The 122,155-nt window shown below is 31.7% G+C and overlaps 11 protein-coding genes and 1 non-coding gene across 21 annotated transcripts; 10 read left to right on the plus strand and 2 right to left on the minus strand.

The window, feature by feature from the left end:
- Window positions 1-6,244: 6,244 nt before the first annotated feature.
- LOC114370965 (transcription factor TT2-like) lies at window positions 6,245-7,413 on the plus strand. Its single transcript, XM_028328365.1, has 3 exons — window positions 6,245-6,410; window positions 6,497-6,626; window positions 6,781-7,413. The coding sequence occupies exons 1-3, from the start codon at window positions 6,275-6,277 to the stop codon at window positions 7,334-7,336; spliced, it is 822 nt and encodes a 273-aa protein (XP_028184166.1). The 5' UTR covers window positions 6,245-6,274; the 3' UTR covers window positions 7,337-7,413.
- A 9,735-nt stretch (window positions 7,414-17,148) lies between these two features.
- On the plus strand, window positions 17,149-21,725 carry LOC114371233 (protein indeterminate-domain 4, chloroplastic-like). Of its 2 annotated transcripts, none has more exons than XM_028328688.1 (5): window positions 17,149-17,437; window positions 17,576-17,612; window positions 17,774-17,940; window positions 18,333-18,729; window positions 20,429-21,725. In XM_028328688.1, exons 3-5 carry the CDS (start codon window positions 17,802-17,804, stop codon window positions 21,558-21,560), a joined length of 1,668 nt encoding a protein of 555 aa, XP_028184489.1. In that variant the 5' UTR covers window positions 17,149-17,437; window positions 17,576-17,612; window positions 17,774-17,801; the 3' UTR covers window positions 21,561-21,725. The 2 variants fall into 2 exon arrangements, with proteins under 2 accessions (XP_028184489.1, XP_028184488.1); XM_028328687.1 differs by having other exon boundaries at window positions 17,150-17,441.
- Window positions 21,726-36,686: 14,961 nt separating this feature from the next.
- Window positions 36,687-38,175, plus strand: LOC114372169 (extensin-3-like). The gene is made up of 2 exons (XM_028329607.1): window positions 36,687-37,447; window positions 37,899-38,175. The coding sequence occupies exon 1, from the start codon at window positions 36,733-36,735 to the stop codon at window positions 37,390-37,392; it is 660 nt and encodes a 219-aa protein (XP_028185408.1). The 5' UTR covers window positions 36,687-36,732; the 3' UTR covers window positions 37,393-37,447; window positions 37,899-38,175.
- A 4,423-nt stretch (window positions 38,176-42,598) lies between these two features.
- Window positions 42,599-44,158, plus strand: LOC114372168 (extensin-3-like). 2 transcript variants are annotated; one of them, XM_028329605.1, is made up of 2 exons: window positions 42,599-43,602; window positions 43,789-44,158. In XM_028329605.1, the coding sequence occupies exon 1, from the start codon at window positions 42,647-42,649 to the stop codon at window positions 43,568-43,570; it is 924 nt and encodes a 307-aa protein (XP_028185406.1). In that variant the 5' UTR covers window positions 42,599-42,646; the 3' UTR covers window positions 43,571-43,602; window positions 43,789-44,158. The 2 variants fall into 2 exon arrangements, with proteins under 2 accessions (XP_028185406.1, XP_028185405.1); XM_028329604.1 differs by having other exon boundaries at window positions 42,600-43,602; window positions 43,809-44,158.
- Window positions 44,159-45,678: 1,520 nt separating this feature from the next.
- Window positions 45,679-48,461, plus strand: LOC114369184 (probable cysteine protease RD19D). The gene is made up of 4 exons (XM_028326374.1): window positions 45,679-46,274; window positions 47,226-47,345; window positions 47,545-47,788; window positions 47,878-48,461. Exons 1-4 carry the CDS (start codon window positions 45,801-45,803, stop codon window positions 48,180-48,182), a joined length of 1,143 nt encoding a protein of 380 aa, XP_028182175.1. The 5' UTR covers window positions 45,679-45,800; the 3' UTR covers window positions 48,183-48,461.
- A 2,192-nt stretch (window positions 48,462-50,653) lies between these two features.
- LOC114371804 lies at window positions 50,654-51,049 on the minus strand. Its single transcript, XM_028329135.1, has 2 exons — window positions 50,899-51,049; window positions 50,654-50,769 (listed from the first exon to the last, which is right to left on the minus strand). Exons 1-2 carry the CDS (start codon window positions 51,047-51,049, stop codon window positions 50,654-50,656), a joined length of 267 nt encoding a protein of 88 aa, XP_028184936.1.
- Window positions 51,050-51,869: 820 nt separating this feature from the next.
- Window positions 51,870-51,942, plus strand: TRNAE-CUC. Its single transcript has one exon. It is a non-coding gene; the product is annotated as a tRNA-Glu (tRNA).
- Window positions 51,943-56,601: 4,659 nt separating this feature from the next.
- On the plus strand, window positions 56,602-62,596 carry LOC114369677. 4 transcript variants are annotated; one of them, XR_003657680.1, is made up of 6 exons: window positions 56,602-56,841; window positions 57,961-58,037; window positions 58,187-58,279; window positions 60,020-60,107; window positions 61,371-61,437; window positions 62,177-62,596. XR_003657680.1 is itself a non-coding variant. In XM_028326922.1 (5 exons), the coding sequence occupies exons 2-5, from the start codon at window positions 58,117-58,119 to the stop codon at window positions 62,231-62,233; spliced, it is 375 nt and encodes a 124-aa protein (XP_028182723.1). In that variant the 5' UTR covers window positions 56,602-56,841; window positions 57,961-58,116; the 3' UTR covers window positions 62,234-62,596. The 4 variants fall into 4 exon arrangements, 3 of the variants coding, with proteins under 3 accessions (XP_028182723.1, XP_028182722.1, XP_028182720.1); XM_028326922.1 differs by having other exon boundaries at window positions 57,961-58,279; XM_028326921.1 differs by having other exon boundaries at window positions 56,603-56,884; window positions 57,961-58,279.
- A 1,696-nt stretch (window positions 62,597-64,292) lies between these two features.
- LOC114372157 (serine carboxypeptidase-like) lies at window positions 64,293-68,121 on the plus strand. Its single transcript, XM_028329586.1, has 9 exons — window positions 64,293-64,655; window positions 65,113-65,281; window positions 65,364-65,483; window positions 65,703-65,846; window positions 65,944-66,097; window positions 66,374-66,462; window positions 67,071-67,329; window positions 67,423-67,556; window positions 67,728-68,121. Exons 1-9 carry the CDS (start codon window positions 64,354-64,356, stop codon window positions 67,854-67,856), a joined length of 1,500 nt encoding a protein of 499 aa, XP_028185387.1. The 5' UTR covers window positions 64,293-64,353; the 3' UTR covers window positions 67,857-68,121.
- An 813-nt stretch (window positions 68,122-68,934) lies between these two features.
- LOC114370014 lies at window positions 68,935-72,003 on the plus strand. The gene is made up of 8 exons (XM_028327301.1): window positions 68,935-69,135; window positions 69,322-69,395; window positions 69,644-69,685; window positions 70,089-70,130; window positions 70,870-70,953; window positions 71,350-71,437; window positions 71,564-71,661; window positions 71,743-72,003. The coding sequence occupies exons 1-8, from the start codon at window positions 68,976-68,978 to the stop codon at window positions 71,758-71,760; spliced, it is 606 nt and encodes a 201-aa protein (XP_028183102.1). The 5' UTR covers window positions 68,935-68,975; the 3' UTR covers window positions 71,761-72,003.
- Window positions 72,004-77,976: 5,973 nt separating this feature from the next.
- On the minus strand, window positions 77,977-105,511 carry LOC114371963 (protein MOR1-like). 2 transcript variants are annotated; one of them, XM_028329304.1, is made up of 54 exons: window positions 105,117-105,276; window positions 104,834-104,939; window positions 104,608-104,731; window positions 103,601-103,680; window positions 103,335-103,512; window positions 103,174-103,238; window positions 102,578-102,660; window positions 102,386-102,471; window positions 102,154-102,267; window positions 95,231-95,350; window positions 94,474-94,576; window positions 93,437-93,573; window positions 93,008-93,073; window positions 92,798-92,915; window positions 91,963-92,003; window positions 91,561-91,632; window positions 91,362-91,469; window positions 91,157-91,262; window positions 90,496-90,608; window positions 90,297-90,384; window positions 90,058-90,158; window positions 89,202-89,309; window positions 88,824-88,929; window positions 88,668-88,747; window positions 87,864-88,013; window positions 87,673-87,748; window positions 87,349-87,473; window positions 87,142-87,252; window positions 86,914-87,063; window positions 86,733-86,807; window positions 86,560-86,641; window positions 86,363-86,472; window positions 86,188-86,286; window positions 86,023-86,097; window positions 85,841-85,936; window positions 85,653-85,754; window positions 85,404-85,505; window positions 85,038-85,220; window positions 84,842-84,953; window positions 84,476-84,552; window positions 83,976-84,055; window positions 83,078-83,137; window positions 82,830-82,956; window positions 82,557-82,679; window positions 82,396-82,476; window positions 82,159-82,317; window positions 81,883-82,041; window positions 81,000-81,097; window positions 80,749-80,905; window positions 80,550-80,666; window positions 79,786-79,881; window positions 79,384-79,455; window positions 78,972-79,257; window positions 77,977-78,882 (listed from the first exon to the last, which is right to left on the minus strand). In XM_028329304.1, exons 1-54 carry the CDS (start codon window positions 105,274-105,276, stop codon window positions 78,605-78,607), a joined length of 6,081 nt encoding a protein of 2,026 aa, XP_028185105.1. In that variant the 3' UTR covers window positions 77,977-78,604. The 2 variants fall into 2 exon arrangements, with proteins under 2 accessions (XP_028185105.1, XP_028185106.1); XM_028329305.1 differs by lacking the exons at window positions 77,977-78,882; window positions 78,972-79,257; window positions 79,384-79,455; window positions 79,786-79,881 and adding an exon at window positions 79,905-80,235 and having other exon boundaries at window positions 105,117-105,511.
- A 9,883-nt stretch (window positions 105,512-115,394) lies between these two features.
- On the plus strand, window positions 115,395-119,562 carry LOC114372274. Of its 4 annotated transcripts, none has more exons than XM_028329758.1 (3): window positions 115,400-115,552; window positions 115,709-115,795; window positions 118,526-119,562. In XM_028329758.1, exon 3 carries the CDS (start codon window positions 118,530-118,532, stop codon window positions 119,322-119,324), a length of 795 nt encoding a protein of 264 aa, XP_028185559.1. In that variant the 5' UTR covers window positions 115,400-115,552; window positions 115,709-115,795; window positions 118,526-118,529; the 3' UTR covers window positions 119,325-119,562. The 4 variants fall into 4 exon arrangements, with proteins under 4 accessions (XP_028185557.1, XP_028185560.1, XP_028185559.1 ...); XM_028329757.1 differs by having other exon boundaries at window positions 118,530-119,562; XM_028329756.1 differs by lacking the exon at window positions 115,709-115,795 and having other exon boundaries at window positions 115,395-115,552; window positions 118,530-119,562.
- The last annotated feature ends 2,593 nt before the right edge of the window (window positions 119,563-122,155 follow it).

Here is a 122,155-nt window from a genome sequence, read left to right on the forward strand (position 1 = left end):
GATAGTTTGATAAGTCATGTTATTATAGAGAATTAGTAATTTATACTTGGATTGTGTTGTATCTTAAGTAGTTGAGTAGTATTGTATGTGTTTTAATTATAAGACTTTTTTAATTAATTTGTATCTTTAAAAAAAATAGTTATCACATTAAATTTATCGATTATTTTTATTATGCATGATTCCAAAATTTATTTTTTTTTATTCAGTTACTTATTTCTCATTAGTATTTGAAGAGAAAATTAAGTAAGGATATATAAGAAAAAAATAATTAATGTATATAAAAATTAGAAAAAGATTCTTATAAAAAAGATCAAATAAATTTTTAAAAATAGTCTTATATATAATTAGGGACGAAAAAAAATATTTGAGAAAGCTTATGAAAATAATTTAGGATATGTTCATATATTGTTTTTGCTTATTTCAATAAGCTCAATATGGTACTTAATTATGAAAATAACTTATAACTTATATAAAATTAGTTTGAACTTATTTGTCCTTCAGATATAAAAGCAACTTATACACAATAAGTATTTATTGAATAAAATCTTAATTAAATATCCAAATAATTCCTAGCTATCTAAGTGTATATGCAACAACATTTATTTTGAGATGAAAAAACTTATACTGGTCAACTTCACTATAAAATTTCACTTGAAACATTTTTTTAATATAAATAATTCTAATTCAAAGTTATTTTAACCTAATAATTTGTTATTAGATAATTAATTTAATTAAAGAAATACTTTAAATCAAGTAAATGACAAATATGTTTTTATCTTCCTAATGTACTTTGCAACTGTTTTTTTTTTTTATTCGTTGAAATCCCAAAAAAATACATAACAAAACCCGCATTATTCAATCAACTGATCAATAAAACTCCCTTAATATTTTTCAACTCTTTCACTTTTAGATAAACAAGATACTAGACTTCTTAATTTAGTATAACTGGAATCTAAAGATGGGTCCTGGTTTACCTGGGTCCTGGGCTGACTTGGCTTTGTTAATTGGTCTGTTTTATGTTAAAAGGTATTAAGCTTTTCTTGGGTTTTTATTTACTGACTTGGACCTATTTTTTGTTCAGTTGTTTTCGGCTTGAAGTTATATTCTATCATTCTCTAGTTATAAAATCCTCTTAAAAAATTTATTTATTCTTATTTATAAGATTTTTTCAAATTTTCTAAATACATTAATTATTATTTTTTATACATATTTTTACTTAATTATTCTTTTTTCAAATATTAATGAAAAACAAATAAATAGATAAAATAAAATAAAATGATAATTTTAGAATAATAATACAAATAATTAACAAACTTATTATGATAACTATTTTTTAAGGAACGTAAATTAATTGAAGGAGTCTAATAATTATAATTAAAGATGAACGGAGTATGAATTAAAAAAACATATATAATTATATAGTGAGAAAATCATTTTTGTATGAAAATAAGAGGAAATTTTTTAGCGTAACAGATGATTAAGATTAAATGTTACTTAAATGACACATGATCGTTGATCGATAGGGAAGTTGGGGAGAAATTATTAAATGCCATAACATGACAAAACAAAATGATGAACAGTGGTGCTTAATCTGCTGAAAAAACAAAATCCTCACGAACTTTTTACGTTCAAAGTTCATGGGAGAATTAATATAGAAAGAGCTTTCCGGCCAGAAGTAGTATATATATTAATGATTAGGCTAAAAGCACAAATATAATTTATCATTGCGTTTCTGTATGTACGTACAAATTAACACAGCTTCACGATTTCTATATAGTATTTTCCCGATTTCCATTCTATATTGTTTGGTGTTCCTTCTGTACAGGCTTGAACAACGTGGAGGAAAGAGTTGTGACTATATGATGGTTGAATTATCACAGTCACAGGCCAAATATATATCTAGAGAATAACCATTTTTGGGTTTCTTTAAATCAATATGAACAGCTGTTAATTACTGTATTGCTTTCATTTCTTCATTTCTCGTATCATATGTAGCTTTGATATTCAAATTTCATAAAGATATCGATCATTGCTTGTTCTAGATAAGTATATATTTTGGTTTTAATCATATATATATGCTTGCACTTTCACGACAATGGCATCAGCTTTCACAGCAAAACACGTATGTCACATTTCCATTAGTCTGCATTTAACTACTGCACACGCATATAGTACAGAGCTGCAATGATCGTTTACCCGCACCACTGTTAATTAAATATATAGATAGCACAATTACATCTTTATACGTTTGTTTATTCTAAAGAACAATAAAACATTAAAAAAATCGACTAAAGAAAGAATATTGGCAGCTAACTGATTGCAATTCATTAAGGACATCCCCTCCCACCTTGATAGAATATTACAAAGTCATGTCAATAATAACTGAGTTAATTTCTTTAGTAAATTGAAAATGCAAAAAAACAAAATATACATTAACAAAGAAATTAAACAGGAAACCAAATATTTTTAACGTAAGTATTGTATCTTCTTAGTTCTCTATATGCTTAAGATGTGATATTCTATCCACTATTGTAATTTGATCAGGCAACCAAATTAACATTCATCAACTTTTAATTCTTATTGATGCAATTACCTAGCTAAGTAGTAAGTATAATTTTGTTTAATCATTTTTATATATTGATCATTGTTTGTCTTTGATTTAAATTATTTCCTTCTTTTTTGGCATAGAATCACATGTTTTAATAACCAACTTATTGCTTCTGAATTGGATTAAGGATGACCTCAGCAGTTAGATAGTGTGACAAACTTTATTTTTTTGCAAAGAGAACGTGAAATCAACTGAAAATGTGATGATATTGGTTGAACAGGCCATTTTATACATTAACTTTTAAACCATTGCTACACTTCCCGGGCACACCATGTGAATGCTGCCATGCAGTGGGCGACTCCAGAAAATGTTGGACATGTGACATTGGACATTCATCCAAGCTTTCTATAATGGTGTTTAATTAGAATTTTTAATTTCATACCGTCTAATACTATAACTTATTATAATATCATGTTGCTAACGATTTTACAGTATTATTGTTTATTATTTTATTAAAACTTAAAATATTTGTAATATAATATGTTCCTTTTGTGTTTTGTCTTTAGTTTAAGATTATAATACATAATTTAATAAATTTCATTAATATATTTATTTTAAAAATAATTTATAATTTTCAAGTATGTCATTTAATTTATCTCTTCAAATTATTATTCGACAATTTAATGTACTATTATTTTTTAACAAAAAAGATAATTAAAAAAATATTATATTATAGTTTTCAAATCACAGATAACCAAAAATTGAAATTTTTATTTAAATAAAAAATTAAATTTCTATCATTAAATTACACAAACTTTACACAATGAAAAAAATAAAAAGATGAAAGCAAAAAAATGAAAAATGAAATAGTTAACATAATATAGATAAATAAAATAAAAATAGTTAAATGTTATATACATAATATACTTATTAAGAAAATTAAATCATTATGTAGATATTTTATTATTATATATCCAATAATATGAATGAGATAAAACAGTGAATAGTATATTGCTAAAGTGAAGTTGCTAAAGTGAGATCAGTGAAGAAAGTTAAATTTACACTAAAAAATATCAGGGATCAAACTGGAGATAGATGATGATATGATATCTGAATTCTCAAAGTTTGGGTCTAGGGTCCTTCCTAGGTGGAGGCACCACCAGGCTGGCTAGTGGCTACCAAGATCTTTATCCTTTTTGTTTTCTTTATCTTCTTTTTTCCCCGAGATTTGCCAAGAAACAAATACAATATATAGTTCACAATATGACGTAATAGTAAAATCAAGATGACATGTTATTGTTACTTTTCCATATTGTTTCCTTGAGATGGATGACCAATGTGGATTTCAATTTCAATGATGCTTTGGAATTTGTCATTAAAATTCTTGAAGTTAGTTAAGAACAAATTTATATTTATCTATTCACTTTTTTTACAAATAATTTAATTAATTAATGATTAAATACTTACTAGCTTATACTAGTCACAAATTGACTTCATATAAAAAAATAAAAAAATATTTTTTTTTCTCTCTCCCAAATTTTGGTGATAATTATTTTTAGTATAGTTAAATAAGATTTTGATTGTTCTCGGTTTCTAGACTTTTATTTTATTTATGTTTTTAATTCATATTATTAAGTATCATCGTTGAATAATGATGTAATAATTATATTAACATTCACATGACATATCATGTGACTTATGTTAAATTTTTTAATAAATTATATTTTTAGTTTTTATCTTTTTCTATAAAATTTACTTTTAGTTCATTAATAATTTCTTTGATTGATTTTGTAAGTCACTCAATAATTTTTTAACCGATCTTGATCTTTCAATGTGCAATGATGTTCAATCATAGGACACACATGGACTGTGTAACATTCACTTAATAAAACATGTCTATAAAAGATATGTTTATAGTAAATTTCAATTTCTCCAATTTAATATTCTTTATGTTTATCTTAAATAGCCAATAAAAAAAATGTTTGTCTTAAATAGTTTCATACGTACATGTATTTAAACAAAAACATGAAATAATGTTTATAAAAAAGGTGGCATAAATATATTTTTATCTAATTAATGCATGTCTGATATTATAACTAAAAACGTAAACATTCACTTATTAAAAAAGTTACACAACTTATATTATAACTAAAAAGAGAGAAATTAAAATAGAACAAAACATAAATTATTTTGTTATTTGTATTTACAAAAATACCTTCTTTTTGCCACTTAGAAGTTGGATGCATGGTTGAGAAGATTAATGTTTTTTCTCCTTCAAACCATCACCAGTGCACAAAGCCACAAACACCTTCATCAGACAACAAGCAACAACATCCCTTTTGCGTATGTATGGGTGAAGGAACAAGGATAGGGTTCCAATAGTAGTTGGGAACAGTTTTCAAATTGATGTAGAGTTGCATCAAAAGAAAGGGTCTTGGTTATGTATGATGTGCACCTTTTCATTATTATATTGGACTAATATTGCATTTGGGATTGAAATAGTGAAAACAATGGTCGTTGGTTGGTTTAAATTCCAAGGAGAATAACGTACAAAGAAAATACTTTAGTTTTTGTTTATATGGATTTACGTTGTATTTGTTTCGGGTAATTTGCATGCCAAGAGATATAGGAAAGAATAGGAGAAATATTTAGTATTTTTTATTTGTTTGGAAAGAAATTAAAAAAGAAAATTTTAAAAAATTTATGAATTTTATTATATTTTTCTCACTTTCGTGATCTGTTATTGACTAAGTAACTACATAAATAATTTAAAATTTTAAATCTTAAAGCTTAGATGTATGAATCTTCTCTTTACTTATATAGTATTTGATTTTTTTTATTTCTGTTCGATGTAGGATTTCACCTCACATTTTTACTTTAACATTAACTTTATCAATAATTATGTTTGGCAAAAAATTTAATTAATCATAGTAAAAAAAAAAAGAAAATTAACCACCTTTTCTTTTTACAAACACAAGGGAGGTTTTCCCGTAAATAGTAAAATATATACTTTACACGTGCTATATTGATTCTTACCAATAATAGTGAGAAATGGCAATGCAATCATCTTATACTTCTGTTATTGATTTTTGAGCTGCTATACAAATCAAATTGAAGAGGGACCCGTGAGTTATGATATCTGAGTATGATTGTTCTGGTTTTTGAGCCACTAAGTTGGCCTCCTTCGAGGCTTGGTGTGACCAATCCTATATTCGATATCTGTTTGTCATAATTTTGTCGCACTTTTTTTTTTTAAATCATACTTCTCTTTATCTGATTGAAATGCCACCTCTTTAACATTAAACTATAGTTTATATTAGGAATATGTCCAATTCCTGCAGTAATGAATCCCAACAGTGAGTGGGGTTTAAAAAATATATTAATGTTATAAAGGGAAGTACAAAACTAATTTGATATTTACCGAAATTTTGAGGACGAAATAAGGTTGAATCATAATAGAAGCACAAATTATATTCATAGTTTAAATTACTTTTCTCCTTGAAGGAAAAGAACACCACCACTATGGCACTACCGGTCCCATTTGAATGGACTAAACAAGTTAAGAACTGTTATCATCATTAGTTGATTAATCTACCATAGAAACTAAATATATTTAAGTACTTAATTAAAAGAAAAATGAGCAAGTATTTAAGGGAGCATTCACAACACCTTTCAGAATCCAAGAATAGAGAGACAGAGAGCGAGAGAGACAGATAAATAGAGAAGATGGGAAGAAAGGCCAATTGTGACAATCAATATGCTATGAACAGAGGTCCTTGGTCTGCTGAAGAAGACAAAATTCTTATGAACGACGTTCAAGTTCATGGGGAAAGAAAATGGAGAGAGCTTTCTAAAAGAGCAGGTATATATACAATGCAAAATTATTTGGTCATATATGTTTCAAAATTATTTCCAAATTTCATTTTTTTTTGGGTGTTCCAAATGTAGGCTTGAAAAGATGTGGGAAGAGTTGTAGACTCCGATGGCTGAATTATCTCAAGCCAGATATCAAGAGAGGAAACATTTCTTCGGATGAAGAAGATCTCATTATCAGACTACATAAGCTCTTAGGGAATAGGTGGTATATCTATCTATTTATATTATAGATGCATTTACTTTTTCTGTTTTCTTTTGTTGGTCACATAAAGAATATATCAAAAAAATGTTAAAGAATATGTAACTAACAATTCTCTTCATCTTCATGTATTTATATATTAATTGGTTTGATGTAGATGGTCTCTAATTGCGGGACGCTTACCAGGGCGAACAGACAATGAAATTAAGAACTATTGGAATACTTATTTGAGAAAGAAGACAGAGCACAAGGACAAGCATAACAAAATTCTTAGCCATAACAACAACATTCCTATCAAATTAAGAATTGAATCTCCACAGTGCTCAAAAAATTCCTCTGGTAATGTTCTTGATCCTGCAAAATCCCCTCACCCGATGAGGTGTACCAAGGTTATGATGCCAGTCAATGATTCAGTCAACACAATGAATTTGATTGCAACGAGCTGGGAGAATCATAACCCTTCTGCATCCATGCCACTAGATGACCATAATCATTGCTTAACAGGTGTCCTCCAAGACCTTGACATTAGTGACTTGTTAATGTCGTATGAGGATGATTGTCGTTTTAATGGATATGCTTGTGTCGAAATACCCCAACATATTTTTAAAGATGAGACTTGGAGGCTTGATGATTCGATGGGTGAAGAAGCATGGTATGAGAATTGGAAGATTGACACCTATTTTCCACAAGATATGGGGTTTTCTTCATTTTAAAAGTGGACAAAATTTAGGTACATTACCTTAAAGTGTTTTTAGTATTGTTATTCAATCAAAATTAGAATTTCATTTTAGTATCATGTGCAATAAAGGTTGACATTAAATGTTGGTACCAAGGGGAAATTCTAATTTTGAATCAAAGAACATGTCAAAAATGCTTTATAGTTTTGTGCCTAAATAGTATCCTTTTAAAAAATTGAACTTGGACGAAATAGCTGAGGATGTTAAATAAAAATAACAGAGTTTTGAGGGTTATGTGACGTTTGGTGTGACTAGCTAGTGTGATTTTGATGAAGGTATATGGTATGACTTGTGTTTTTTTTATCACTAAATATTAGTTTTTGTTAATAAAAGAAATTGAATTTATAATATTTTTTTTAACTATCCAATTCACCTTATATACAATATGAGTTGGGGTTATGAGGGAGAATTATGCTACCAGGTTATGTTGCAATTTGGGTGAATTATTCCATAAGTTATATGAAAACTACGAAGTGTTACTCTAGTTATAAGGAGCTACGGAGAACTTACGTAAATTCCCTTGAGTTCTTTATATGGGTCTTATAATAAATTTTATAAAAAAAATGGGTCTTATAATAAATATTCATGTATTTGAAGTTTGATAGTGAAAAGGAATTAAAAATTAGAAAAATGAGTCTTATAATAAATATTAATGTATTTAACCATAAACAAATGTTAGACCCAAAACCTGCAGGCTGCAGCATACATGTTAGAACCACTTCACGACAGTAATATAAATATCCCATTTGATTACTCCTGGAGCTGCACTTATAGAATCACATTTAGCATCATGACAGTGACAGTACTAAAAATGAACCATCCATGCACTCCACAACCGAATGCGTTAGTGCCTAAAAATGCAGCCAAAATTGAATTCACGATAAACAGAAATTAAACAGCGTCATCCTATAACAAAAGGACAGCACCATTCTACGATTTTCCCCACTACTCATCTGTCATGCAGTTTGTGCCCAACTCAACAACACCCATACCGTGATTAAAGCCCAGCCCACTATGATTATTGCATGATCGGACTTGCTGCAACACATGTTAAAGGATCATTAAACCAGCATGAGAGCCAACATGAAAACCCGTCCTCGTTAGCTATCCATCTCCCAATACATCAATTCCAATTTTTCATCCTTACATCCTTGATTTTTGTAAGACTCCTAGTTATTATTTTTATTTTTGCTCTAACCCTCTGAAAGATAGATTTAGACTCATACAAAATTTGACTTGAAAGATAAGTAAACACTAACCATAAACTTTAGAATCCTTAATTTTTGTAAGACTCTAATTTTAAAAGATATGTTCTACTCATGTGATTTTTACTTGATTTTTTTTTTGTCATCATTAAATATCAAAATTTACATGCTTATGAGCAAAATCTGGTGGAATAAAAAACCTCTTCCATGTTATAAAGTTGTCATGTTTTTACGAGAACATTTGAAATTTATTGGTTGATAAAAGGAGTTTCTTTGAATATACTCATGTTATAATTACTCTTGTACAACTACTGCTTATATAAAAATGTTAGTATTCTCATGACTAAATTTTAGCTCATAAATACTTCAGGTTACTTCTTATTTTCATCCATAGATAAGAAATATTGGCTTGACTTTTATAAATATATGATTATAAAAAGAATGATCACCAAAGTCAATTAGTCCTAATATTATTAAAAAAAATATCATTTAGCAACAAACCAATCGGTTCGCAACACTCACAAAACATGTGTCAGTGCTAAATTGTAGAGTAGGCCATTCATTCAGACTAGTTTGGCAACCAATATTCAATCATAATTTTTAAACAAATTATTAAATTGTATAATTGTAATGTGATTTTTATTTAATTTTTTTATGAGGATTTTGATTTGAATTAGACCTTGTTAGAAATTGATTAGTAATTTGCTAAATTATCAATCTTTTAAATGGTTTTATCTGGTCTTTTTATTTCATTACCACTTTTTATATTATTTTATCTTTTTTAGCAAGTAAACAAAGCTAAACTATTAAAAAAATTTAAGATCAAATGGAGTTTCTTGAACATTTCTAAGATGGGTTCTTAAGTACTTATGTCCACTCTAGAAAACAAAATTACATATAACAAAAACAAAATACACATCAAAACACACATAAATCCAGTCCGGTCTCCCAATTTTTTTTGTTCCAGTTGGTTGGTTCCCACTAGTTGATATTGTTCACATCCTTCGTGTCAACTATCATACCACCATAGTTGTCATCTAGAGCACCAATGTACTAAGAGACATCACATCCATGGCTGCTTCAGATCTCATCTCCTCCAATCTAACATAAAAAATTCCTTGCCTTTTTATGCATCAAGTAATTCATTCCTCTATTCTCAATTCCCTTCTTCAATTCCCAATTTGACTCTTCTCTGTCTTTCTATGGTATTTTCTTCTTTTCTTCTTGTCTTCTTCTATTTTATGGTGGTATCTAACACTTTTTCTTCTTTTTAGGGGTCGAGAGAAAAGAGACAAATCTAAAAGTGATCAGAGACGGATCTACAACATTGTTAACATTCTTCTCGAGAGTTTTTTTTTTCATGTTTCACATCAATAGTTTAAGTTTGATATATGCTTTTTAGGTGCTAGGTATGCAAAAATCAATATACTTAGAAAGGTTTTGCGACAAATCTTCTCACTCTTAGTCAGCTCAATAGTTAGTTCTAGTCCATGTCAACTTGTAATTTGCAAGATTCAAACTTTAGGTCATAATATTGAGCTTGTTAAGGAGTAAATTAATCTTTATCAAGTGAAGGTTGAATGATTAGCGAGTTTTGTATCGTATTCACATTTTACATACATGAATCAAACTGTATTTTTTAAGCTTAATTTACCAACGTTTTTTTTCAATGTTTGTGTTGGATACTTTAGTTTATTTTCTTTTAATTATTGCATATAGTTGAAGTTTTTTTATTTAATCAATTAATCATGTTTTATTTTTTTTAACAATTTATGTTATTTTTTTAGTTGGTTATAGGCCAATAACATAGTCTGATATCATTATTAACGGGAGTGTTGAATTCAGGTGAACTTTGTTTGTACTTAGGTAGATGATTATTTTATTAATAAAAGAAGTTAAAGAAAATTGACTTAAAAATGTTATGAGAAAAACAATAATTTAAATTGGTGGAAAATTAAATCAACAAATGAAGAAATTAAAGACAGAAAAATTAGAGAACCCAGTAATATTGTAGAAGTAAATTCATAATATGAGAATGTTGAAAACTTAGTCTACCAAAACTATTATTTGAAATATGATTTTTTTATAATTATTCCAATTTACACATGCATCTGACCTTACCTTTGCCTCCTACAAGAAATTGTATTCTCTTGGAATTTCTATGTATTTTTCTTGTTCTCTCTTCTTATCTTATGGGTGCAGTTTAGTGCTAAGTTCGCCTTTACTTTACTTCCCTGGCTTATTTGTTTTTTTTTTTCATTATTTCTGTTATCCTCATTTAATTATGTTTTCCTTACCGAAACTTAAATGATATTAATTTAATAATTATTTGCTCAAAAAGAAAAAATTAAGAGAGAAAAATTATAAATTCCTATTAACCCCAAAATATACTCATAACCGAATTTGAGTCAGCTTAGGCAAAAAAAACTTGAAATTCAGATCAAAGAACTAATTAAAATCAATTGATTCAAATTTTATTTTTCCCTAAATCCAAACCAAACTAACCCACGAATAACCCTAGCAAAGGAATGGAGCTAAGTATATGTTATCTTATCTATAACAAATAATGGTATTTTTGTCTTACAAAGGTGACGGTCTGATAATAAATGCGGGGTGTGAAACTAGTGTACTTGTTTCTTTGTTAATAATTGCAATGAAAATAATCGTAAATTGTAATTTAAAATTCGAGGGGACTTCATGTGAGCTTAGACACCTGACTTTTCTTCTCACCCTCCTTGGTTGATACTCGCATCCTTTATGTAGATGATACTTTTTATATTAGGTGCCAATTCACATAGATGTGATATGATTCAATGAGAGGTAGCATGTTGAAAGGATAAATTGAGAGTTAAATTTATGAAATCTATGTATGCATGCTATTATTATGTTGATTGTTGTTTGTTTTGTGAAATCTATGGAGGAGTGTTATTGTGTTGGTTGTTACTTGGTTGTTTATGAAATTAATGAAAATATTGTTCTTTATTACTACAAAACAAATTACAAGACATGTGTTGCCAACAATTTAAATTATTCGACATTAAAAATTTTAATTAACAAAAAATATAAATTAAGAATAAACATTAATTTTAAAAAATCAATGACTAAAAATCACTGTTAATAATAAAGTAATAAAAACAATCTTTATGTACGCAACTAAAAAATAATTATTAATATGTGTAAACAATAGATTTTTAAAAAATATTAATTGCACAATGGAAAAATAAAACAATCAAATTTACTATAAATAATTAATTAAACAATAGTAAATTTCAATAACCATGTTAAAACTTAAAAGTTTATATTAAACCTTAAAAATAACTTAACTAATAAATAATGCATAAAATCAAATTTCAAAACAATTTTAATCAAAAATAAAAACTACTTTAAAATTCAATTTTAATAAATCCTAAATAAATTAAAAATCATGAATTGAAACAAATGACTATAAAACAATGAAAAATTATGGAAAAAAAAAAAAACAAACAAACTATACAGCCTGTGTGTATTTCTTCCCGTTAGACAACAAAAACATGTCTTCGTTGTGTATATGGAAAGAAGGGACAATGGAGGTGGGGAGAAGAGGGGTGTGGGATGTGTGGGGAAGGAGGTGAGAGTAAAAGAAAAGGGGGGGGGGGGGGGGGGGGGTGTAGAGTCAGTGGAGGGTAGATTAGATTTTTCAAGGTTTTATTAATAGCATGGGGGTGGGAATGGAAATCGAGGAGTGAGAATAGCCACTCCCTTCCCTCAGACACGAATTGTGTCGGTCTAGCTGTCTTTTGATTGGGCAAAGTCGCTGGATTTTAACAGCCCAATTCACAGACACTGTTTGATAGGATTCACCATAAGGAAATTATCTTGATAAAAAAAAAAACCCAAGGTAGTTGACTAGCTATCAGAAATGAGAAATTCGATAGGTATTTGTCATGCTTGTTGAAATTAACACAGTTAGTGCAAAAAAATGACAAATAGAACTAATCTAATCTAACAGAAACCCTTTAAAAAATTAAAAGACGACTTAAAACTTACTTAACCCTCTGTCTCTGTGTGAAATGATCTAGTAACATAATAAAGTTCATCTAAATATCCTTTCCTGTATAAAAAAAATTATAAGAAAAAGGCAGCTGAAGGGTTATTATCCCATTTCTAATTTATGTTTAGTTAAGTACTTGGGAACTGTCTAGAGTTTGAGGCAAGGTTTGATGACGGGAAACCGAATGGAATATTTTGTTTTGTTTCTTAGCCCTTTTCTAACAAAAATTAAAATATATCACTTTTAATTTATTGTCTTTTATTAATGTATGAATAAAATAGAATCCATCAATTTGTTTGCGTCTCATTCTATTATACATGTTATCAAAATATTATTTAAAAATTTGTATATGTTGGATAAGATATTTGTAGTTAAGTTTTAACTTTTTTATTAATTGAAAAATCTCATTTACAGTTAAGTAATTTTTTTATTAGTTTCTAACGTTTTCTGAATTGCTATTTAAAATAGTATTTTTTAAATTTTCTTTCACTTTTATTCTCAATATATTTATTTATTTATTTTATTATTTTTTTAAAATAAATTAATTTTATTATTTTTTTTGTTATTTTATACTTTTCAAATACTTTAACAGCTAATTTTATCGAATACTCATAATTTAATAAGTTAGATTTTATCATACTCATAATTTAATAAGTTAGATTTTCAATTTAGGTAACTTTTTAGCTTTTTGTTAACTATTGAACTAATCTTATCAAACATAATCTTTTTCGACCAAAATTATAAAATGATAGTTATTTTAACCTAAGTATTAACCCGGACAAACCAGGAGAGAGGTGGTGTATTTTAAGATTGTTTGATAAAATTTGTTAAAATTTATAATATTCCTTGTAAAAATTATTAGATAGAGAATAATTAATTTACTTTCACGGTTTTTTTTGTCTAAAACGTTGAAAAAAATAGTGTATTAATTACTGGCATTTTTTATATAAAAAATTGAATTCTACTTTTTCTTGACATGCATCTTGGATAATTGTAGCAGGCTAGTAGCTAGCCTGGAATGCGTACCTTATTGCTTGTTCTATCAGGAGAGAATGAGTATACATAGTATAAACTGATGCAAACCGTTCTTCGTCTTCATATTGAAAATCCCATTTCATTAATTTGTCCCACTTGCCTGTAGCTTATTTGCACAATAACGTGAAATGAATACCTTTGAGTTCAAGTAATGGAAACAAAACCCTATATCGAGTACTTCAAATGTAGATAATGCCAAATTCCCTAAAGACTTATTATTATTCATCTATTTTCTCTCTTAAGGGTCCTTATCTAGGTACTTACCCCCACACCATGTGTCTCAATTTTAAGCTTCTATCCAAACGAAAGCCACACGGAACATGGTCCACAGGACCACAGCATGTTTCATTCGAATGTCAATTCACATATTCGCATCATGTGTGCTCCATGTTCTTTCTTCTGCTTAAAATTTTTGTGGAGTATGGTAACTGGCCTACGCTATTTTGCAAAAATATTGTAGTCATTTATTGCATCATTGGAGATGGTTTAAGGCAAGTTAATTTGGAAATTTTACATTTAATTTTTATCCTTACTTTTAAGAAAAAAATAAATAAATGAATTTAATTTAACAAAAAAATATTAAAATTAACTTTGCAAATGTTTCTCCTAAATACACTAAAATTTATTGGGGTCATGGGGTGAGTTATATTTTTTTACTCTCCTTCAATCAAAACAAAATTGTGTCCGACAACTTAATTATGTATGCAAGAACATGTTCATCAGTATGCGTGTAAGAGCATGTTCAATGCATTTGGTTTGATCGGAAAGCAGAGGATATTTTTTTATTTCATTTAGTTTTGAAATCCAAAAGAAAAAAAAAGGAAAGTAAGAAAATAAAAACCTCTTTACATATATTTTTACCTTCCTCAAATATTTTGATAATTTGGAAAGGAGATAAATGATTTATATTTTTTTAAGAAGACAAAGGACCATTTTTCTTACAAATTAAAGCAAAAGGTCATGTTATTCCAAGAATAATATTCATTAAAATTATCTTCTTTAATGTATCTTGGTATATTACCGTCAAGATTGTGTGGATCAACTAAAAAGGTATTATTTCATCCTAACAAGTGATATTAATTTTGAATCTATAGTATATAATTATGTTAAATATTTAAAAAAGAATTTTTCACATAAGGGATGGAGAGTTTGTCACCATAATATTGTTCAACAAAACTTGAGTAACATTGTTTCCTATAAAAGATACTTACGTTCAAGAAAAAATATCTCAAAAAAATATTAAATTAATATTTTATTAAATGAATTTAATTTTACATATAAGATCTTGTAAAAATTTAGGCAATTCAACAGTTATGAGATTTTAATTTTTTATATATTATTAATATAAATATTTACACTGTCAAGCAATTAAAAATCACTTTAAATATAATTTTTGAACTATTTATTATAACAAATAATTTGAAATGTTTTTATAGGTAAATATTCATTATACAGGGAAAAATATAGACAAAAGCTACAATAATTTTCAAAAAAATAATTCTAAACTAACTTTTTAGTTCAATTAATCCACTGTGTTAACACAAGATAGTTTGTTCCTCTCATTCCATTTGACTGAATTTCGCAATTAATTCAATAGACCTTTCCAATATCTTACATATTTCAAAAATCATTTCAATAAACATGTGAGATAGTTGGAAGGCATGCTGAATTAATTATGGGATTCAATCAATTAGAATGGAGCGGACAAATTGTGAAATATTTTGGATTAACGTGGTCGCTTAATTGAAGTAAGAAGTTAGTCAAGGAACACAGAAATATAACAAGAAATTATTGCAGTGTTAATTTTTTTAAAAAAAATATTTGGTCAAGATCATACTTTATAGTTGAAGCATTTTATGAGAAACGAAAGTCATGTAAGCATGAGGGATTCTTCTCGCTATGCTTGTCAGGGTTTGTTTTCCTGTTAGATAATACAAAATCATTTTGAAAAGTATTTTTTGTTACAATACATCAACCTATAGAAAGATAAAAATGACTCTTGCACATGTTGTTTTAATTAGAACTGATTTATAGGGATTTATGCTTATAGATGACAAACAAAAATAAAATATACCTTAGAAGTTTATTAGTTTAATCTCTTTTCATTTTCTTCGACCACAAATAAGTCATTTACTTGCATGTCTTTTGTTTTCTAAAGCTACAGCTAAGGGGAATTGAGATTCAAGTTGAGACGAGGATTTGAGTTGGATGAGTGGTTTTAGTGGTAGCGTCTGTAGAGTTGATTATGGTCGGCGTTATTTGTGTCAGCTAATAAGGCACCATGCGGACACTACATGTAGCGTTAATCACATTTTTAAAAAAACAAATTAGCTTCAAAGGTATAATTGATATTTTGGCCAACACAACTTAGCCTCAACCAAACTACAGATGCAAATATTTTGCTTTGAGCAACATAGCGTCCACCTCAAGGCTGACGCAAAGTTGTCATTAAGTTCAAATTTGCACCGACTTTTGTGATATGGCAACAATTTTTGGCCAACACTAAATGACTTGTTTCTTATAATGATCTCCAACACCAAATATTATCAAACCACTCTCTCTTTTCAACTACATAAGCATCTTTATTAACACAGACTTAGTACAAGTTAGGAGAAACAAAATATTTTGAGCTAGTATTGCCAACCCGCAAACATCATTTCAAAAACTTCCTTGAATCAAATTATCCTTAAATATTAATTTATTAATTTTTTGCCTTAATTAATTAATCTTGCATAATTTTGTTTGATATTACATGAGTCCCTAGGATACGACCCGATTTACTTGATAGATACTACAGGAATGATATGCTTGCCATTTTGTGAATAGTGTTGTCAATCCGCAAACATCATTTCAAAAATTTATTTTTTTCCCCCTCATTTAGTTATGACCTTTCTTGATACACATTGAGTAAACCAAGTAGCATTCTTTTCAAGCAAATATCTCCAACAAAATGCACAATAAGCTAATTAATTAACCAAGATGACTCAATCTTCAGACAAACTACTTAAATTACCATACGAATAAGATAGGAGTGAAAATCAAACACTGTCAATATATCTACTACCAGAAAACGCGAACTCCATTTAATTAGCTAACAGGCTCGGGTTTAAGAGGTCCAAGTCCTTTACCTCTAGACCAACACAAGATTTTGGCTGCATGACATTTTTTTTTCCAACTAATCCAAACATTTTATTTTTTTAATTTTACAGTAATCCATATATAATTGTATAATAGTGTAAAGATGTATTCCAATTAATTATCTTATAAAAAAAAAACCATGGTAGAGTACCGTAAGACATCATATCATAATGATAAAATAGTGAAAATAAATTAAACCAATTATCTGTGGGCTAAAAAATGACGAAAGTTGTCTGGTTGTTGGTAAAAAGATACGAAATAAGAGAAGGAGAGAGATAAGGTGAGGGTGAGGCCTAAGAGGGTCAGTGGCCCCAAACCATCATCTGCTAAGGACACAGTAGCCCGTGCAAGAGCAGTATAACAGTGACATAAATTACCTCCCTCACTTCGCTGGCAAATTAACTTTATTACCACCCTTAATTATTTTACAAAAATGAATGCACAACGATGGAGAGAGGGAAAAAGTAGAGACACAGAGATCAAAAGAGATACACATATCATGAGTTGATTTATATACGCCTTTTTGGTGGACAAGCTAGCATGTTGTTATGTATTATTATTATTATTATTATTCTGTCTTGATGACACCAAATGATTGAGAAATAACAAGAGGGGAGGAGTAGGAGCTAAATTTTATGCATAAGAAAACAATAGCTGGCCACAAGATAAGTAGGTATTCAGAGTGAATTGTTTTCTACTCTTCGTCTCCTGATTGCTTCTGTCTCCTAAGATACTTTCCTCTTGGTAACTTTTGTGTTTCAAAATCTGAGGGTTTTTTTTTTCTCTTTTTTTTTTCTTTTCTGACAGACAAGATAGCAGGGAAAAAATCAAACATATACTTCAGGTCTTTTTTTCTTCTTTAATTCATTCTGTGTTGTAGTTTCTTTTTCTTCCGTTTCTTTTTGTTTATTCTTTCCATGAGACAAGGAAACATGCAATTGAGTTTTTTTCTCTTTCACCAGAAAGATATTCGGATATATTTGATTGGTTTTACTTTTGGTTCAGCAATTAGTTCCAGATTTGCACAACAATTATGGCGGCAGCTTCCTCATCCACTCCATTTTTGGGAATCAGAGAAGAAAGCCCTCAGATTACAACACACCATCAACCCTCCACAGTTTCTCCAACCACAGCGCCTCAAAAGAAACGGAGGAATCAACCTGGAACACCATGCAAGTAGCTTAGTTGAATTTGATTACTTAAACCACACACACATACACACCCTTTGCAATTTTATTTTTTTGCATTTTCTCAAGAAGAAACACAATGAAACCCTAAATCATGAATTATATGACTTAGGGCTCTTGACTTCTTTAATGGTTAGATTGCTTTCCTCCAAGTTTCTCAAAAGCACGGAGATGAGACTTCTAGTTTAAACTTTTTTAATGATTTTTTTAACTGTCTTTTTTTATTACTATTGAAAGGCCTACGTGGTTCTAAAAGAAGGTTAAAAAAGAAAGATTAGTTCTTCTGTTCCTTTGTGGATATATATGCAATTGATTGAAGCAAAGAATTTATTTTTTTTAATAACTTGTTGTTTGTCATTTTTTGATGGGGTATATAGATCCAGATGCAGAGGTGATAAAACTATCTCCCAAGACCCTAATGGCAACAAACAGGTTTATATGTGAGGTGTGCAATAAAGGGTTCCAAAGGGAGCAAAACCTACAGCTTCACAGAAGAGGACACAACCTGCCTTGGAAGCTAAAGCAGAAGAGTACAAAAGAGCAAAAAAGAAAGGTTTATCTGTGTCCCGAGCCCACTTGCGTCCATCATGATCCTTCAAGGGCTTTGGGAGACCTCACTGGGATCAAGAAACACTACTATCGCAAACACGGTGAAAAGAAGTGGAAGTGTGAAAAGTGCTCAAAGAAATATGCTGTTCAATCTGATTGGAAAGCACATTCAAAGACTTGTGGCACTAGAGAATACAGATGTGACTGTGGCACTCTCTTCTCTAGGTAACATAACAACCCATTTTGTCTTAGTTACGTTATTACTACCTAGCTATCTTGTCTTGCACTTCAACTTTATTTATATATATTCTTCACCAAGTATATATACATGCCAATGCCATCCAGTTTTATGAAAAAAAATTAGGGTTTCTTATGGTTTGGTGCTTTCTATTTTTTTTTTACACTACTAAAAGATTTTAATTAAGCTTGACTCGTTTAATTTATTTATTATAAGCATTTCTAAATGCAAACAAATTAAGTGTTGTTTCTAACTTACCTTGTTTTTTTATTATAGTTTTCTAAGAGAATTTTTAAAATAAGTTATTACAAGCACGAGTTGAGTTAATTCTACCATATATGTAATAAGTTGGAAAAAATATAAAAAAAAATTGTAGCTATTTAGGTTAAGTATATAGTCAAAAGAGAAGTTAAATGTGAACAAAAGCTTTCTCCTTTTCCCTGTAATTAGTTTGTGTTTGGGTGTTAGTGGAGGTATATGGCAGCAGGAGACTGCTCGCACGTGAGTACACTGTTAAAATGGGATACGAAAAATTGAAATGTTTTGAGAAGAAAAAAAAACAAGCAAGTTTCATCTTTGGTCCTAGGGAACAGCGCCCCCAACCCTTATTCCCATTCACGTGTAGTTAAGCAACGTTGCAAAAGGTAACGGGCATAGTGATACTGGGTTTGTTCTCACATGAGTTGGAGATGCTAGGTTTTGTTCTCTTTCGTTTTGGCTACATTGTAGCCGTTCAAATATATATATATATATATATATATATATATATATATATATATATATATATATATATATATATATATATATATATATATTCAGTTATTTTTTGTTGCAATGGGTCCGAGGCGAATAATTGTCACCACTGGCTCCCTATTTATTTATGTAGTTACTGAAACATATTCTCAGCATTAATTGGCTAGCTAGTATCTATTTGTTTACGCTTCTCATTGATTTTTTGAGAACCTAGCAATTTTTTGATGGTACGGTTGTCTTGAAACGAATCCTCATCGTAGAAAATAGACAAGTATTGAGGTTGTTTGCATTTATTGAACTGGCCCCATATTTGGGCTTATGATAATTGACTTTCATCAAATTGCAAATGGTTCTCTTTTATTTATCAAAGAGAGACCTTAAAGTGGCAGTTTGATTTGGATTTCTGGTGTGTGTCATATTTTGGTAAGACAATCCTCTGGGCCTTCTGTTTCTATTGTTTTTTTTTATTGTCAAAATAGCAAACGAAAATATATTTTTCATTACGCTTATAACTTCTTTTTTAATTTTTACATTTGAATACCTTTGGATTTGGTTGGTTAAATAATTAATATATCTGAAACTTCTGTAGTTCTAAAATTCGTCAGGTTGGATGCTGGTTAGGTTATCCATATATTAATTTATAAAAATAAATAAATGGTTTTATTTTACAATTTAGGTGTTGATGTGGTGACATAGTTGTCATTAGGTTGTATATATACCTTGTTTAATTAGGAACATTTTGATTATCATATTTTATTCTCGAACATACTTAAAATAATGTAGGTCATTGTACTTAATACTTGACCTGATAAATTCACCTTTCTATTATTTCCCTGAGTAATGTCAATCTCTATAGCTACATTTGTTACCAATGTAACATGTAGTTAATTAATTTACATATACTAGTATTTCATCAAATATTTTTTTATGCAGGCGTGACAGTTTCATCACTCATAGGGCGTTTTGTGATGCGCTAGCACAAGAGAGTGCAAGATTCCCCGGTGGCTTAAACCCTTTGGGGACTCATTTGTTTGGCACAAACCACACTACTAGTTTAAGCCTATCCCAAGTGGGTAACCAACTTTCCCAAGTTCAAAAGCAGAACCAAACCGCCACTAATTATAACAGCATTTTGCGCCTTGGCAACAATAATGTTGGTGCAGCAGCAACAAAGTTTGAGCACTTGATTCCACCTCTAAACCATTCTTCATTTGGACACTCACCACAATCAATGCCTTCCTCAGCTTTCTTCATGAATGACAACACAAATCAAGCATTATTTGAAGAACACCAATCACAACTACAAGGCCTAATGCAACTCCAAGATCTTCAAGGCAACACAAACAACTCTGATTCTTCATCAGTAGGTCCTCCTAATTCCAATCTTTTCAACCTCAGCTTCTTCCCAATAAGTAGCAATATTGGCACTGGCACCATAATACCAGGTCAATTCAACAACATAAGTGGTAGTAACCAAGGAACAACAACAACAACAACAACAACACTCTATGGCAATTCAATAGAAAACGAGTCATCCCCTCATGCTGGATCGAGTTTTTCTTCTATCTTTGGCAATTCAATAGAAAATGCGTCATCCTCTCATATGTCTGCCACTGCGTTGCTTCAACAAGCTGCTCAAATGGGTTCAACCACAACCACAACCACCAACAACGGTTCTTCTTTACTTGGAGGAATGTGTACTAACAATAGTTCCAAAGCTGAAAATGACCACCACCACAATCTTCAAGGGTTGATGAACTCTATTGCCAATGGAAACACGTCCTTGTTTGGGAGCATGCAAGGGAACGAAAACAACCTTTGTGGCTTTCACAACGTGGATGAGTCCAATAACAATAAGTTGCCCCAGAATCTTAGTGTAAACTTTGGAGGTTCTGATAAGTTGACCTTAGACTTTTTGGGTGTTGGAGGAATGATGACAAACATGAGTGGTGGATTTTCACAAAGAGAACAACAACAACATGTCACAGGTACTATGAGCTCTTTGGACCATGACCTAAAGTCAGCACAGTCATATCGTCATTTTGGAAAGTCAACGTTGCAATAAGGAAACTCCTCAAGAAAATCCTTGTTACAATGTTACGTATGTATGAACTTGTTTAAAACTGTTATTTGGCTTATTTTGTTATCTTTTCCCCAAAAGAACTCTAATTTACCGGTATATTAACTATGATTTCGATTCTAAAAATTGCAATTCCTATGTTTTTCTTGATCGAGGACTTATTCCCCTACTAATTCACTCACATATTTGACAGTGATAGACATGTAAAAAAGTTTACTGTTTCATTGAATTTCATGAGAGTGTGTGGGATAAAGTTTAATTTGAGACAGCAAAAAGCATACGGTAAAGCCAGCTAGCTAGGTTGTGTACAAATGCTCAACAGGCGAGGATGCTGACTCTCTTGCTGAGAATCTTCACATATTGGCTATATTCCAATGGAAGCGACAAAACCTGTTTTCATTTCAATTTCATCATTATTTTCTATATGATATTTAATACCGACTAAAGCTACACAAACTTAAAAATAATGCAGAAGGAATTTTGTATTGCATACCTAATTCCTTACTTTTCAAGAAAACCTTATTAATTAAAAGACTTACAAGACATACCAAGAGTCATACAAACTTGACGGCACATACAGATCTAAAAATAATTATGCATTTTTGTACATATAAAATACCATATATGTATCAGACGTCAAACTATTTTATTTTTTAAGAAACATGTGATTTGAGAAAATTATCAATAGTTAAAAAGTAATTTTATATCATATAATCTAAATTATTTCTTCTAAATTTAAAATAGAATTTATATATTTAAATATATTTTTTATTATAAATCTTAATTTTGATATAATTTTTATATTAAAAACGAATACTTATCCCACAGAGTGCACAGACTAAAATATTAATTAAAAAATGGTCACTAACTCCATTACCAACACTACAACTTGATACGGACCCTGCAAATTTTCATGTGCTTTTGTTGACATTCCTACCCTTTTTAGCCTTCCACTTTTAAATATTCCTGGCCATGTTGACCACTTTTGAAACTCACATCCATGTAGAGTTCTTGACACGCTCTCTCTCTCTCTCTCTAAAGTCTAAACTGTTTGCATGGTAGCATGCACTGTAGCTAGGCAGTGCCGTGGTTGCTGGTTAGGGTTAGGTCTCACGTCATTATTCAGTTGGTGGAAGATTTTTATGGCGTTAATGAATGAGGTTGTGGTGTGGTGTGATGGCTGAGCATATATTACAGTGTGCTCAGCATCCAACAGAAACAGTATATAGTCTCTGCAATGTTCGTTATTGTGATTATTAGTAAAGATATTGTGACACTTTTGTCGCACCCCATGTCATTTGCTTCTTCATGTGGGAATCACTCGTCCGTGACTATCAAACCCAGTCATCTCATTTCGTCTTTATATCGTGTACCACTTCCTTCTCCATTTTTCTTTTTTCGGATAATTCATTCAAAGTTCCAAGTTCGAACGAATCCTCATTTCACACGTACGTTATTATCAAATCAAATGTGCTTTAAAAATCCTTGTTATGGATTTATTCAGCAAAGGAGATTTATAACTTTATGTAATATTGATACATTTCCAAAATTTTCAAAATTTCATGACTCACCGCACACTACTAATATAGTATCTAAGAATCGCCACAGGTTCCTTCAGTCTTAATAATATATATGCTTGGTAGTTGGTATGGATTTCCAGACGGATTTAGTTTTGGTATGTTTAACTTTTTTTAATTAATTTTGAAAGATAACAATTTGTTAACTTTTAATAAACAAAAACAAAAATAATTATTGCTTTTGGAAAAAAAAATTAAACATGCAATCGAAAAAAATCGTCTAGGTCTTTCAAAATATATATATGGTTTACTGTTTTACAAAGTAGATAAGCATAGTTTTTTCTGCCGCGCTGTATCGAACTCAATCATTCAAGAATTAAAGACTGACTAGCTTGCATATCAAAGTCCTCTATTTGTTTGTCCATTTGCACGTCAAGTGATGTAAACATGAAGCCTTTATTAATTTTCTTTTAAGAAATTACAAATAATAAATTGGAGTTGGCTTAAGCATAAAAACTTTACACAGTATTATACCTGGCGTAATAGATTAACCAAATAATCAAATATAACAAGACAATAGGATTTTAACACGGACTAATTTACTTTTAAATATATTATTATTATTATTCTTATTATTATTGCAGAAAGCAAATTTTCATTTTTGAGAATCTAAATTATCTAATTTGTTTGATCTTCTTGATATTGTCAATATTATTTAGAAGGAGTAAAAGTTTTAAAGGTTCATAGTAAATTTTGGATTTTTTCATTATTTTTTTTTAAAAAAATATGCAAGCCAAATTCTGCAAAGAAATTGGTTACATCACTTTGATACTCCAAAAATAAGTTATTTGTATTTTTATTTTTGAGTTCTAAAGTTTAAATTTCTCAAATGACATGTGGACCAAAAAGCTAAAGACGTAATAATGGCCAAATGAATAATGAATAAACATAATAGTGATATACTAAAGATGATGCAGATATGAATTAAGCATCAAAATTTAATCTACAAATATATCTCATAACACCCAAGAATGGCGAGAAATGGGACTAGAATTAGATGTGTCAGTATCACATACGAGGATGACACTACTCATGAGGTAAGGCCACAAAGATAAAAACTAAAAAGCCAAATAAAAGGGCATAAGGAATCCACACTTCTGCAAAAGCAAAACAAGACGTCGAATATATATACACATAACAACTATTTGAAGATACTTGGAGATTTCATTTCTTAGACTGCCAGACAAAATCAAATTAGCCCCACCCCCTAATAAAAGTAAAGAAAATTACACAAGCCCCATGAGACTCTTTCAAATGTCACCTAACCCTCTATTTTTTGCTCGTAAGTTCCCTTTATACAAATTTCTCATATATATGACAATGGGTAATGTATGTAGTTCGGGTATACTTGTACAAATTTCTCATCATGGGTAGAATAATTATCCAACGGATGAGTTCGGGTATAAATAATTACCAACAAAATTTTAATAGGTACAAATGCAAATGTGGATACCTTAAGAGTAATTTTAATAGAAAATGTTCTTTTAAGATCTTAGTTATATTTTTGGTTGATATATAGTGTTATATTACTTTCAAGATCTTTTTTTATTTTTTTATTCTAATAGTAAATCGATCTTATTTTGAGATTTTAAATTTTTTTTATGAATTTTACAAGAGGCTTATCTTCTAATATTTATTTATAATTTATTTTAAAATAATTAATTATATAATTTTTAATTACAATTTCTTCTTTTTCTTCCTTCTTTGCCCCTACTCTCTCTCCTCCCTCGGTATTTCTTTTTCTTTTTTTCCTTCCTTCTCCGCCCCCACCGTCTTTCCTCCCTTAGCATATTTTTCCCCGTCTCCCCCCTCTCCTCCCTCTATCATCTTTTTTCTTTCTCTTTCCTTCTCCCCCTGCAAGTAGAAGAGAGCTAAGCATGACGACGGTTGGCAGCAGTTGCTCTTCAAGCCCCTCCTGTGAGCCTCCTCGTCGCTCCTCTCCTCTGAGCCTTCGAGCCGCTCCTAAGCCTTACAAAAACCCTTCCTTCAAAACCTCCCTCTCTGCGCCTTTGCTTTCCACAAATGTTGTGTTGGGAGAGAGTAAAAAATCTTTTTTTTGAAACATTGCAAATCTTGGGAGTTCTTGTAGAAGAATTGGATCTTCCCATGAAGATCTAACAACCTGCTTCAATCATGAATCTTAGCAAGATCAAATCTTGAGGTTAAGATTTCCTTACAAGAATCCTTATTGAAGATGCTCTTAGTATCTAATATATCTTACTAATACTCAAAAAAATAAAATAAAAAGAGATAGATCAAGGATCACATTTTCTAATTTAAAAAACAAAAATACATTCCTTATAGATTATACTTTTCTGTATTAATGTTTTGATTATTATTGTTATCTTTTATAAGAGATTTTGAATAAGAATTTAATTTTTGTGATGTTGTATGATTATGTTTTATACTGATATAAAAATGAGTATTTTTATAAATGATTTTAAATTGGATTTAATTTAATTATTATTGTATTTTTTAATCAATATTTTACGTATCAATTTTTTATAATTAAATAAAGTGTGGGTAATAATAGGTACATGTATGAACAAGGGTATGAAAATTAAAGTTATTACTTATAGGGGTGAGTCCAGGGATGAATTTTTTTTTAAAATGCGGTATGAAAATGAGTACTATAGTATCATATCTAAACTTTACTCATTGGCATCCTTAATTATACATGATGTTATCTAACTTTTACACTAAAATGTTAAATGATTCAATTACCCTAGAGTCCAACATTACCCTTATTCACTTTAACAGGCCAAAAATTTCTTTGATGAAGCAAATAAAGAGAAATAACCAAGAGACTATGTGGTTAATTAGAAAGGGAGGAATAATTATAATTTTGTGTTTTTGATAAGAAAAAAAAAAGACTATTATTGGAGATTGAGTGGAAATGGTGGTCTAGAGGGGGTGGGTCGTGGTGACTAGAGAAAGGGTATGATTATTGGCGACGGTTGTGGTGGTTTTGAGCTAAGCAATTGTGATTAAAGAAAGGGTGTCAAAGCACCACAATTGTGGTTCTTAAAGTAGAAAAGAAGGTTTGTTGATAATTATAATTTTACAAGTATTTATAATTTTCTTTAGTTTTAGTAGCCACTTTTGTTATCTCTGTCACACTACACTTAGGTTTGGTTGTGTTTCTTAACATGGTGGATGCAAAGAAGATTCTGACGAGGATTTTGATAAGTGGGGACGGCATCTGATCTGATGAAGAATGGAACTTGTAAATAATTACCTACACAAACATTCTTATGTCAAAGTTTGAGAGTGTAAAAAACATGTAGAATGAGCTTAAATTTATACTTGTAGGCATGAAAGACCTTATATAATAGTTTTTTATTTTATTTTTAGTAGTAGTTGGTAGGTGAAGCATTTGTGTAGTTATTGTAGAACATGAGTCAATTTGGAATGTCCAAAAAAAGAGTCCATAACAGGTTATGGATCTTTAAAGGTAACATTGACCTAAAAATATTAGCAAAACCATTAAAAAAGGATTTAGAAATAAATGAATTATAAATAAACATAATTCATATACTAAAATAGTGTGACTTCATTTATGTTATTAATCTGCCTTAATAAAGAAAGCTTAATATTGTTGCTATGATGTGCAGGCTTCCAAATAAAAACATTCAAATGGACCACCAAGTATATTCAATCGATGGTTTGTCAATGTAGGTATCTCAACATAGTTTTTTTTTTAATGATGACGACAATGAAAACCAAGTATCCAATTTAGTTTTATCAGGACTGTAAGAAACAAATATGACCCTTTAATTATCAAAAAATGCCGAACTTTTATATGAATGCAGGTTGATCCATCAGACATTTCCTCCCATCTTATTCAAGGGAGTAAAGAGCTTATTCAGCAGTCGGTTGCATTGAAATAATAAGTAATTAAGTATCAAGAAAAGTAGGATAATCCATGTAAGAATGAATCCTGCTAGATAACAATTAATTAATGGCACCTTTAATAGACATAATTTCTTCAAATAATGAGAGCCCCGTACCTAATTATATGGCAAGACATGCCTCTGGAAATCATTTGCTTCTTATTAGGATAAACAAGAAGCAAAGCAGAGTCGAACCCATCATGTGAAGCATCAGAAAATCTTATTCCAACTATGCAGTGTGCAAAAACGTTTCATGTAAAAATACAAGATGCAGAATTTCTAGTTCTAACGCAAGAAAAAGCACGCCCAATGGAACAGATCGCTGCATCATCATTAAGGAAGAATTAGAATATGGTATATGGGATTTAACAAACAAATTGTTTGCAGATAGTACTTTTTAAAATGCACATGTGGTATTTAAATATTTTCCTTATTAATTAGAATCTTCTAAACACCGTCATGATTCCATTGCATCCAAGCAAACTGTCCTAACAGAAATGCTAAAACAATTGCACAAAAATGAGTCAGAAAAATTTTCAGAAATATATTTAAATACATGAATATGAAGAAAAAAAATCCAAAGTTTAATCTTATAGAATATACCACAAATAGTCATGGACTAAACCAAGCAGAGTCAAAGTCGTCAGCATCGAAAATTTATTCTCATCCACAGAAACATCCTCTGTGTAGGAAGGTATCCTAAGATATTTTCAATTTCATCACCAGAGGAGAAAAATGACCGAGTAACCACATAGTATACTATACCAAAACAACAGAGAAAATGAAACTAGAAAAGCAAATTAACATGCACGACAACACCTTTAGACACAGACATTTCACATAAAAAAATATTAAAAAAAACATACATTTCCCATTTAAACACATACCCCTAATACTAAAGACGATTTTATATTCAAAAGCATTAATTTAAACATTTTATATTCAATGGTTAGATCGGTATAAAAAAGGCATCACCATGACCAGGGTAACTTATACATGCTCAAATCTTCAGAGTGACAAACTAAGACAAAACTTGATTCAAGACATATACTCAGGAAAAAATTAAAAAATAAAAAGAGATATTAACAATACCAATTGAAAAAGAAGGGAAAAAACCATAAAACACATACAAGTTTCACATGCAAAACCCAAAACAGTGCTTTACATGTCCTTTAGTAATTGTTATCATAGCCACCACACGTCTACAAATTCATCACCTTATTTAATTCACAAGGAAATTATGAACTTGTTGGCAAGTCTACAAATTTGTCACAAGTAATAAAGTAAAAAGTTCGAATATCGAGTCTACATAAATTTTGTTGTACTTAAATTTATGCAAACCCAATAAATGTTCAAGCAATCGAAAGAGTAGAAGAGATAAGGAATTGTAAGTGAGAAATTAAAAGGGAAAGTAAAGGCAAAAAGACAAGAAAAATAAATAATAATTTAAATGTGAAGAATGAATTCAGAATACAAATGTATTAGGGCCTAACATACCAAAACTACTTATGATGTAATGTTAATAATTTTTCTCTATCTAATGTTATCCCAGTTTTTACCCGCATCTACTATGATACTCTATCTTTGATTGATTCCCTGCATGAAGAGTCTAATTTATCTACTTTCTCTCCCAAATTCCCTTACAAAGATAAAATAGTAAATTGCATTAAGATTAAAGAGGTATGAAATAGGCTAAACAAATATGACTCTATTCCTAGACATTATTTCATTTAGATGTCCTTTCACAATTCTTTAGAAAATAACCATTTTACAATGGCTTACTTCCTAAACAGATGCATGAACATGGGTGATTAGACCACAATCAATAACAATATAACAATAAAAGAACAATAAAAACTGAAATTACATTAAATAGATAATAAGAAAAAATTACATTACAAAAGTTTGGCTTGATTTAACCTCTCATAGTCATGAGAGGCTTTACATTTTAGGGTTTGATGGGGATAGAAGAAGAAAAGGTATGGAGAGGAGATAATGGCTAAAGAATGAGGTTTTTCCTATTAATGATGCTCAGACTTTGGTGTATTTAATAGAAAGTTCTGAGTCTTAGTGTGTCTTTTCCATTTGCTTCCTACTCCTTGTATAGGCCTAAGATAGCTTAAAATTCACGCGACATCGCACTAAGTACGCCCTTCTAGGTTTAGCAAGTATGGCAATGTGATCATGAGCTGAGTGAGGCAACGTCTGGGCTTAGCAAGTATGGCGACGATCACATGCTTAGTGCGAAATTTGCGCTAATCACTTTTTAGTGGGTCTTCTTTGTGTTAAGCTTGAGCTGGCCGCTAAGCGAGAAGACGACTTGTTGAGTCTGTCTTGTGTGCTAAGCGAGTTGTCTAAATATTAAAAACACTTGTAATTTCCTTCTTTTGAATCCTCCTCATGGTCAAATATTAAAAACTTCATTATTCCATTTAAAACAACAATAAAGTAGAGGTATTCTAATAATTTTTAATCAAAATTGACTATTAATTAAACTCAAATTTCACAATTAACCGAAATACGAACCCACAAATCAAAAAATTTTATTTTTATATGTTTCTTTAATTATTTTGAATTCCTCAAATATTATACAAAATCAGTATCTACAAGAAGCCACAGAGAAAAAGATACAAAAAATGAAACACAATTGGTATTGGTTTAAACTTTAAAGGGAACGAATCGAATGGGAATCGAATAAATGTATTTGAAACAGAAAAGAAATCCAAACAAAAGCCTTGAGGGAAAAAAACTTTACAAAGAAAGAGTGGATGAAACGAAACTCTAATTACAGTAGCAAGGATAAAAAAGAAAGAAATTTAGAATGTAAAGTTGAAGTTCAATGTTAAGGCCCGTTAAGAAAAATAGTTGATCCATATTTAGGCCCAAACTAAGCCAGTTTTCTTTTTAAAAAAAAAATAGGAAGACACTCTGCGATAGGAGTTAGGACTTAGGAGAGGTCTTGCAAAGTGTATTTGGACCATTCAAAATCAAAACTAGTTACGGAGAAATCTGTGTTTTTTATTACTTGTATAAGAATATTTTACGAGTGTTGAATGAGGATTTCTGTAATTATCAGGGAGGATTTTTTATGAATTACTACAAAAGTTTATTTTTTTTCTTAAAAAATGGCTAGTTTTTTTTTTATCACGATTAAAAGGCTAGTTTAAGAAACCAGTAACAGGGTTTGAAGTTTTATTTCACACGTAACAAAGTAGCTTGAGTTTTCGAAGCTTTGAAAATTTGAGCACAATTAAATTAAGGCATGGGTAAAGCTCTTTTTTTAACTTTAGAAAAGAAAAAAAAAAAAGTTAACATGGTATAAATGAAAATTGTCATCCTCACTCTAGGAGCACTATCACTGGGTCAAACAAAAATAAAGAAGTTGCCTGCCTCTATTGATTGGAGGCATTTTGCCTTTTTTTTCAATTGTGATTTATTTGCACTAATTTTATGGTATTCATATTTTTTTTTTAAAGGATTTGAGCATTGAATTCAAGATGTTCATTTCCAGCAACCAACCCCCTAATTCTGCGATGAATTTAGGATTTCTTTTCCTACTAAAATTATATAAGATGTTTGCACTAACTCATTGTAAGAATCAAATGATGTATCACATGCAAGAGATTCCACATCTATTAGGAATTAGTAATATTACTAAATTAAGTATTTAATCTATTGTAATTATATGAGTAATAATGATATATTTAGTAAAAAAAATAGTGTTTAATTTGTATCATGTGTAAAATTTTCTTGAACCAGCGACATTCACACATCGCGAGCGAAAATAGTTTTTAATCCAATGAATTTGGAGATACATGTGATTTTTGATCCAAAACTAAAAAATTAAAGATGATATCAAAATTTATCTTATATATTAATGGTCACTTATCATATTTCCTGTGCTTAGAAAATTAGTTGATGTGATACAATAATAATAACTTATGGGTGGCTTAATCTTTTACAAACATGACTTGCAAATTAAGAAAGATGTGAAGATAATAGGAAGATATAATAAGGTTGAATGGTTGGAGGTTAAGAAAGATCAAAGAAAACGGAAAAGGTTGGAACATTAATAAAAACTAATAAACTAATAATTAATAAAATATTTAAATATGTTTCTCATATATGTAATTTAATATTTTTTCATTTATATTATTAAAAAAATTCATTTTAGTTTTTGTAAAATATGTTTTTTTATCTAAAGTATTTTAAAAATAAAAAATAAAAAAAAAAACATATTTTATAAGAATTAAAATAAAAAAGGAATAAAAATGAAAAAAATAGTAAATTAGGACGAAAAATGTAAAGGCAATATTCAAGGTTTTAAGATGCATAGCCATAATTTGACCCATCTTGCGGACACCACGATTCAAAAAAAAATTGTGTCTGGATGGACCAAGAATAAACTATAGAAAGAATCAATAATCAATAAGTTTTGCTAAATAAAGCCAATCTGGATTTTAAGAGATCTCCTTAGCATTTCTTCAAGGTAGGTTGGTAGATCTAGTGTCTAATGTTCGAGATGTCATCTAATCTAATTTATGTATAAAATAATAAGCATTAATTTTCTTATCAATAATGAATATTATTTACTCGTTTTGTAATATTATAATTGCCATCCTAAATTAATTTATACTAGAACAAAAAAAATAATAAATAAATAATAATAACTTTACAAAATTAACACCATAAGGAATATAAATAAATATAAATAATAAATATTACATTAAAAAAATTAAAATATCAGAGACCTCTAACATATATGAGATAAATATTTTTATTTTAACATGGTTTATTTTATATCCAATGATCATTCAAAATTTAAATCCTGGACTATTTAATTAAAGAACATAAATTATTACTACTTAATTATGTCAATTATGATTATTTTTGTAATATATATATATATATATATATATATATATATATATATATTCCAAATTTTCATATAAAATATTTATATTATTTATTAATATATAAAATTGAATCAGAATACATTGTAAAAAACATTACATTATCATTTAATCATAAATTATTTTAAAAGTTATATTTAAGATAGTATTTTATTGGTTGACCGTATAAAACTTTTATTCAAAATATTAAAAATAAATCTTGTTTGATATGTAATTTAAAAAAAATTGTTTACTTTTAATTCTTCATGTACTGGTTTTCCAAATTTGTTTTTGGTATTTACTATTTCAAGTATATACTTCATCGCATTATTATTCTTTACCTATTCACAAGAAAGAGATCAAGTTGCATTGCAATTTGTAGTCTCAAATATTCCTTCTTTTTTTTTCATTTCCTTTGGAACGAGTAAAAACAAAAAAGAACAAGATTACATTATTAGATTAGTCACCACCTACTCCACTATTTTATAAGAAGGATATTGATGAGGGCTCGTGATCATGAAAAGGTGCCCTGTCTGTCCCACATGCAAATGACTAATGGCAGTATAGGTTTGATAATTTTTTATTTTTTTGAAGTTTATAAGTTTGATAATTGATACTATATATATTATATAATGATTATTTTAAATGTCAATACCGACATCCTTTGATCTCCTTTTAAAATAAAGCGACATGCTTTAGCTGGCTTCCAAAGCACAAATCTCTTTTATAAATTGATTTTCCCCTTTAGATCGGGGGATGCTATGCCACTGATTCGTTTTATTAAACTCTTTTTCAAAGAGGGGAACAAATCTTCAGCGTTTGCGATGTTTGTTTCTGGAAAGCAAATTGAGTTGTTTTAAAAGCCAAAATCTAATCTGAAGAGGACTAAGTCTATTGATACCTTCCCATTAATTGCCCCATACATATATGTTATGCTTTTATCGTTTTAATTTTTGGTGCTAATGATATACTTTTATCGTGTTCTACAATTTTTTTACAAGGAAAATTTATTTGATATATACTTTTAAAACTTATTACAAAATTTTCAAAAAAAATGTTTATGAAGAAACTTTTGGCTAAGCAACTTGTTCAGAATCTCCACAACTAGATCCAATCTAATTAATTAAATCTATAACTTGATATAATTTTGCATAGCCAAGTTCGTAATCACCTAACCAATCATCTAAAACTAGTTAAAATCATTTATACTATAGTAAAATACCTCTAACTCTTGTCACCTATCATTATATGATGCATTGTGAGTCCACGTTTTTTTTTCATTATTTCACCTTTTTTTAGTTTTTTTTTCTTGTTTATTTCTATTTTTTATTGTGCAAAGCACGAGTGTTAATCTAATTTTGTCTTAAACAGAAGGTACTCTTTACATCCCTAAGCATGGAATTTAAGTTACCTAACCCACATATCACGCATGCCTATAGGAGCATTAGTTAACTTAGTAATGAAAAAAAGAATAAAAGAGAGAACGGTAATAGATTCGAATCTCCTCGTTAATAAAAAAAATTAACAATTAACATTTATTAATAAAAAGAATTCATGCCTAAAGGTTATATAATATTCAACATTTTAAGAGTCTATGTCATATAGAATCATCTCTTGAGTCAATTAGATACACACTCCTATTAGGGTTATGACTCTCATGCATAAAAATTTTATGAAAATGATATCTTCTAGCATTATCAAGTAAATTGTCTTTCAATATTTAAAGGAAAAAAATTATTATTCATAATAATTTCATTTGATTTGAATATGATTGTCTCCAATAAAAAATATGTATGATTTAGACAAAAAAAAAACTGTCTTTCAATATATTATTTTGTTATAGTGGAAAATAAAGAGTAGTCAGAGAGTGAGAGTATTCCAAATTTTTTTAATAAGAAAAAAAATCATTAATGGTATAAATGCTAACAATTTCTCCAAACTATGTATTCTAATTTTAAAGTAGGGAGCCATTATAGTATTCTACATATACAGACTTCTTACAACATCCTTTTATAATTCATTTATCATCTTTATCTTTCTTTATTTCATTAATTACTTATTTTAATCTTCTCTCTCTTTACTTCATATTGATCGAATTAATGGACATAATTACAAGAAAGAGCTGTAAAAATATAATTTCTCTTTATAATATAGAAGTTGATTATGTGTTATCATAAATAAGTGTAGTTAAACTTATTTTAAAAAATAAAACTATGCATCAAAAGCAGTTTTGAAACGCACCAAAAATAATGTTATTAAAAAGTTGATCTTCCATATAATTGCAATCAAACACTTTTAACGATATCTTAAATATGCAATTGAATACAACTAACGTAAAAAAATATTACATGTAGATTCATTTTAAACCGTTTAAGATGTTTTAAATGACCTGTTAAGATTGTAGTTAATTTCTCTAAATGAAGACAAGTCAGACGCATTCATGCATCGCAGAGATACGACCGTCGGACACATAGGCGACAACTAACTCAAGTTGATGCCTAGGTTTACTTTAGACTTTCAATCAAGAAGAAATAGATGATAAGGATATAGTTCATTCATATTCATGCATGCACAGTAAAACAATATGTATGATATAATTTAAGAATAATAACATATTAATAATTAATTAAGTATGGGCTACTATAGAGACGTAGATTATAGGCAAATTCATTTGCTATTTAGTTTCCTCATCGTTAAATTTATTTTATTCTGTATTTTGAATTATTATTATTCTTATCTCTAAGCCCACGAGGAATTTCTTTGTTGTAACAAAAAAGACAATCAGCCCATGTGCTTCACGAAAGGACTGCTTGCGTTGACCTTAAAGTTAATTAGGTGCTGCTTGCTGAATAGGTCGCACGTTGATCTTGTAGAATCCTCTGGGTTAACTCCATTCCGTGGTTTCGATGGGTTACTTTTTTTATTTATTTTTTACTCCAAGATGTTCTCTAAATATTATTAATTAGAGATTATTTTTTTATAGTTTATTTACGATCATTTATATAATACTTATTATAAAAATAAATAAACTTGTCGCAAATTAAATATTAATATATGATTAAATGATAATATAAAAATTCTTTAAATAATAATAAAAAATCTCTTTCAATAAAATGTGAGTTTGGGTGGGTTATTTTAAGGTGGTGTTTGGATAAAATGTATTAAAACTTCAAAGATTTTAAATTATGAAAAAGTAAAATACCCGATAAGAATACTACTAATAATAAAAAAAATATTTGCTTTAGATATCCAAATAAAGTATTTTCTTTAAAAAAAAGTATTTTATGATAAATTATTTATCAGCGTTATATATTGTAGATTAAATATTGTGAAAGAAATAAATATTAATTATTAAATTTTATCATGATTAAAATATATAAATCATATGAATTTTTTAAAAAATTATGATATTTTAAGATTAAATTATAATTTTGGTTCGATCCTCCTAATTTTATAAATTGATAGTTTTTATTCATTTGTTAGATTATTAATTAATAATTATAATTAGTAGATTTATTAAGTTAATTATAAATTAGGTTTTTTTAATATTTAATGGTTTTTAATTCATTTATAATTAATTAATAAGGAAAAAAATATCATTTAAAAAGTTATTTTCACTAAATTGTGATTATTTAATTAGAGAGACATGAGAAGAAGAAGAAAAAAGAATGTGACAAATTTAAATCATGTCTCCTTGTCATATATTTCGTTCTCGTATGCGTGCTGTTAATTTATTGATGTTGTATATGACAAGGATAGATTTCTTAGTGGTCTTACATTTTTAATTAATTGCATTGATTTGGATGTTTTAAATTCCTTTCTTGACAATTTTAGAATGGAGTGGCACTTGAGAGTCCGGAAAAGTTCATCCCGAAATATCTCGGATGGGTGCAAAAAGTCAGTTTTATTACATTCAAGATTCAACGAATGTGTATAGCAAGCAGTGACACTCACTATGACATCATTTTCCTAAACATTTTTTTAGTAAATAATAAAGTTTGTATGATTTAGATTTTGTTTTTCTATTATAGGTCTAAATAAAAAGGTGCCAATGAAAATTTACTCCTCGGTTGAAAACTAATTGGCCGACGACAAACTTGACTTGACTTTAAAATAAAACCACCTCTCAAAGTTATAAATTGAACCACTTAAAGAAAGAAAAAATAAAGGACTCGTTTGAACTTGATCTGGCTTCAGAACTGATATATAATTCACTTAATTTATTACAATAAAGTTTTGTATAATTGAATCTATCATTAATTATCTTGTGAATTCAAAATTACAGTTGTATAGTAAGAGTGAGTAAATTATATATATATAGTTTTCTTTTAATCAGCTCAATTCTAGAAACTTAGAATCATGCAAGCCACACAAATCAATGATAATTAAATATAATATATTATGCTCTTTTCTTGGAGGTAAAGAACATTAATTAAACAACGTGCTGTCATATTTCTAGCCCTAGATACTCCTATTTTCTTCTTAATTAATTAACATGCATGCAGCCTATCAAATCCAAATCCACGTTCCGAAAACGTCTAGGGACGCAACCGTTCCAAAACGCTTTGGGACGCATATTACTCCTAAAACCAATAACAAATAGTAATTCCAAGCAACATACATAGCCTTATACGATATGATCATGCATGCATGCATGCATCTCAAAGAAAAAGTAAACTTATCAAGATGGTTTGTTGATTAAAGCTAAATATTTGTATATATAGAAACGAACTATAAAATGGGGTTGCCTATAGATAGCATTCTTATAAGCATAACCAAAACCAACTTTAAAAAAATGGGGTCTCCAATGACCTCTGCTTCTCTCACTCTAGCATTGGCCATAATTTTTTTCAGTCTCCCATTTGAAATTTCAGCAAACAACTACCCCTCTCCTCCACCACCCAAGAAGCCTTATCACTATGATCCATCTCCACCACCTTACAAGAAGCCTAACAAATACCACTCTCCTCCTCCACCAGTTCACAACCCTAACCCGTTGTACCACTCTCCCCCTCCACCTCCAAAGAAGCCCTACAAGTACACATCCCCACCACCACCACCTAAGAAACCATACAAGTACACATCTCCACCACCACCACCTAAGAAACCATACAAGTACACATCTCCACCACCACCAGTACACAAGTACCCTCCCCCTTCCCCACACCACCCAATCTATCACTCACCACCACCACCACCACCTAAGAAGAAACCCTACAAGTACACATCTCCACCACCTCCAGTGCACAAGCACCCTGATCACCCAGTTTATCACTCTCCACCACCACCATCACATAAGAAACCATACAAATATACATCTCCTCCACCTCCCGCGCACAAAAAGTACCCTTCCCCTCACCCAGTCTACCACTCTCCTCCACAACCACCACCACCGCTCTCTAGGCCTTACCCACACAAGTCTCCTCCTCCTCCACCACATGCACTACTACTATAAATCACCTCCTCTACCTTTACCACTACTAGATAGTGCTTTGGTTTCACACCACATGGTAATCTTTCATAACCTACGTTAAAATTGAAAATTTAAGCATAACGTAACGTAGCACTTGATATATATGTTTTCACACCTTTTTTTTACCTCCCTTTTACATTTCCATCACATAATAATTTATCTTTTTTTTTTATTTCTCTGTCTCCGTTTCTCGGATCTACGTTCACCCTGTTACGGTGTGAAAACATATATTTCCATTAACATCATGGTAAAGTATTTATCTTCTAAATCTAATCCACTTTTGCATGTCACCGTTAAAATATCATGATTATTATTTGATTGTTACGTATATATTCTTGATTTGACAACAAAATTCATGTTATGAACATTCTTTAATCTCTACTGGAGTATAATATATTTTGTTAAGCTTTTCGTGTACAATTTTTATTTATTGGATTTCGTTTATGGTTCAGATATGGACTGACAGACCCATACACGTCTTTTTGTAGGATCTAAGCAGAAAGTTTGAAAACATAAAAAGCCATGAACGGAACGAAGCACTTCACAAATATAGAATAAGAGGAAACTTTTCATATATTTCATCAGTGTTTAACTAGTGTTTAAATTGTATTTTCTTTATTTATTTTTATTGTACGTGTTCTTATTGTGTTGAACAATTGTAAGGCACTTGTCCATCCAAGTACTTCCAGTTGCCTGCATGCAATGTAATTTTCAAAGTTGTGTCTGTTCGCATATCATGCTGACAAGGCAACATATTTAAAATAACAGATTCGCTAAATAGGAAGAATAACTATTCATCACACCTCTTGGGTGTTGACATTAAGAAAGAGATAAAAGAGAAAACACAAATAACTAATAAGATTGGTAATGTGATATAAAAAGAAAATAATGAATGTCAACTAGATGTTTAGACCCTTTAGATATCCATAAATGATAACTCTTAATATGAGTTCATTTGCACGGAAAAGTATTAATCACATGTGGCACATCTTAAGTTGAAAAAATAAATTCATAAAACACTGTGGATATAATTGATGAAAGGATTTGTAGAATCTAATTTCGTAATATTTAAAATTTCTCATAAAATAAAATATTCTCTCTTATTTGTTATTCCATAGTATTTTTGTTGTAATAATATATACCTAGGAACCATACATTCTTAAAATTTGGACTTACTGATATGCGCAAATAAAATTCACCATGGATAGAAAATGGGCCAAGTATTTTTAATAGGTACTTGTGAGTAATGGATACACAAGGAATACATATAGAAATTTCTGACAGTTTTTAATAGGTACATTTAATTAGGTATGGAGTATATCAATTTTTTCACAAAAGCTTCTAACAAATAATTTTTTACAGTTTTGAACCGCAAAAAATGAACCATTATAAAATATAATAAAATTAATTAATGTCAGGTTATCATTTAATGAAAGAAAAAGACTATTTTAGATTTATTTGCAAACTTAAAAGATTAAAACAAGACTTTTAAATTATAAATGACCAAATACAAAAAAGACAAAAAGATAATCAACTAAAATGATATTCTAACATTTTAGTTACGAGCATTATGAATGGGTTGATGAATGCACAGGGATGCATTTTTGCCAAATCAAAAATCACTCAGATGAATCCTAAAATATTATAAGTTTGGATAAAATATACCTTTTAGTCATTTATATTTAAAATTATATTTAGTTTCATTGTTTATGTTTTATAAGATTCAATTTAGTATTTTATATTTTTAAAATAAATTTTCATTCTAAAATAATAATAATTTTTAATTTTGGGATTCATTTTTGAATCCTATTGTAATTTTAATTTGAGAGGTAAAAGTTATCTTATTAAATTCAGATACATAAAAATTATAGAATTCAATCAATGTTAGAATAAAAAAAGTGATAAACATAACAAAAATCATGTAAACATTGAATTCAATGAGCAATAAAAAAATTAAAAAATCTAAAATTAAATTATTTTCTAGTTGATTATAAAATTCATTTTTTACATCATTTTTATCATACGTGATTGAATTTTTATTATTGGATCATTAGTTGAGTTTCATTAGAAAATAAAAAGATTCAAAATCCCATTTTAATACTAAAAATATCATTGTTTTAAAAGAATTATTTTAACTCATTTTAAAAATATAAAAGATTAAATTAAATATAAAATTAAACGTGTATTTTAGTCTGTATCTTTTTAAAAAAAGAAAATTGGTTCATAACCCTTGGTTAAAAGCGGTTAACCCAGAATAAATTACACCAAGAATCAAGGAGTCTTGCTAAAATAAGTGAATGACGATTCTAAAATATTTCTTGGATACTTTGTCAAGCTAGCTAGGTAGGTAGATCTCAAAGATGTTTTTATTTTTTAATAATTTACAAGAGTAAAAAAGTATAATAATTTCAAACATCCCTAAATTGCTATATATTTTAACTTTGTGGTTGAAATGGAAAACACGCCATATGGAATATCTGCCTTCAAGAAAAGGGTTTAAATATTTTTTTCCTTATAAAATAATGTTTTTATTTTAGTATTTAAATTTATTTATTTTTAAAATTTATTTATTTTCATTTAAATCTTTCTTGTTAGATAATAATGACAATTAATAATATAATAACAATATTGTTAGTTCATTAACTTATCACCTTATAAAAAAATTGATAAGAAAATTATGTGCATTTTTTATTTACTTAAAAAATTATAAATTATTATCTTGTTACAATCTTGATAGTGATAAATCAATGGACATGATTAACTTTACTGTTACCATATTATTTAATGAAAAAGAGATTAAAATAAATAAAAATTGATATTTTTTTGAAATGATTAAAATAATTTAAAAAAACTTTTAATTTTATAGGGACTCTTAAAAAATATTTATTAAATTTAATTTGATTTTTTTTTTCTGAATTTCGAGTCGCTTTGATACGTCCGTTGTGGAGATTTCATGCACTATTCTTCCGCGCTGTTCATTATTCTCTGGTTCCTTCATGAGAATGAGATCAAGTCACATCACAGGTCTGATCATCTTTTTTTTTTTTTCCTTTCAATTTCATGTCCCCAAGAAAAAGGGAATATAGAAAATAGATACAGTACCATCAGTCTTCGCCTACTCCAGTAAGCTATAGGTACATACAAATGCACAATGCATAATACACATCAGTTTTCGCCTACTCCAGTAAGCTATTGGTACATATAAATACATTTTTTTCCTACAATTGATAATGTGAAGAAATAAAAAAAAGACGCTAATCCCTCAATCAAATAGCTCAGATTTAAATAAATTTTATTTAGCCAATAAAAAAAATTAGGTGAGATCTCATTTAAATTTGTAGAATCTTATTGAAAGCCTTTATATTGATCTCTTTTCTTATAACATCCGGTGAGTGTCATAATATACAATAAGGTCAATATCGACATTCATTGAGCTGGCAACGAAAGTTCAGCTTCCATTTTTAAATGTTTTTTCGCTTTAGATTATTGTCTGGTGTATCATCTCCCAAGTTGATGCCTTCCCACTTCCCCTTTTATATGATGCACAGTTTTATTTTGTTGTACAATTTTTTTCGGTAAAGATGAGAGGTTAAATTAAAGTACATTACAAGCTTCACTAATAATTAAGTATTTACATTGACAGCATGATACATTATATGAATAAATAACTTTGTGTGCATTGCTTACAATAAAATGTATTACACTACCAATATAATTAATTAATTATAATTTTTTACATTAACAAAGTTATTTATTAATATAATGTATCATACTGTTAAATGTTACTCCCTATATTTTTTTTAGAAGAGTTACTCCCTAAATCTTAAAACAGAAACATCTATAAAAACTACTAAATAAATAGTTTAATAAATACTTAATCAATATCTGGGAGAGATGAACAATCGTTTTATGTGTCCCTATATCACGTTTTCCACTTTAGAGAGCCGTACAAGATTCTGGAATTAGATATCATTATATCAAGAGGGAAAAAAACTAAAATGATATTTTGCTTTTTATATATAAAATATTTTAAAAAATTATCAATATTTTTATAAATTTTGTTATTTTGTTTCTCAAGTGACACTCAATTCATTCATCTCATTATTTAATTTTTACAAACTTTTAGATTTTAATATAAATTCTTCTTAGATTTTAAAATTTTCATTTTGATTCTTATTATTTAAATAATATTAAACTTGTTTTTCAATTTATATTAATCTCGTCATATTTAATTAAAAAATTAACGTTAGGAATTAAAATAATAATAATAATAATAATAATATAATAAATAAAAAAGGTCAAAATAAGAAATCCATATTAATTTATAAAATTAAAAAATCATTTAAGAAAAATATATAGGAATAAAATATTTGGCGAAGACAAATACCCAAAATCATGCATGTAGCAGAGTGATGTTTCAATTAATAAATCGCGAAGACACAAATAAATAAATAAATAATATTTTATATAAAAAAATCATTTAAGAAAAAAAAAGTCTATAGGAATAAATAATTTTGCGAAGACTAATACCCAAAATCATGCATTGCATGTTTAGCAGAGTGATGTTTCAATGTTAGAAACAATAAAATAATTAAATCAGATTCTTGTCTTTTCTTCCACCTCCGCAAAGAAAAATAAAGTTGGTGTCAGCATTTCTGTCTAGCTACAGTCTGGACTAGCTAGCTTGCAGCGGCAGGGTTTTTTTTTTTTACTTTTTTTTTACGTGTACACATTGTAATACAAGATTTATGACTACAATTAATTCAAACGCTTATTTCAAGTTTTAACCATATTTAACTATTAACTTTTATCGGACCTAGCTTCGACACGAATCATCAGTTCCAACAACTTATTTAACACCAACTAGAGAGATAATATATGGATGAGAAAAAATATAAATATGATATGATAAAAATAATGAATATTAATAAAGTCTATAAAAAATATGGGGTGTACAAATATGATAATGCATTCCAAATCTGTGTTCCAGAGAAAAGGGTTTCGTGTCTCATTGTTCAATAAAAAGTCAATACCTAGCCAATAATTCAAAGATAGTACTACTAGTAGTACATAATATCGTGTTTCCAAGAAGGTGAGTATCGAAGTGAAAAGTAATTAACTAAACTTATTACTTTCCCAGTTGTTGATTGGAGTTAAATGGTTAAGAAGCAACTATAAAAGGAGGTGCACTAGCTCTGTTAAGAGCATAACCAAAACCAAATATTCTTGGGGGAGAATGGGGTCACTAATGGCCTCTGCTTCTATCACTCTTGCTTTTGCCATAATCCTTTTCAGCCTCCCATCTGAAATCTCAGCAAACAACTACATCTACTCCTCTCCTCCACCTCCCAAGAAGCCTTACCACTACCCATCTCCACCTCCACCAGTTCCTTCACCACCTCCACCTAAGGCTCCTTACCACTACCCATCTCCGCCACCACCACCAAAGAAGCCCTACAAATACCCATCACCACCACCCCCAGTGAAGCAACCCTACCCTCACCCCCACCCCCACCCCCACCCTCACCCTCACCCTCACCCCTACCCTCACCCTCACCCAGTTTACCACTCTCCTCCACCACCCCCTCCTAAGAAGCCCTACAAGTACCCATCTCCCCCACCACCTGTCCACAAACCCTACCCACACCCACACCCAGTCTACCACTCCCCACCACCACCACCAAAGAAGCCCTACAAATACCCCTCACCCCCACCTCCAGTGAAGAAACCCTACCCACACCCACACCCAGTCTACCACTCTCCACCACCCCCACCTAAGAAGCCCTACAAGTACCCATCTCCTCCACCTCCAGTGAAGAAACCCTACCCACACCCACACCCAGTCTACCACTCTCCACCACCCCCACCTAAGAAGCCCTACAAGTACCCATCTCCTCCTCCTCCAGTGAAGAAACCCTACCCTCACCCACACCCAGTGTACCACTCCCCACCACCAACACCTAAGAAGCCCTACAAATACCCATCACCTCCGCCACCAGTTCACACCTACCCTCCCCATGTTCCCACCCCAGTCTACCACTCTCCTCCACCACCACCATACAAGAAGCCTTATAAGTACAAGTCTCCTCCTCCCCCAGTCCACTCTCCACCTCCACCACACTACTACTACAAATCACCCCCTCCACCCTACCACTACTAGAATATAGCCCTTTCATATCACACCCCCACATGGTAATTAATTTATCTTTCATACACATATTAGTATTTCATTGTTGATTAATATCTTACATTTTTTTAACCAAGATTCATCTTATGAAACATTCTTATACTATTTAAAATATTTTTGTCAGTTCATCATTTCATGTGAAATCTATTTGTTAGTGTTTTTTATTGATGGGATCGGACCTGGACTGACAGATTATATACGTGTTTGCTAGGATGTATACAGAAAGTGTGAAAATGAAAGCCATGGAGGGGGAAGGTGCAGTTGCAGTTTGCAAATCCACAAAGAAGTATAAATGTTTGATTATTGTTATTGTTTAGAGGACTCTGTCTAGTTAAAATAGTTATTGTGCTTTTGTTTTATCAGACAGTTGTAAGGCACTGTGTTCTACATGTGTTTGCAGTTGTCTGCATGCATTGTTATTTTCAAAGTCCGCTTTATCAAGCTGACAAGTCAAATAAATTATTCCCTCTCTCCTAGTAGTGGGGGAATAGATTTGTTCCTGTATCTGATCGAGGTTTTTATAATCGTCATAATATAATAACAATTTACGTTCATTTGTTATTTGGTAGTAGTATTGATTAATTAGTTAATTTTTAAGCATACTATTTAGTATACATAAATAGGGACATTATAATTTGGGGGAGCGTGGATGTCTTGGACAGTAAGTTCGATTGCTATATCTTTTGCCAATTTCCATCAAATAAATCATTTTTTACTCTTAAAAAAGAGTGAGCTTTGTGTTGTAGTATAACCATTAACTAAATAATTCATTTTCGGGTTCCGAAAGCATATTTTAAGAGAAATCACGAAGTCAGGAATAAACATAAATAATAGTACATAATAGATGTAAACATTTTGGTGAATAAGTAATAGGTGAGAATTTTTTATTTTCTAAAGTATCCCGTGATTTCTTTACGTAAAAGAAAATCTTCATTATTGGAATTGCTATCCCGGATTCGCGGTTGAGGAATGTTATAATTATAATAATAATTCTATGAAATAAAATTATTAAAGTTGTGGTTAATAATAAAGAATGTATTTAAAAATGTGTTGTTCAAGTTTTTCATTAGATACCCTGTTTAACCTCTTGGTGTGGATGTTTTAAAACGTTGATGTACACAGATTTAATATTTCACACAATCAAACCAACAAAAAAAGTTATTGAAGTCTGTTAATTCGAAATTAGAGAATTCATTTGCAAATATTCATCATGGTGTTCAGTCAAGTTAGGCGGCGGTTCAAATGTATTAGAATTTCATGTCTAGGTTAGTCTTGCTGTCAAGATTTTGTACCATGGGTAATTAACCTCTACTACCTCAATAAACTTAGACTATTTTAGGAAAAAAAGAAAATCACCCATGCCTTTCCATCCAATAGCATTCTTATCCTGTCACCATCAACTAGATTGATCTCTACATTTGAAAAAAATTAGAACTTTTCACTCACTCCAATCACTTTACAGAGCCAGCATATGTTCACTAAACTCAATTGTCATTGTCAAATTCCGTATTCAGACATGTATATTGAACTCGTATAAGATAACATAACTTTTCAGACTCTGCATTAAAATAATTCAAGTTTTTTTAAAGAAAAATGTTTATCAACAATCATATATTTATTTATTTAGGTGTGATTATATGATTTATGGTGTGATAAAACAAAAATAAAAAATATTGGTAAAAACCGGATGTGTTTAAAACAATCAGTACTTTGTTTGTAAGATTCATTTAGTTTAAATATTTTATAAACATTCATTTAGTTTGAAAACCGGATGTGTTTTATATATATAGCGTATAGCAAAAGGATAAAGTCTCATATAACTTAATTTTACATATTTTAAATATAAATATAATAAATAATTAAAATTCCCAATAAATAACAACCTTATGTTTATTTTCATATTTTAACTTTAAAAAAGAAATTAACATTATATAGTCTTTCATCCGTACCCAACCCACGTGTCTCGTTGCATGTTGAGCTTCAGTATTACATGCTGCCACCTTACCATGCACGTGGAACTACAGTCAAACCCCGCTGCTACACCGCCATTTGTAGTATCCTACCGCACCTACAGAAGGGTAGAATGGTCATTACAGATTGTAACATACACGAAAGAAAACAGTGTTAAAAGCGAGGAAGAAGAAGAGTGAAACTGTGGAAGCAGTTGCAGACCGAGCTAGCTAGCTAGCAAGCAAGCACAGAGATGGAGGCAAAGCGAGGCCATGCCCTCATGTGCTTGGCACGTGTTTCACTCTTCCTCTGCGCTCTAACCCTATCCGCTGCTCACGGAAGCACCACGGTTCAAGACATCGCGAGAAAGTTGAAACTCGGGGACAACGAGCTTCTGCGCACGGAGAAGAAGTTCAAGGTTTTCATGGAGAATTACGGGAGGAGCTACTCCACAGAGGAGGAGTATTTGCGCCGTTTGGGGATTTTCGCCCAGAACATGGTCAGAGCGGCGGAGCATCAGGCGCTGGACCCCACCGCCGTCCACGGCGTCACGCAGTTCTCCGATCTCACCGAGGACGAGTTTGAGAAGCTCTACACTGGCGTCAATGGCGGCTTCCCGTCATCGAATAATGCCGCCGGCGGTATTGCGCCGCCGTTGGAGGTGGACGGGCTGCCGGAGAATTTTGATTGGAGAGAGAAAGGAGCTGTCACCGAAGTTAAGTTACAGGTGTGTACGAGTTAAGACTTTAGTCTTATTTCTATGAAAATTCATGTTGTTATGATTTTTAAGGTATTACTATTATGGTTGGTCCAAGAATAAGGCCGTCCAAATTATTTGCATTAGGCTCCCAAAAGAAATTTATTTAATTTTTGGTTTGATTATTGAGGTGTATTTTTTCATTGAAGAAGTTGAAATCCTGTCAGAAGAAAATTCACTTTTGTTTTTCTAAGGTCTCTAATTTTTTGTAAGATACCTTAAGTTACCCAAAAATATGTTGAGTCAGGTATGAACTTAGTTATCGCAAAAGATCGTGAACTTATTATACATAGGTAGTTATCTTAACAGATCCTTAATGTCATACATGTCTACTTGTGATAAGAGTTGCATAAGTAATTTCGTTCTTAAGTTTTAATCCCACTTTATAATTTCTTGTTTATTTTAGTGTTTTTATTTAATCAAGTTCAGATGTTTATATATTTTGTATTTTTCTTTTATCAAAATTGAAATTTCTGACTTAACACCAACTTTTATCATGTGTGTGAATCTTTTGAGTTTTGACTAAAATACAAGTAAAAGCACTTAAAAAATTACACCTTAAATTTTGTCCTTTTGATCAATCGGTCTCTAAAGCATTTATACTTATTGGCGTCAGTTAAGGCAATATCAATTTTTCTTTTTCTAAAAGAAAAAAAAAAATGTTCTCGGTAATACTTGTCTCGTTCCTGATAAATAAATAGAAGAGTGCGAGATAGGTAGAAGGAACAGAGTGAAAAGAATCCAAAAGGAAGGTATATGAAAAAAATTAGAAGAGTCATAAAAAGAAATGAAAAAAACAAAGCTTAACTATTTTCCTTAGCTAATTAATGACAAGAAGATTAAATATATTTATCTGTCTTATGAATATTTCATATTTAAAAAAAGGATTCGGATGTTTTGTGCATAATAATTTGGATACAGGGTAGATGTGGATCATGCTGGGCTTTCAGCACCACAGGATCTATAGAAGGAGCCAATTTTCTTGCCACCGGAAAGCTCGTCAGTCTTAGTGAACAACAGCTCCTTGACTGTGACAACAAGGTATGTTTCTGTTAAATGCATAGAAAATATATATATATATATATATATATATATATATATATATATAAATTTCACAAACTCTATGCATCCCGATTCATTTCTGAACAAAGATTTTTCTTTACAAAAATCAATTTTGCTATTTCTATTCTTTTTAATAATTTTGTCCCTGATTTCTTCTTGTTCTATTTCTTTTTCAAAGTGTGACATAACAGAAAAGACTTCATGTGACAATGGGTGTAATGGAGGTCTTATGACAAATGCCTACAATTATTTGCTCGAGTCTGGTGGGTTGGAGGAGGAGTCTTCATATCCCTACACTGGGGAGAGAGGTGAATGCAAGTTTGATCCAGAGAAAATAGCAGTTAAGATCACAAATTTCACCAATATCCCTGCTGATGAGAACCAAATTGCCGCATATTTAGTAAAAAATGGTCCACTTGCTAGTAAGTCCCCCCTTTCCCTAATTAATAATGAATGTCTCAATGTATTTTTTTAGTTTAAATCAACATTATTCATGAACTTTAATGTGCAGTGGGCGTGAATGCAATTTTCATGCAAACATACATTGGTGGTGTCTCATGCCCTCTCATATGTAGCAAGAAAAGGCTGAACCATGGTGTGTTACTTGTGGGATATGGTGCAAAAGGCTTCTCAATTCTTAGGCTTGGCAACAAACCATACTGGATCATCAAGAATTCGTGGGGGGAGAAATGGGGAGAAGATGGCTATTACAAGCTCTGCAGAGGGCATGGCATGTGTGGAATAAACACTATGGTTTCTGCTGCAATGGTGCCTCAACCACAAACAACACCTACAAAGAATTATGCTTCTTATTAGCTATGCACTTAAGGAAATCTAAATAAATATTTTTCATTCTAGGTGATGTATCATGTATGTACCAAAATATTTTGGTACGTAAGTCTTTTAAAAAGTTTGCATCTCCTCTTTGGTTTTCCTTAGTTCTGAAAGTTATCTCCTAAGAAGACAATCATATGTACTGTACGTAGTGTGAAGATATAGTATTGTATGCTGCAGAATATGATTGTCTAATAAGGTGGACTAGCTGTAATAAAAGATATTTCCAGGTTGAAAACAGAGCAAATCATGTTAAAGAGCTATAACATTTTCTGCAGGTTAGAAAAGAATTTTGGTAACTGATGGAGTTGATGAGAAAAGTGTAATTTTAAGATGGTGTTCAAAATTTTATGGAGGATTAACAACGATGGCAAAAGATGGACCTCCAATCCACATACCAATAATGCCAATATAGTTTTGCTAAAATAGTCCCTTGTCTTTTCTCGCTTCCTTGCAATTTATGAGCGATCAAATATAACTAATAACAATTTTTTATTCACGCATATCTATTCTAATTATATTTTCTAATTCACCAAAATATTACGTCTAGAAGATTCTTAAACCAAATAATCATTTCTATACGGTTAAATTTGTTTCATTTTTTTTTGTAGTGGATTATTGAGGAGATTATTAGCAGTACTATAAGACATGCATTGTGTTAAATTTTGCACGCTTAGATGGTGTAATAGATTGGGGCTTGTGTCGTTAGACACATGGGTGTTGCTAGAGCACCAGTCATTCTTTGTGCACCCAACAATAAAATTTCATTCTGAAAATATTCTTATTGTTTTCTTCTTTCCTTTAAGTTACTTTATTTTTACAGTAACGCAACCATTCCTTTGTTTTTTCAGTTTTTTTTTTTACTTTTTCAATGATGATTGTTGTGGGAGTTATTTTGATTGTTAACAGAGAGAGATACGTTGAAAGTAAGTCAACATTATTTTTTTTTTTGCGTATATGATTGTTCTGAAGCGTTCAATATTTCTCAGGTATTAATGTGATTTATTGTTATTAAATAAATAAAATGAATGTTCCTTTGAAGACTAAACTTGTGTGGATTGCATTGTAGATGTTTGTTACCCAAGATGGTGTTTTACAGTGGACTCAATTTGTTGCTTATGAAATTGGATTTTTGGTGATGATTATGAGGTCAGACACAAATGCTGGTATGAGAGGAAGGACTTCATTTGTCTTAATTGGTTGTGAAAGGAGTGGTTAGTATAAGTTTAGGAAGGAAGATTTTATAAGAAGAGATACTGGTAATAGGAAATGTGGGTGTCCCTTTAAGCTTCATGGAAAACCAGTGGTTGGAGGCCAATGATGGATGGTGAAGTTAATGTGTGAGGGTCACAATCATGAAATGACAAAGTCATTAGTTGGACATCCATATGTTGATCGATTGGCTAAGGATGAAAAGATAATTATTGCCGATATGACAAAGTCAATGTTGAAACTAAGAAATATTTTGCTAACGATGAAGGAGTACAATGCCAATAGTTGTATAACAATCAAACAAATATATAATGTAAGAAGTGCATATCGTTCTTTCATAAGAGGCAGTAATACTAAAATGCAACATCTAATGAAGCTTCTTGAACGAGATCAATATATTCATTGACATAGATTAAAGGATGAAAATGTTGTACATGATATCTTCTTGTGTCATCTTGATGCAGTGAAGTTATGAAATGCCTTTAATTTAATATTTTTTTATAGATAATACCTACAAAACAAACAGGTACAGACTCTCGTTACTTGACTTTGTTGGTGTGACACCAATGGGGATGACATTCTTTGTTGGTTTTGCCTATTTAAAAAGAGAACGTTTAAATAATGTGGTTTGGATTCTAGAACAATTTTGAGGTCTTTTTCTAAGACGTGATGCTCTCCTAGAGTTATTGTTACCGACAAAGATATAGCATTGATGAATGCAGTGAAAATTGTATTCCTTGAGTGTACCAACTTGTTGTGTAAGTTTCACATCGACAAGAATGTAAAGGCAAAATGTAAATCTCTAATTGGTAAGAAAAATGCACGAGATTATATCATGGATGCCTAGAAGAGTTTGATTGATTATTGGGTGCACCAATAACTCTGTTGGCTGCATGTAGAAAAACCCTAGACACATAGCAAACACAACCCAACTCTTGTATGTGTCAAGGCCTTACATTGCATGGGTGTTCCTTAGAATGCTAAAAATAATTAATTAAGTTTTTCATATAAGAAATAGTCCATTTTAATAAAATTATCTAACATTCTTTTTTCTCCTAGATACTTGAAACAAATTTGTGTTTCATTTTAATATTTGTCGTCATACTACATCCGTTAAGTGATGATGTGGTAGACATAGTGTCACATCATCACACTTAGTCACTAACCATGTAAGCACAGACCATCACATCAATGCCACATCATCAACTTCTTCCTCTTCTCCATCGTCGTGAAAAACGTCATTAAATGAAAAGGTTCAACACTTTTTTATCTCCGTCGGGAGTGTAGTGATCTCCGATCTGGCTTTCCAAACACGTTGTCATCGTCCCATACTCCTCGGAGTTCATCGACGAAGATCCTGACCAGCAAATTTCCTACCAGCAGCCAAAGCTCACCATGTTCTGCAAAAAACTTGGCGTCAACTAGAGATTGAGATCCATCGTCGCCGTCTGAAGCTTGGCGAGCTCTTCAAACTGCTTGTGTTTACCACCAGAGCCACCCTTATTAGACCTCGAACCTGGGAACCAAAAATTCGGGTTAGAATCTCGAACTCTCCACTTGCCGATACAGGTAACTTCTCCTTCGAAGGCGTCATCGGCAGAGGGAATGGGAGCATTTAGACCGAGAAGCTCCGGCATGGGCCAGCTGATGATGTGACACTGATGTGGCGGCATGTGCTTACGTGGTTAGTGACTAAGCATGATGACTTGACGTTTCGTCTATCATGTCATCACTTAACGGATGCAGCTTGACAATAAGTACTGAAATGACACAAAAAAAATTTAGATATCTAGGAAAAAAAAGAATGTTAGGTAATTTTTTACAAAACAAACTATATTTTAGGTATGAAAACTTAATTAAGAAAAAAATAGTTTTAAAAGAATAACTAATGAGTATTTTAAATAATTTATTTTTATTTAAAAAATAGTTGTAGTATAAAATTATAACTGGTTTTATAAAAATAGTATTTTAAATAACTTATTTGTATTCATGATTTTTTTTATAGATAAACATAATTTTGTTCATTCTTAATTAGTTATCTAATTGGTTTTAGATATAATTGGTTATATAATTAATTTATTCATAATTATCTATACACTCATATTTTAAAAATAATAATTAATTATATCAAATTATAAATATATTTTCAAAATTAGTTATGATTATAGTTATAATATTTACTTATAATTTAATCATTATTAAGTATAGTTATAATTATGTAAATACTCACTTTATGATTTATGAGCACCCCTAGTGTTCCTTCACTAAAAAAATTCTTTGCTTTTTCATTTTAAAAAATCTTTTTGCATTATTTAAATTTTCTAATTACTGATTATATGTTCAACATATCGTTCAAGAACGTGGATATCGGTTGCATTCTCCACCCGACTGGTTTTCTCGACGCACTATAACTATTTTAAAAAAACTATAAGTAACTTTGTAACATAGGACAAGCATTCCGTTGTAGTCTAGTTGGTTAGGATACTCGGCTCTCACCCGAGAGACCCGGGTTCAAGTCCCGGCAACGGAACTTTTGTTTTTGTCCTCTTTGATTCTGTTGCCTGTAAGTACCTAATTTGTTTTTGATTTGTTGGTTTCTCATATTGTTAGTAACTACTAGATGCACCTTTTCTCATAATGACTTGTACCAGAAACAAAACAGTGTTCCTTTTATTATTTCTTCAAACTAATTATTGTGTTATTCTTGTAAGTATTATGAAACTTTTTATACAAATAAAAAAAGTGAGATTTTTAAGCATTATATTATCTTCAAATTCATGGAGATTTTGTACTTTGTACTATACATTCCTTGAATAAGTGAGGTAAATTTATAATTTAAAAGTTTGAGTGGTTACTTTAATTTATTGGTATAATTTTTATTTGAGTAAATTACACCCACACTCCCCGTGTTTTTTCTCAAATTACATTCGATATTCTTATTTTAGATTACTTTCATCTTCCTTTTGTTAACATTATTAACTAATGTCAATTGAAACATGTAAGCAAATAAAATTGTCTTAACATTTTTTGTTAAACTCACACCCCATGTGTTTTTTTCTCAAATTGCACTTAATATCTCTCCCTTTTTTACATTACTTTTACACTCTTCTGTTAAGGTCGTTAACTAATGTCAATTGAAACATGTGAGCAGATGAAATTGTTCTAATATCTTTGTTAAATACTCAATAATAATAACAATTGACCATGTGAATGGATCTTTCTTAAGATAATAACCGCTTTTTCCTTTAATATTTAACTCTTACTTCATTGTTGCTAACATTTGAAAAGATGTCGCTCTTGATTGAGACGTTGTATCAAACACCTAATCATCAAAAATAAATATTTTAAAGAAAGGAGTTAAAAACACAAATGCAGGAGCAAAATACTATAATTTGAAGCGAAGGACCATATTCAATTAATAGGCATTACTGGGAACACGTCCAACAAAAAATGCAACAACCAAACAATCCAACACACAAAAAAATTGAACTAAAAAGAAGAAGAAGGAACGATGTTAACACATACGTACCAACAAGGTGGATTCACGTCCAATTAGAGAGAAAAAGGTGGGAGAATGTTAAAATATTTTTAGGTTAAAATAATATCATGTCTTTTATGGAGTTAAGAGAAAGAATATAAGAGTATTTTAGACATAAATTTTCATTAAAAGTCATGTGACCAATATGTGTTTACTTTCTGGTAAATTGTTAAACAATGTTTAGGATGAAAGACATTTGAGTGTAACGTGAGCTAAACAATTAAGAGAATTTTTGTAGGTGTAAAAAATAAGGAATATCATATGCAATTTGAAAAAAGTATAGAGAATGTGAGTGTAATTTATTCTTTTTATTTTTATTATGTTTTGATGATGAAATTAGTCATTATGTATAAAGAATGTCTACATCTACAATTTGGGAGACCGAAGATAAAATTAGATGATTTATCATTTTGAGATAAATCATTTGTATTTTTTATGATCGTGGAATGAATGATACATGACCCACTAGTCGAATGGGATGAATCTTTAAATAAACTCAATCAAAAGTGTTTTTTTTATTTATTTACCATAACCTATTTAAAAGATTTTGATTTGAAATTATTTCATTATTAGATTTTGAATATTTTAAATTCTTAAAACTTTTTGAAGGAATTTTTTTTTGAATAATCAATAAGGATTTTTGGTTAACTTTTATAATCCAATAATTTTAGTTATTGATAAGTTTAGGGTCAACATAAAAGTAAATTTATAAATTTGTTCTTAAAAAATAATTAATTTTGATTTTTTCTTGAGTTTTATAGCCAGTTCAATGTTACGTTTCTTATACATGTATTAATTTTTTTTAATTTATAGGAGTAATATTATTTATTGTTTTGAATTTTAATATATTATTAATTATTTAATTTATTTTTTAATAAATATATGTTAATATATATGTCAATAGATATTTAAATATATGCACATGCTCGAGAAAAATGTTATTATTGGAATGCTTTCCAAGTAAAATCTATCTTTTACTTTGATGATATCTTTATTTTTTATTTTTTATTTTTTACTTTAAATTATACAAGAATTCTATATCAATCATTAAAATAACTATAATGATTTTTTCACCAAAATCAGAACCTTTACCAATTTCACGTAAATCTTTATTAAGTGTTGATTGACATTATTGATTGACGTTCAATTAATATTGATTTAGGTCGAAGACATTTTTATATCCTTGATCGAACTTTCTCATTAACAATTAATAATATTTGATATAAATTGGACTGATATTAATCAATAATTTAAATTATTTTATTAAAATAAGTTAACATTAAATATTTAAATTCATATTTTATTTAATTATGATTGTTTCCTTTTTAAATTGTTTACAATGATTTATTATAAAAATATATTAAAAAATAATTATAAATCTAAAAAAATAATAGAATAAAATATTTGTTGAAGTTATTTAAAGTAATAACATAATATTGTATAGATTATAGAGCGGATAATAACAACACCAAAAAAATTAGTGAAAAATAATTAGTGAACCGCACAAAAAAAAATACTATGGATTAATAGAATGGTTTGTAGAATCAGGTGAAAAAACATAATATAATATTGCATAATTATAAAATGAGTTTCGTTTAGTTGTGAGTGTTTGTCTGTCCTTTTTGAAGTTATTGTCACCTTCAGTAGGTGTATGCTTTTATTCTTTTCATTTATATTTAATTGAATGAGTTAGAAGTACTATTAAGACTTATGTTTTTATTATGGGATGATAAATTAATTATGATGGAATGTAGATAATTTATCTTAGAATTTAAGTATTTTATCTTATATTAGAAACTAAAGTTCGTATCTTAAATTAATAGAATAATATGAGAATAAAAAATGTGAAAAAGGTAATGAAAAGACATGATTTTAATGTGAAAAAATGAGTTATAAAGTTATCGAATTAGATTTAAATGTCTTTAAATGTCTTTGTAAGAGATGTAATCCTGGATGTTGACTAATAAATGGTATTATAGTAGATATTTTTACAAGTACAGTGTGACTTAAGGATAAATCTGATGAAAGCTAGTGAACATGTAACATCTTAAACGAATAACACTAGATGAATACAAAACATGCTGAAAAGTTTCATGTTAATTTATGAGAACAAACATTAATTATGAATGCAAGAAAAACATATTGTTGAGGTCTCCAAAATGATTATGGGTTCTAACCAACAAGGAATTGAGTAGGGTGTCATTATGTGAAGTGTTATTGTGTGTAGAAGATGACAATATGGGATGTTACAAATTCACATTTTTAATGAATAAATAATTATGATAATTATAAATAACATTCTACAAAATTTAAAAATTATTGATTATCTTGTTGTATAAAATCAAAATCCATTTAAGATTCAATGATTTCATTGACAAATTAAATAAGAATCTACAATTTTTTAAAAATATAATCGAATAGTATCCTAATAAAATGAATATGTTTACATAATAAGAATAATATTTATTTAATTGAATAATATCATTTAACAAAAATCAATATATAACATACGACATTATTTTTTTTGTTAATAATTAGTCCCATTGAGTTATAATCAATTATTAATTATAGGTAATAATCAATTATGAATTGGACTAATAGAATAGATTAAATATTAAAATAGAATATTTGTGTAATATAATGAATAATACTGAACAGAATGATTTTGGGATTTTCACGTGATATAATCCAAAAAATTAAATACTCTTAGTTGATAAACTGATAAAAAATATAGTTGATGATTGATTTCTAAATTTATTAATTTATTAATTTTCAAATAATATATATTTTGTTATATAAATTTAAAAACTAGTTTTGTTAAGAAATGACTAAATTCAGTGACTAAATTATAGCTAAATTAATAAATTCAAAGAATAAATTAAAGCTATTTTATCATAAAACTGATAAGTTCAGAAATTATATTAAACACACACAAATTCTGAAATATTAAATTAATACAAATTATCATTTTCAATATATTTGTTTTTACTTCTAAAAACGTAAAGACAGGAAACGTGTGTGGCTCTTACAAGCTGTGAAATAGTTGCCTCGTTATGACCTCAAATGACTAAAAGCCCCTCAAATATCATTTTTATTCTTGTCCGCATTGCTGTTGTGACTGGTTGGTGGTGGGTATCGTAGTCATATGGATATTATACGTGTACAATTGTTGTACAACAGCAACGTTTATCCAAAATCTAGCAAATGAAAGCAAAAGGAAATGAAAAGGGATAATTCTAATTATTTATAATAACTTTTTTTAATCTAGGAGAGAAATAAATAAATAAAAAGATAAAAGCATGCAATAAAATGAATAATGTAACGGAAAAAAGGCTTAATTTTACCTTTTTCTCTCCTCATATAATTGTAATTTTCCAAAAAAAATTATTTTTAGTTTATTTATTAATTTAATTATCTGTATTTCTGTTAAATAGTAAATACTATAAAGTTAATAAATACTGTATCAAAATTATACAATTTAAATAATAAGAAATTAAATTAAAAAAAATAAGAACCAAATTTACAAATTAACGATAATGTGAAACTAAAAGTATAATTAAGAAAAAAGGCAAACTTAGAAAGCATGGTGAGAATTTATCATGAAATTAGTGTTGAAAAAATATTGTGAGTACTTATTATAAATAATGTAAAAAAAAAAAAAGAAGAACTGGTGGCAAGTCGCCACAGACACATACACACGTCCACAAGCAGAAAATGAAAACGTTGAGAGCTGAGAAAATGACATGTTTTTGTGAATGCTTGTAATGACTCAGACCCACGTTTTCAAAATCGTACCTTGAAATTCTCTGCTTCTGTTTCACTTGCAATTAATCTCTTTGCTCAGCCACCACCCACCACCCACCACCAACCGTGACTCAAAGCACCATAAGGGTATGGCCCAGTTCCTTCTTTTATCAACACATTACAGAAAAAAGTTAGTTTTTTTTTTTGTTTCGTTTTGTTTTGTTTCATGTTTCATTTTCATTTGCTGGTTTTCTGATTCAGATCTCGGTTTTGTTTTTTCTTTTGCTGAATGCATTGCTCGTCGATGATGGCCCAATGTTGATGGCTTTTGTCTCTTACTTGGAACTATTATAAATCTCTTAATCTATTTGTTGTTTGCTTTGGATTTTTTTTATGCTCTTTGCATGCATGCTTGCTAGTTTTAATTGCTTTGTAAATGAAGCTGTCTTATATTAATTGTGCATTTGAAACTGACACAAGTCTTGAGCTGTATGTTTTGATGATGTGAAAATTGATTTGCAGGGATTATATTATCCAAAATCCACTGTCCTTGATTGGTCTGAAATTCTGTTTCTTTTTTGTTTATTTAAAAGCAATGTTGGGTGTTTCATGTGTGGTAGATTTGAGATCTAGAAGTAACATATATGTGTTCTTCACCTGCTGTATTTTTTACTATTTTTTTTATAAGCCTTCACCTGATGTATTTATCTCAGATCTGGAAGGGAAGTGGATTGAATTAATAGATAAAATTTTCATTTTATGATATTATATTGGAGTGATACATGATGGTAGGGTTTTTGATAATTAGGGTCTCTCCATTTAATAGATCTAGGTGAAATTCTATGCCTTGACAATGAGGATTTCTCCATATCCAGACTCATTAGCGTGCATCAAGTTTTTATAGGGTATCAGGGAGTGGGGGAATGGCTACGTTCACTATAATTCAGGTTGCTCTAACTGTAGGAATTAGTGTTCCTGTACCTAAAATAACCAAAAATGAATATCAGCAGCATGCATTTGTTATAGCCTGGAGTTTGAATTTGTGAGACCACACATTCTGTCATCTAGTCATTTATGAATGTTGTTGTGATTTGTGAGTAACTCATGAAATTTACTTTTCATCCCCCCCCTCCTTTTTTTTTTTCCATTTGTACTTACCTTGTTGAATTTTTCCTTTTGCCAGTTTTATTAACTAGTGTTGCACAACAAACACAAATTGCACTTTGCCAATATTTTTCTTTTTGAAGCTGTTTCCTCATTATGCAGCAACAATGATTGATGACCATCAGTTCTTTTTGAATCCCGTGACATTCAAGTGGCTATAATCATAAGGAAGCTTGGAGGTACTTCTAGTCTTTAGAAGGAAACAGGCATTAATATTTATTGTATAATTATTGCGGGGATTGGTCATTTAATTTGGATATGATGGAGTTCTGTGCTGAAAGTTCCCATTCGAATGGGAAACACACTTTGAAGCATTCTAAATCTGCAGATGAAGTGAAGAGATCCAGAGAAAAGGCCCATAGAAGTTCTCATTCCAATGGAAAGCAAAATGTGAAGCAAACTTCTACTTTTGTTAATCATGGTGAGCTTGTCATTGTAATTTTCATAATCTAGCACTTAACCAGTCATTTTCCTTTAGTTGTATTTGTTTATCTATTTTTCTCTAGTTTACAACTTGAAAAGCAATAAACTACTACCTCTGTTCCTTTTTAACTGTCAGATTTTTGGAGAATTTTTGTTCCTATTTATCTGTCGCTTGCAAAATTCAATATCACATTAATTGTTATTTTATCAATTATACCCTCACTTGTCTCATAATCTTTAATTAATTTATTCATGCGTTTATTGTGGAGTGGAAAGAGAAAGGGGTAAAAATAGGAAACTTCACAACAATTTTATTAAAATCAAGAAAATTTATTGCATTTTTTGGTTTCTACATAATAACCTTAAAAACAGATGAAAAGGAACGGAGGGAGTATCCATTCTAGTACAAAGATGGTATATAATAATTTTTTTTTATTTGCTGAATAACTTGAGGAATTTAGGAGGAAATTGAACCTGGGAAGTAAAAATAGAAAATGGCTAAATATATGGATTCACATGAAGGTTAACCCAAATTAGACATTTTTGTGTTTTGCATCTGGAAAAAAAAAATGCGATCCCTTGTTTTATCATACCGATCAATGACTTTGGTATGGAAAAATATAACAAATCATAACATCTGAAAACCAGATATCTTGGATCAAAAGCTATATAGGGTAGTATGACAAAAGCAACAACAACAAAGAAAGAAGAAACACTTGATGTGAGAGCCACACTATACAATTAATGCCTGTGCATTGGCAAAAATAATACTTATACTTATCATTTCTCTGTAATTAGGGAGTCATGATAGTTGCAGGATTATCAATATCTTGTGCAGGGCATATGTAATTTCCTCTATGGGTTCAGTCAGGTTCTTAGGATTTGTTGTCTATTACTCAGAACCTGTCTTATACCCACCCTCTATTTGTATTTAAGTACCCCTGGTACTAATCTATAATATATCTTATTTTTGCTGAGCAAAAAAACCTATACTTATCATTTACAGTTGAGTAGCTATTTACAATTATGGATATGAGGGAACGGCAGCTATGGTGAAAGCAAAGTTTTGTCATGGGAATGCTAATGGTTAACAGTTATGGAAAATAATCAATAAAAAAAGCTTCAGAATATACCTAATTGTGCTAACTGATAATGAAGTAGCTTAAGAAAATGCTCTTTGGGACACTAACAGTGTGTTTTCCTGTTTGGTTAAGTAACATAATTAGGCATTTATTCGATAAGAGCTGAGTCATTAGCTTGATTTTGAAACTTAATGAAATAAGTTCAAAAGAGATTATTTTGATAAGTTTCACAATGAAACTTGTTGAAGTAAGCTGAAACGAACTTATGAAAAGATCACCAGTCACTTTTGTAAGCTAATGAGCTCTGTATAAGCTTTTTCAAACGCTTCCTAAATCAATTCTAGAAAAATGTACTGTTGGGTACTTCTGACATGTAATGACATCCTATTTAAACTTTCAGCAAATGTAAATACCTTTTGGATCTATATATTTGAGGACTCCAATTATGTAATCCGAGAGAATATGCTTCAAATATCTAACTTGCTGACAAATAATTAAAGAAACAAAGAATGAAACAGTACTAGCTTTATCATAATTTTTCTGTTTCGTTTTCATTATTTAATTATTCTTAGCTTTATGATACTTTTTGCTATTCTGTTCACATTTTAATTTTGCTGCTGTTTTTTAAAACCTTGTACGGATGAATATATTTGCAGCTGCAATTGCTTGGCATGAGGATAGAACAAAATGGGTTGGTGATAAGTCTCAACATCCACCAAGAACAGCTAAGGATCCAATTATTAGGTATAACTAAAACCAACACTCTTTTTTGTCATTCACAGTGGGATCAATCATTGTTATTATTATAGTCATGAAAAAAGGTTTAGAAGGTGTTCTATCTTGTATTTTTTATGAGGAAAAAAAAAAGGAAATGAGATAAGATAATGGTTTAGAAGGGTTTTTTTCATACATATTTTTCTAGTTTCTTATAGATAGTTACAGTCTTATGGGCAGAATTGGAGTTTCTCCATTCCTTAAGACATGGGAAATCATTGTTCTCATGCCTGTTATCTTTTATACCAGTTTTATGCTGAATCCTATTCATCACCTGATAAAAAATCTTGGCCAATGAATTAAAATCGCCTGTGCTGTTTCTGGCATCAAAAGAACTCATTTAATCATGATCCCTTTTTCTGGTCTATAAGCATGTTCCTTTTAATGAGTCACACACATGTTTATTCATTTTTATTTACTTTAATTCATAAGTTGATGGTAACTATGACTTGCACATAAATTTTAAATATCTATTCCACATATGTAATAATTATTAAATTACTAAAGTGGTTGTAAACTTCAAAATCAATTGAATTTGACTGATATCAGTATCACCCATTGTTAGAATGTAATAACTAGCAATTACTAATTCTAGAAGAAACAATATCCATGACTCATGAAGTTTCTAAGAATAATAAAATCTTTAACAAGTATTGAAGAGAACTTATATAAAAATATATATTTGTAAACAAAAAAAAATAGAAATGAAAATTTCCAAGGTAAAACAAATAAGAAAAGTGTTGGCTTTAAGTTCAGTAAGTTTGGATTTCATGTGGATTCTCATGTTACAATTTTAATGTTTTATTTGTCCATTTTGAGTAATCTGATCTGATCTGATCCACCGGTATCATTAAGTCTGATGCAACTTGGCAAAAAGAGTATTAATTTATGCATGCATGTTTTCAGTTGCCACATTAGTTGTAGATTATTACATAGTATATGTGCTATATGCATTGCTAATAGCTTTATCTGAATATTAGATTTGAGCTTCTTATGCCTCTCTTTTCACTTAATTAGGAGAATAAATAAAATGATGGCTTATCTTTGTTGGTATTTATGTTTGATTATCTTTCAGAAGAGATTGTAGTTTTAGGGATACTTTTCACGGCTAAATCTGTGATTTATTACCAACTGGTTTATAAATTCCTGTAATATATGCTTTCTACAGTTCTGTGCATTCGTTTGGCATAGTTTCTTAAGGAAACTTAACAATTTTGAACATTTATATTTCAGCTGGTCAACATCATATGAAGAGCTGCTGTCAACTAACGAACCTTTTGCTGAGCCAATACCCTTACCAGTAAGATTCTGAAATGCTTACCTTAAAGAATCTATCTAATGCATGAAAATGTATGTGTTCGTATGGATCTCATAATGTAAAAATCTATTTATAATATATAAATCTTGAAGTGAACTAGTGTTAACAATTCAGTTAACCCTTTTCTTGCCACATCAGTGTTTTGGTTGTTCTGGAGTGATTCAATACTTCAATTTCTCACTTTCTGTTAACCAATTTACACCCGCTTCAACGATTCTTACTTCAATACTTGTGCATTTGTTTTGTAGCTTTACCTACTACCACACTTTGAAGGAATCTTTAATGTTGTTGTCTTTCAGAGAACTCCAACATAACATTTTATAATTAGACTTAAATATGTCTAAGGTCCATGATAAATGACTGAGAACAGATAAATGACTGAGTTTTGTTCTGGGTCTCTAATAAATTTTTTGTTGTTGAATCTTTGATATATTTAAACTTTTTTAGTGAATCCCTACTATCAGTTAAGTGATGATGCTTCATCTTGCAAACTGATTTTTCCAACATTATCAACAGTTGTGATGGTATCAAAACAAAAGTTTTAATATATCAAAGACTCAAAACAACGAAAAATTTATTAGAGATCTGAAACAAAATTCGATCATTTATCAATAACCTTAAACATGTTTAAGTCTATAATAATTCATTAGAAGCTAAAAAAACTTCCTGCATATTTCCTTCATGTGCTGAAACAAATTTGATGGATTGGTGACTTATGCAGGAGATGGTAGATTTCTTAGTCGATATTTGGCTTGAAGATGAAGGCTTCTTTGACTAAATTGTTGAAAGTTTTAGTTAAATGGCAACTGAAACAAGAAATTTTTAAAGCCTTTGTAGGTGTCCACATATTGATCAGGATGGTGAAGGGAGACAATCGATGGTCTCCACATTAACCTCCTAGCATGAAATCCTTTTATATGTAGAAGTAATCTTCAGGGTTAATGGTTATTATTTTCCACCATTTATCTAATAGAAAATTTCATTGTTTTATATACATGTATGTAGTTTATTTGTATCTGCTGATCCATCAGCAAACATACAAGTTCATATGCATGTCCTAAATAGATGCTTTGATCAATGCCACTTATACATTCATAATTGAAAAGTTAATAATTAACTTTGGCGTGAGAATTGAGATGTGTCTTGTAGAAGCTTGAGATAATTAGATACTGGGTTGCTTGAGATGTTGTGGAGTTCTCTTAAGTCTTAAGTCACCGCTTAGTTCTCTTATGTCTTAAGTCACAGTTTTTCTTTTTTCTTTCTTTGGCATAAACATCACACTCACACGAGTGTACTAATAGTTTATTTCTATCTGAATTGCTTCTTTATATAATCGTTTAGAGCCTCTCACCGTCACCGGGGTTTTGCAATTTTTACACCTTTAGATAAACGTTGGATCACTTTTGACTTTAGTAAAAGTAACTCTTGCAGGTAAAATTGAAATGTTTATATTAAGCTTTATTAGTTGTCACTAAAGTTATTAAATTCAAGTCAATTCAATTTAATATTTTTTAAATAAAATTAAGATAATTCAAATCAAGTTTATTATAAATACTAAACTTCCATTAAAAGACACAACAAACGGCGACGGATAAATACAGGGTATTTTACTAATCTATATAAATTAGAAACTGGCCAGTGGATTTTTTACAGGACTTCTAATTATGGTTGATGAAAAGATAATTTATTTTAAATTTAATTAAAATGTATTGATAGTATAATTTTTTTTACAATGAAATCTAATTATGAATTATCATATGATAAAATTATTAATTTTATATCTCTGTTTGCTTAGTGTGGAGGTAAAATAAATAATCTGTCAATGGTTGTCATTGAGATAACTAAAGTACGAATTTATTAACGGGCAATTAGGTATCTATATAAATACTCCGTTATCTCGAAATAAATGTTGCATATTGCATTGCCGGGGGCAGCTTGCTAAAGAGCCAAAAAAATGCTATTTATTTAGATATAATATAAAAATAAAATGAGGAAAATTAGTGAGACAAACAGACGAATCATCTACATTACTGAAGAAAAAGTTGAATTCGTATTATTATCTAATGACATAACTTAAACATAGACGATAGACAATATTTAAATTGAAGATTTTTATTTTTTTGAGATGAGTTAAACTGAAGTTATACAAGTAAAATAAGATTGCTTATTAATAAGAGAAAATGTATGTATTAAAATGAATAGTTGAAGTTGGGTACACGAAACAAGAGGTTATACTTACCTTTCAACCATTTGGAAAGGCAGCTACAATTTTAAATTAAAAATAAAAGAAAAGAATACTTGTTAATAAATTGATTTAGAGGAGTTTTAATAACACATTGTAATACATTTTTTAACAAATTATTTTTAATACACTCTATTATAGATCAAATAATTGAAAATTATTAGAAAGACTTAAAAAAATTGATTTTAATTTACCAAATCTAACTAATTAATTGTCAGTTATATTTAACTTGATTCAGTTCATTATCAACTTTGCTCGCTTGAAAGGTTTATTGTATTGCAGTGTATAAATAAGGTTTCACAAAAAAAATGTTTTTAAGGGAGGCCTATATGGATGCTATGTAAGTTGGATAATTGATTTTAAGTCTCGATTAATTTTAGATAAATTTTTTAGATGTTTGATTTTATTTTTTTAAAAAAATATCCAAAATTGATTCAAAATTTGAGCAACATGAAATGAAAAAAAATTATATTAAATTTTACTCTTAAATTACTTTTATGATAAAAATCATATCAATTTTATAAAATAAATTTGATTCGGAATGAATTTTGCTCAAACACGCAGTAAAACTTTGATGCCACGCAACGAAACCACCACGTTCTATTATTATATCTTTCCCTTCAGTTTGTGTTGAGAGGAAAAGTGTGAGAACGAAAATGGAGCATTGTAACTGCTACATGTTCACGCTGAGCCTTCTTCTTCTTCTTCTTCTTACTCCGCCTTCTCTCTCCGACGATCTCGGATTCGATTTTCCGGCGAAGAAGCTGATAAGAGACCTTAACCTTTTTCCTTCTGAAGATGTCAACATCGTTCCTCGCCACTCCAATTCTCACGCCAACAAAATCGTCGAGAAACCGCTTAGGTTCCCAAACTTAGTGCCTTCAGACTCCGGCATTTCCCTCGACGACTTGGCTCACCGCGCTGGCTATTATCTTATTCCTCATTCTCATGCTGCCAAGTATTATTTCATTTTTTTAATGTAGATTTGTTTTTGTATAAGTTGTTTCTATGATAGAAAAGGAAATATGATTAAACTGTTTTCATGTAAGTTCTGTGTTTCTTAAAATAAGCTGAAAAATAATGAGCTCTTCCTGTTTGGATGAAGAGGGGGAAGAAGAATGTGAATGGGAAAAGAAAATGATTGAATATTCAATAGTTTTCTGTGCTTTGATGTTAGTGAAATTTGATTGATGAGTAATGGCTTTATCCATGGGATGTGAGCTGTGTGTATAACAGAAAAGATAAAAACCACTGACTGAAAAATAACAAATGATAACAGAAAATGGAACTAACTGTAAGCTATTGTAAACTGATTAAAATCAAAGTGATTTTATATCTGTTAGATGCTGCAAATCCTTAATATGTTTTTGTTATTTATTACTTGTGAGTTGTGACTTTGGGGTCCAATGGTGCAGGATGTTCTACTTTTTCTTTGAATCAAGGAACAGCAAGAAGGATCCTGTTGTGATTTGGTTGACTGGGGGACCAGGTTGCAGCAGTGAATTGGCTGTGTTTTATGAGAATGGCCCTTTCAAGATTGCTAACAACATGTCCCTAGTGTGGAATGAATATGGCTGGGACAAGGTAATCCTCGTATCATTTGTTGTCTTTCAACTCTGTTATTATCTTGTATGGGGACTTGATAAATTGCTTGCTGACCTTTCAGGTTTCTAACCTTCTGTATGTTGACCAACCAACTGGAACTGGCTTTAGTTACAGTACTGATAAGCGTGACATTCGTCATGATGAAGAAGGTGTGAGCAATGACCTCTATGACTTTCTACAGGTACTTGTGCTGTGTTTGCTCTAAATATTTGTTATAGAGTATTAGCTCAGTCATCAGTGTTTTCTTAATTAGTTACCTGGCTTATATCTATTTTCTAAGTTGCTTTTCTAAGAAAACCAAAACTCAGAAATGCTTAGTTACTGTTGATTTTGATTAGAACACCTGGCTGAGCTTCATCAGTAATGTCTTGGCTTAGCAAGTTTTCTCTTTACCCTACAGGCCTTCTTTGCTGAACATCCTGAGTATGTAAAGAATGACTTTTTTATTACGGGTGAATCATATGCTGGACATTATATTCCAGCTTTTGCAGCTCGTGTCCATAGGGGAAACAAAGCTAAAGAAGGAATTCATATAAACCTAAAGGTCTGTTACATTGCATAGTGAGCCATTTTTACTTAAGTTTTACATATGCATTGAAAGGTGAGAAGACTTGCTTGATTCATTTGAAGTGATTGAACAGGGATTTGCCATTGGTAATGGGCTTACTGATCCTGGGATCCAGTATAAAGCTTATACAGATTATGCACTGGACATGGGCATAATTCAGAAGGCTGACTATGAACGCATCAACAAAGTGATGGTTCCAGCCTGCGAAATGGCAATAAAACTATGTGGTAATTTAAGTGTGATTTGAAATATTTGAAAATTATATGAAATACTTATAGAATTTTACATATAATAATATTATAGTGGGAGCAATGGTTTTTTAACTTTCAGCAATCATGTGGCATTTAAGTAATTTTTATGATCCTGATCTTTCATCCAAGATCTAAGAACCAAGAATCACTGCCTTGCTCTCTTAATAAACCTGTGCTCCCGCTTGTGTTGGGGCCTTCTGATTGGCTAGTTTCTGTCACCTTTCTGCTTAAGATTTGATTTAATCTTTTCAGGCACTGATGGAAAAATCGCATGCACGGCATCATATTTTGTTTGTAATACAATATTCAATTCCATCATGTCACATGCTGGTGATATCAATGTGGGTAACACAATTGCTTCCTCTTCTTTGATTTACATGTTAGTACTAAATGTTGCTGACTTGTCAGAGTAAAATTAACTCTGACAGAAGCTCTCATGTGGGAGCCCTTTGAGCAAGAATCATGGTCAAAATGCAGGCTTTTTGTTCATATAAATTTGGATACCATGTTAATAAATATCTCAATCTAAAAAGTTTGTTGTTAAGTGAAGAGTTAAGATGGATTTTGATTGTCTTGAACAAATTGTTTATACCTATTACTTTTGGTGTTGCTTCCCAGAATGCTTTCTTCTGAAAAAAATAAACATCAACATGTTATATGAGGTTGAAGTAACCAGTTTATGTGATGGCAGCACATGATTAAATGTGTGAAACATTTTCTCTCAATATGAATAGGCATGTGGATGATTTGACCATTTGCCTATCCAACTCTGTAACTCTTCCTTTTTTTAGTGGAATATATTTTTAATGAGAAATTTTAAGCATGTATTCCGCTTGTTAGTTTAGCTAGAATAAATTTATGTCTTGACATTTATGGAGAATGGGCAAAGTCTTGAAGGAACATAGGCATATTCAAAATTTTAACCAGCAATTATATACTTATGCTGCAGTATTATGACATCAGAAAGAAGTGTGAGGGGAGCCTTTGCTATGATTTTTCGAACTTGGAGAAATACTTGAACCAAAAATCTGTTCGGGACGCACTAGGGGTTGGAGATATTGATTTTGTGTCTTGTAGTTCTACAGTTTATCAGGCTATGCTGGTGGATTGGATGAGGAATCTTGAAGTTGGTATTCCTGCCCTTCTTGAGGATGGAATCAATATGCTTGTGTATGCTGGGGAATTTGATCTCATCTGCAACTGGCTTGGTATGTGTTTATGCTTTTAATATTTCACACTTTAGACCTTTCAATGCAATGTGTTGATGTTCTTTTTCCCGGTGGTATGAATTCAATGATTAGGTAATTCAAAATGGGTTCATGCCATGGAGTGGTCTGGCCAGCAAGAATTTGTGGTCTCATCCGAAGTTCCTTTCACAGTTGATGATTCTGAAGCTGGATTATTGAAGAAGTATGGACCTTTAAGTTTCCTTAAGGTATCTCTCTCTGCCTCTCCCACACACGCCATACAAAATCAAATACAAACTTGTCCTTGCTGCCTAAGCAGTTAATCAATGTTATCAAGAAATACTACATTTACCTACCAAATTTCCCTGTGGCTTGGTAAATGATGATTCACTTTTATATTTTTGTGGAAAAAAAAACAGGTCCATGATGCGGGTCACATGGTTCCGATGGATCAGCCGAAGGCTTCGTTAGAAATGCTGAAGAGGTGGACTCAGGGAACCCTTTCAGAATCTGCAGCTGATGCGGAGAAATTGGTTGCGGAGTTGTAATCACTTTCGTTATTGCAATTAGTCCAGAAAAGGGATACAAAAGTATTATGCAATAAAGAGAAGGGAATTAAAGTGATCAGCATGTGTTATTAATTATAAAGTGAGATTGAATCAAGGCCATGCAGGAAAAAAACTATTCATATATAGAATTTCGTGTGTGCATGTATACTGTTTTAATAAAATGCTGAGATGTAAATTGCTTACACCTCATATTGTGCTTATACCTCTACCTCTAATTGCTTACACCCTATGGGGAGTTTTGCCATTCTTAATTTTTATTTCTTTGGCTTTAGTTTTCATGTTTTTTAAATTGTAACTGACAAGTTATAAAAGATTATTAATTTCAAGACTTGAGTTTGTTAACTTATAAATATTTTCATACTTACAAAATTTAATTATTTAAATAAATTAAAAATAATGATGAATAAATAATTAAGAAAAAATGTTAATTTGAATTATAATAATGTTAACATTGATATTAATTTTTTAAAAACTAATTTTTTATATTAAAAATAATATGAAAAGATTTAATTTTAATTATTTAAAATTAATATATTAATTATTCGATCAAATATTTTATATAGAACAGCATTTAAATGATTTAAATTTTTTAAAAAATATAGTAATTTAGAAGTGTTAATATTTTATGTCCAATAATATATGTATATTAAATGAAAAATATTTTTGAATTTTGTAATTAAAATTAAATAACTAAAATTTTAACATAATTTATTTTGCATGATATGAGCGATTATTATGTATAATTCAAAAAATAATATTTTTTAATTGAAATATATATTTTTAATTTATTTAAAATAATATTAAGTACAATGATTTTAATGATAAGATAAAAGGTAAAGAAAATAAAGGGTTTAAATAAATTTTAATAATAAGATAATCGACCAAAAATATTTTAACCTGTTTTTAATATAGAATATAGATTATATTATTATTATTAGATATTAATTTATATGTACGTTGAGGTGAATGTAAGTAAAACTCTTTTACACGTATCAATCATTTTATCACGTGATTTTCTTATCACTATATAATAATATAAACGTATCATTATCTGCATAGTAGAACAAAATCAGAGAAACTTGGAGCAGCTGCAAAATCATGTTATCTGCTATTGCCTTTGGATTCTCAGCGAATTGGTGGTTGCGCTGTCACGGGCGAACGCCTCCTCCTTTATCTTTTCCGGTTTCAGTGTCTTATTCTTCCTCTTTCAACTCCAACTCAACTAAGTTCAACTATATTCATAGAGCATCCTCTGAAGGTGAAAATTTTCAATCTTATCATCAACTTCATTATGTCAACACCATCTACTCATAATTGATGTTAAATTTGGAATTGGAGTTGCTGGGCTTACTTGTGAAATTTCTATAAATAATAAAAAAAGAATTTTTATTCTTGGGTGTTACAAGTTTTTATTTAAATAATTTTTTTCCATGGTGCTATGCAGGACTTCCTAATGAGTTGGTTGAAGACTCAAAATTTGTTCCTTTGAATGAGGAGGATCCTATATATGGTCCACCTGTAAGTCATGGTTAGTTTTGATTGAATAACATCATTAACATGTTTTGTATCACTTGTTGTAATTTGACACATCACTTCCATAGATGGGTGATATTTTGTCTTCACTTCATGTTTATTTAGCTTTGAAAATTTAATTTGGGTGAGTTTTTGTGGATGTTCATTTCATTCTGTCTTGACTAGGGTCAGAAACTTGGTAGTTTTGCTGAGTTCATATGTAGTCAAACACAAAAGTTTCTTTCGTTTTGCAGGCCTTATTGTTGTTGGGCTTTGAAGCAGATGAAGCTTTGAAGGTGATATTATCTTGATACATGCAATAGGATATGATAGTCCTTGTAAAGAAATAATGTGCTAGTTTCATAAGTGTTACAAGTTACAAGATTTTACCTCAAACGAAGCATTTACAATGCCTTATGCTGTTTCCTGTGCTTCATCTCTCCTCTGTTCCTCTTTCTATTAGTGGCCATTCAGTGTACTTGAATTTCTAACCATCCTTTGGTCTGATTATTAATTTATTAGCTTACAGTAGCAGCTTACGAGGATTATCCAGTGATATTGTACTTTAGATTCCTTTTTCGTGAAATATTGTAGTTTTTATACATTAGCATTCAATTGTCTTGGCCTTATATATATATTTTTTATATTCTTTCCAAATATGACATTTAATAATATAATACGCATCCTGATCTTGAGCAGATTCGACAGCTTTTGAAAGAGTTGGATGGTGAATTCCTAAAGGTAACATCTCATTTCTTGTCTTTCATGACCACATTTTATTGGAAAACCAATATCAATGGAGTAAATGTTCTCTAGTAAAGAGAGAGAGAAGGGGTTTATTTTATTCTAGTTTCCTCCATACGTATCTTGCTTTTAGACCATACCATTCCTTATATTTATAGTGACTAATACCGTCATCCACAAGAAATCTACAAAATGATGAATAATAACCTATACATTGTATTTATAAAAATCAAATCATTTCAGCCTCTATTTTTGTTGGACAATAACTAGTAAAAGGCAACTATTTCATGCGTGTGCTGGATAACGGGGTGTTCTGCTTGATGATGCCTACTGTTATCTGAGTAAGCAACATAGAGAATGTGTCATTCGAGAGTGAAGGTATATTGTAGGGTAGAAGCATGGCCTCATCATCAAATCAGAATGAGTGGTCTGATTGAACAAACTACTTAAATGACCGAATAATGTTTCCAAGTCATAACTAATTGATATAAACCATGCCGTCCTTCTTTGACATAGATGATGAATGTGCTACTCACTCTTAGTTCTCAACATGCCATTGCTTTCTTAGAAAACTTCATTGAAAAAATTACTAGGAATTTGAGTAAATCACATAGCCAAATCAATTAAGGAAGTGACATTACGAAATTTGAAGTAATCTAACAATTATAATTTCCTTAGTTATCCGTCCCAAATAAATTGAAAAAAGAAATACTGAATGGAATATATTGTGTTGCAGGTCATCTATTGTACTGAAGACATGATTATGCGTTCGCTTTGGGAGGCAATGCATACAACACAACCCAATGTAGAAGATGTCAAGGTATTAATGTTTTTAGCAGCTTATGGTATTACTTTCATCTAACATCTCTCTATCCACTCGTGAATTTGTGCTAACAAAGTGATAATAAATAGCTGGGAAAAAATGTGTTTAAGAGTAAGCTTATACATTGTGATTGCTGTATGGAATTTAATATCAAAGTTGTAGAGAATTCACACCTGTCACCTCTAATTTTGTGAATCTTGAACCTTACAGCAACATATATATAAGCTAATAAAGATGCTCCTAATGCACTTAGGCAGTTTCAGCAGTTCACAATATTTATCATTACTGAAGCAGTAAAGTGATACACAGTGGTTTTTCATTTAGTCATATAACAATCCATAACTTATGAATTATATTCAAATCTCTGCATTTTCAGTATTTTATGCCCTGCAGATAGCCAAGTCACTTCCTCGGATATGCTTCTTATCTGGTTTAAGTGGAGAGGAGATGATGATGTTCATAGATTCTTTCCCCGAAACTGGTAACAAAAACATGATCACATCCTGAATTATGCCCTTAGAATCTGTTGAAGATGAAGAAATCTTTCTTTCTTAATATTTCTGAGTCTTGGCAGATTTCACTACAGTTTGGAGTTTATGTTATGCAGGACTAAAACCAGCTGCATTTGCGGCACTTGTTCCGAACAGTGCTAATAAACCACTGGAGGAGTTGATAGATGAAATAATGGGAGACCATGAGATGTTGGTATGTATTTTGTTTCCAAAACCAATTCTTATCATTTTCAATGAGCTTATGATTATAGAAAAAGATCTTTTATGACTGCAGACTGGAGAACAGCTATGAAGAGATTGGAAAAGAGATCTGATCTGATTGAAACCAACAATTTTTTGCAGTATCAGGGCATCAAACTATGCATTATAAAATATAAATCCCAATCTACTGAGGATTTTAAGTATATGAAATACTGTCTTTTGTGACGCAAGTTAGCAACTGATTGTTCCTAACTGTTTAATTAGTACTTAATTGGATATTCTTTTGTTACTGCCTACTTGAAAACATGGAAGGAATCTCTTATTCTTTTGTTAATTTCACGTTCTAAAACTCGTAAAGAGGTGATGAAAGTTGAGACTCAAGGCAAAATCATTTTAGGCAATTTCTGGTTGATTTTCCGAACTACATAAATCAAGACACTTGACGAAGAGTTGAGTCTAATAGAAAAAGTTAGTTCCCTGCCATGTGGTAAATCAAAATTAAGAAATGCCCCACATTTAATAATTGAATTACCTTAATGTTAATCCAACTGTCCCCTAACCAATCTAATCTCTAGACATTCCTAAATCCCACTCCTTGCACACTTTCATCGACTAACATTCACATCACACAACCATAAAACATTTCTATTAAAAATTGGACAAGGATGAAATGGTTGAAAGGAAAGTGAGGAAAAAAAGTGAGAAAAGTTCACTTCTAAAAATAAAAATTCAAAACTTTCTTCTTTTTTTCTTCTATTTTCTCTTCAATTTAAACTTTTCTTTCCTTCCTTCCTTGTAAGGTTAGGAAAACATTGATCAAGCTAAACCATAATAACATTGAAGCCAATCAATTTACATTTACTAAGCCCCCTAACAAACAAGATTACAAAAGGCAGAAAGAAGTTCATTGACATAATTTTCGTTGTTCACTTCACGTTGTCCCCTAAAACTTATATATCATATACAAACACGTGCTGAATTAGTACATTCTAGAAATACACTACCTCCGTTCGTTTTTATTTATTTTTTAAGATTTTGTAGAAATCAAGAAATACAATCAATTTTCTTGATTTTAATAAAAAAGCTGTGAATTTTTCTATTTCACCTTTCTTTTTCTACTCCACAATAAGTATATGTGTAAATTAATTAAAAATAAAAAAGTAAAAATATAATTGATAAATAAATAATGAATGTAATTTTAAATTTTACAAACAACGGATAAATAAAAACAAAAAAATTTAAAAAATCTGACAATTTAAAAGTACCGGAACTAGTAATTAAATAAGGAAATAGGAATTCCTAGCAACACACTACCCAATACAATACAAGAACATGAAGGGAAATGACAGAAATACCAAAACACACACAAACCTGAAAGAGTGATAGGTGTTGCCCGTGGTGGGGTTCAGGGGAAGAATCCAACACTTCTGGAGCAATTAACACCATAATAGGGGTAGAAAGAAAAACAATACTTTAGAACAAGTCACCTTGGTCATTTTTTTTTAATAATTTCCTGCAATATATCTTATCAATGCAATCAAGAACACTGCCTTAAAAGATGAATACATAATAGATAAAACCTTACCTTCAATATCGGTCGAAGCAATTGTCTAAAGAGTGCGAGAAAGAAGAGAAAACATAAGAGAAGAAGGAAGATGCAGAAAACATGCTTTCTACCATGCGTGCATGTCTAAAGAAAAAATCATTATTCTCTTCATCTTCTTCCCTCTATTAGATTTTCTCTTCCCTCTTGAATAGAAATCCTGAACCATAAAGCAATGCAGAAGCGTGTTTTGATGAAAGTAGGATTGTGGAAGAATCAGAGAGCATGGCGATGTATTTATAGATGAATATAATGAATGTATTTATATATAGGTGGAACACCCGCAAAGTATTATGATAAGATCTTTATCATAATTTATCAAAAAATAACCTGAAAATTCAAGACGAAAGAAAGAAGCACACATGAAAAAACAAAGAACAACGCTAAGATAACAATTCTAATTTTTAAATTAATTTGTTTAAGAAATTGAAGTGTCGTAACAAAACGGCACCAAGATAACAATAGTAAAAGAATGTCACCTAGTAAGAATAAGATAGTGCCAGTGGCCTTCCTTAATTAATTCATGAATCATATCCAGACTGAATTCTAATTAACAACATATTGTTAGGATAATTTAATAACGTAAACGTGGTATTTATTTTGATAATAATGATGATTAGCGGATAAAAAGAAAATTGAAAAAATTGAATATTTTTCTTATGGCTCTATTATACATCATGTTAATATTGTAAAAAAAATAATTAATTTTTTGTCAAAATATTAGCATAAATGTAGATTGCACATCGTGAATCATTTTGTAAAATAATTAAATTAAATTTATTTGACAGTATATCATGCTCTCTCTCTCTCTCTCTATATATATAATAAATATGATTGTCATAATGTAATAAAAAATTATAACATATACAAGCAAAGTTTATAATTTAAACTTTAAAAGTAGCTCTTGTAAATGGAAAAGTCTTTCCCATTTAAACTTTTTTTACACTAAAATACTAATATAGCAATTCGAAGATTTAATTGCATTTAGTTTTGTAAATATTGAAAGACATAAAATAATCCTTTTTATGTCTGTATACAAGTGGATTGGGGTTAAAACCCTTTCGAGTGATGGATTGTTGGTTTGAAGATAAAGATTGATGAAGTTTGTGGGGGAAGCTTGGAGAGGTTTGAATGTTCAAGGTTGGGCCACCTATTTTCTTAAAGAAAAATTGAAGAATTTGTTGAAGATATGGAATAAAAAAGAGTTTGGCAGTCTACAACAAAAGCAAAAAGAATTTGAAGAGATGAGTGAGCTTGACAAGAAAAGGGAGAGACAGATTAAATGATGAAGAGGTGCATAGAAGGAAAGAATTACAAGAACTTTTTGGAGGGCTACCTTTTGTATTGAATCATTTGCAAAACAAAAGGCTAGGAGTAAGTGGCTCTTAGAGGGAGACCATAATTCTAAATTTTTTCATTCCATTGTCAATTGGAAAGGAAGAAAAAATTTGATTAGAGGGCTTTTCTTAGAGGAGGAATGGGTGGAGGATCCGTTGAAAGTAAAGAATGAAGCTAGTAGATTCTTCCACAATAGATTTAGTGAGGAGTGTTGGGATAGACCACTTCTTGATGGAGTACACTTTAACCAAATCACACAAATCGATAATGTTGGTTTGGTTGACAGGTTCGGGGAGGAGGAGGTAAAGGAGACAATATGGGAATGTGAAAGTGCTAAAAGTCCGGGTTCGGGTGGATTTAACTTTAAATTCATTAAGGCTTTTTGGCATGTCTTGAAGGATGACATCATTAGGTTTATGGAAGAATTTCATAGACTAGGGGTTTTTCAAGAGGCTCTAATTCATCATTCATAGCTCTAATCCCTAAGGTTGACGACCCACAAGGCCTTGGGGAGTTTAGACCTATCTCCCTAGTAGGATGTATGTACAAGATCGTGGTAAAAGTGTTAACTAGAGGCTTGAAGAAAATACTTAATGATGTTATTGATCAAAGGCAAAAGTGTCTTCTTGGGCAAGAGATTTATTCTACATAGTGCTTTGATGGCTAATGAGGTGGTGGATGAAGCTAGAAGGAAAAACAAAGTTGTTTGGTCTTCAAGGTGAATTATGAAAAAGACTCTGATTCAATGAATTAGGATTTCTTGTTTTACATGCTTTGAAGATTGGGTTTTAATGAAAAGTGGATTAGGTGGATAAGGAGTTGTTTCGAATCTTCTATGATGTCAATATTAGTGAATGGTAGCCCTTCAAGAGAGTTTGGGATGCAAAGGAGATTCAGACAAGGTGACTCATTGGCACTATTTCTTTTTACAATTATGGCGGAAGGTCTTAGTGGTCTTATGAGGGAGACGGTCGCAAAAAAGCTTTGTTCTAGTTGTTAGGTGGGGAAAGAGGAGGAGGGGATCAATTTTCTACAATATGCAAATGATACTATTTTCTTAAGAAAAACATCTATGGAAAATTTCTTGGTTATAAAAAGCATAATGAGATGCTTTGAATTGGTTTCGGGACTCAAAGTGGACTTCCATAAGAGCAATTTTGGAGCCATTGGAGTGGAGGAGAGGATGGGATTGAGATTTGCTCAAATCTTGAATTGTAGATTACTATCTCTACCATTCACTTATGTAAGGGTACCTATTGGGACAAACCCTAGAAGATTGGAGACTGATAATCAACAAATTCAAAAAGAAGCTAGCCTCTTGGAAACATAAAGTCCTCTCTTTTGTAGGAAGGTTGTGCTTACTCAATTTGGTATTGACTTCATTACCCTTGTTCTTTTTTTCATTTTTGAAATTTCCAAAGGTGGTGTTACATAAGTTAGTTTGCTTAAAAAAAAAAACTTTCTTTGGGGAGGGGTGGAATGGGAGAAAAAAATTAAAAATGAGTTTCTTGGGATAAAGTGTGTTGTCGTAAGAGTGAGGGAGGGCTAGGGGTTAAACATATTGTCATATTCAACTTAGCTTTATTGGGAAAATGCAAATGAAATTTATTCCATAATCAAGATTCATTATGGGGAAGGGTGGTGTTATCAAAATATGGGGATTGGAGAGGGTTGTTAAGTGATGTGAGTGACAAGTTGGAATCCATATGGAGGAGAGATCTAAAAAAATTGTGTGGGGGTTGAGTGATTTAAGATGGTTTGATAAAGGAGTAGAATGGAAGGTGGGAAAAGGGGATAAAATAAAATTTTGGTGTGATGCATGCGGGAAGAACAAAACTTTGCCAATTTATATCCCAGACTTTTCCTCATTTCATTGCGAAAATTTGACGAAATTGACAATATGGGGAGGAGGGACGTGGAGGTGGGAATTTAGTTGGTGTAGGAATTGTTTTGCCTGGGAAAAGGACTTGCTAAGAGAGTTTCAACAACTTGTGTCAAGTATGGTCATTGATAGGGAACGGTTGGATGGGTCTTATTCAGTAAAGACGACATATAATCTCATTATTGGGAATGACGGGAACCAACAGACAAACAAAATTTTTGGTGCTAGATGGAAGTTAAATATTCCTCCAAAAGTGATCTTTTTTTTTTTTTTGGAGATTGTTCTTGAACAGGCTGGCCACTTTGGACAACTTAAAAAGAAAAATGTGAGCGTAGCCGCGAATAATTGGTTATGCCCGAAATGCAGTTTGGAGGAGACAACAGCTCACATTCTTTTCTCTTGCAAATTGGCGGATTCAGTTTTGGAAAGTGGTATATTCATGTGGAAGGCTCTGTACTGCCTACCATTATCAGCCTAGGAGAACTTTTGGCAAAAACTTGGGTCTGCAACTTCTGAATGGAACACAATCTGGTGTGAGGTGGTCTGACACATTTGGAATTTGTGTGATGCTATTATTTTTGGAGGTGCAGTTTATGATTTGGAAAAATTGTTGGACCAGATTCTTTTCACTAGTTGGTCATGGTTGAAAAATAGTTCCAAAACATTTCAGTTCTCATTTGCAGAGTGGTCTATGAATACGGCTGCCTGCTTATACAGATCTTAAACATGGTATGGAGGCTTGGAATAATGAAAATTCAAAGGGAGGGATAGGAGGAGTGGTGGCCAACAACTTGGGAGAGGAGGAGGATTCAAACGTATATGTTCATCTGAACATGCAAATAACGATTAAAGTTGGATTTATGATGGAATGGTTGGCGAGACATAAATGTAATTTGTTGAATTATATGGAGGTTAGTGGGGTTTTAATTTTTATTCTGATATGTTGATTTGTTGGGTATAACTTATACATACTAACTAATACAATACATACTTATTTTGCCGATAAAAAAATGATACAATAATATTTTTCATAAATATTTAAAGAACATGTTTTATTTGATTTAAAAAATGTATGTTATAAGGTAAACATTTAAAGAAACAAATTGACGTAAAAGAAAATCACAAGACACTAGATAAATTTTATTATTGATTTACATATCTCATTATAAGAAAGTATTTGATTACCACGTAATAATTTTATTTTTTGTGCGTCAAATTAAGAAATTATCTGAATATATTAGCAATAGATTGAAATATAACAACAAAAAAAGCTACAACAAATCCCTCTTTTCTCAACAGAAAACTCAATTGCCTATTTTTATTTGATTAAAATATGAAAAATACTATTCATTCATCTACTTTCTCTCTTTTCCTTTTTATCACTTCACCAATCAGATTCATTACATTTTCACCCCAATCCATCCCATTTTAAGGTGCACGAAAATAATATAACTTTTAAAAATATAAGCGGTAAACTTGCAAAGTTAACATGAAAAATGAAATCTCACACTAACACTTGTACACCATCACAGTAACTCAATAAGCGGTACCTTTAGTAACAAGTGTGTTTGACAGTATAACTCAGACTTACTAATTCAACTAGATACAGTATTTGAGGGAACATATTGATTTCTGAAGTGTAAATATGCCAAGCCAAATGATGGAAGACCAAATTCTAGGACATTTAACATGGTGTCCTATAAAAATGAAAACTGCCAAAATTTCCTGAAACAAGCTATCGTGACAACACCAAGCACAGCTGCTCAGCAGCACTAAGAAATGATTTTGTAAAATTGCATTAAATTGACGCATCTACATAATTCCTGTTACAAAGACACAGCCCCACTACAATATACAACGGCCAAGAGAGCAAAGCATGAGGTGAAATAATTGCGAGGACAATAACTGGACAGCAACTAATCCTCCAATGCTCAGCAACGCCACAATTCCGTAGTTTGAAGGTGTTAATAGCTTGATTGATTATTATACATATTCTCATCTAAACCCGCCCGTATTGAAAATTATATGACCGCGACGTGCTGTATGCCACAGCATCAATGGGAATAATGTCTTCAAAATCTGACTTTAGCAAGGAATTTTTTCTCTTTACCTTTACAGAGGTTCAAGAGATCCACTTTTCAATCTTTCCATCCGCGCTTGAAGCCCGGACAATGCTTTCTCATCCATAGGAAGTACGCCACCGTGCATTGTATTCTCAGTACCAACATGCTCTGATGCATGAGGAATCTGACTAGGAGGAGGAAGTCCTTGATTGAAGTTGTCATTTGCACTTGTTAAGTGCCTACCACCAGATTCTGTACTCCCAGCAGCAGCTGCTAATTGCATGCTCTTCATCCTCTCTCTGATGGCATCCAATGTTCCACTGGTTACTGCAGTTCATATGCAACTTCTCCACGTCAACATTCTTTCTTTTAAACTTAAAAATAGGTTCAAAACAAATAGAATTATGTTACCATACCTCCTGTCATAAATCTATCATTTCTTTGGTCACCTAATGTATAGTCAGAATTTAATGCTCTAGAAGTAATGGCATTCACAGCCCTATTCTCCTCATTGTATGATGAAGGGGGTAAATTAAAATTTGTTGGCTCAGGTTTCACATTTAATTTAGCATCACCCAATGGATTTGCGTTTACAGGTGAGAGAGGTGCAAAATCAGGGGAAGATATATTTAAAGATGCCGGTGGAGGGGTTGGCATCGGTAAACTCGAAGGAGTTCTTCCAGCTGCAGCATTCTTCTCCATCTGCCAAAATGTTAAAATCAATTGCCAATGGTCAAATACTCAATTCTACTACTCCCAATCGCCGGTAGAAATACAAAATGCAAGTTCAATTAAGAACATGTGGTAATACAAGTAAATTAACTCAACCTGAGCAAGACCATCTCTAATGTAGGTGCGAAATGCCTCACTAGCATTTTGAAGCTGAGCAAATATGTCAACCTAAGATAAAGCACTAGAACCTTGATCAATTGAGCAAAAATGATATAGGCTTAAGGTTTTAAAATCATAACATTACATCTTATCCAAATATTAACATGAAACTTGAAATGGGTGTGTTTGTGTTTGGTACTGTGGAAGAAAATCAAGGAGAGAAATTTTGAAAATAAAGGATAAGTGGAAGTTAAAATTTTGATTTCTGTTTCTAGTAGTCAAATTTTCTCTCCCTTTTCCTTCCACTTTCTTACCAACCAAACAAGAAAATGCATAGCAATGTGTTTCCTTTCTTCTTTATTTTCTTTTCCCCCAATCAAATATACCATTAATTCTTACCTTTGGGTACAATTGGGTAATCCGATATAGTTCATATAGACCAATTGTGCAAGTTTGCTTCTCTCCAATCTTCTTAAATATAGCAGCAAGCTCTTGCTGCAATTTAATTTTAAGGATAGGAACAGAGTCAAGGGTAAATAGCCTTTGAATTTGCAGTAAAATAGAATATTAGGGCAAAATAACACAAATAAAAACATAATATAAATTAGAAATATTGAGATATATCAATTGCTATTAGGATCGCAAATTAAATTATAGGATCGTAAGATCCTGAGTTTAGCCACTTCTGTGCTGACTGCTCGTGGGATCATTGGTGAGTGAGATTAGCATATAGTTAATGGGATCATCTGCAACCCAAAGTTCACTCTACTGATGCCAACTGCAACAAACCCACCTCCAGCCTGCGCCCCACCAACTGCGCATCTCTTTTTCAGCTCAACGAAGTGCAAACTGCAAACAACTGGCTCTACTTATGTTTTTTGAAAATATTATGAAGTTAAGTTGAGTAGTGTGTTTTCTAAATACTGTATTTGGATCTTATGACTTATTGTGATTTGATTTTTCAATTTAAGTTTGTTTAATGTTTTGAATTAGAGGTCATTTTCTTTCTTGTGTCGTTTTCTTACGCATGTGTGTATATAATTTTGAATTTTAGGTAGGATCTTACGATCTAAGTCACGATCCTATGTAGAATCTTGAGTTTAACAACAATGGATATATCAGTAGTACCCACCAAAATACTGAGAAATAAAGCATAATGATACCTTTAATTGGGCATCAGCCGAATGGGTGCCCGAGGCTGAATTATTGGTTGCTGAATCACCCCAATGGTTTTGTCCCCCAGGTCCAGATGCAGTCAACATTCTTGCAGCAGCCAAAGTCTAAAATACAAAAGTGAGAATAAATACAGTATAAATAAGTCTACTAGTACCTTAAAATAAATTAATTTGTTTCTATTTATACCTCAAGATTAAGTTCAATGTAGGCAAGGATGATGGGTTGAGGTTTAGCATCGATAGGAACCATTGAAAGATGACCCTTTATTGCTGCACCACGAAGCTTGACAAGTTCATGCAGAACAGTTTTTACCATTCGTAAAGGTTTGTCATCAGCACCAGCCCTATACAACATTAGAAAATAAAAAGTGGTTCTAGTTTTATTTTATAAGGAAAAAAAAAAAAGAAGCAGTAACTCTATCCAACAAAGTTATATACCTTCTCCTAATTTCCTCCATTCCCAAGTCTTGCAGGTACAAATGGATGCTTTGAAGTATGCGATCAAGGTCAACATCATAGATAGTGCTCTGAAGAACCTGCAGCACAAACAAATACATGTTAATACTGAACAAAATTTTAATGAATAAAACATATCAAGAGAGAATTTGGCAATTCTAACTCTGCTTCTTGACAAAGAAAAATAGTTAACAATGGATTCGTAAATTGAATATCTAATAGATATCAGTTATATATTCAGGCCCATTATATAATCATCCACTAACCAAAAATAATATAATTCATCAAATCCATTAAATATTTTAGCAACTGTGCAAACGGTGAGCAAATATGAAAATGCGTGCAAGCCATGAACAGTGGCCTTGAATTTGAGAATGGGATTCAATCAAAAAGGGAGAGGGGAGTGGGATGAGTAATAAGAGAGCAATTTGTTGCATTGATTGTGAACTGAACAATCATCCCTTCAATAAGCATAAATAATACAGAAAATGACCAAAAGGCCACCCATACATAAACACAATTAGATACATAAATTTTAGAGTCCAGCACAAAAAATCAATTACCCCTGTGATCCAGCAACTATTGGTTTATGGGCTATATTACATCCGGTCCAATAATATTTTAAAAAAAAATAGTTAAGTTTATCTTTATCTTAAATCCCTCTAGATTTTACTAATGGCTGCACAAGTTAACTTTGTAAGCTTAATAAGGCATTTCACAACTAGATCAGAGAACTTCTGATTTCTTGAAGCAAGTGTTTATGGGATATATTACATCCAGTCCAATAATATTTTAAAAAATAAAATAGTTAATTTTATCTTTATCTTATATCTTTGAAGATTTTACTGATGGCTGCACAAGTTACCTTTGTAAGCTTGATAAGGCATTTCACAACTAGATCAGAGAACTTCTGATTTCTGGAAGCAAGGGACTCATTTGATGCTGGTGAAGGCCACCTGGATGAATCTAGTGGCCGTAAAAGATTGATCAAGACAACAAAGGATGAAGTCCTATCTGCATTATCCTGTATTGACAAACACTAGTTACTAAAATAGCTGCACCGGAATGTTCTTCAGCATATAAACTGACATCTGCTGAATGCCTGAAGGAGGGGGAGAGAGACACAGACAGAGTTCCTAACCAGAATCTTAAGCATCAATACATTTAAAGCTTTCAACAATTGGCTTCCATCATCCATATGAGGAACCCTATCATCCAAGAGCCACAGAAGAAGCTCAGTAATGAGACTGTCAAGTGTGCTCTCCTTTACAGCATGCGCTAATCTTTTATTCTGAAAAGTCTGTAAAGACCAAAAAATTAGCAATTAGAAAGACATCAGATGATACCAAAATGGCCCGCAGAAAAAAAGGAAATTTACCTGCATGAGAGTGTTCAGCACATATTTACAAGATCGTGATGAGGCACCACCAGTCAAACTGAAGTCAAAAGTTCTTGCGACCTATTCAAAATAACGGGAGAAAAATTAACACTAGGAGATATTTCTCCAAATAAGGGAAGCAATTTAGAAAACCATCTCACCTTATTAGCAAGGCATGAAACTAGCCTATCTGCATCTTTCACAAGTTCATCCATAGCACTTCCTTCAGGATCACTAGTGGCCTGAGCTAACTCATGACAAATAACTTTCATTCCATCAACAGACTGCACCCAAAAAAATTAATTTTGAACATCAGAGTTCAACCTCCATTTTTGAAAACCAAAAAGAGAATAGGGGGAAAATCTCAAGAGATATATCTATATACAAATCAGGAAAATTGTTGCTAAGTTTTAACTATCAGTCATTCTATTCACCTGCTCAGGAGAACCAAAAGAAATAATATCGAGTGCTTCATTCCAATCTGTGGGGCCACTAGCAACAGTCATGGGACGGGGCATCAACTGTCTATCAATGTTACTATCAGGTTGACCATAATTTTTCCTGGTATGAACAAGCGTAATAAGGAAGAATAAAAGAATAGGAACTATGCAATTTAGGAAGATAAATTCCGTTTAATCAGGGCCCAAAATGAATGAATTTCACAATAAAACTTTATCCATACCTCAATATTGGACCAGCAAGAGATCTAGTCATTTCTCCACTTTGTTCTGCGACATCAGACCTGGTAATGGAAGCAATAACATAATAACATATTCACTGTTATCTATATTAAATTTTTTATATTTGATAATCTACACAAAAAACAAACTCTTCACCTAAGCAAAAGGATTTGGACAAAACTTATGTACAATTCATTAGGGAATAACGCACAAAAAAGATTGGTATTGTAGGTTGGCACTAATGACCAATGTGTAACTCCAATTTTGATTAAGGAATAGTACTAAAACACCTAAAGAACTGCACCCAAGTATTATCTAGGGATTTTGGAGGTTCAACCTCCAGCCTTAATGACATCCCAATATATGGCCATCAAAACAAGAGAAATTATAGAGGGAAAAAAGAGAAGGAACAAAAAAAATATTTTCAACTTAAGTGCAACAAGTCACTCAAGTGACAGAGTCGTCAAGGGATTACTAATTAAACATCATAAACCACAAATTGAACAATTTATTATATGCGCTTAATTCTCCAAATTCACATATCCAGACATCTACTAACTGGCTCAGTCTTTTTTTCAAAAATTACTTTCTTTAACTCTATTTTCATTACCAATAAAAAAATTCCATACTATAATTCTTAAATCTCAACAATCACAGCACAGCCTTCCCACAAAACCATTTATGCACACATCAAGTAGGACTTACATCCTTATTTAAAAGATAAAATTAGCAAATATGTTAACAGTAAACAAATGCCAAAAAAAGGGACTCAGTCATGTTTGTTTTCATTTTATAGATGATGACCAGGATCAAAAGATCAGAGCACAAATTAGAAGGAAATTTTTAATGCATTAACTGCAAAGCATAAAATACAGAACAAATTGGAAAGAAAAGACACACCCATTTTCCCTGACTGAGCGCCTTGAAATGGCCCTTGCTTCACCAGGCTTTCCTTCCTTCTTCTTTTCCATCTCCCGAACCTAGTAAATTACACAACCAACATCTCAAGAATTCAGTATAGCAAAAGGAGAAATAAACAAGTATTTTTTTTTTTGGTCAGCAAAGATAAATATGTATATATAAATGGGATGAATCCAAGTACCAGAGGTACCATGATTACATTAAGATCCAGTGAAATGGTTCCCAAAGTCAGGCTAAACAGCAGTCTCAATGGGAACCAAACTGGAAAGCAGATTTATATAGCTAACAGTAAACTATGACTTCTACCCTTGTCTGAGAACAAAAGCATCTCTAAGGTTAGGTGACCACTGATTGTAATGGACTACAAAATCTTTCTCAAAGTTTCTGAGCCGTGTCCAAAGTAAGAATAAAGCATCGTCCATCAGTTTGTTGCCATTGAAAGTGCCATTTGAGAATATAAAAAACAAGTATGTACTGACCTTCCACTTAAATCTATCATCTAACATGCTCTTTTGAGCATCAGTTAGCTTCCCAACATATCTCCATATGTCCTCACCTGCATAGCAAGTTTATAGAAGGAAAATAACTATGCCAGGCCAAGAGGTATGAAGAAAAGTAAACAAAATTTAGCACATAAATTCCTCAAGTGGTCCACTTCATCCATAGAAAAGGGCATTGAACTCTTGCAATTTACACAATAATGCAAAAACAACTCAATTCAACAAAATAACACATGTACTTTTTTTTTAACAAGTTTCCTTTTCAAAGATATATATCACTATGCACAAGTATTCTTCAAGCACATTGGAAAACAGAAAGATGGAGTTCTACAGTGTATGGCATACCTAGAATCTTATAACCAGTAGCTAGTGTATTTAATGCAGCTTTCCTAGTTTCACCATCCCGTTCTGCAGTCAAACTTGCAACAATTTGCAATGACTTTAGCTGCCCACTAATCTGTCCACATAATGCCAGGAGTAACTATGCAAGGAAAATACTGAATAGGAAAAAGAAATCATTAAAAAGCATGAGTAACAATACCTCTGCACCATGATGATCAATAATAAATCCAACAAGATCAGCACATTCAATTCGAGTTCGGTTATTCTTTGAGCGCAAACCCTCTAATATATAAGGGAAACATTTACACGCAGAGTATATGGCAACAAATTGTTTTGTCAGCTCCCGCATTTTTTCTCGTACTTTCTCAATGTTATGCCCTAACTGCAACATTAAAATAAGAAATGAATTGTGACTTCCTCGTCTTCAACACCCAAGGAAGTACACTAGTCAAACCTAGAACCTATGTAAACCAAAAATTTGGTGAAATCAACCATACCATCAGAAAGATTCACTGGAATAACAACATCCTCAGGTACCACAAATATTAAAGTTGCTAATACAAACCTTCTCTACTAAGCATGGAAGAAACACTGCCCCTTCAGATTCGGTCAAAGAGTACCCCTCGTCCTTCAAAGTGTCAAGCAGTTCCGGAAGAAATTCCAGCACCTAAGAAAAGATAAGACTCTATCGATTAAGTATACTCCTATAAATTAAATTGAATAAAGTTAAGACTAACAGCATACATCTCCATGACAAGGAAGGAAAGGAAAAGAAGAAAACTGAAATCACAACAAAAACAAAAATAAATTGAACCTTCAATAGACATGTTGTGTTTGATTTGCAGAACTGCAACACAAACCACCTCAGAAGAATGTCCAAAACTTCTATAACTTCCTTAGCAATGGATGGGAGTGCCTGAAATGTGCAATAGTAGGTTGTATAAGTTCTAGTGCACTCAACACTTCAAAAGGATGTAATTCAGAAGGTTAAAAGAACAACACCTTCTGCAGCATTTCAAGTCCATCAACTTGCTTCTTAAAATCTGCACTTAAGAGTCTCCTATGTAAATCTTCTCTGAAATACTTCATCATATCATTCTGCAAATTGCAGGCACATTTATTATAATTCGATAGTTATAGATAGTTCAAGTTATGCATGATTGTTCCTCAACAAACAGTCCCACCTCAAGATCTTGAATTTGCTCAATACGTGGGTCCTCAAACTTAAACCTTCGAACCACCATTCTCTCTCGATCTTCCTGCTTGCAAGACAATCCAGATGACAGTCCAACCAAATATTTATAAGATTTTAAACAACATTTGGTATACTCCAGTTCAGCCAACAATACCTTGTTTGAATCCTTGATATTTAACAAGGCTTGAGACTGGACCGCTATATCTTGAACAGATATTGATTCAGACTTGGCACCTTTTGTTGCCACAACTCTCTTTTGAGATGATGAAACAAATAGTTAGAAATCAAAACAAATCTAAAAGTACTTAACCAAAGAAAAATCAACTTACAGAAGATACAGCTCTATTTCCATGTTTTGAAACACCATTGGCAGTTGATTTCCCAGCCTTTGCTTTTGATATTGCACCCACTGAAACTGCTCTACCTGACTCAAATGACTCTAAAGACCAAAAAAAGGAGGAGTTAAGAGAAGATATCCACACAAATTCACCAACATTCGCAAAGAAGAATGAACCAAAGAACGTGCCTTGAAAAGCTCCATATGGTTTCAACTTCTCAACAATTAGTGTCAGTGCTGGTCCATGAATGTCTTTAACCATCTTTTCGATCTAAAAATAAGTAAACAATTCCAAGATGCTTGATATTACAAGAATATTAAGGAAACAAGGGAACAAAGCAGCATTTTTCTTATACACATACCATTTCATGTCCACTAACTCTCAGTATCTCATTAATACAAGCCTCTGATGCCTTGCGAACATCGGAAGATTTATCCTAAGAAGTCATCATACATTTTGTTCCAAGAATATTGAGCATTAGAACTAATTCGATAAATGGTATAAAAAATGAAAAAGCAGAATGCAGAGTAACCAGATCATACTGTCATTGCAGAAGAGGCAGGCTTCAGCAGTTGTGCAGCTTCAGCAAAACTACTTAACCCAGAAAGTTGCCTCGATAACCAATCAAAAAGATCTTTACGCCCTTCCGCACCAAGTTTAGAGTCCATCAAAGCAATTGCAATATACGGAACCTACAGTAAAACCATGCTCAGGACACAGATACCAAGACAAAACAATGAAAGAACACAGGATCAGCACAGAACACAGACCATTTTATCCAGATGGACAGCAGCCAGCCAAGCATCTAAGGTATTCAGTACACATTCTCTCATGTGCTTCTTGTTGTCACCAAGACATTTCAATATATCAGACAGAATACCCTGCAACAAACCATTTCAAGAAATGTTCAAACAGAAAACAGCAAAATAGTACCAAATGGGGAAAAAAAATACAAAAACAGAACAGAATCCACTTACCTTGCTTGCCTTCTCTACAGCTTGACCCATTGCTGATGCAACATTGCCAATTGCTGTCAAGGAAGCCATGACAATGTTTTTGTTGCTATCAAGGAGTCGTCCCCTAAGAGCCCCAAACAACTCACCTGGAAATAAAACAGTTAGGAACAATTAACAAAGACTGACAAATTTGCAATAAACAAAATAATCAACTAGAAATCTAGAATAATTACTAAAAGATAGCATTCAACTTATCCATTTGGGGAGGAAGTTGATGAAAGGGGAGAGTAGAGAGAGAGAGAGAGCATAAGGTTCAAAAATTTTAAAAAAATGCTAATGGAGTACCAGTTCCAGTTGCTTGAATGCGCTTATTAGCCTCTTCCAATATTTTGTTTACAGCATCAACAGACTCCATACGAACCTATAATAAGTAATGCACGGCAACATTAGAAGCAATAGCACAATAATATACTTCCTCAAATACTGAAAGCTCAAAGCAACATTAAATACAAATTGCTAGCTCTTATCAACCAAACCTTCCAATCAGGGCTTTCCAAGCTCTTCAGGAGAGTTGGTGAGATCTTTCCACTGATGTCTTCCCGAGGCAAGCTATCCAGTCCACCAGCAACAACAGTTGAAGATGAGTCTTTTGCCCTGACAGTTCTCTTGGTAACTGCAGAAGCTCCCTGAAGCAGAGGAAAACAAAATAAAATAAAATGATGGCATTAGGAAATCATGATACTACATAGAACCAATGTTTTAAATCTCTGATAGCAAAGCGTAGCCGCTGGCTCAAAAAACACAATAGCGAGATTGCATATAGCGGGACAGCTGCTATTTTGAAATTTTTATAGTTTATATAATGTATACTATATACATATAAATTCTCAAAAATAATAAAAAATTACTAAAAACTAATGACATTCATAATTAACAAAAAAAAGTCTAGACATCTTATACAAAACAAACAAGTAAATACCAACAAACATTAAATACAAGCTTCCTAGATAGGAATTATATATCATCAACCATCATTTTTTAAATCAAAGCCTTCTTTATCATTTTCACTATAATTACATCTACAAATATCATTTTAGGAAATTAAAATCCCACAAATAGCCCTCCGATATCTCTATTCAGAGGGATTTTTTGGAATCAACGCATAGCACCCACTACAGACACTATTCAGCCCCCCGCTATTTGGTCCACTATGGACACTACACTAAACTGCTCCATTACAGCAGCCCCCGTAGCGGGCAGGGGTCACTCTGCTCTGCTACACTGCTATAGCATGCTATTTAAAACCCTGCATAGAACAAACCTCATCAAACATAACATACCTCAAATGGATTCTTCTCATACTCTGTATCCAGGGCACTGAGCAGTGCAGGCTTTACATCAGTAAGAAACCCTTTAATGTCTGCAAGGAGAAAAACCTTAGAGCCTTGAAAACAAAATTGAGAGAAATCAAAATTTGAAAGTTAACGCAAAGTGACCTGGACCAACAAATCTATGCAGAACACCCAAGAACTTAATTGATGCATTTCTAGTCGCAGCATTACTTGACTGCAGCCCAATTTCTTTAAGAAAATCAATTAAATCCTGCAAAATAGGATTTACATTAAACCATAGAAACTTCCAATAACTTCATACCCCATTGCCCAGAAGCTCTTCGCTATGCGAAGGTATGGGGGAGGGATGTTGTACGCAGCCTTACCCTTGCATATGCAAAGAGGCTGTTTCCGGATTCGAACCCATGACCAACAAGTCACCAAGGCACAACTTTACCGCTGCACCAGGGCTCGCCCTCAAACCATAGAAACTTCCAATAACAAATAAAATATCTAATATTTTTGTAAATTCAGATAATGCACCTTAAGCTTTATATGTGAGACACCAAAATCTTCAACAGCAGAAACCATCCACAAAATTCCCTCACTAAGAACCTTGGGATTCTTATGCTCCTTCATGATCTTGTAAAGCTACAGTAAAATTCACGGTTTTCAAACATTATTTGATAATACATAAAGATAAACAAAAATAATATGATATACGGCCAAAAGATACAACCTGCATTTTATATGAATTCCAACATATGTATTAACCTAAATAACAGGAATTAATTAAAAAAGTTAAACACTTACGCTAAGCCTGTTTTAGAAGTTTTATTCAGCCAAGCCCAATTACTATTTTGGCTATGCTACAATCACAAACATAGAATATCCAAAAACAATTTACCGCTATATTATTTTTTACCCTGCTGAACTTTTTGTCAAGTTTCATAAAAAGAAACTTTTTCTCTTACTAAAATTTGGTAAGAAATTATGAGACTACAATGAAATATACAATTTTACCTGATTATCTAAATAGTCAAAAACTTATTAAAGAAAAATGTATATGCTACAATATGTTTCTCGTCAAAGCCGCACAGATTTGAGGCAAGTTCCCACCTCATAATCTTCAGATAATTAGCAATGGATAATCAAAAACAGTGCAAAACAATGGCATTGAACTGCGGAAAGGCAATTCAATTGTTTAAAACAGTGACAACACAAAATGAGTAGCTAAATAATCATAATTTTACTATATGGCTCTTCCAACAAAAATAAAATATCAAGCATGTCCTTTCCAGGGCATACATTTTTACGATTCACAGCACAAGCTAGGATGCACTTAGGCGGTTATCCCTAACAATTAGAAGATATGATTATAAAGCACAACCATGCTTACTCTTTCAAAAATGAATCCTGGACCAACTGCTTCAGACAAGGTACTCAGACATTTCATAGCATGTGCACGTGTCTTAATATCTGCTACACGTTCACTTAGTCCTACCAATGAAAAACAAGATACAAATCGGACTAGTCATTCATAAAGTAAACATATCACTGACACCAAAAAAATAGTAAACATATCACAGATTCCATTTTACTATAGTGCTTATTATTGGCAATAGCTAAATTACCCACCCGAAAGGCAAAGTACTACACACTTCTTTGGAAATTTAGTTGCAGTTGAACTTATATGAGTGATAACTTCAATAACCTGCTGCTGAACCTGCACAAGGAAATTACAACCATTAGGTCCCATTTATAATATCCTTCCTACATTTGACTACAAATCATTAAAATAAATCATTTTAAAACTCAAAAGAAAATATTTTTGAACCTGAACATTTTTCTCGCCCCATCCAGGTAAAGTGCAGACTAAACGAATCAAAATTTCTACTGATTGGTCAAGGTCCTGTAAGCCTTCTACTTGCTGTTTCAGTGAAGAAATGGCTGCAAAAATCTAACTTCAGCAACCTTAATTGTCAAGCATGTCCAAAAGACACCACAGGAAAATCAGAAATTAAACAGACTACATCTCATCATCCGTGAATATGGCAGGACCAATTTCAATTTACCGAGAAGACAACCCAAAAAAACAACAATTATAATTTACACCAAAATATAAAAATTCAATTTACAATACAAGGAAAAATAAGCTTGAAATACATATAAACAAATGCAACAGCATTCTCTAGTATCCAACTTGGAAAACAAGTTCCTTAACCTAAAAGTTTCTCTTGCAAAAGTACAAAACCATTAGCATACTTTTTATTAGCTGTTTAGTTCTATGCTCCAAAAACAAAAGATAAACCAATTCATCAAGTCCAACTCATCAAAAGACCTGAGAAATACCTACAAGATCGGCCAAGCTATCATCAAAAAAGCATAAACAAACAAAAAATGGACTTGGGCATGTAGACTACCTATCCACCTCATTTACCTACATGCTCCCCCCAAATGTAAATTAAAAAAGTCACAACAGACAGGAGACTACCAACCTTCTAGACGCTCCTTCCACACAGCACTTTTTAATAGAGTGATAGTATCCGACTCTATAAGAGAACCTATTCGGCTTTCAATCTCTTCAAGACTCATCTCAGTAGGCTGCATAATGTTAGATACACAACAATTGTATCATAAGTTATTACAGAAACTGTGTCAGAAGATTCAGATCAGGGAGAAGACAAACAGATGTCAATTTACCTCAACATCCTCAGGTGGTTCAACTGATTTTAAAGCCTTCACCTGTGGAACTCCATCTGTTTTTTTGTTTGTCCCCAACTTTACAACCCCCACTTTCTTAACAGCAGGCTTGAATGTGCAAATTATTGAACATATCAACTCGCATGCATAAAAAATAATGCCGTATGTTAATTTTACAAGCACGAAGATGCAATCTTACAACTGACTGAACAGGTCTCTTTCCACTAAGCATGCCTGCTGCCGACCTTTTGACAAGTACACTTTCAGAGGTCTGTATGCAAATCAAATGAAAAGTAAATGTCAGTCTCCAACATATACTTTCAACTTGGAAAGGAAGACCAAAGAAAGAAAGGGAAACTTGGCAGAGCAGAACTTCCAAACTTCATTTTTTTTTATCAGCAAAAATACTAATATATTAGATATAACCAGCAGTACAAGAGGTACTGTTCAAAATACACATCAGCACCAAGATATGAGAAATATGGTATCCAAACTATATATAGACCAACAAAAATAACCAATCAACTCTAAGTGCAACACATAAAAGAAATGAAACTGAAGATTAGTCAAACTAAACTAAAGAAAAGAAAATTAAACCCACCTCTGCAGAAGATGCACTTACGCGTGTATTTTGCACAGAAGCTGGAACATCATTATCAAGTGTCAGCATAAAAGAATCAAATTTACACATTTAAAATTAATAAAATCACAATTTAGAGAGCCAATCAAACTAGGAACGTGGAAACATAAGCAAGATATGGGGAAATTCAAACAGTGTAACTGACAATTTGAGTGTTGCCCAGCATATTTATAGAAATTTAATGTCTGGTTGAGGCATAATTCAAAAGGCAATGATCAGCATGCTAGTAGGAATTTATTATCTGATTATCATGATCACTTTTAATGGGTCGTATCCAAATCAATGGAATTTTTTTACCAATAATTATTATAATCAATGGTCAATCTGATCCAATTTTAAATAGGTTGGTGCCAAAATAGAGAAACAGCATATGTTCAAAGATATTAGCACATACACTAGTAAATCCAACTTTGAAAAGCATATAAGGTTGTTAACATTTAAGAAGGCAGGTGAAGTTCAATCCAACTGCAAAACTCAACCGCCTAATTTGAGAAAGGGATCAGCCACGTGCATCACAGATTGAAATAGTTAAAGATGTTCACAGACATGGGCACATACACTAGTAAACCTAAATCTGAAAAGCATATAAGGTTGTAAAAGGTTTCAGAATTGAAAAAGAGAGAAAAGCTTAAACTTCAGAAATGGAGTTTTTGATATTAACTAACCCAACTGAAAAGTAGTTACACCTCTAGTATGTATATTAGAGCAGGGACAGCTGTTTACAACTTTGTTCTAAATTGCATTCTCCTCTTCACATCTAATAACATTTTTGTTTCTATTAAAAAAGAATGCAAACCTGCAGAAGAAGCACCAGGCACAGCATCTTCAGAACCTGAAATCATTTCCGAAAGCTTCTTTCTTCTAACATCATCAAGTTTCTCCAACGATCTCTCCAGAGGTCTCATGCCAACTGACTATAACAGAGTGAACAATATGATGCTCAAAACCTCAACAGCAAAAGCACATTCACAAGCACGCAAGCAGATGTAGTTGTGATGAGTTTTACCTTAGCTATTCCTGCCAATGCTGAAAAGGCAGCATCCCTGACTTCGGGAGTACCGTCATTTAGGCACTGCAATATCCAAATTTTAGCATTTTCAAAAGGTGAATAAACAAGCACAAATCAAACATCTACAGTATACTTTTTAAAAAAACACAATTGAAATAAATTGTATCCTATAATAAACTACAGCTCAGAATTTGAAGACTATACATGAGACAAATAAACACGACATTAACCAAACAGATTATTACATCAAGTTCAGAGTGGTCCTATTACACCAAGGAAAGAAGGGGATCAAAGTGATATTTAAATAAAAAGAGCTAAAGCTGCTGAACCAAATAAAAGCCAGAGATTCTAAATCGCTTTTAAATTCCAGCAGGAAAATAAAAGCATTTTACTAAACAAATTAAACGGCGGCAAGAACAAACTGACCTCCATACAGATTGGCACATAATCCTTGTGCACCTTTGTAATAACAACCTTGTTACTTGTTTCAATACAAAAAGTCACCCAGGTCAAGGTTAACGATCGCACAAGAGGGACTTTGTTTTTTGTGGCTGTCTTAACATCTGCAACAGATTAAATGTAATACACTCAACAAGAAGCAAACATAAAACACTAATGAGAAACAATGATACCTTAAATAATGAGGAAAAAGATTATACACTAACAATGTAAAAAGTTATACACAATCATCCAATCACAACCCACCATGTATGGTAAGTTTGTTGACTTTTAAAATAATTAACTTAAAGTCAAATGGTGATTTGTGATTGGATGATAATGTAAAACTGTTTTACATAGTCAGTGCATAAACATTAAACTGTTAAATAATTTAGGGTCAACGTACAGAGAAATACAAATGATAAGTTCAAATGCAAATTAAAATCAAGGTGTGTTTCACACAAGCAATTAAAGAACCAATATAAATCTACGACTAAATAACAGCAGGGAATTATTGAAGGAGTTTTGCATCATGTCTTGCTGAGGACATAACTGTAGAGGGAAATGACAGTAAATCCTTTTAGTGATTGTTGGAAAAGCCACCTAAATTGCGGTCACTCTTAGATGTGGAGAGGGGTGTTGAAAGTCCCACATGACGGATAGCCGTGGGTAAAAGGGTGACATGTTGAAGTCCCACATCGACTAAAGATAATGTCGAGATAAACTATATAAGTGGGAAGCAATCCTCACCTTACATGTCAGTTTTATAGGATTAGGTTAAGCTCAAAACCCATGTTCAGACAGTGATGTAGGATACATATTAGAATCTTCAGTTTGGGAACTAAAAACTTCACCAGGAAAAACACCAAAAAGGGCAAGCCCATGGTAATGTGGGACTATTAGAAAAAAGTATGCTGTAGATTCTAAGATTCTGTAAATCCAGTGATTAAATCCTTTAACCTGTAGCCTTTCAAATACAAGACTAATATCAAATTCAGTAAAAAACAAGGAAGGGGGGAACCTGCCTTCAACAATATCTATAAGGCTGATGCATCCAGCTTTATGCATTGCTTGAAGAGTCTGCATCAATGCCTCAGCCAAAGCAGGTTTTTTCTCCTTCAATTTTTCCTATTCATTCAAGAAGAAAGATATTAAGCAAGCAATATATGAAGAAACAGTAAATTATTATTTTATGACACATAAAAACACCTGATATGTAAATATAAATAAGAAAAGGATGTTAGTTAGTTAGTTACTCAGCTACTGTTAGTTCATAGCTGTTGGGTAGCTGCCTATAAATAAACTAGGGCTGTTGTATTGGAGACAGAATGAAATGATATTATGATAATCAAGTTCTGTACACAGTTTCTGATACATGTTTCTTTTTTCTCTCTCTATCCTCTCTGTTCTATCATTCTTCTCACACTTCCCATTTCTTTCTGTCTTTCTGTTTCTTTCTCTTTCCCACCTAAACTCTATATCAACACCTCTAAAGGCATTCAAGAATCAAAACAGAAGAAGACAATCAACTTTCTCAAAACCAAAATCAATTGCTTCTTAAAAAACCAAAACAAAAAGGGAAATGCAGGTGATGAGCAGTTCAAAATTAGAAATACCATACTCTCTCAAACCCATTTCAGTTGACCAACCATTTTAAAACAGAGAATGACTTGATTGCATGAAACAAAGACATGTCAATTAACACTGCTACATGTAACACAACCAAATAAGACATGTAAAGTTAATAGACCCTTATACATGTGACTGCTGAATGGTACTTACAAGTAAAACAGGCAATAAAAAACGAGAACTTGCAGAAAAATGAGTTCTTAATCCACGAGCAAGATTGCCAATAGCCTGGACAGCTTCAACTGCAACAGCAATATTCACATCTGTAATAAGCTGCAAGTAAAAACTACTGGTTAAACTTAAGTCAACCTAAAATACCAGTAGCAAAAGAAGATACCAAAACACAAAATGTTAACTATGTTCAAGATCATGCAAACAACCAATGATTTGCATAAACAATTAACATCAGAGTAAGAAAGGAACAAAATGTGCCACCACAAATTTCATGGATAAGCAAAACCTTTTTCCTTTACAATATAGTCATAGTCATAGTGTGATAGTATGATACAATACATATATGCTCTGTTTGATACGCAAGAAAGGGGAAGGAAGGAAAGATATGAAAATGAACTGTTTTCCACTGGTTCCTTAAAAATAGGAAGGAGGGATTGAAAAACATGCAGGGGCCCCCCGCATATCTAGCTTTCTTCTTGAAATGGGTAGAAAAGGGGAAGAAGTCGTCTTATATGTTAAATGACTGAAATAGTATTATTTTTGTATATTTTTTTTCCTTAGAGGGGATATTTATGTCATTCTATACATATATTTTACTTTGTTTACTTTCATTTTCATTCCTAGTGAACAACTTTTTTTTTTTTTTGATCAGCAAAGATAAATTATATATATATAAAATCTAGAAGTACCAGAGGTACTGATTACAGAGTTAGTCACCATAAAAATGGTTCCTCAGCCAGACAGCATAAGTCTGGTTGGGAACCAAAATATGGGAAGCAAAGTATACATATATTGATCCCTACTCCCTAAAGAAACCCCTACTGCTGCAAAAAATGATGTCTGAAGTTACTAGACCATTGATTAAAATGTAATGTAAAGTCCTTCTCCAAATTATGGAGCCAAGTCCACATTAAGAAAGTCGCGTCTTCAACCAATTTGATTCCATCGAAGGTCGCTCCTGAGAACAAAATTTTGTTTCGAAGTTGCCAAGTGGACCAAGTGATAGCCAGCCACCAATATTGCCACCTCCTATTCCTACTACCTTCATCCTGCAAAAAGGAGTACTGCATGAATAGGTGTTTTGTACTCAATGGCAAAACACCTTTAAGATTTATCCAAGACATTGAGTCCCACCATAACGGTTGGATCTTACTGCAATGGATAAAAAGGTGAGATGCATCCTCCTCCAACCTTCTACAAAAGGGACAAGTCATATCCAAAATCTGCACTTGTCTAGAGGTAACCTATCCCTAAGAAGTCTCCATGCAAAAACCGCTACCTTACTTGGAATCCTAATTTTCCATAACACCTCAAAACATTCCTCTATACTCTCCACTGCTGCCTCCTCCCATAAAACTTCATAAGCACTTTGAGTGGAATAGATGCCCGACTGATCTGCTGCCCATTCCCAACTATCAGCTCCATGAAGGTGAATAGATTGGCCTTCAACTTCGGAGAGGAAAGTGATGGCCAGGTCAATTTCACTATCAAATAGCGGTCTTCTCCAGATAAAACGCCACTCCCATGTTGAATTTACGTGCTCCCCCATTTGACCAATGAGCTGCTGTTGTTGAGACAAAATCAGGTATAACCTAGGATACTTTTCAGCTAGAGATTGTTCATTACAAATCCATCTATCTTCCCAGAATTTGACCTTATCCCCTGCTTCTACCTTCCATTTAAGTTGCTGTTGTAGGCTTATACCATAGGGAGAGTGCTGAATGGCTCTTTTTAAGTCCCTCCACCAGATTGACTGCATGTTGACACTGCCCTCTTCAGTTAAGCCCCTCCAATTCCTAGTGAACAACTTACAAATAGTATTATAAAATCATCTCACTTTTCATTCTTTTCTTCCTTTCTTTCTTTTCCTTTCACTTTCTTTCTTAAACCAAACACTTACATAAGCAAGTCTAAACATAACCCTTACAGGGAGAAGCTCCAGAAGAAATAGCCCAGCAATAAACAGAATGAAATTGGAAAGTAAAGGGGCACAAAATAATAGAGGCAAAGGCAAACAGAGGGAGGCAGGGGGAGAATCCATGATGATCCTTCTCTCTAAATATTAGGGGGATTAGGGACCATTTAAGCGGCACAGAATCAGGTCCCTTTTGGCATCCTCAGAGGTTGATGTCTGCTTTCTACAGGAAACTAAATGCGAGCATGTGACTGAACTTATGGTGAGAGATATCTGGGGTGGTAACAGCAATTTTGAGTGGCTTGCTAACCCATCAATTGGTGCTGCAGAGGGACTGCTCACTATCTGGAAGAAGGAATGTTTCCAGCTAATTTTTTCTTTCATGGGTGAAGGTTTCTTAGGCATTGGCTTTGACTGGTAGAGGAAGGGCATCTTTGGGGATCTAGTCAATGTATACTCACCTTGCGTTGCTAGCAATTTTAATGTTGTACTGAAGAGAGGAGAAAGGAGAGGGCTGTCACAATCCTTCCAACATGCAGAAGACCAGAAGTTGACGCTTTCAATCTTTTTTCCCAAAATATGGGACTTGTTGATATCCCAGTCTTGGGTAAAAAGTTCACTTGGATTAGCTCTGATGGAAGATTGATGGGCCGTCTAGATTGCCTCCTTCAATCAAAAGATCTAATCAACTTGTTGAAGATTTCCTCGCAGTGGGTGGGAGCAAGAGAGTTATCTGATCACAGTCCGAAGGTTTTGAGAGGGGAAATTCTTAATTGGGGAGCAAAGCCATTCAAACTTTTCAATTTTTGGATGGATCACAATGATTTTAAGAAGCTGATTTCAGAGTGTTGGGAGCAAACTCGAGTTTCAGGGTGGAAAATCTTTAGCTTTCACCAAAAGCTAAAAGCCCTTAAATCCAAACTCAAATCTTGGAGTAAGGACACATTTGGGTTGGAGGAACTCAGGGTACAAATCAAGGTAGAAGAATTAGATGAATTAGACAGCCAGCTCTTAGACGGGCATTCTAATTTGGCAACTGAAAGGCTAGATGCAGTGAAGAAATTATGGGGTTTGATTAGAATTAAAGAATGCTCTGCTCTACAGAAAATCCAGAGCGAAATGGATACAGCATGGGTATTCAAACTCGAGGTACTTCCATTCTTGTATGAAGTCCAGGACCAGGAATAATCAGTTATTGGCGGTAAGGACTAGTGAGAGGTGGTTAGAGGATGTTAGAGGGGTGAAGGAAGCTGTTGTTAGTCATTTCTCAGAGGTGTTTGCCGAGCTTGAGGTCATTAATCTGCATCTGGATGGTATTCAATTCAAGCAGATTATAGAGTCGGATATGGAGTCAATCTCTGTTCCGTTTAGTCCAGAGGAGATAAAGGAGACAGTATGGAGCTGTGAGGGGGGAAACCCTAGACCTGATGAGTTTAATATGGAGTTTTTCAAGGGGTGTTGGGACATAGTTAGATCTGAGGGGGTGAATTAGTCCAAAAAAATGTATGAAAATGCTCCTCTCCCCAAAGTTGTTACCTCCTCCTTTATTGCAATGGTTCGCAAATCAAATAACCCAGAGTTTGTCTGAATATAGGCTGATATCTTTAATTGTCTCTATGCACAAGATCATCTCTAAGCTCTTAGCCAGCCACATAAAGAATGTTCTTCTAGCAGTTATTGCGCAGGGCCAAACAGCTTTTCTTTCGGGATGACAAATGCTTGATGGGATACTACTAACAAATGAACTGGTACACTAGGAGAAGAGGCGCAAGAGGGAATGCTTTCTATTTAAAGTAGACATCCAGAAAGCTTATGACTATGTTAATTGGGGCTTTCTGGATTATATGTTGTCTGGACTTGGCTTTAACGTAAGATGGAGATCCTGGTTGAAAGCTTGTGTGGCCTCTACAAGGATCTCAATCCTAGTCAACGGGAGCCCAACTAAAGAGGTGATTACAAGACGAGGACTCAAGCAGGCTGACCCCATGACTCCTTTTCTGTTCTTAACAATAGCAGAAGGTTTTGCTGGTCTCTTCAGGAGCGCCTCAGAAAAAGGAATTTTCAGGGGAGTTTCTCTTGGGGAAGAATTGGATTTCTCTCTTTTGCAGTATGCTGATGACTTAATAGTGTTTGGTGAACCTATTCAAGAGAATTTGTAGTCCCTAAAGGCTATTTTCAGGAGTTTTGAACTTATCTCAGGATTACAAGTCAACTTCAACAAAAGTCATTTTTTCGGTGTTAATGTATTTGATGGTTTTTTACAAGTGAACACTTCCTTCATTGTCAATTGGGTTCTCTACCATTTAAATTTCTTGGCTTACCCATTGGCTCAAAACCGAGAAGATCTAGTATGTGGCAGCCTGTGATAGATTTCCCCTTCACTTTCTCTCCTTCTACCGTGCTCCCAAGAAGGTCCTTCCTTAAGTCACTCACTGCTATACAAAGAGCTTCATTGTGGAATGGAAGTCAGGATCAAAGTAAGATTAAATGGGTTGCTTGGGAGTCTATTTGTCATCTCAAGGCTGCAGGTGGACTCAAGATTAAGGACTTGGACCGATTCAACAAGTGCCTCCTATCAAAGTGGTTGTGACGGTTATTAAACGATGAGGCTTCAGTATGGTACAAACTCTTGTCTTTTCAGAATGGCAAAGCAGAATCTGCTTCACACCTTTCTATTAAAGCTGATCATCTTAATGAAGATCAATGTCTTGGCTTCCAGCACTTATGGAACATCAAAATCCCTCCTAGAGCCCTTGTATTTGCTTGGAGGCTTCTATGGGACAGATTGCCCACTAAGGATAATCTACTTAGGAGGAATGTCAATATTGATAATGACCTGTGCCCTTTTTGTCAGGACAAAGCAGAATCTGCTTCACACCTTTTCTTCTTGTGTCCTAAAGTTATGCCTCTATGGTGGGAATTCAGCTCATGGGTAAAGGAACCTAGAGTGCTTCATTGGAGACCTTTGGATAATTTCATCCAGCATTTCTCTACGGCAGGTCTGAAAGACACCGACAGAAAGTGGAAAATCTGGTGGATAGCAGCTACAATATCAATATGGAATCTTAGAAATGACATTATCTTCAACAATAAGCCTTTTGTCATCTCTAAATTGGTGGATAATACAATTTTCCTCTCTTGGTCCTGGATGAGGGGGTGGGAAAAGGATTTTCATGTTCCTTTTCACCAATGGTCCTCAGCTATGGCAGTAGCTTTTAAGTAATATTTGTCTTATTGGGTTGGGTTGTTTGGTTTTTGTTGGGTTGGTAGCTTCTGTTTATTGCGGTTTGTTTCAGGAGGCTCTACCTCCTATGGTCTGTTATAGTACCTCTGGTACTTTGTATCTTCTATCTTCAAATTAATATATTATATTTTTGGCCGTTCAAAAAAAAAAAAAGAATGGCAATTTAGATTCGCAGGTCTTCCTTGGCTCCTCCCAAAGGGACTCTTCTTTATGGTGGCGGGATATTGTGTCCCTCAATTCCAACCCCCACTCATGGTTCACTTCACAGTTAAAGAGGGAAGTGGGTGACGGTTCTCAAACCTTATTTTGGTCCCATTGTTGGTTGGGGGAGCCCCCTCTTTCCATCAAGTTCCCAAGACTGTTTCAGGTTGCCACAAATAAAGAAGCAGCCATCTTAGAGGTTGGCTAATTGTCTGAGGATGGTTTGTCCTGGGAGTGGATGTGGTGAAGAGGTCTTTTTCAGTAGGAGGAAGATCTGCTTGCTAACTTGATTACAGAACTTCATCATGTGCGGCTTCTACCCTTTGAGAATGATAGGTGGATCCGGAAATGCTCAAAGGATGGTTTTCAGTAGCCTCAGACTATCATATCTTGCTTAATCAAAACCTAGTCGCAGATGGAACAGCCACCATTTTTTTTTGGAAGGCAAAAATATATATATTATTAATAAACAGAACAGTACCAGAGGTACTGAAGAGATCAGATACAAGACACCTAAGGTGCCACCTTCCAAAAAACAAAAACCCAACAATACCCCACCACAAAAGGAGACAGCCACCATAATTCTAATTTTTAAGTTCTTTGGGAAATCTAAGGTGCTATCTAAAGTTTTGACATTCTCATGTTCTTCCCTCAAACAGGTCAACTATGTGTGTTTTGAAGGGAAGCAGTGGAGGATAGAGAGCACGTATTCCTCTTGTGCAACTTTACATCCAGCTTGTGGTCTGCTATCTTTACTTGGATGGGAGTTGATTTAATATTGCCACAAGATATTCTCTCTCTTTATTCTCAATTGGGTGCTTGCGTTTGAGGCAGAAAGTTTATTACGTGGCGGCACATGTTCTGGCATGTTACGTGTTGGAGTGTCTGGAACCTAAGGAATAACATCATCTTTAGGGAGGGGTCAATTGAATTTGTGGATGGCTTACAGAAGATAAAGTCCACATCACGGCAATGGGTGTTGTATAAGAAAGGGATTAAACCGGGTATCTTCTTCTCATCTTGGAACACCAATCCGATTGGGTGTCTCCATAATTGATCTTTTTGGCTTCAATATTTTTTCATGGTGTTGATTTACGGAGGGTTTTTTTGGTGACATCTGGGGACTAATACAGTAATTCCAGCATAGAAAGTATATTGTACATCTTGTACAGCTTTTGGATACTTTGCTAAATATATACGAATTTCATTTTGCCTTCCAAAAAAAATAGAGGGAGTAACTCTACACTAGCTAAATAAAACGAGATTAAAGGAAATATGTCCCAGTAACAAGACTTAAATGGAAAATTATTATGCCCCAATCCTTTTAAAGTCATGTCAGTAAACTAACAAACCGGACCCAGGGTATTTTGCCAATAAGAAATAACTCATCAATGTCACCTAATTATCAACACAAGACATATCATCCAAAGTCTCTAGGAAACAGACACAGTTTTTGAGTGGAAACATGTAGATCGAAACAATGTCAGAGCTTCATAAACAAAAGGCAAGGCCAGGCCACATCATTACATGTACATAATATACCTTTTTTAAGGTCCGACAAACTTCAGAGAAATCACCAGGAGAAATTCTTTTAGTTGATGCAAGCTTTGTTAGCTCAGCAACAGCCTCCTTCCGTTCAGACCATTTGGTAGCTTTCTGAATATTAATAAGACAAAAAGTAAAGAACAAACTGAGATAGATTCAAACCCATATAACTAAAATATAGGTGCATTAATTACTGAGTACAATCCGAGAGATGGGACAGAAAACTGACCACTCCATCCCAAAATCCAGACTTCTCCAAAGGAGTCAATATATCAACAGGATCAACAAGTTCATATTCGTCGATTTCTTGAGGAGCTGATAATCAAAGTATTTGAAAAATGAGTATATTAGTACTACCAAGGAAAGACAAAACATGTCAGATATAAAGAAAAACATACTCCAGATACTAAATCTTAGATACCATCATTCCCAGATTCTTCACAAGGGCCAGGACCCACAACCTCTGACACAGCTTCCTGTTCAGGTTCCTTATCTTGCTCAGATCTACAACATGAGAGAATATTTTATTAAAATGGTAATGCCCATATGCTGATTCACACAAGTGGTGTAAGCATCAGCTGTGTTTGTTAAAAGCTGGTCACAGTCCAGTGGCCAATGCCATCTTTTGTTACTAAAATAAAACCTTACGAAGCATGTTGAAATCTGGAACTACCACCTAGAATTATGTCATTTAATTTCAGAAAAAAACATTATATTTATAACAATGCTTTGCAGGACTTGAATATGTCTATCTGAATTGTTTGCTTATGATATTAACTTGCCCAACATTCAATTATTCTATTTCTTTGAGGGATATTTTAGCATCTATGACCTCTATATTTTTGGTAGTATAAAATTTATGCACACACATATATATGACCTCTGAACTTAAGTCCCCCATTATTCACTCTCCAACAAATCAATTAGCGCTTGCAAAAAGAAAAAGAATAATACATCTATAAGTTAATACTCAGTATGGGTAAATTCAAAACAAAAGCATCAAAATCAAACATCCACCTTATTTTGCGTGTGGGCTTTGCTGTTCCTGTAACATTTACAAGCTCTGCTTCTAGCTCTTTTTTCTACAGAAATGGGGAAAAAGTAATTTATGATTTCCATATGGTGGAGAACATAATAAATCAGAACAACTACAGAAATAGACAACTAATTTAGCTTACCATCGTGTCTCTCATTTTCTCAAACAAAATTGATTTTACACTATCTTTACCAATCCAACGGCAAAGTTCAAGAGTCAACCCTTTAGAGGATGCACGAACATTTTGATCTTGATGATCAAAGAGTTCCGGAAGCATCTTCAAAATTCTTTTTGGAGGCACAATTTTTGCTCCAAAATCACTAGCAGCACAAAAAATAATAATTGTATAAGATTCAAAAAAAAGAAAAAGACAAGTATTATATATGTTGCAACAAAGAGATTCCAAACCTTAAAGCTTGAAACATAACATCTATTGCAGGTACCACCGCTTTAGCAACTTTGTTTTTTATTGCTTTCTCCATTGCATCCTAAAATTACCAAAAAGTCAAAAACCTTGAGAAACTAAAAGAAAAGGAAATGACTAGTACACATTTAGTTATTGATGCATAAAACCCAAAGAATTCACCACATTTTGAACCAAAAACAAAGAAAATGGAAAACAAGCCTATTTGAAATCAACAGTTTTGGGGATTAAACATTGCAGATATAAAATATTAAAAGCATATATATGGACCCATAAAATATTAAAACAAGCTTATTATTAATTGACACTATTTACATGTACCCTACCGTTAATAAAATACTTTCTATAGAAATTAATAAAGATTCAAAATTAAAAATATTGCCAGATCCTCATTACTAGGAGGGGCATAAGTAACCTCTTGGAGGATCAAACATTTGCATACTAACATTTCGACTAGCCTTGAGGAAGAAACAGAAACGACACAAAAAAAATTACTAGTAGATGCACTGTTATTGACTTGTAATTCACCATGTAATACATATTCTGAATCGGTAATACAGAAAATGGAAAACAAGGACAATTGAAATAGAAAATAGCATGAAGGATTAAACCATGAAAGTATACAACAGAAATGGATCCCTAAATATATATTTATCAAAATGATTTTTCCTAGTATTAGTTGACACTTCTTGCATATAGCAAACCCTTCAGAAAATTTAAAAGAAAATCTAAAATCAAAACACCGTCTAACACTCATTCTTAGGACAGGGATAACTGGACAAGTACCCCATGAATGATTAAGCCATCCCTCTATTGTCTTCAAGACTAGGATAGCGAATATATTTAAATTAACGAGATAAACAGTACAAACCTCACTACTGAAACAAAAAGCATGAGCAATCACTATTCAGCTAGGCGCCCCCCTCCCTCACAAAGAAAAGTAGAAAGCCATTAAATAGCAAAGAAACCAAATAAGCAAAAAGAATAGTACCAGAAACGCATCAACGGCCTCTAATTCAATCCATAGCAAAAACACTGCCTGAGCCTTCTCCACCGTCTTCGGCCTCCCCGTCAGACATTTCGCCACAACCGCATCACAGACTTCCTTCCCGTACCTACTCCCAAATTTAAATTCATACAAGAACGGTAACTTCCTCAAAAAAACATGCAATCAAATTCCAAAGGAAGGCAACGAGCAAAAACACCAAAATCCTCACCTCGAGGCGTCGGCGTCGGCAGCTCGCAAGTAAGCAATCAACGCATCGAGCGCCTTCTCCTGCACCGGCGCATTCGAATCCGCCACCGTCTTTCTGAAAAAATGACCTGCCAAATTCAAAAATATAAAAAACAAGAAACAAAACCACGAATCAAGATCCAAAAGAAAATGCACCATAACAAGTAACAACTCGGAAGAGAACCGCATCCAGATCCACCACACGGAGATCAGGAAGCGAAACGGAAAACGCGAAAACCCTAGGCGAAGAAGAAAAAAACACCGACCGAATTCGCGGATGCGGGAGTCCTTGGGATCGGTGATGGAGTCGCAGAGCGAGGCCAAATCGATGTTCGCCTCGTTGCGCACCTTCCAATTCTTGTGGAAGAGGCGATCCTCCCATGGCAGTTTCTTCGCCTCCTTCAGCAACTTCTCTTCCTCCGACATTGCTGCAATCTACAATCCGCGCCTCCCAACCCTATCGATCTCCACCGAATTATAGAGAGAGAGTGTTTGAGTGTTCGTGTTCGGTAGCTTTTTGCTTTTTTGTTTTTCGTGTGTGCCGGCGAGAGGGAAGGGGGGGAAATGTAGAAGAAAACGGTGAATAAGGGTGCAAAAGGCTTTTTATCTTCGCTTCAAAAACACAACAGAGAGAAAGAGAGAGAGGGAGATGGGGTTTTGTTTTTTCTCTTATTTATTTATATTTGGTTTTCGTCACTTGGGACGGGGATGGGTATATTGGTATTTACGTTTTTCTCAGCCACGTTACTTTCGGGAGCGTGGACACAACGCCAATTTTTGAATTGAGATCTCTCTCACTCACAAGTCACACGTCACATCACAGTATGCATCAAATTAAGATTCAAGATTGTGTGTTACTGTTGTGTTAAGGTTTGGCATTAATCTTGAAGTGAAATAAAGAAAATAAAAAATAAAAATGTCTTTTTTAAATAGAATAAAATTTATTTATTTCAATCAATGAAAAATAAATAATAAAGTAATTAATTAAAAATATTTGATACTAATTTTATTTTTATATATAATATTCTTTTAATTAATTCATACTTTTTAAGAAAATTAATTAATTTCCTAAAAAAGAAAATTTATTTATTTACTTAATGATATTAAATTTATCATTAAGTTGTATTACACTTATAAAAATTTTCTTTAATGTATTTAAAATTAATAATTTATCTCTTTTTACTTAATTATTTTTCATCTAATTGATTGTTTTTTACTAATTAAAAAATATTTTTCTCTACTATTATTAACATGTTTAATATTTTAAAATTTTATTTTACAAAAAAAATCTTTCGTATTTTAAGAAATTAAAACAAATGTCACATTTATGTGAATTGGGGGGATTTTGTTTTTATGGATTTCACAATAAAAACTTTCCTTTTTTTATTAATCTTTTCAAACAAATAGTAAAAATTGGTAATTGTATCTTAACTTCTTTTCTATTTTCTTACACTTCATTTTCTTATAAAAATAGTTTTCTTCCTTTCTGTTTTTATCCTCAAGCAAATAGTTAAAATTAGTATTCTTACACAAAATAAACGGTTGCTTCTATATAGTTAAAAATAATAAATACATATTTTTCAATATATAAAATAAATTATAGTTGAAATTAATAATAAATAACCTTTAAATATATAGGTTATATTTTAAATTTACAATCAACAACTTAAATAGTGATATAAATTTATTTATAACCATTGACATTTTTTAAAATAACTATTGAAATTCAATCCAAAGATTAAAAAAATTATAGATTAAAATAAAAAAATAAGTTATGTAAAATAATTTTAGAATGTCATTTAATTATCATAAATTTATTGATTTTAGAGTAATTATCTTAAAAGACATACCTATAGTAATTATTTATTAATTAAGAATGTCAGATAGTTTTTTTAAAATCATAAATATCCTTTATAGATATTTTTTTAACATTATAAGATTATTATAAATATTTAATATAATTATATATTTAAAACTCATAATTTGAGATGATCGATTAACCAATCAGATTTGATCATGATCAACGTGCTTAATAATTTTTATACTTACTATGATTATTATTCAAGAAAAAATATAATCTGTTAATACACAATACAGATAAAAAAGGACGATAGTTTGATATATTTGAGAGAAAAACTTTTAGCTAATTGCACGAAAAACGTGTGAAATGTATCTTGAAATAAAATATTCAGAATTGTTTAATTGAGAGAATTAGAAATTGATCAAAATGTTTATTCTAATTTATAATTTATAATATAATGTATTCTAATACATATACATGAGCATACTTTCTATAAGCAAAAGATGAAAAGATGATGTGATTTGATTTTTAAAAAAAATCATTGACTTGAACTACATAAAAACTTTATATTTGATCAGTTCACTGCATCGAGAAAACAAGTAATTAAATAATTATTTTTTCCAAGATTTTGTTAAATCTAATTGACACTAATGTTGTGTTGATTTTTTTAAGATATCGACTAAATCTTATTTTTTTATGCCTAGCACATTCTTACTCAATCAATAATTTTTTTAAAAAAAATACCATTCAATCCAATTAACAAGCATATCATCAAGTGTATGAAAACAAATTAAATAGTTTAGATTTAAGAAAAAAATTGAAAATTAAAAAAAAAAGTATAGAAAAAATTAGAATATAATATGAGATAAACAAAAAAAGAATGAAAAACTAACGTTGGATGTTTTAAATAAAATATATAAAAAATGTTAAGTAACAATAAAGCTATGCACAGTAACAGTATGATAATGAAAACAATGTATTCAAATATAAATTAATTTTTATAATATAAGAATTAATTTATTCCTATTCAGCAGAAAAATAAAAAATATTTATTCATAGCAGCACATAAACTTTTGGAGGGAGTGCGGTGGATCGCGTGAGAGTGAATCGCGAATGAAGGCGCGTGGGATGAGAAAGGTTACGAATGATTCTGGTGGTACTTTGGTTAGGCCGGTTTTATAAAATTTTACATCTGAGTGAAAGGGTCGCCAACGGGTCTGTGTGGAGTGGAGCGGGGAGAGAGACACCAAACTTGTTTTAAATCATTTTTATTATTTTAACATTTCTTTTTTATCACTAGTTAAGTAATTCAAATATACTAATTTTATATTTTCATGCATGATCAATTGGTTAATTTTTATAATAATCAGTTCTAAAATAACACATAAAATTATTTATAATTAATTAATATTATAAAAATATATATTAAATAAATACATGAAAACTATACCATTTTATATCTATAAAAATAAAAAACAATATGAGAAAATTTATAATACTAACATATCCTACTTAATTGGTGAGAATTAGATTATTGATTAATCATTAATAATTTCTGAAATTGTGATATGATGAAATAATGGTAATGTATCTTTTAGTTTCCTTTTTGTCAGTTTGAAAACCCAGTGTTATCTTCTCACGGGAAAGCAACCCATTCCCTTGTTTCAAAAAGCCATCCCATACCTACTTCAAAAATTTAAACTCCCATAATGGAGTTCGAATCTTGCCCAAGAAATATTCCAGAAAAACTGTTAAAACCAATCATTTAATAACAAATGTAAAAAAAAAAATTATAACTATCAATTTTTACCGGTTATCAGCATAAATTTATTTATTTTTATATATGAACATGTGTTTTTTATGTACTAGTTAATTGACAGGGAATGGTTTAATGGTCGATAAGGTGTATTTTTCCGCCATTAATTACACGAATATAGAGTTTGGAAGTTGGTATGATACTTGGAGAAAATGACAAACACCTTATCATGGTTAACAGTCTAGAATATAAACATTTCGAAAATATACTTGTATGTCACTAAATATTATATACTTCCATGAGAAAAATTATCGATTAATTTCTTGGGGTGTGTTAATGATTATTAATGATATTCGTTTTTTATGTGATTTTTAAATGTTATTTTTTATGGTTATAAGAAAAAGAAAAACGAGTTAATCATCTGCTTAAATATACTTTTCATCATTATAATTTGCTCATTTTCCTGTTTATGTAAATTTTTTTAAGAGTCTATGAAATTTGTTATTTTGTTTATTTGATCTTTGAAATAAAAAAAAAAGGTAACCACAAATGACGTAATTAACGGTTACTAAATGTTATCAAGTGTAATAAATATTACTAGAGGTGAAAATAGGTAGACCAGCCTTTAGCCGGGGTATAAATCTGACCCACATCATTATTACTAAGTCTAAGTCTGACTTGTTATTTATTATTTATTAAGGTTCCAGTTTGGCCTGCATAATGATTTGCCATAAAAACTTATATACAATGTTTGATCTAATTTAATATATAAAAGGTCTGAAAAGCCTACAAGACCTAATCAAACCAAAACAAATAATTAAAGGTAAAAATTTAGCATAATAAACATGCTTCTCTTATAAGTTATAAATTACTAAGCATGATTTTGTTCTAAAAAATCAAGTAACATACCATAACAAATAAAAATTCATAACAAGAGTCTTAAGAACATAAACATAAAAGTGATTGATCTCATAATATCAAATATGATCTCAAGTCTCAAACCATGACTTGAAAACAAAGTTTCCTAACTAAAGTCTCAAAATCATAAACATAAAAAGAAGTTTTCAATCCTGAAGATACAAACTAAAACCAAAAACTCAAGTCTCAATTAAAAACGTAATAAATAATACAACTAATGACATCAAATAAAGTTTCAAATCTTCAAATTGACCAGCATCAAGAATAAGGCACCAAATCTTCAAATTGATCACTTTAAGTGATTCATCCACCTACAATACAAGGATAAATTTTATTATTAGAAAAAAGCATCAAATACGTTAAATAATTACAAGAAGGGACCATAAAATTCAAAAATACTAAACATTTTTCTTCTTCAAGTTATATTTGTGATGAAGCCAATCTCCTTCACAAATGAGAACTTCAATAGATTCCTAATTCAACTTTGATCGATATTCATCTATAACTCTCTCTCCAACACTTAAAGTAGCCTTCGATGCAATAGCCGAGATTGGAATGGCCGATATATCAACTGACATCTTTGATAAAACCTTATATTTCAAACTATTGTTCTTTCACCACTCCAAGACACTAAAAGAGGAATTATCACCATCAGTAACACAAACACCCTCTTCAAGATAAGCATCTATTTCAAATTTCATTGTAGTGACAACTTCTTTCTCTCTCACAATATTAATTATTTTGTTAAATCCAGTAACAATTGTAGACTTGCTCACAAAATTAGAAGAGGTGTTGCTACCACTAGTATTCCCTTCATTAGTAGATGATTCTGCAACACTCAAATTAGCATATTCATTGTACAACTCATACAAAGAAGACCGAACTTTATTCACGTTATGATTAATAAGTTCTTCAAACTTAAATATCAAAGGGAAACATATGTCAATAATGTGAAATTTGCACCTTGGATCTAAAACACATGCAATGTCATCAACAGACTGCATTCCCCCTAATATTTATCGAACTTAGCTCTTATAGGAATTGTCATTTCTCTCATAAAGAGATCTTCATCCTCAGCTGCAGCATCAAGTACTCGTTTCACCTTCCAAACTTAACCAAGATATAGATTGGAAGTAGGATACTCGGTCCCTGAAATGACATGCATGGCAAATAAAAGTTTGCAAACTTTGTGAACTTTATCCCAATCTTCAGGTAAAGGAGCATAGTTATAATGTGGCTCTATTTCTTTATAGGCTGAAAAGGCAACCTTGAAGTTCAATGTAGTTAATAACATTTAATATGTAGAATTCTACCTGAATATATGAAATTGTCAGTGTCATGTAAAACAGACAACAATAAATGTACTAAAAGCATTTAAAATACGAATAATTTTTACTACTTTGTAGTACAATCAATAATAAGCTTCCTTTCTTTTAGGTGCTTTTGTTCAACATCACAAAATGCCTTTAACCCTGAATCATTATGATTGATGTATTTCACACTTTCATGAATGTTGTGAATTATGGTTTTGATCTTACTAAGACCATCTTGCACCAACAAATTCAGTATGTGTGCACAACATCTAACATGAAATAGGCTACCATGAAGAACTAGCTTTGTGCTCAATGATAAATTTTCCTTTATATTTTTAAGCAAGAGTCGTTATAAGAAGCATGATCAACAGACACCGAAAAAACTTTATCTTTAACCCCCCATGCCTTCAAGCACTTGAATATTGCATAAGTTACATCAATCCCACGCCTAGGAGCAGGTACTTTTACAAAGCTCAAAACCCTCTTCTGAAGCCCCCCCCATCAATGAAATGGCTAGTTATGACCATATACTCAACTACTTGATGACTTGATTTCCACATATTTGTAGTTAAGCTAATCTTGACTACACTTTTCAATTATGCCTTCAATACTTTTTTCTCTGCCTCATATATCGCTAAACAATCACTTTTTACTATTTTGTGACTTACTTTCTGAAAATCAAAATTCACATATTGGAAAGCCCACATCCAAACTTATTCCTCAACAATACTAAAAGGCAATTCATGTACCATAACAACAGTTGCAATAATTTCTCATCTTTTCATTGGAGTACCTACTACATGGATTAAGAAATGGGTTAGTTGAATTGGAAAGGGGAAATGGAATGCATGGTTGTTTCTTATCTTTTTCCATTTGCAACTCCTTGGCAAACAAATTTCATTATGCCTCTTAAGATGACTTGTGCTGCCTCCTCTCCCACCAATTGATAAAAAGGCTTTGCAATACTCGCACACAACCTTTGTTTCACCTTTAGAATTCTTAACTTCATTAAAGTCATGTCAAACAATTGAAGTTTTTATCCTCTTCTTACTGATGACACATTTTTCTTCTTCTTCATCAACTTTGGAGTTGTCTTTGTCATGTCCATTAGCTTCTGGTGTGGGTTGAGTAGTATCATTAAGAGGCACATTAGTAATAGGAGTTGTTTCAACACTCTCAAATTGGGAAGCCATCAAGGTTAGCTTACCTCAATACTCCTGCAATTCAAACAATAATAGACAAAACACACAAGCCTTTGGTATACTTTAATATAAATTCAAATTATGCAAAAATAATTAAGATAATAGAAAATAAATTAAGCATACTTAACACAAGAAAGGAAATTAAGTACAATAAAGGTTAAGAAAGAATTGTCATAGTTCAATTACTACAAAGAATAAGACCTGCTGACTGAACTCCCCAGGCATACCTTGCTACATACATAGCTTAATAAAAAAAGAAAAAGGAAAAAAAAGCCCACAAACAGAGACCATCGATAGAACATTGAAATACTAATGGTTTAAAACTAAGTCTAATATGTAACCATAGGTATGTACATCAATAGCAATAGAAAAGGCATAAATTTGTAATTTTCAGTCGAAAGCAACTATAATATACTAAGCAAATAAAGATTGCACATTTAATGCATTTCACACAATGTGACTTAGCATACATGAACAAGTTCGTACTAGTAAAAATTGCAAAATCCACCAACCAATTGACTCCTTAAAAGCTACCTAAAAGAAGGATATTTGATCATTCAATAACAAATTAAGCTACCAATCCTTGTGGAGAATTTTGTAGACCAAATATCAACACTTTACAATATGACAAATTGCATTGTGGGCAAACAACTGAACACATGCAGATGAATTAGAATCTCGTAGCAATACTAATGAGAGATATAAAAGTCACACAACTAAAAATGTCCTAGAAGTGAAAAGAGGGGAAAACGTAATATTTAATGTGGGATGTTTGAAATTAGATACTAATTATGTTGTGTGGAAGGTTTTAATAGTTAGAATTGGATACAAAACAAAATATTTAACCAATTTCAATGCTGCGTTTACCTTTTGGATCAATAGTTAAGCTCAATCAAGCTGATAAATTGGTTCAACTTGTTTCTCTAAACTGAAATATGTTCATGAAAAGGGATAAAAACAAAATGAAAATCGATTTATAAATGTCATATAGCCAGTTAAGAATTAAGTTCATTAAAGGTTTAACCAACATTTTTTATCTTGTTTTTTCAAGGTTTAAAAAAAAATGCATGTGAAATCTAGTTAAAAAAGAATGTTAGTTTGTAACTTGTGTGCATTCTCTTGCGTGTCATAGATTAAAAAAAAGTCTTGTTCCACTCCTATATAAGATTGAACAATTTAATCCTCAAAAACTAATAGTATTAGGTCATTATAAATTATAATTTTTCTTTACTTAGGTACAATTTTTTTTGGGTACAATAACAATGTTAGTTGAGTTATTATCCAAAGTGACGAGAACTGAAGAAAAAACAATAAAAATGGAAAAAAGGGAGAAAATGGTGACAAAAAACTGAAATAAATAAAAGAAGAAAAAACAAGAAAAACAAAAGACAGGGAGAAAAAAATGGTCACAAGAATTTAAAAAAAGAACAAGAAAAATATATTAGAGACAAAAAAAGAGATTTAATTATTTGGTTGCCATAGTTTGGATCGCTAGAGTTAGTGGTGGAGAGGGAAGATGAGCTTCAATCAGCCCAAGAGAGAATGGGAAAAGATAACACGCAAGAGAGAATAACAATAGAAAACTGACACACTATTCCTTTAAGCCCCACCACGATACAACTTAAAATCCAACTCAAAAATGCCTCTAATACTCTCAAATTCAGTTATCCTCAGAGGAGCTTTGAAACGACGCCCCCTGCATCACCATTGGTGCAAAACCTACTACCACTAAATCGCAACCGAAATCGATTACTGTACTTGTTGGTAAATAGGGAACTGGAGAAAGAGCTCAAACCTATACAACGTTTTTGGGGAAATTAAGTAGAAAATAATGATAAAAAATGCAAACTCACAAATCACAGAGATGCTCATAAGCGGTCAGACGTAGTATCGTTCACCAATTTTGAACGATAATAGAGGACGAAGGTTCTCTTTCTTACCGTTGATGGGACGTGGTATCGCCGGCCAATATTGAATGATGATGGCGTAGGTAACTGAGAAGTGAAAGTGAGGAATGAGGATGTGTGTTGCTCTTTGTTAGGGTTTAGAAAGAAAGTGGCGTGAGTTACGTGACGAACTAAGAGTTCAAGACTATATATGTTGTGCGGCACAGGTAAGTGACTCCAAAAAAGGGTTGAATTAGGGTTCTAAAAAAGAGAGGTAACTAATAAGTGGAAATAGAAATGGATTTAGTTAGACAGACCCATTATCCGAGCTTAGTGAGCTTTTTTTAAAGCCTACCACCTGACCTTTTTAATTAAAAATACTTTTTAAAAAGTTAAAATTTGACCTTTTTAATGAATAGGTCATGTCAAGTCACACATTAACTAAGCCAAGGCATGGGTCTTGACAAGCTGTCTGGCCTATTCCACCCCTAAGTATCACATTAGCACGAACTAAAAACCAAAAATAATAATTTTTAAAGATTAAAAACAAAAAAATGCTGGGACAAAAAAATATGATTTACAAGGTTTTAAAACAAAAATAATATGACCTTATAGTATTTTAATAAGCCAAAGTCATTTTAAACTAAAATATAACTTATAATTGATACTAGCTTGTCTTTGGTTTTAAATTTTTAAACAAGTAAGACTTGTTGAAGCAAACAAGTCAAACTTGTTTAAGCCCACCCATAGGCTTAATTTAAGCATTGTAATTTTGTAAAATATGTCCCATCTTATATTTATGTAAAACCTTTTAAAATAAGTTAAACTTTCAAATAATAATGATGAAAAATTAACATAACAAGAAAACAATATAAACTTTTGTAATCTTGAAAACATGTCATTCATTAGGTATTCAAGTATTTATTCATTACATGTCCTTATTCCAAGAGTAAAAAAAAGAGTTGAGGAGAGCAATACAGTAATTGGGTTAGAGTGCTCAATAATTAAGGCAGCAAATATAAAAAATAAAGAAGATTTTGCATGAAGAGGAGATAAACGCCAACAAGTTTAAATTCAAAGTACTGAAAGTAGTAATGTTTTATGGAAGATCCAAACAAGGCAAGGCAATTGTTGTTAGCACCCCCGTTTTTTACTAAATGCATCTTTGCATCGAGTTTTTGCAATTTGTTTCCCTCATAATATCCTTTTTTCTGAAAATCAGGTTTTTAGAGGAAGAAAATAAAAGAAAAAATGAGTGTACGTCTATATTATTGAATTAAATTAATAAAATATTACAATAATTACATTATTTTTAAATTAAAATAATAAAAATTAATAATAAACAAAACATTGATTAAATTAATCAATATTAATAGGTCTCTGAACTGTTTATTTTTTTAATTATGTCTCCAAATTAAAAGAAAAATGGTATTCAGTTATTGATTTTGTAAGAAAATTACAATCAAGTCCCTAGAGTTAGATTATGACAACTTTAAATGACAAAAAATTACAATTGGCAGCAGTTTTAAAAATCCTAAAAACTCACAATTCCAAAAAATTTACAATATCAAGAATCTAATTACAATTTCTTTTTGTTGGAAGACTTTAATTAAAATTCCTAGTTCAGACAATGATTGATTATTTCAACCTAAAAAATTACTGCATGAGAACCAAATTTGTTTGTGTCACTGTCAGTGTTGCATCGCGTCTGGTGGTAGACTAAGGGAAAAGACAAGGACCACAACATCTGCTCAAGTGTTACTGCGTGCGGCACTTCCATGCCTCTCTTCATCATCGCATCTTATCTTCGCTGCCACTGCAACAGGGTAGGTTAAAGTTCTCTCTTTATCCTTCTTATTCCAATACCACAATAAACCTCTTAACTTTTCACTAACCTACGCAACTCCTATCACTATCCGTGCAAATAAATGCAATCAATGACCCTTTTTCTCTCTCTTGAAATTACCTTCTTCCTCTGTAAGAGCTGATTTGCCAGGATCACTAATTTAACAGCAACAAATGGCCACCTTCATTTTCAAATGCTTCTGAGACATTATTTCATCAATAAGGTAGCTAACTATCTCTAAAACCTAAAAATTTGAACTTGATGACTCATAATAGTCACCAATCACCCTTGTCTTTCCTTTTTGTTATTATTCTTTTATTGGCAAATATTAGTTTGTTAGAATGTTTGTTTTTGTCGGCAGAGGGATGAACACGCGACCTTTCTTTTATGTTTTGCTTTGGTTATGTCATGGTTGGATCTCCTCTGGTCATGCTTGTTATATGCAATTTTGGATGCTCTCCTGATGATGATATGCTGTTTTTCTTATATTCTTGCTCTTCTATGTTGGTTGTTGCATTGCGGATAAAAGTCTCTTGGCTGTGCATCTGATTCATTTTATGTATTGGTGTATTTGATTGGAGAGAAAATGTGTAATTAGAGAATTATGGGTATTGGTAACTTTGTGATTATGGACTAGGATTTTTTTTTGGGGTTCAATATACTTATAATTTTGCGTAACAAACATGAAATTTGTATAAATGAAAGAGGATAAGGATAAGGGATGGAGGGAGAAACAATAGCATGTCAGAGCTTGAATGTGTCTCCAGTTTCTACTTTCTACCCTAATGATTTTGATTTCTGCGGTAGGTTTCATCTTAGGACTCTAATGCTCCTTGAATGGTCTGTTCTGTCTGTGGGACTCAGTATAATCAACCTTAATTATCTATTGCAAGTTAATAGACATAATAGAGCTCTTATTTGATACGGTAGGATAATTTTGAGATTCATTGCCCTGTTGCTTGGAAGTTAGAACTCACCTTGTAGGCTGTTTTGTTTAGGTGAGAAGGGAAATGGGGTATGCCCTCCTCCTTTGCATGATTTCTAATTTGCTGTGGAAAGGTTTTGAGAAGAAAAGTGAGATTGGGTTTATATGGGGAAGTGCTTTGTTTGGCATTTTCAGTAAAAAATATCAAGAATTTTTAAAAGTAGCTTAAATTTTCTTTTCTGTGGCATAAAATTCTTCATCTTGATTCACCATGCTATTCAGTGCAGGGCTTCTTTTTTACTAGTTAATGTTTAGAGGAGCATGGCCATAGTTATTTTTGTTTATTGAGCTGGAGTTTCTCCTTGTATTGTCTTTTGTTCTCTTTTCCAACAGGATTGCTTGTCTTCTTGTGTAACTCGTTTCTTCTTCTGTCCTTAGTGGAAAATTGTTGCTTAAAAATAATGGTGGGAATCTGTTTAATTGCGTCCTGCATCCCTTACTCTGATTGGATTCATCACATAATTTTTTTCAATACTATTGAGTATACTTTACTCATAGCCTGTAACTACCCACTGACTGAAGCTACTAAGTTGCTGTGACTTGATCAAGTCAGAGTCTCAGACATTTTAAAAATTCTAACCTCGGTAGAGTTTTGTATAATATTTGAGATTAGAAGTATAGATTATTCTTTTTAAGAAAAAATAGCTCTTAGCTTCCAATTGTTTTTGCTGTCTCAACTTAGTATACTGCAAAAGCTGCTAAATTTATCTAATGCGTAGTTGTTAGGACTTAGGGGTATTTACTATTTAGTGCCAATAGGGAATGTTATTCATGATAAATGGAGAAAAAGTACATTGATAATCAGTGCTACTTGAGTTTGAACATTTGATAAATGCTAAAATAATGTTGGTAAAGCAGTATAATAGTTTTGTACAAGTCTTTTGAAATTCATATCTCACATATTCCCTTGTTCCTCTTATCCACTTTCTTTGCCAATTGGGGCAGTTCCATTTTTGTTTCTAGAAAAGATGCTTGATTGAGACAGTCTTCTCTTTGTGTGATGTCCTTATTTGCTGGTTCCATGTTTTCTACTTCCCTTGGAATTTCCAGTTCTGTTAGAACCTTGGTGGTGAGGAAGCTTCTGATTTGGCATGTTTGTTGGGATTTCTAGAATCCTTTTATAAAAACAATTCCTCTTTGGTGCATGGCCAATAATTATATGACAATCCTTTCTACATGTAATCAAGCCTATATCCCCATTCTTTTGGCACCACAACCACAATTGCCTTGTTTGGTGCTAATATATACTTGTTTCTCCTCCATTCAATTCCTTCTTTTTGGATTAAAGCTCATCATTTAATTTTCTTCTCCTTAATTACCCATATATGTCATATTTCCTTTTGTTTCTGTTGGGTCCCATTACCATGCTCAGCTTTACTACTCCATTTTCTTCAATCTTACATATAAATGATGCAGCAATTATTGGTACGTTTCAATTGGTTTCAGCTCAATATTGCTAGAGACGGACAATGTTTTTATGCATATGATTTAGGTGTGAGTTAAAAATTTTGTGGTCAAACTTAAATGAAGATTACTATCTTAAATCCTATGCCTTGAATCTGAATCACTCCGCTAATTGTTGAATCCTTTCAGTTCAAAATTTCATTCTCGTCATAACTGAACAGTCAAATACAATGGTTAACATATGCTTTAGAAAAAAAATTACGCATATTGTGTCTCATGCCACTTGTAGCAGTTAGATATACATATGCCTAGCATATTTCTTTTCAGAATGTACGTCTATTTGTGTGTGTATGATCTATTTCTTTGTAACTATTAATTAATCTGCTTCAACACTCAATAGGATTTGGGTCACAGAATGAAATGCATCATCTAGTGGTTGTGTCAATTAGCCTTATGTATAAGCAAATATTTGTTCAACTTGTTACACTCATATATTTTTCCCTAGTTATCTAATTTTGTTTCTTTCTTGGACAACACCAATGATGAAATATGATTTTATTCTAGGAAGATGCATGAGTTCTCCATTGTTGATGGTTTTGTGGAGATAAGTGAATGCATGGCAGAGATGACCAAGTACGTGGCTAATGAACCATCCGTTGGGCTTTTCTTTATCCAACAGCATGCTCAAAATGCAGTACCCAATATCATCAAAGTTAAGAAAAATGTTGTTGAGAAGTCTCATGAAACAACTTTGCACACAGAAGATTTGGAGGACTCTGTCACAATGGTTCAATCAATGAAAGAGTGTGGATTTCCCATAGCTGATAAGATGATCAGAGAGATTAAAAAATCTCTGATAACTATGGAAACAAAACAACCGAAAAGAGGGTTAATCCATCCAGCATCAAGTTCTCATTCAGAAAGAGCTAGTTTCTTGGGTAACGCTGCATTTTATGCTCAGGAGGGCAATGAAAAAAGGAGTAACTATTTCTCAAATGTTTTGAAGTCAGCAAAAGAGAAGGCTGGCAGCTTCAAGTGGCGGCAGCTTGATACTCGGGGATCAATAGATTCCACGGATGAGAAGCCACCAATGTACCCTAATTTGCCGTTGTTGGTCACATCTGCAAGCATTACTTCATCTTTTCGGGCTGCCGAAACTGATGAGTTGCCTGTATCAAGCCAGGTTGAAGACGAGTCTCAGCACAAACAGACCGATGTTAGTGATATCAGCATTAATTTATTGTCAGTATCAGAAAGATTCGACGACTTCAAAGCTAATAAAGAAGCTAAACTAGCGGAGTGGCTGGACGGAACTGGCAACCTTGATGATAATTGCGGCACAGGTGATGAGAAAAGGTCTTAGTTTGGCATGATAAAGAAGCTATACTTCAATAAAATGCTTCACCCCGTACATGCTGTTGTACAACATCAAGTTTCTCTGAATTGTGATTATAAATAAAATGATTTTTTTGTAATGCTGTAGAGATTTTCTTTGAAATTTAAACAAGCATGATTCTGTACGGGGTTTGATCATGCATGATATTGCATTCCTTCTACCTGGAACTTCAATATTTATTTCTTATGTCAACTGATGGAAAGGAGATTTTCAAGAATGTTGAGAAAATAAGACTTAAAGAGAGTAGTTAAATGCTTGGTTTATAAAAAGGCTGAGTTTTATGATGATAGGTACTTTTATAAAAATATGACGGTTGGTTATGAACCTAGAGATAATAGAATGGATGAACCGAACTGCAAATGGGTTACATACTTACATTAGGATCATTTCTTTTCATAGGGAAACTTTGAGAATAGTAGGAAATGTAGGGTTATTTTATTGTAAAGTGCATTTGGAATTAAACAAAAGCATATCTTATCATGTTTTACCTACGTTTGTTTTCATCCAATTCCTTTCTTTATGTCAACTTTTTTTTTTATCTATTGTATTGTGTGTGCGATTGTGCATGTAAGTTTTCTAAATTAATTCTTCCATTTTAAAAATGTATCAATATAAAAGGTATATATATATCATGTAAGAAATGGACATAATAATATTTCATAAAGGACGTTATAATTCTACTGCACTAAAAAAACATATATTTTTAATATGAATTACTTTTAGGAGACTTTTGATATGAAATAAATATTTTAATATCTGGGAATCATAAATAAAATTTATTTAGTTAATTATTGTGAATATTTAGATAATTTTTTTAATTAAAAAGTTACCTAATATTTTTATTAGTTACCTTAATTTAATAAGAATAATTAGCATGATATTTTTTTTTTACTTTACTGAAAGAAAAGAAAAATTAACTTGAGAAATTAAGATCTCACTTCTTCCATGAAAAAGTTTTTGTGAAAAATTAGTTAAAAAACATTCATATGAAACATCCTTTTTGATGAATGCTGTTTTTTAATTTTCAATCATAGAAAACTAAAAGTTTATCCCCTATCAAACACTTTCACTCTCGGATTACTATGGCCAACTTTCTTATCTATTCGACCAGTCACACAGGTTTATATCATTACACTCACGAAGAAAATCTTAGTTTGAATTATTTTCGAATTCACTCTTTGGAGAAATCAGACACAAAAAATGAGATGAATATCTATTGTTTCAATCATTCTTATTTGTCCCAATCTCAATAAACATGAGAATCTTTCTTAACTATAAAGGTTTCTTTTAAACTATTAGACAAAAAAGATTAGTTGTGAACGAGGATTAAATTAGAAAATAAATTAACTTTTATTTATCTTTATAATTAATAAATATTAAGTTTATCGTAAAATTTTGAAATATAAGAGGATATTGTTAGTTAGAAACAAAAATAACAAAATCCAAATTATTTTAGAATATCAGGATAAATTTAGATGAATGCATTCAAATTTCTTATCATCAATAGCCACCAAAGCACGCAAACCACAATTTTTTATGCTCATTTTTCTATCAATGATTTAAACCTAATTGCGTAGTTGTTTTTAATGATGAGCATTAAACTCGAAAGAATAAATACGTACAATGATGTAATTATTTCAATTGCAGAATACAAAGGAGACCTGCACTATAGTTGCCTTAAAGAACCAAATACAACATTTAAGGTTTTATGACACAGCCAAATTCCAACATGAAGGTTTGGTTCTTTTGCTTTCTTCTTCTTAGTATGACTGCAATCAACCATGGCAAACTAGATGATGAAAACATACCCAAAGAAATGTATGGGATAAGCGGACGTGAACTTTTCAACGTGGCTGCTCCATGATACATAAATGCTGAAATTAACAAGAAACATGCTTAATTAAAAATATCATCTACACGAAAGTATTCCCAGATGATGTTATGACATTTATCATTATATATCACAAAATAGAGTTGTATGTATTCTCTCCATTGTACTTTTTTTTATAATATATATATATATATATATATATATATATATATATATATATATATATATATATATATATAATATTATTATTAAGAATTGATCTTAGTGTTCCCGAAAAAGATCTAACATATCTCTCCCTTGTACTATTAAGTTTGTGTACCGCTAAATTGATCTTACCTATTGTCTTTGCTATATACAATACACTTTCGTCGTGTAGATCTTTAGTTTATCCCTTTTTCTCAATTATATGTCAAATCTTGGATTTGCATTCTTTTTATTTTCTTTTTGTTCTGTGATTGTAAATAAACAAGTGGATAGAAGTAATTTTTAAAAAAAATACCAAATTTACTAATTTTACTATGATAAAAAAAAACAAATGAAAACACGTTACATATATTTATGGAAAAGATCATAAAGAGAGGTATATATATCTTTAAAAATTATTTATAAATCACTTTGAGTTAACTAGCTCATACTTCAATCGGAGAGATGTGTTGAAATCAAGTGATGTCAATAGTACTTTGATCCTCTCCGACGGCTTTTCTCTCATGCTCTCTCTAGCAAAAAAACATTGGCAGCCAGAGTAATTCAAAGCTTTAATTGATTTTTTTTAAAGGCACGCAAGGAATTGAACGAAGGCTCAACTAATTTGGCAGTTAGATTTTATGAAATATTAATACAAAAAATAAAACTATGGCTGAACATAACTCTAAACTTCACAATAAAAATATTCAATGATATATTTCATCATCAAATAATAATAGATAAAAAATTGTATGAATTGATGCAAATGAAAAAATATACTAGA

This window comes from Glycine soja, chromosome 10, assembly GCF_004193775.1.
Source record: "Glycine soja cultivar W05 chromosome 10, ASM419377v2, whole genome shotgun sequence".
Lineage (NCBI taxonomy): Eukaryota > Viridiplantae > Streptophyta > Magnoliopsida > Fabales > Fabaceae > Glycine > Glycine soja.

What these genes read in the sequence shown, in the direction of transcription:
- LOC114370965 (XM_028328365.1), top strand. Translation starts at nt 6,275, where the DNA reads ATGGGAAGAAAGGCCAATTGTGACAATCAATATGCTATGAACAGAGGT. An exon ending in AGAGCTTTCTAAAAGAGCAG is followed by an intron (nt 6,411 to 6,496) that starts GTATATATACAA and finishes TTCCAAATGTAG; the next exon opens with GCTTGAAAAGATGTGGGAAG. An exon ending in CATAAGCTCTTAGGGAATAG is followed by an intron (nt 6,627 to 6,780) that starts GTGGTATATCTA and finishes GGTTTGATGTAG; the next exon opens with ATGGTCTCTAATTGCGGGAC.
- LOC114371233 (XM_028328688.1), top strand. Translation starts at nt 17,802, where the DNA reads ATGGCGGCAGCTTCCTCATCCACTCCATTTTTGGGAATCAGAGAAGAA. An exon ending in GAATCAACCTGGAACACCAT is followed by an intron (nt 17,941 to 18,332) that starts GCAAGTAGCTTA and finishes TGGGGTATATAG; the next exon opens with ATCCAGATGCAGAGGTGATA. An exon ending in TGTGGCACTCTCTTCTCTAG is followed by an intron (nt 18,730 to 20,428) that starts GTAACATAACAA and finishes TTTTTTATGCAG; the next exon opens with GCGTGACAGTTTCATCACTC.
- LOC114372169 (XM_028329607.1), top strand. Translation starts at nt 36,733, where the DNA reads ATGGGGTCTCCAATGACCTCTGCTTCTCTCACTCTAGCATTGGCCATA.
- LOC114372168 (XM_028329605.1), top strand. Translation starts at nt 42,647, where the DNA reads ATGGGGTCACTAATGGCCTCTGCTTCTATCACTCTTGCTTTTGCCATA.
- LOC114369184 (XM_028326374.1), top strand. Translation starts at nt 45,801, where the DNA reads ATGGAGGCAAAGCGAGGCCATGCCCTCATGTGCTTGGCACGTGTTTCA. An exon ending in TCACCGAAGTTAAGTTACAG is followed by an intron (nt 46,275 to 47,225) that starts GTGTGTACGAGT and finishes ATTTGGATACAG; the next exon opens with GGTAGATGTGGATCATGCTG. An exon ending in TCCTTGACTGTGACAACAAG is followed by an intron (nt 47,346 to 47,544) that starts GTATGTTTCTGT and finishes TCTTTTTCAAAG; the next exon opens with TGTGACATAACAGAAAAGAC.
- LOC114371804 (XM_028329135.1), bottom strand. Translation starts at nt 51,049, where the DNA reads ATGCCGGAGCTTCTCGGTCTAAATGCTCCCATTCCCTCTGCCGATGAC. An exon ending in TAATAAGGGTGGCTCTGGTG is followed by an intron (nt 50,770 to 50,898) that starts GTAAACACAAGC and finishes TTTGCTGGTCAG; the next exon opens with GATCTTCGTCGATGAACTCC.
- LOC114369677 (XM_028326922.1), top strand. Translation starts at nt 58,117, where the DNA reads ATGATGGAGTTCTGTGCTGAAAGTTCCCATTCGAATGGGAAACACACT. An exon ending in TTCTACTTTTGTTAATCATG is followed by an intron (nt 58,280 to 60,019) that starts GTGAGCTTGTCA and finishes ATATATTTGCAG; the next exon opens with CTGCAATTGCTTGGCATGAG. An exon ending in CTGAGCCAATACCCTTACCA is followed by an intron (nt 61,438 to 62,176) that starts GTAAGATTCTGA and finishes TGACTTATGCAG; the next exon opens with GAGATGGTAGATTTCTTAGT.
- LOC114372157 (XM_028329586.1), top strand. Translation starts at nt 64,354, where the DNA reads ATGGAGCATTGTAACTGCTACATGTTCACGCTGAGCCTTCTTCTTCTT. An exon ending in CCTCATTCTCATGCTGCCAA is followed by an intron (nt 64,656 to 65,112) that starts GTATTATTTCAT and finishes CCAATGGTGCAG; the next exon opens with GATGTTCTACTTTTTCTTTG. An exon ending in ACCTCTATGACTTTCTACAG is followed by an intron (nt 65,484 to 65,702) that starts GTACTTGTGCTG and finishes TTTACCCTACAG; the next exon opens with GCCTTCTTTGCTGAACATCC.
- LOC114370014 (XM_028327301.1), top strand. Translation starts at nt 68,976, where the DNA reads ATGTTATCTGCTATTGCCTTTGGATTCTCAGCGAATTGGTGGTTGCGC. An exon ending in ATCCTATATATGGTCCACCT is followed by an intron (nt 69,396 to 69,643) that starts GTAAGTCATGGT and finishes TTCGTTTTGCAG; the next exon opens with GCCTTATTGTTGTTGGGCTT. An exon ending in AGATTCTTTCCCCGAAACTG is followed by an intron (nt 71,438 to 71,563) that starts GTAACAAAAACA and finishes TATGTTATGCAG; the next exon opens with GACTAAAACCAGCTGCATTT.
- LOC114371963 (XM_028329304.1), bottom strand. Translation starts at nt 105,276, where the DNA reads ATGTCGGAGGAAGAGAAGTTGCTGAAGGAGGCGAAGAAACTGCCATGG. An exon ending in TAAGTGCATCTTCTGCAGAG is followed by an intron (nt 91,633 to 91,962) that starts GTGGGTTTAATT and finishes ATTTGCATACAG; the next exon opens with ACCTCTGAAAGTGTACTTGT. An exon ending in CTGCCTCTTCTGCAATGACA is followed by an intron (nt 86,808 to 86,913) that starts GTATGATCTGGT and finishes ATGACTTCTTAG; the next exon opens with GATAAATCTTCCGATGTTCG.
- LOC114372274 (XM_028329756.1), top strand. Translation starts at nt 115,505, where the DNA reads ATGCCTCTCTTCATCATCGCATCTTATCTTCGCTGCCACTGCAACAGG. An exon ending in TTCGCTGCCACTGCAACAGG is followed by an intron (nt 115,553 to 118,529) that starts GTAGGTTAAAGT and finishes TATTCTAGGAAG; the next exon opens with ATGCATGAGTTCTCCATTGT.